The sequence below is a fragment of the Ochotona princeps genome, chromosome 11, assembly GCF_030435755.1.
Source record: "Ochotona princeps isolate mOchPri1 chromosome 11, mOchPri1.hap1, whole genome shotgun sequence".
NCBI lineage: Eukaryota > Metazoa > Chordata > Mammalia > Lagomorpha > Ochotonidae > Ochotona > Ochotona princeps.
This window is the reverse complement of record NC_080842.1, coordinates 4,636,880-4,744,684: the sequence shown is the minus strand read 5'-3', so window position 1 is coordinate 4,744,684 and position 107,805 is coordinate 4,636,880. Positions and strand designations below refer to the sequence as shown.

Genomic DNA, 107,805 nt, shown 5'->3' with positions numbered 1-107,805 from the left:
AAAGTGCTGCAGAGACAGAGGGAGAGGTCTCTCACTGGCTCACTCCTCAGCCCACTACACTGAGCCAGGAGCCTCCTCTGGTCTCCCATGTGGGGACAGGGAACCTACACACACGGGTCATCTTCCAGTTTTCCCAAGCACATTAGAAAGGAGCTGAAGGGCCCAGCGCCGTGGTCTAGCGGCTAAAGTCCTCGCCTTGAACACCCCGGGATCCCATGTGGGCTCCGGTTCTAATCCCGGCAGCTCCACTTCCCATCCAGCTCCCTGCTTGTGGCCTAAGGAAAGCAGTCGAGGACGGCCCAATGCATTGGGACACTGCACCCGCGTGGGAGACCTGGAAGAGGTTCCTGGTTCCCGGCTTCGGATTGGCGCAGCACCGACCCTTGTGGTCACTTGGGGAGTGAATCATCAGACGGAAGATCTTCCTCTCTGTCTCTCCTCCTCTCTGTATATCTGGCTTTGCAGTAAAAATAAATAAATCTTAAAAAAAGAAGAAAGCTGAATCAGAACAGGAGCAGCCAGGACTCGAACCAGTGCTCATATGGGATGCTGGCATCACAGATGGCAGCTCTGTAAGCCAGACCACAGCACCAGCCCCTTAGGGCTCTCATTTCTGCACCTAAGAGTCACCTGTGCCCCACCTGGTACTCGATGTACCTAAACTCAGTGCTGACGCTCCCCAAAATGAGGGGGAGTTTAATCTCTGTTTTACTCTCATTATTTAGAATGACTCCTGAGCATGTGGGAGCTCCTGTTCTGTAGGTATTGCTGAGCCGAAGGTCGGACAGATGAAGGCTAGAGGGTAACAGGTGCGAGCAGGCAGTGAACCCAGGCTTGATGAGCCCAGATGTTTTCACAAAAGGTGAGCACAGCTGCATGCCCTCAGTGAGCAGGAGCCGAGTGATGGGAAGGAGATTTCCTGCACTGGATGGAAAGACCTTGCCTGACTAGCCACCTGGGGCCCTCCGTGGGGGAAGAGTATGGAGTTTGGAGTCAGCCTCTCAAATTTGAAAATAAATACATATCTCTCAAAATGTCTGGAAGTGCACCCTCAGGGAATGGGGTTGGAGAGGTTAGAGAGGGCACTGCAAAGGTCCCTGGGCACTATGACACTTTCCATCCATTGTCCTCAGCCCTGGCTCACACATGATCCTGCAACAGGTGCCCAGACAAATTAAGTAGGTTGAGATCCATCTTAGTGTTGTAAGATTAAATATCATGTTGGGGGCCCGGCGGCGTGGCCTAGCGGCTAAAGTCCTCGCCTTCAACGCCCCGGGATCCCATATGGGCAGCAACTCTGCTTCCCATCCAGCTCCCTGCTTGTGGCCTGGGAAAGCAGTCGAGGACGGCCAAAAGCTTTGGGACCCTGCACCCGCGTGGGAGACCTGGAAGAGGTTCCTGGTTCCCGGCTTCGGATTGGAGCGCAACGGCCGTTGCGGTTCACTTGGGGAGTGAATCATCGGACGGAAGATCTTCCTGTCTCTGCTCCTCTCTGTATATCTGACTTTGTAATAAAATAAATCTTTAAAAAAAAATAAAATAAATAAAAAAATAAAAATCATGTTGGGTCCCTGCCGCCCTTGGGAGGGACCTGTTGAGCTCTGGGATCCTGGCTTTGGCCTGACTGTGCCCTGGTGGCCGCAGGGATTTGGAAGATGAAGCGGGGAGTGAAATAGTTGTGTGTGGATGAAGATTTAGTGGGGTTTTGTTTTAATTTTGAATTTTATGATACAGTTTCATAAGGTCTGGGATTTCCCTACCTGCTAAAATTTAGTTTTAAGAGGCTAGTTCTTGGGCCCAGCATGGTGGCCTAGCAGCTGAAGTCCTTGCCTGGCACGCACCAGGATCCTACATGGGCTCGAGTTCATGTCTGGTCCCGCTTCCCTTCCAGCTCCCTGTTTCTGGCCTGGGAAAGCAGTTGAGGACCGCACAAAATCTTGGGACCCTGCACCCACGTGGGAGACCTGGAAGAGGATCCTGGCTCCTGGCTTCAGATCTGCTCAGTTCCAGCCGTTGCGGTCACTTGGGGAGTGAGTCATCGGACAGAAGTCATCTTCCTCTCTCTCCTCCTCTGTAAATCTGACTTTGCAATAAAAATAAATAAGCCTCTAAAATAAACAAATAAATAAAAAAGGCAATTCTTGGGGCCAGGGTGGCGGCTCAACAAACTATAATCATTCACCTGCAAGTGCTGGCACCCATATGGGCACCAGTTTGTATCCCTCTTGCACCACTTCTGCTTGGGAAGGCATTGGAGAATAGCCCAACGCTTTGTGCCCCTGCAAACACATGGGAACCCCAGATGAAGCTCCTGGACATGACTTTAAACCAGTCTAGCTCTGGTGACTGCAAAAATTTAGTGGACATTTCCCTTGCTGCCTCTCCCTCTACGTAAGTAAATCTGCCTTTCAACTAAAAAAATAAAACTGGGCCCGGCAGTGTGGCCTAGTGGCTAAAGTCCTCGCCTTGAACGCGTCAGGATCCCATATGGGCGCCAGTTCTAATCCTGGTAGCTCCACTTCCCATCCAGCTCCCTGCTTGTGGCCTGGGAAAGCAGTGGAGGACGGCCCAAAGCCTTGGGACTCTGCACCTGCGTGGGAGACACACAAGAGGCTCCTGGCTCCTGGCTCCTGGCTTTGGATTGGCACAGCAACTGCTGCTGCAGTCATTTGGGGAGTGAATCATCAGACAGAAGATCTTCCTTTCTGTATATCTGACTTTGCAAAAACAAATAAACAAACAGATAAATCTTAAAAAAAAAAAAGAAAAGAAAAAAAGAACTGTAAGAACTATGCTTTAACACCTAACATAATCTGAAAATCAAGAGGAAGACCAGGGACTTCCTTCCTCACATCCTGCCTCCTGGGGTTGCTTTGCCCCTGTCCTGTTTGCTCCCATGTCCTGCCCTTTTGGCTTGCCCGCAGTCCCTCTTACCATGGTCAGAGAGCAAACCGCCTCTGGTGCTGTTGCCTGGGAAACAAGAGGCATGTGCCACAGGCAGGGCGCAGTGCTGGCCAGCTCACAAGGCCAGGAACCCAGCTGGACTGTCTGGTATCTATCTCTAGGTCCTAGGTGGTTTTTTTTTTTTTGGTTTTTTTTGTTTGTTTGTTTTTTGTTTTTTAAGGTTTATCTATTTTTATTTGAAAGTCAGATTTACAGAGAGGAAAGACAGAAAATTCTTCCATTGGCCAATTTATTCCCTCAGTGGCCACAACCAAGCTGAGCTGATCTGAAGCCAGGAGCTTCTTCTGGGTCTTCCACATGGATGCAGACTCCCTAGGCTTAGGGCCGTCCTCTGCCGCTTTCTCAGGCCACAAGTGGAATGCTGGAAGGCAAGTGGGACAGCCAGAATACAAACCAGTGCCCCTATGGGATTCTGGCACATGCAAAGTGAGAACTAGCCTACCACACTGGGTCCATTTGTTGGTTTTATTTATTTATTTTAAGATTTATTTATTTCTATTGCAATGTCAGATATACAGAGAGGAGGAGAGGCAGAGAGGAACACCTTCCGTCCGATGATTCACTCCCCAAGTGAGCCGCAACGGCTGGTGCGCGCCAATCCGAAGCCGGGAACCTGGAACCTCTTCCAGGTCTCCCATGCAGGTGCAGGGTCCCTAGGCTTTGGGCCGTCCTGGCCTGCTTTCCCAGGCCACAGGCAGGGAGCTGGATGGGAAGCAGAGCTGCCGGGACTAGAACCAGCACCCATATAGGATCCCAGGTGTGTCCAAGGCAAGGACTTTAGCCCCTAGGCCACTGTGCTGGGACCCAAAACCAAACTCTGATCAACCAAATTCCTACTGCATGTAAATTGCACCTCAATAAACTTGACCAGAGAAAAAATAAAACTGGGCCGGGCAGCGTGGCCTAGCGGCTAAAGTCCTCACCTTGAACGCGCCGGGATCCCATATGGGCGCCAGTTCTAACCCCAGCAACTCCACTTCCCATCCAGCTCCCTGCTTGTGGCCTGGGAAAGCAGTCGAGGACGGCCAAAAGCTTTGGGACCCTGCACCTGCGTGGGAGACCTGGAAGAGGATCATAGTTCCTGGCCTCAGATTGACTCAACTCAGCCATTGCAGTCACTTGAGGAGTGAATCACTGGATGGAAGATCTTCCTCTGTCTCTCCTCCTCTAAGTATATCTGACTTTCCAATAAAAATAAATAAATCTTGGGCCTGGCGCAATAGCGTAGCCGTTAAGGTCCTCGCCTTGAACATGCCAGGATCCCATATGGACGCCAGTTCTAATCCCGATGACCCCGCTTCCCATCCAGCTCCCTGCCTGTGGCCTGGGAAAGCAGTGCAGGACTACCCAAAGCCTTGGGACCCTGCACCCGCATGGGAGACCCAGAAGAGGCTCTGGGCTCCTGGCTTCGGATCGGCACAGCTCCAGTTGTTGCAGCCACTTGGGGAGTGAACCATCGGACAGATGATCTTCCTCTCTATCTCTCCTCTCTGTATATTCGCCTTTCCAATAACACAAAAATCTTAAAAATAAATAAATAAATGAATCTTTAAAAAGAGAGAGAGTTCAGGGTTTTTCCACCAGCTTGCTACCCAGATGCCTTCAGCAGCTGGGATGAGCCATCTGCTGCTGCTTTCCCAGGCATGCTGGCAGGGAACTGGATTGGAAGTGGAGCAACTGGGATTCTCTCTGGTGCTCCTGTGGGGTGCTGGCTTTGCAGGTGGTGGTTAGTCCCTGTCGCCTAATTCTAGCCCTTAGAGGAACCCCATGACCCCAACCCTTTGACATGTAATCCCTTCCTTTTCCAGTCCTTTGAACGCAAGCTCTGTTTTCTACCCTTAGAGTTTATGCTGACAATGGAAATGCTCTTAAAATGGGCATTTGGACTGCAAAGAACACCCACATGGTGAGGTTCATCTCCCTTACCCTGTTTGCTCTGCTGCTTTAGGCTATGACAGAAGACCCAGTTGTGATCCCTGGGCAAGGACATCTGAGAGTCTGTGTGAGTCAGAGGGAAGGGGAGGAAATGGGATGACCAGCTCAGCCATGGAGGAAGTCGTGTGCTGCCCTGCCGTCTGAAGTGGGACTGCTGCATGCCAGGCGAGGTGACATCAGCGCCTGTGGTTCTGAGGCCACACCCAGCGTCACAAGCACAGGCCCTGCTGCCAGCTCTGTGTCCCAGGTCACCGGACTTGCACAATTCACTCAGCTTCCATAGCCTTGATTTCCCCTCCAAAACACCTGTGTTGATAATAACAGTGCCAGCTCCTTGGATTTTGTGAGCAGTAAATAAATGAAGATACATGAGAGGTGTGTAGGAGCTGGCGCCTGGCATGGAGGACTTGCTTGGCAACATCCACTCCCCAGAGTATTCCGGGCTTGGGGGTTCCAACGTCCATGAGGTAAGAAGAATGACCCCTGAAATTGTTGGGGACCGAGACTGGTAAAAGGCCCTGGGAGTGGGGGTGATGCCGCATCCCCGTTAGCCCTGTAGAGGTCTTGGGTCACTGGTTTGCTTCACTCTTACAGCCTTCCCACAATGGTTCTGTTCTTTCCTTCATATACTTGAAAGGCAGGGTTCCTGGAAGAAAAGAAAGAGAGAGAGAGAGAGAGAGAGCACTCTTCCATCCACAAGTTCACTCCCTGCAATGGCTAAAGCAGCCAGGGTCAGCTGAGCTGGGCTTGAGCCAGGAGCCAGGGCTTTTACCCAGGTCTCCAAGGTACGTGGCAGGAGCCCCTAGGTACTGACCATCCTCTGCTGTCTTCCCAAACACATTGGCAGGGAGCTGGATGGGAAGTGAAGCAGCCAGGATGAGAACCAGTGCCCATGTGGACGCTGACATCCCAGGCAGCAGCTTAACTCACTGCACCACAATGTTAGCCCCAGCCCTGTCATCTTAGTAGAAATGCTCTTTGCAGGCCAGGATGCACCATCAGGCTCAGGCTGGCCACCCTTAACAGATGGGCAAAACCAACAAACCACACAAAGCAAAACCAAACCAGTATGTGCTGAGGCCCAGCAGAGGGCCAGGGCCAGGCTTCCTTATCAGGCATGTTTCCAGCACAGTGCAAAGGCCCGGGCACTCAGAGCTGAACCTTGTGGAAAGTCTCTATGTACCTTAAGTGTTCTATGGCAAGTTACTTTGTGACCTGTGAAGCTACTGCCAACAGAGATGTCAAACAAGGAGCCAAGACTTAACAATCTTTACCATCAGAGCCCAAAGAAAAAACACTGTGTTTGGGGCTGGTTCTACGGCATAGTGTGTTAAGAAGCAGGTATCCCTGCCATATGACCCAGCTATGCCACTCCTAGGGAATATACCCCAAAGAAATTAAAACTACATATGACAAGGGATCTGTAATCCTATATCTACAGCAGCACAATCTACAATAGCAAAGACATGGAAACAACACAGATGCCCATCCAAAGAGGAGTGGCTAAAGAAATTGTGGTACATCTACTCCACGGAATATTATTCAGCCATTAAAAAGAATGAAATTATACAATTTGCAAGTAGATGGTCCCAACTAGAGACCATTATGCTCAGTGAAATAAGTCAATCACAAAAAGAGAAATACCATATGTTCTCTCTAATATAAGGAATCCATCATGTAAATTGGAATGTATAGTGATAGAGCAATGCAGACTACCATATCCAGATGTGAATACACAATGCAACATGCTTCTCTGCTTCCAAACAAAAGATGGACTCCCAGTGAAAGTGTTGGATCTGTCTAGACAAATGGATGCTGGACTGTCGGATACTGTCTGTGCCAGCAATGTCAGGGCACACTGACATAGCAGACTGATGGGATTGTAACTCCTTATGAAGAGTTGTGACATTATGGGAAAAATCAACCGGGAGGGTGGAAATTGGGGAGAGGGGAATCCAAGACTATGCAAAATTGTGCAATAAATTTCAAAAATAAAAAACAATTAAAAATAAAATAAACAAACAAAAATAAGCATTTATCCCATATGATAAAACAGGTTCAGATCCTGGCTGCTCCACTTCTGATCCAGCTTCTTGCTAATGCTCATGAGAAGGCAGCAAAGGGTGGCCCACGTCCCTGGGCTCCTTTAAGCAAACGAGAGACCAGACGAAGCTCTCGACTCCTGCCTTTAACCTGGCCCAATTTTGGCTGCAGTGGGAGCAGTGACCTCGCAAATGAAAGGTCTCCCTTCTCTCCCTCCTCCTATCACTCTGCTTTTCAAGTTAATTAATTGATTTTTAAGCGATTTATTTTGGCACCAAAATCGACAGAAATCCATGCAGTTAGTTCAGTACATGAATTCTCATTAACTTTTGGAAGAATTGGGCTATTTTTTGTTGTTGTTGCACCAAAAGAAAAATCATCTCATAGGGGCCCAGTGCAATAGCTCAATAGCTAAGTCCATACCTTGCAAGCATGAGGATCCCGCATAGGTGCCGGTTCATGTTCCGACTGCTCCCTGCTTGTGGCCTGGGAAAGCAATAGAGTATGGCCCAAAGCCTTGGTACCCTGCACCCCCGTGGGAAACCCGGATGAAGCTCCTGGCTCCTTGCTTTAGATCGGCTGAGCACTAGTCATTGTGGCCCTTTGCGGGGAGTGAACCAGAAGATGGAAGATCTTTCTCTTTGCCTCTCCTCCCAGTAAACCTGACTTTCAAAAAAAAAAAAAAAAAAAGTAAATAAATCTTTGAAAAATACATTCACCTAGTAATGGCCCTTTAGAAGCAGCCCCCATACTTAGCTCATGTCAGCCTTCTAGCCATCCTAAAGACTCATAGATTAAAAGTCCCCTCGGACCCTTGGAAGAGGAAGGAGGGGCAACACAGCTGAGGGTCCATTTGAAGAGCAAAGCTGTGCTTTCCCCTCTGCCCAGCAGGGCAGGAGGCCTCGGCGGCAGATGTGCTGGGTCCCACACCAGTCCTAACTCCCTACTTGGGCACCTACCTCTGTCTCCAGCCTTCACACTCCACACACCCTGCAAACACTCCCCGTACCCCCAGCCACTCTCCAGTCTGCATAGACGGCCAGCTCTCAATCCCCGTGGACTTTGTTTACACTGGTGGCCGCTTGTGCCAACTGCAGTACACGCATCCATCCTGTCCTCTCTCCAGCGTCTACCATAAGCCTAGCTGGCTCCCCTATCCTTGTTTCCCAGACCTAGCTGCCAATGGCACCTCCTCCCGGAAGCCTCCCTCCCTGCATGCAGTGAGATACTTTACCTGCCCTACTTACAGCTGCTCCTGCAGTTACCTAGTGCAGGTCTCATGAGCACCACTGCACAGCTCATGTCCAGGACAGAGCTGTTGAATGAGACCCCTTCTTTCCTCCCAAATCTTTGGCTGTCCCCACCCCCATCTGCTCTCCTTACTGGGAACCTCTGGTCTCATCCCAAAGGGCCTGAGGTTGTGGCCCAGTGGGTTAAGCTGTCACTTGTAACACCTGCCTGCACTATGGGAGTGCAAGAGTTAATGGGCAGCCCAGAAAGAATGAAGAGGAAGAAGGCCTTGGCCTGAGGGAGGTCACTGGGTATTGGCACTCCCTCCCGACCCGCCCCAGAGTCAATGGCAGCCGCTGACATCAACAGCCGCGTTAGGCGGGTGCAGCACCGCCCCCATTCTGAGAATGGCTACAATCCAGAGGATGGCAACAGCAGGACCTTGAAAGTTATCTGCATGGTTCACAGCATCTTTCCACCCCCTCCCAAGAGAAGGCTCATAGAGCACACGTGTGCATCCCGGGGCACGTGGACCCCATGGGTGGCCCTGGGCAGCTGGCACAGTCCTGGCTGCCCGGCACGTTGATCCCATGCATGGGGCCTGGGCACAGGGTGGGGACCGACCACTGAGAGGCCTTCCCTTCCTTGTCTTCCCAGAGTTGAATACAGTGCCCCCCCCCCCGCAGCTTTTCCAACTCAAAAGATCGTCCACCTTGCCAGCCACCTATAACTCGAGCATCCCATACTGGTACTGGTTCATATCCCAGCTGCTCCACTTCTGACCCTGCTCCCTGCTGATGGTCTGGGAAAAGCAGCAGAAGATGGCCCAAGTGCTTAGGAGACCTGGATGAAGCTCCTGGCTCCTGGCTTCAGCTTGGTTCAGCCCTGGCTGCTGCTGCCATTTGGGGACTAAACTGGCAGATGGAAACTGTCTCTGCCTTCTGAATAAATTAATAAAGAATAAATAAATCAATCTTTAAAAAGAAAGAATCCCTGAAGCTTGAGTATCGAGTGAGGCCCCGAGGCAGGAGAACAAGTCATTCCTGTAGCTTGGGGTGTCCAAGGAGGAGGAGGAGGAGGACTGCGGCCAGGACAGGACAGGGGTGCCTCCAGGCAGCCACTGTGTGCTTCTGGCTCTCAGTAGACCCTGCTCCTTCTCGTTAGGAGGGGCTGCTGTGCTCACCCGGCCCAGGGTCTTAGGCCCTCCCCCTGCCCCTGAGCCATGCGGGTCATGGGGGGGCTGGGGCGTGGGCAGGAGCCTTATACTCCCTGTCCCCCACGCTTCTTTCCAGGGGAACCTGACTTCAGAACAGCCTCAAGGACACCTTGAGAGGGAAGGATCCGTTCAGATCCCAGCATTCACCTCCCACACTGTGTTGGGACAGCAGAGCTGACTTGGCCTCACCCGGACCTCACTGAGCTCCCGGAAGTGCCCAAACACCTTCCTGTCTTCCCGTCTTCCTACACCTGCCAAGTCCCATGGTGCAGTACCAGCTCTGGTTTCTATGAGCAGATGAGCAAACCCATGAGCAGCTGAACATGCACAGGGAGCAATGGGGTGCAGGAGGAACCCCAGAACATGTGCTGAAGGCCAGAGATCTGTGTTAATGTCCTGCCACCAAGCAGCTGTCCGACCTTGAAGAGTCATTTACGTTCTGGGGACTCTTGGGGCTCCTCAGTCTGTGACAACAGAGGCCAAGTGGCTTCTCACAGTGTGGGATCACTGAGCTCATGCCTGCCACTCCTCTGCACCACAGGCACCTGGAGATTTTGGGTTTTTTTAAAGCTTTATTTATGGGTCTGGTGTGGTAGTCTAGTGGCTAAAGTCCTTGCCTTGCATGTGCGGGGATCCTATGTGGATGCCAGTTCATATCTCAGCTGTTCCACTTCCTTCCAGCTCCCTGCTTGTGGCCTGGGAAAGCAGTGGAGGATGGCTCAAAGCCTTGGGAGACCTGGAAGAAGCTCATGGTTCCTGATTCAGATCAGCTCAGCTCCGGCTGTTGTGACCACTTGGGGAGTGAACCAGCAGATGAAGATCTCTGTCTCTCCTCTGTAAATCTGACTTTCCAATAAGAATAGATAATGTATTTGAAAGGCAGAGTTACAGAGAGGGGGGAGGGAGACAGATCTTTCATCCACTGGTTCACTACCCAAATAGCTCTGCAAAGGCCAAGCCAGTCGTGGGCCAGGCCGAAGCCAGGAGCCAGGAGCTCCATCCAGGTCTCCCGTGTAGGTGGCACTGGGTCATCTTCCACACTAGCAGGGACCTGGATTGGAAGTAAAACAGCCAGGACTCAAACTGTGCTCACTTGGGATGCTGAGGCTGGGGGCGGAGGCTTAAACCACAGTACCACTGCATGGCCAGGGGTTTTTATTTTTTGAAGATGTAGGTTTCTGAGCCTCACTTCTAGACCTGTTAGAGCTAGGATATCAGATTGCTGGGAGCCTCACTGTGCATTGCCGCTGCCTCCTGCCAGGCTTCTCTCCACACCATCTGCTTGGTCTGGCCTGGCCCCCTCCACCCTGCCCCCCCCCAAACGAAAAGTGGCCAGAGCAGCCGCGTGTGGCAATCGCTCCATCCTTGACCCCTTCCTCTGCGTTGTGAGTGATGGTTCTGTTATCTCTCCCTGATGAGGCATAGCCTTCAGCGAGGGGCATTTAAGTTTCAGAGGCAGCGGCAGCCGGAGCCACAGCTGCAGGATCCAGAGGTGGGCCTGGAAGGACTCAAAAGGGACAGAGCAGCCACCCTCGAGAGACAGCGAGAGCAGAGGTGGTGGCAGAGCAGGAGGCGGCATTGCCACATCTGGCGGCTGAGGATGCTGTTGGCGACATTCAAGCTGTGTGCTGGGAGTTCCTACAGACACGTGCGCAACATGAAGGGTGAGTGCTCCCCGCTCCGCCCCCAACTCCAGGCTGCTGCGAGGCTTAGCAAGGGGAGAGGGAGGGGGACAGGGATCAGGCCCCTGGGGCCCTGTCCAGGTATGTCTCTACCCAGTGAACCTGGGCAACTGCCTTCCCCTCTGACTTGTGCGTTGCCATCTGGAGGCTCAGGCTGGCTCCTGCCATGATGCCCATGTCCCTGTCAGTCTCTGATTGCTCATTTCCCCTCTGGGGCTTCAGCGATCTTCCAACTATCCCCACTCTGCCTTCCTTCTGGAAAGAGCTACCTGGGGCACCAGGGGGAGATTAGCCTTGACTCAGGACAGTGTCGGCAAGCTGGAGAGAAGAGTGTGAAACAGCACAGGAGCAAGGTAAAGAGAACCGGCATGGCGAGGGAGTCGGCTTGCTGGCTTATTTCCCTTAAATTTATTGATTGGAAAGGTAATTATAAGGCCTGGTGCAATGGCTCGATGGTTAAGTCTTTACCTTGCAAGCGATTCCATATGGGTGCTGGTTCATGTCCCAGGTGCTCCACTTCCAACCCAGCTCTCTGCTTATGGATTGGGAAAGCGATATAGGATGGCCCAAAGCTTTGGGATCTGGCACCCATATGTGAGACCCAGAAGAAGCTCCTGGATTTGGACCTGTTCAGCTCCAGCCATTGTAGCCATCTGAGAAGTGAACCAGCAGATGGAAGCTCGCTCGCTTTTTTTTTTTTTTTTTAAATAGATTTACTTCTTTTTAATGGAAAGACAGATTTTACAGAGAAAAGGAGATACAGAAAGATCCATCTGCTGGTTCACTCCCCAAATGGTCACAGCTGAGCCGATCTGAAGCCAAGAGCCAGGAGCTTATACTGGATGGGTGCAGGGTCCCAAGATTTTGGGTCATCCTCTACTGCTCTCCCAGGCCACAAGCAGGGAGCTGGATACGAAGTGGAGCAGTTGGGACATGAACCAGCACCCATTTGGAATTTCGGCACGCAAAGTGAGGATTTAGACACTGAGTCATCGTACCTGGTCCCAGATCTTTCTATCTCTGATTATCTCTGTAAATCTGATCTGCCTTTGCAATAAAATAAAAAAAAATTTTTTAAGGGGACAATTGTAGAGGGAGGAGGATGAGAGTGAGTTAGAAACAGACTAATTTCCCAACTTCCATCTGCTGGTCCACTCCCCAAATAGCTGCAATGACCAGGGTTGGACCAAGCAGGAGCCTTGGGCTCTTTCTGGGTCTCCCACATGGGTGGCAGGGGCCTTAAGCACCTGGACCATTTTCTGCTGCTTTCCCAGATACATTAGCTGGAATTAGGATCAGAGATGGAGCACCTGGGACTTGACCTGGAGTCCCTGCAGAATGCCTGCATCCCGGAAAGCGGTTTCACTTGGGTTGCTTCACAGGCCTGGCCCCAGGGGAGGCAGGAAGAGGCGTGCACTGAGCCTCCGGGCACACACGATGCTTGATGATAGATACCGCTGAAGAGTGCACATCCTGCCTGGACAAGGCCCTCCCAGGTGCACTGGGCTGAACTAGCTACTACTGAGCCACAAGCCACGCCTTCAAGACCTGTGGGAAGCAGCAGGTTGTTCCTCAATAAGAAACTGCCGACCCCTCTGAGCTCAGAATTCAGCGGCTTTACTGGCACAAAGGACCTGTGCAAAGGGTCGGGCTGCAGACCTTAGGGGATGGGGTTTGCTTTCTTTCTTTTTTATTTCTTAAAAAGATTTATTTGCTGGAAAGGCAGAGTTAGAGACAGACAGACAGACAGGGACCGACAGAGAGAAACATACTTCTGTCCCCAAATGGTCCCAACAGCTGGGGCTGGGCCAGGAGAAGCCAGCAGCCTTGAAGTCCATCAGGATCTCTCACGTAGGTGGCAGGGCCCTGGCACCTGGGCCATCTTCCCCTGCTTTGCACCCATATGGGATGCCAGCCCCACCTTTCTTTCGGAAGGTCTATTTGAATGGCAGAGTGACATACAGAGACTTTTTTTCCCCTCATTCAGAATGGCCTCAAACATCCAGGCCAGAGCCAGGAGTCTGGATGTCCTTTGGGGGTTCCCGTGTTTGTGTTATGGTTATCTCGAATACTTGAGCCATCCTCGGCTCCTTCCCTGGCACATTATTAGGGAACAGCCACGCCTTGAATGGCTGATATGGGATGCCAGCAGCGGCTTTACCCACCGCCCGAGCACACCAGCCCTACGGGAAGGCTTGCCTCTACTCTGCTTCTGCAGTGAGCTTTCTGGCCCTGAAGCACCAGCAGGGGCAGGTGCAGACTGTCTCCAGGCAGGCCAAGTCCCGATTATCCCAGAAGGTACTGTGTTGGTAGACTGGGGAAGAGTTACCAGGCTCTGCCTGGGCTGGGAAGCGAATGTCTCACTTTCTCCAGTCCCTAGCAGGAATTTCTGTACCTGAGCAAATTGTGTCCTGCAGGCCAGTTCTCTATCTCTAAACCTTCCTTCCATCTGGACAGGACTGAGGCAGCAGGCGGTGCTGGCCATCAGCCAAGAGCTGAACCGCAGGGCCCTAGGGGGCCCTACCCCCAGTGCGTGGATTAACCAGGTTCGCCGTCGGAGTTCTCTACTTGGTGAGTGTGTGGGGGCCAGCCGATGTGGGGCAGGTGTTAAAGCTTGGGCTCCCCCCTTCCTGCCGTTTCTTGCTTTGCATGTTGCTGCCTCAGAGTCCCACCCTGCTACCAACCTGCGTGCCCGTGCCCTGGGAGGAAAAGGCAGGCTGCACCATCGCAGGGGTGGACGTTGGTGGGAGACCCATGGGCCAGGGAGAACACATGCTCTCTCCTGGGCTGTGCATCCAGGTTCGCGGCTGGAAGAGACCCTCTACAGTGACCAGGAGCTGGCCTACATCAAACAGGGAGAGGAGGCCATGCAGAAAGCCCTGGGTATCCTCAGTAGCCAGGAGGGCTGGAAGGAGGAGAACCAGCAGGTAAGAGTATGCATGCTAAATGTCACCTGTCCCCAGATGTTCCTGGAAATTCCTTCCTTATTCGGGCACTGTAAGAAACATTATTCCTGGAACTGGTGCCATGGCACATCAAGCTAAACGTCTGATAATGGCACCACTCTCCTGATCCAGCCCCTGCTAATGCCCCAGAAAAGCAGCAGAGGATGGTCCAAGTGCTTGGGACTCTGTATGTATGTGGGAAACCCAGACAAAGCTCCTGGTTCTAGGTTTTAGCCTGGCCCAGCCCCACCATTCACCCAGGGAACAAAAGGCCTGGAGCGGAAGGTCCCTCTTGCATCTTAGCAGCGCAGCCGCCTTACCTGGCTCCCGGCAGCAGGGCAGGCTTCCCTGAACTTGGCTGGATGTTCTCTTGTTCCCTTCCCTCTCTTGCCTCGTCTTGCCTCTGAGACTTTGGCTAGAAATGCTGTTGTTGTCCTTCGATAGGCGAACGGGGACAAAGTGCTGAGCAAAGTGGTGCCGGAGGTGGGCAAGGTGTTCCGACTGGAAGTGGTGTTGGATCAGCCCATGGACAGGCTCTACGAAGAGCTGGTGGAGCGCATGGAGGCAATGGGGGAGTGGAACCCCACTGTTAAGGAAATCAAGGTGAGGAGCAAGGCCAGGGTGTGTGCGGGGGCGGGGGGGAGGAGGGCAGGAGAACCCCACCCTAATCATCACCTCCACAGCCGCCTATGGGTGGGGCTCGGCCTAGCACTGCTGAATGCTTCCCGTGATGCTTGGCCAGGTCCTGCAGAAGATTGGGAGGGACACGATCATCACCCATGAACTGGCTGCTGAGGCAGCAGGAAACCTCGTGGGTCCCAGGGACTTCGTGAGCGTGCGCTGTACCAAGCGCCGAGGCTCCACCTGTGTGTTGGCTGGCATGGCCACCCACTTCGGAGAGATGCCGGAGCAGAAAGGTGTCATCAGGTAAGGCTGGTGGCAGCAGTGGTGGGGGCAGGCCCAACACTTTCTTCTTGGTTACCAGAGTCCCATTATTCCAGACAGCCTGCTAGACAAGATAGTCCAGTCCCTTCCCAGAAAGCCTTCAATATCTTCTAAGGCAAGCCTCGAGGGCTGAGGTTTGGCCTCCCAAGTGGGAGCAGTATAACTGAGTGACCCACCCAAACCAGCCCCACCATGGATCCACCCCTCCAACCCAGCGACCCCAAACTCCCAGTCCCACACCTGCAAAAGTGGCATTTGTCTTGAGCTGGTCCAGTGACAATCTTAAAATACTGCCCTGAGGAAAGGGTGCGTCCCTGATGCAGTTTAGGGAACAAGGTACTTTGAGGATGTGGCTGGTGGAACTTGCCAGTGAGAGTTCTCTGAACTGCCCTGACCATCCACTTTCTTCCTCCGCCAGGGCTGAACACGGGCCCACCTGCATGGTGCTTCACCCCCTTGCTGGAAATCCCTCACAGACCAAACTCACCTGGCTGCTCAGTATAGACCTCAAGGTGAGAGGTGCAGGACATGACCAAGGGGGATGGACGGCTCTTCTTCCCCCAGGCACAGGGGACAGGACCACAAGGGGTTGGGCAGGAAGGGAACTGGCGCAATGGCCTGCAATCCCAGCATCCCAGTGGCTGGCACGAGCTCCCTCTTACTCCTTGAATCACCTTCAAGCCAGCCCTGTAGTTAACATTTCACAGAGAAGGGACCTTGGTGTGAGAGGGGGAATGGAGCTAGCTCAGGGTCGTGCAGTTGGGCAGACACAGCTGGAATGTTGTGACACTTCAGCTCTTGACCCTGGCCAACCCTAAGGCTACACCTATTAACAAAGCTGGAAGGCTGAGCGCGGAGGTCTCCCAGCCTCCGCCCCACGGCCAACTTCTATTCTCTGCTGCAGGGGTGGCTGCCGAAGACCATCATCAACCAGGTCCTGTCTCAGACGCAGGTGGACTTCGCCAACCACCTGCGCAAGCGTCTCGCGTCCAGCTCCGCCTGAGGCGGGTATGGAAGGCCACCTGCCGATCCCTGCCTCAGCGCAGCCGGAGGCCCATGCGGCCAGCCAGGTGGCCTAGGCCCGTTCAGGATTTGCATTCAGAGGGCAGTGGGATGGGACTGTGTAGAGTGGAACTTTAGGATTCAAACTGGTCCAAGTCTAGGTACCAAGAAAAAGAGAGATGGGACTCTTGGGTGGAGGAAAAGCCTTCTGACTTCGAGGACAACCAATACTTGTAAAATTCGCCCCCGCCCTGCACTTACGCATTCACCTACTGATTAACTTACACACTAGCAGCCTGCGGTGTAGGCTGGTCTCCATTCCTCAAACACCAGAGTAAAGAATCTACTACCAGCAAACTTCAGGACGTACCTGTTGTAAAACCTTCTCTAATACAAACTCCAGTTAATTGCAACTTCGTGTTACCGAAGTCCTGGCTGGACAAACGAGGGTATTTAGTTCCAACTAGCTTGTGAAAAGCAGACAAACGACTGAGGTCTTCTGTCACTCAATTATTTAGTCTGTTATCGCAGCAGCTTCATTTGCACAAATCTGAGGCAGCTCTTGGACAGCTCTGTAACTGAAAGGCAACTAACGGGCTCTCACAGATGCAGATAACCGCTCAAGGTGTTCCTGTATCTCACGAGGAGGAAAGGGGTGGTGTGGTGTGTGGCAGAGGCCACACCCCTGACAGTACTGGTGACTCTGCTTCCAGCTAATGCACACCCTTGGAGGCAGCCGTGGATGGCCGCGGCACTTGGCTGTGCCACCAGTATGGGGGATCCCGAGTTCCTGGTGCAGGGCTGTCTGGCTCATGGATGGCTGTGATGGGCACCTGGGGGCAACACCAGACACGAGTGAGTGAACAATATTATTTAAGACAAAGTCAGCATCTGCATTGTTTCATGCCAAAATTTCCTACTGTTTTAAGAGATGAAGTGGCTGGAACTGGGGAGCGGGGGCCGACATGGTAGCAAATCCCCTTGCTGAGGATTGAGAGAAATTGTGCTTGGAGAAGCCTTTGTGAAAAGGCACCGGGCAACAGGAGGCGAGCCGTCTTCACCATCAGAGCGCTGGCTTATTTCTGAAGGAAAGGCGCAGTAGTGCTGGAAACACTGGTATTTATTAAGGTCCTAAAATTGTACAAGTCACACAACTATTTATCATAACTTATTCTGTTTGTTTCTTTTTGGTAATGGCTAATGTAACGGTTGATCCAGAAGCTTCCAAGGGAGAGGGAGAGTTGTTCAGAGCTTGCGGCCACTGGCAGAGGGGAGAGGCCGGCCGCTCACACCGGTTTTGGATTCCCCAGAACAGGCTGCGTGAATAAAAGGGCTTCCGACAACACCAGGCTGTGTGGTGCCTTCTCATTTGTCTGTGTGCCGGGGTCTTTGGCGTTTGTGGCGATTTCCCCACTTGAGTACTTTTTCAAGAGAATGAGACAATCTGTCAGCGCTGACTGGATTACAGAAGCTATTTCATGAGGGAGAGCAGATGAGGCGGATAGGCCTTTGCCGAGTCCCTCAGATAAACCTGACTAGCAAACACACTCCACTAATTTTTTTTTTTTTTTTTAACAAAAACATCATTCTGTGATCTCCAGTTAATGAAAGCTAATTGCACACAAACCCAATTCTACAACTTGGGTGGAACAGGTATGCTCACAGGACAGATGGTTCCCCCTGGCTTCACTGAACACCAGCACCCTCATGTTCCTGCAATCCTTCCAACGGTGATGAGCTAACAACCTCCCACCAAGGTGTGCCCTTCAGGGCTGGCTCACACACCAACTCCAAGATGCAAGGGGCAGCGGAGGGCGGGCCGAGACCCACTGTGTGGGCTTCCTGCTAGGAGACCCAGAATGGGCAGAGGCCAGTGTGCCAGTCACTGCTAAAGGATACAGTCAGACCAATGAGAGGAGCCCACCAGGGAGCTCCTGGGGGTAGAACACCCCGGGCCAGAGTGTCTAAGAAGGGCTGGGGAAACTGCACAAAGCCCCAAGGAGGGCCATCCTTACTCTCCTGCATGTTAGAAGTCTGAACGCTGCCCATCAGCTGTGAGAGAGGAAGAGGCACAAGGCAGGTCAAGATCCTGCACATCTCAATGCCTTTGTTTGAAAAGCAGAGGAGAGGCTGCTAGCCCTTGGAAATTCTTGCTCAGCTTCTTCAGATGGCAACTTTCACAGGGCAGAAGGGGTAAGCTGACTTGGCCAAAGGAGAGCAGAGGCGGGGCAGAGACACAGGTGGGAGAGGGACTGAAACACAGGCCGAGGCCTGTGGCTCCCAGCTCACGCTGCTCACACTTCTGACCCTGCGGCCACAGAGCAAGGGGACCCGCAGGGGACCCAAGCACTGTACAGACATGAGAACGAGTTTATTAGGGAAGGGTACTGTGTTCAAGCTGCCGACGAGGGCCGTTCCCAGTTACAGTACTAGACACCTGGTAGTTCCAGAGGCTTGGATTCCAATTAACCCCGAAACCCAATGTACACCGTGAGGGAACAGCTTCTAGATGGGCATGGAGGTCATGGCCACTGCTTTCAGCTGTCTTCAGAAACAGGTCCTCGGCCCAAGCCCAAAACCAGGTTGGATGGAGGCAATGTCCACACAAGACACGGCTTCAAGTCAGCGAGCTGCCTGGGCAGGCCGTTCACATCTCAGCAAACAGGTGAGGTGAGAGGGCCCGGCAGGCATGGGGCGGCCCAGCACCAGGTCCACAGGGAGCTTACCAGATCTTGGGGCTCGCGGCTGCTGGCTTCTGGCACACACAGGAGGAGTGGTCACCGGAGGGGGAGGAGGTTAAGGCCATCCCCGCAGGCCCACCCAGCCAGCTCTGCAGAGTCTGGCGGCAAGGAGGACTGCTCAGGGTTCCCACGGGGGGCTCCGCCTCCCATCCACTTCGGTCTCCACGTGATACAGGACGTCAGCCAAGGTGTGCTCCACCACAGCGCCCCAGCCCATGTCGCTCATCTGCAGGAGGAAGCGGAGCGTGTTAGCCAAGCGAGCCCGGCTGGCCACAGGGAAGCTGGGGCGCAGCGGCAGCAGGGGCGGGCCGGTGCTACTCACGGGGCGGTACGCCAGATCTTTCGGAGGATACTTGAAGCACGGCCCAAAGTTAATGGAAACCTGGCACAGAATTGATCCAATTAGACATGAAAAACCACAGAAGGACAGGAAAAAGGTTATTTGAAGTTCAGGCCTTGCTCGCAGTGACGTTCAAGGTCTCACTGAAACACCAAGGTCCCAAGAGAAAGAGGCATACAGTGCTACTGCTGCAAGTGGCCAACAGCCTTGCGCCCAGTCTGGATTAGTTCAGACAGACAGGCCCGTGCTCATCTGTACCTAGAGACCAAGATTTTGTCCCTGGTTGCCTACTCACAGAAATTCTCAGAATAATATTTAGAAAAAAACAATCAATGGAAACAAGTTCCATGAACGTCACCCACATCCCCTGTGGGGAGCGGGGTGTTGAAGCCGCTCTGGGATTGATAGGGGCCGGCACAAGATGGTGGTTAGCCCAGGACCAGGAGGCGGGGTTGGCCTCGCCAGCAGGTAAACAGCAAGTCACAGGGATAGACTAATGCCCTTGCTGTGATTACTGGCCTATCACATAGCACCAAGTGGACCCACAGGGAGAAGTGATTGGTGGAGAATGATATAAAAACACCAGGTAAAAGCTAGGCGGCGACGAAGATGGAGAAAGACGGGACGAGGGAGAAGATGGACGGGCGGGAAGAAGGGTGGCGGAGAGAGCAAGCTAGAAAAGAGGGATACAGACAGAAGCAGTAAAAGCAGGACAGAGAGATGGGGACAAGAATGGAGAAATGCAGCCGAGAGTACAGGAAGAAATATGGGAAGAAGGGTGGTGGAGAGAGGGCTGGAGAAGCGGCAAGGGAAAGCTTAGAACAATGGGGACAGGAGCAGCGGAGATAAGGATTTAACCGCAGCCACTTCTGGCAGTGAGGGGTCCGGTTGCGGTTCCAGTTTTCCCGGACCCTAAAGAACATGTCTTTTTAGTGTCGCTGCTGGGCGGCGACAATCCCCTACCAATTAATGCACACCGCGTGAAGTCTTCACAAAGCTCATGGGAACAGTGCCTCAGGAAGCAACTGTACCTGGAACTCCAAATTTACCAAAACTAATTTTTAAAAGGATGTCTTCATTCGAGAATCAGAGTTGCAGAGAGCAGGAAGAGCGGCAGACACAGCCACGCCCAGAGCTTCATCTGTTCACATCTCTCATGTGAGTGCCAGGGGTACCTTTCCATTGCTTTCCCAGGCTGTCAGCAGGGAACTGGATGGGAAGATGGGAAGTGGAGCAACCAGGATACAAAATTGGCACTCATATGGGATGCTGGTCTTGCAGGTGATGGCTGTACCCACTATGCTGGCTCCAACTTCCACTTCCAAGGAACTTTCCAAAGTAACCGTGTCCCGACTTTATACACTTCGTACAGGGGTGGCTGGCATTCCCCACCAAATCCAAGGGGTGGAGGGGGTGTATGGTGCACACTAACCGAACCAATTGTATTCATTGTAAACAGTTGCTACAATCCCCATGGGGTTCTGGCCCTAACAGAAATGCATTCCCTATGGCATCCTAAGGCTCCTCCAGTCCCGACTTGGCAAGCGACTTGGCAGCCCAGACACCTACCTCCCAAGTTCTTGACTCACAGATGAATTTGGGATACGTACCGTGCAGCTCTTGTACAGCGAGATGGCTGGAAAGTAAACCCCCTCAAAAATGTCTTTGTAAGCCACACCTTGATTGGCACCATTTTTATAAAATATAATCTGAAACAAAAACCATGGTTCCACGTCAGATATGTCAACACAAAAGAACAAGCAAAAGCAAAAACCACACACTTGGAAAGAACTTTCCAAGTGCCTCCATGAGACTGACAACACTGCATTCAAGGAATAACCCAATAGATGCTGTATATCAATGATATCTTTAATTTTGTTTTAAAGGAAGAGGGAGGTCTTCCTTTCCCAGCATCATTTCTTTTAAATATTTATATTATTTTTATTCAGAAGGCAGAGAAACAGAAAGAGGATGGTTCATGAGCCGGCTCATTCCCTCAATGCCTGCAGAGGCCAGCGGTGCTAGGCCAGTCACAGCCGGGTGCCAGGCACCGACTCTGGCACGAGCTGCTCCCTAAGTCCCGTATGGCAGGCATGTGGCCTGGAGCAGGCCCTTTGCTGCAAGGCATGCAGGTGGCCCAGGTCGTGACACACCGCTGGGCCACATACCACCTCAGGCTCTCACATTCCACTCCCCACACGGGGCCAGGCTGAAGCCAGCAGACAGGACCTCGATCCCAGTACCGCACAGGAGTGAGTGAGGAACTCAATCGTGACCCGGCAACCCTCTTGTGGCCTTTGCCCCACTCCAGGGCCCGACTGCTGCTTCCTCCCTGCAAGTTCTCTCAGGGTAGCCAGGCCTCTCTCATAAACATCTTGCCTGCTCCCGGCCACTCCACACCCCTGCAGAGTATTCCGGTAACACTCCCTGCCCTTTCCAAGGGAAGCTATCTTCCCCATTTGCATTTCCTGGCTGTATCATCCCTTGACAGTGCTTTCCCCTAAAAACAACTGGAATTCCAGCGTTTTTTTTTTTTTTTTCTGCACGCTTCTGTATGCCTGCCCACGGAGGTTGAAGAGGTTAACGGCCACATGCTGTCAGCTCAGAATTTTCCTCTCCCAGACCCCCGAGGCTCTGGGTCTGGACAGATGGCTGCCACGCAGCTGGGCCAGGTAGGAGAGCAGAGTGCGGAAGGGAACTGGGCACTGCAGCAAGGCCGTTTCCCGTGGTGCTGCCTGCACTGGCCTTCCGAGTGCTGCTGGTGGGACACATCGTGTGCACAAGGCCAGCGCAGGGACGGACAGGGACCCCTGAGTGCGGGAGCAAGACTTACCTCACTGTGGGGGGTCTGCTTCAGGCTCTTCTCGGCTTTATCCACGAAGTCTTTTTCCTCAAAATACAAGTAACTCTTGAACTTTATCAAAGCCTTGAAAATTGAGGGGGAGCGGAGAAAGGCACATTCAAACAGAAGCTACACCACCATGGATGGCTAAGGGAGAGAGGGGAAGCTGGTGCTGGGCAAATAGTGCTGAGCCCTGTCTGCCCAGCGCTCTTCTTTGCGGCTGACTCTGCTGGACTTGGCGCCACAGGCTCCTTCGGAAGGGCCACGCTCATGGTGCACTGCACAGCAAGCCCCCAGAGAGCAGACACGTGTGGTCCTCAGTTGGCCATGCCCTCGGGACAGCGGCTGGGCGATGGACTCATGCCTCTCCGGGTGGCTGCACTGAACAGCAGATCCACCAAGCCCGAGATCCCCTGTTCCACACGGACGCTTTGGGGCCAGGTTCGTGTCCCTCACCAGGTGGTTCCCGCACCATCCCTCTCATACTGGGGGATCCCAGAGTTGGAAAGTTGTCTTGGTGGTAGGTGTATGTTTATTGCCCTTACATCCCACGTCCCCTTTTGTTACAATTAGTCGATTGGCTTGATGTGGAAACCACAGTCTTTCCTGTTGTTGTTGTTTGCTGTTTTTAAAAGACTTAGGTTTTTTGTTTTTAATTGGAAAGGCAGATTAGATTTACAGAAAGACAAAGATCTTTAATCCGCTAGCTCACTCTACAAATGGCTGCAATGGCTGGAGTGTAGCCGATCCGAAGCCAAAAGCTTCTTCTGGGTCTCCCACGTGGGTGCAGGGTCCCAAGGCTTTGGGCCATCCTCCACTGAGTTTCCAAGCCACAAGCAGGGAGCTGGGTGAGAAGTGGAGCAGTTGGGACATAATAGATCTCAGCACTTTCAAAGTGAGGATTTAGCCACTGAGCAGTCACACCAGGAAGCCACAGTCTTGACCAACACAATCAATACACAGGTCGCCTCTTTGGGACACTCGAGAACCGGCTGGTGTTGGATGTCTCCAGGTGCTCAAGCAAACATGGGCCTATGTCCTGCTCCCTCAAGACAAGACCTGTACACTCTGGGTCTCACAACAGCCCTCACATTCAGTTTTACAGACTAAAATGCCACAGAAATGCTAGGCAACCTGGTGACCCTGTTTGTGACGGTATCTCCTGGAGGAAGTATAAACACAGCCATGTACACTGGTCCCACCGTGGGCTTCCAGACTACCCACTGCGGACACTCGAGGCGTCAGTCTGCTTGCTGTCAGGACCGCCAGTCATCAAGGACTGGCTCTAGAGCTGCAAGAATCAAGACACTGCGGTCCCTGCCTAAAGGATAACACACACCTCAGGGGGACCCGGCCCAGAATAAACCTACACTCAGTCATTTGATTTCCACTTACAGGTGCCAAAGAGATCCAATGGAGAGTTTAACAAATGGCACTGGAATAAGTGGATATTCTTATGGAAAAAGGTAAACTTTGGCCTCTACCCCTACACAATTAATTCAAGGTGGGACAAAGATCTAAACGTAAAAGCTACAACCACGATGTCTCCCAAATCAACCATAAAATGAGTAATTATGGCTTGAGGGTGGTGCCCAAAGGTTTTTTTTTTTTTAATTTACAGAAATAAATATACCTATAAAAGAAAATTCGGTGGGGGGCAAGGGGAGCCCTTGCATTATGGCATAGCAGGTAAAGCTATGATCTGCGCGGCCAGCATCCCATATGGGTGCTGTCGGGAGGGCCAGCGCTTCCACTTCCAATCCAGCTCCCTGATGATGTACCTGGGAAAGCAGCAGAGGGCGGCCCAAGTGCTTGGATCCCATACTCAGAAGGGAGACCCACAGGACACTCCTGGCTTGCAATCATTTGGGAGTGAACCAGTGGATGAAAACCGTCCGCCTGTCCTCTTTAAACCCGTTAACCCTGCCTTTGAAATATATATATATTTTAAAGCAAAACTTCAGTTCATCTGAAAACAAAAGTCACAGGCTGGGAGAAAGTGTTTCTGAAATACTGCAGCTAATTACCCCATGATCCATGGATTTCACTTCTATGTACCGACAAAGAAGAAACAAAAACGTGTTTGTTTGTCAATCCCTGTGCCTTTTAAACAGGTTGCAAAAAGACCAATAGAAATGAAGAGAATAAAATGACCTGGCTGAGCATGCTTACCCTGACCCTAACAGCCCATTGTAGGCTGAACAGGACTTAGGTCCCAACTCAGGCAGACACTGGAGTGCCCGTCACACAGCAGCAAGTGCAGGCTCAGTCCGGCTGTGGGGCTCTGGGGGTGGCAAGGGGAGACTGCGTTGTGAGGTGGAGCTGGATGGCTCCTCATGGTGGCTCAGGCTGGAGAGGTCCCTGGATGGACAGGCAGCTCTCTGCTTCCAGGCCCTGTGGTGCACAAACTCTGCCACTGCCTGCTCACACCCTCATCAGACGCCTGCCCCGTGGGATCACTGGGGTGGGACTGTGAGCCTCCCAAACACCAAGCTGAAGTATTTTCTCCCTCACAAGGAGCTTTGCTCTGGGGCTTCGTTCCAGTGACGAGCAGCTGACTCTAGCCCTGAGTCCCTCCACAGGACGGCGGATACAACGCACATCACGGCCCCTTCACACCATGAAATAGAACAGTGCTATATAATACAAAGGAACAAACCAGAGACATTCAACAGCATGGATGACTCCAAAAAGCATTCTGCCTAACAGTTAGAACAGGTACAAAAGATTACGTCATATACATCTGTTTAAAATTCAGGAACAGCAAGAAAGTAAGGTATGATGAGCAGAAAAGTTCAAACACTGCTCGTCTCCGAGGGCTGGGGCAGGAGGCTGACCGGAAAGGGCTTGAGAAACCACCCTGGGGTCGAGGGTGAGACTCTGTCTCAGTAGCGACCTAGGTCAGACAAGGGGATGTGCACTTGGGGCAGGTGACCGGTCAGCAGGAGAATCTAGGTGAGGGGTATTCAGGAACTGACTCTTACATTCCTCGCCTTTGTTGTTGCAGCTGAAACCTTTCATGATCCGAGGTTGGGAGATGAAGTCAACTGTGGGTCAGCACAGGACGCGCACCGGGCCACGGGAAGGCCTCAGAGGGACACTCACCTTATCTTTGTATGTGTCGGGCAATGACTTGGCTGTGTCTGTGTCTTCGGGAAGGTTGATATAAAACCCTAGCACATCCCCCTGGCCGTAGCCCGAGGAGTAGTGCTTGCCGATGGACTGATGGAACTTGGTTCCCTTTTTGCTTCGCCAAGAATAGCTGAATTTATCATAACCTAAGGGAGCCTGAAGGTTGCCTGTCCCAAAAAAAGATACACAGGAAGTTGAAGGATCACAGGGCAACTCTGATTTGCCAAAGGAAAAACATTCTACCCCTTCTTAGGTATTTTTTAATGAATTCTGTAAAACTGCTTACAAACTATTTCTTGCAAGGAAAGACTGTAAACATACTCTAGGAGCTGCCAAGAGCCAGGCACCAGGGACCTTATTTGGCGCTACACCTGATCCCCACCCCAGGTGTGAAGCCCTGGCCAGCCAGTCCGTCGGCTGTTAGCCGCTGCGATGCCCACCTCACTAAGGGGCCAGCTTCTTACCTAGTGGCTGAGACCAACCAAGCCTGGAAGCAGTGTCGGGTGGCATCTCATCCACGGTGATTTCGAAGTACCAGGCGCCCTTCCGCACCCCGTGAGAGGCACGCACCATGGAGTAGCCCTTCTCTCCGACCACAGTCAGCCGGTCATCGGAGATCTTCAACTGGGGAGCTGCCATGGAGGTCACAACAGAAGAGGCCTGTGACTCAGTGGAGGCACCTGTGACAGCTGCCACCAAAAGCCCAACTCGTTACATGCCAGTAAAACAAAGCACAAAATACTCAGTAACAGTGCTGGGTTCAGGTGTCTGAAACAGTAGCGCAGGAACCGATGTCTTTACATTCCTACTTACTTTATTTGAAAGGCAGAGATACAGATGGAGAGATCTTCCATCTGCGGGTTCACTGCCCAGATGCCATCATCAGCCAAGCATGCAACTGAAGGAGAGGTGAGGACTATCTGTGACCCACCAACTGCTGCCTCCCGAGCCAGCCTTCACGGGAGAACGACAGCAGGGGCAGAGCTGCGACTCACAGGCAGACACGCAGATATTCTAAGCGGAAATTTTTTTTAAGGTTTATTATTTATTTTTATTGCAAAGTCAGATACACAGAGGGGAAGAGAGACAGAGGAAGATCCTCATCCAATGATTCACTCCCCAACTGGCTGCAATGGCAGGAGCTGAGCAGATCCAAAGCCAGGAGCCAGAAACTTTCTCCAGTTCTCCCACATGGGTGCAGGGTCCCAGGGCTTTGGGCCATCCGCAACTGCTTTCTCAGGCACGTGCAGGGAGCCGGATGAGAAGTGAGGCGGCCGGGATTAGAACCAGTGCCCAAATGGGATCCCAGCACATTCAAGGCAACAACTTCGGTTGCCAGGCCACCGCACCGGGCCCTCCAAGTGGCATTTTACCTGAGGCACATCAAAACGGCCTAATTTCAGACTCTAAGCCTCCTTGTATGCTCTTCTGTTTCTGTAAATGTCAACATCACCTGCAACTATAACAGCCAACACAGTACATCACAGATGATCTTCAAAGGAAGCCGACTACCCCACTGTTACTTCTTAACAGTGTTGGATTTGGAACATTATCCAGTGTTAATAGGATATGAAGTGGCTTGCTGCCTCAAAAAACACTTACAAAAGGGAAAAAGTGGCCCGACCTGACGGCTCAAAGGCTAAATCCTCACCTTGCAAGCAGTGGGATCCCTTATGGGCACCAAGTCATGTCCTGGCAGCCCTTTCCACACAGCTCCCTGCTTGTGGCCAGGGAAAGCAGTGCAGGACGGCCCAAAGCCTTGGGACCCTGCACCCATGTGGGACCCCAAAGAAGCTCCTGCGTTCTAGCTTCAGATCAGCTCAGCTTTGGCCACCGAGGCTATCTGGACAGTAAAGTAGCAGATGCAAACTCTGTCTCTAAATCTGACATGCCTTTTCAATAAAAATAAATTCAAAAATAAATCTCCTCTTTTAAAAAAGGAGAGAAGTAACTATGGTGCACATCGTGACAACTGGAGAAGCTCAGAAGCTGTCACAGTAGTGAAATGACCAAAGCAGCGTCACCACTGAGGGGACACAGGAAAACCATGTGCGAGCAGGTATGGTCTGTGTGCAGCACAGAGCATTACCTGCTGGCGCACCTGCCCAGGAGGCGGGACTCGGCTCACAGTGTGCTGCAGGAGCCTGAATACAGAGCCACTCAACAAGACAACTGTCTATGATTTTCAAGAGCATCAAGGTTAGCAAGGTCGGACGCAGACTCAAGAAGCCGTAGGAGCCCCGACAATGAGATGACGCAGCCAAACTCTTTCTCACATCAAGCTTTGTGGAAAGACCTCGAGGCAGACAGTGGCAATGAACGCTCACTGTGCTGGCTCTGTAAGCACAGAGCTTCAAAAACTACCAAGTTCTTTGTGCCTTTACAGTCAGTGTCCACTGAGTGTGGCCTGGACTTGGCGACACACCTCTGACACACAAACAAGTTGAGGTGGGCATTCCAGCTCAGAGAACAGGCCATAACAGGACACTGCCCATCCCAGCTGTTCTCACTCCGTGCACGGTGAGTCAGCAGACATGGAGGACGAGCACGGGGGCCTGGCGTGTGAGTCACCTGGGCAACAGAGCCTGCAGCTCCAGTCACTCCTGGTCATCGAGGGGCCTGACCACAACTCCCCCGAGATCCCAGACAAGCCACTCCCATATTCCTTCTTGGTAAGGCAGAGATCATAAACACTTGTGGTTTACACTGCTAAGCATAAAGTCAACTGGGTATGCAAGGGTTTATAAGGAAAAGATTTTAAGTTCTCCAAGGTGACAGGTCATCATCTTGGCTGTCACACAAATGGTATGGGAAGAAAAGTCTCACTTCCGGACCTGGTACTGTGACCTAGCAACTAAAGTCCTCACCTTGCACGCACTGGGATCCCATATGGGCGCTGGTTCTAATCCTAGCCGCCCCACTTCCCATCCAGCTCTCTGCTTGTGGCTTGGGAAAGCAGTCGAGGACGGCTGAAAGCCTTGGGACCCTGCACCCATGTGGGAGACCTGGAAGAGGCTCCAGGCTCCTGGCTTCGGATCAAGTTGTGGTCTCCTGGGGAGTGAATCATCGGACGGAAGATCTTCCTCTCTGTCTCTCCTCCTGTCTCTATGCCTTTCCAATAAAAATAAAATTTTAAAAACAGTAACAACAAAGCAAAAAGTCTCATTTCCTATCCCTGAGGTCACTTGTGTGGCCAATCCCTACTACCCAAGTATGCTCAGCACGACCTAACAGTCACCACTCCTCTGGGTCACCGCATCTCACACTGCCTGGCTATGGGCAGGTATTTGGCTTAGGGGTTAAACACTGCTGGGGACAGCCACATCCTGCACTAGACTGCCTACTGGTCCAGGTCCAGCTCCCTGTGAAGGGATACCCTGGAACACATGAAATCAGGGCTCCTGTACTTGGGTTCCTGCCACACACAGAGATCTGAATCGAGTCCCAGTACCCTGACTTGGACCCGATCCGCCTCCAGCTGGAGCAGGGACGAGAAATGACTCAGAAAGGATGCCGTCTGCCCTGTCTCTGCCTATAAAAACAAACCAAATTAAAACAACACACTAGCATTGACGCTATTATAAAAATTAAAACACACATGAGCATTATAGTTTTTAGTGGAAATCCAAGAAATAATGGATTTACAAGGAATCTATGGATTTGATTGGGTCTAACTAGATCTGATTCTGAGACTGCTCTTACTGATTTACATGAGAGGCAGAGTGACACGGAGAGATCAAGAGAACTCTGTTTTAATCTCCCAGGGAGGTGGCACGAGGCCCAAGGGTTTGCACCAACCTCTGCTGACTTCTAAGGTGCATCAGCAGGAAGCCAGGTGAGAAGCTGAGTGGCAGGCACTCCAGTATAGGACACTAGCGCCAAAAGCACAAGCTTCCCTCTGCCACCACGCTGGTGCCAAGCAGAATATCTTAAACATGGAAATCTGAATATCGACCAGATATCACATAATTAACAGATTACTAAATTAGGGAAGTGTGATAACAATACAATGGTACGTCTGACAATTTTTTAAGACGGGCTGCAGTGCGGTGTGGCCTAACAGCTAAGGTCCTTGCCTAGAACACGCCAGGATCCCATATCGGCGCAGGTTCTAGTCCCGGCCGCCTCACTTCCCATGCAGCTTCCTGCTTGTGGCCTGGGAAAGCAGCTGAGGACGGCCCAAAGCCTTGGGACCCTGAAGCTGCATGAGAGACCCAGAGGAAGTTCCTGGCTCCTAGCTTCGGATCAGCACAGCACCGGCCATTGTGGTCACTTGGGGATTGAATCATCAGATGGAAGATCTTCCTCTCTGCTGTCTCTCCTCCTCTCTATATCTGACTTTGCAATGATCTGGGAAAGCAACAGAGGAAGGTTCAAGTCCTTGGGTCCCCGTAACTATGTGGGTCCCCGTAACTATGTGGAAGACCCAGAGGAAGCTTCTGGCTTCACACTGGCTCGGCTTTGGTCACTGTGGCCATCTGAATAGTGGACCAGTGGATGGAAGATTCTCTCTGTAAATCTGCCTTTCAAATACAAAAAACAAAAACAAACAAAAACACATGCATGCACACAAACACACAGGCTAGTACCTACAGGAAACAACTCTTGTACATTCTGGTTTAACCTGTTATGGAAGACCAGGATGTATATTCAATTCTGTATCCAACCACGCTGCTGACAGCAGAGCAACACAGGTCCATACACTCACCAATACCTTACTCACCTCGATCATGGAGGGCTAACAAAACTCGCTCATACAAGCAGGCTCTGTAGAGGTCTCCAGGAATAGGCTTTCCTGCCCAGCAGTCAAGTTCGAGCTTTTCAGGGTCAGGGGCGTGGGGGTCAGGCTCAGCTAAAATGTACCGATAACCATCCTTATTAAATGGGTGCTCCAAAGGGTAGCCGTGGGGGGGAAGGCGCTGAGCAGAAAACAAAGGGTCACTGTGGAAAGGAAAAAGAACAATCAGGACACTAAAAAGCCCCGCCACCACTTCTGTGTAGTAGCCAACTCCGCCAGAAGCTGACTCATTGGGCTTCCTGCTTACACATAAGCAAAGGCAAAAAAAATGCTTTCCACGCTACAGAGGCCTTGTGCTGCCCTCTGCAGGTGAAACGGGGAATGACAAGGAACAGCTTCCTTGGGCAAGACGGGTTTTGGTCAGAGTCCCCCAGTCTGTGGGAGACATGGAGTCCTTGGGGCAGGGGCTGCTCGCTCCAGGGCCTTCAGCATGCACTGAGGTCTGCCAGTGCCTCATCTTAGGGTATCGTAGATGGGACAAGGGGCCCGTGGGTGGTCTCTGCTCGTGTCCACAGAAGCAGGAGATACAGCAGAGGACTGGCACTCTCACAGGTGCCAGTCTGCTAGTGGGTCTGCCAGTGGGAGGGGAGGGGAGGAAGCAGAGTGGTGGGGCAGAAAGCTGAGCGCAAGCCCTGGCTTCCTTCCCTCTCCTGGCCTCCAGAAGCTGCTGCTCCAAGGCCTCTTTCTAGAGCTACTTTGCCTGAAGTTTTTCTGCCCCAGAAGTGCTCAAAGCTAGCGGAGGAAGGAAGGAGCATCTTTTAAACCCCAACTCCCTAAGGCTTTTCGCAGGGCCAGACCCCTCCCTACCTGCGGGCCTTCTTGGTGGTCCCGGTGGTGCCTCCGTCCTGCTGTTTGCGCTTAGCCCCTCGTCCTTTTCCGCTGCTGCCTGCTGCGATGCCCCCTTTAAAGAGAGGGTGGCACAGCGTCATCAGTGGGTGACGACAGAGCCCCCCGGGAGGAGCACAGTGCACCTGCATTTGTGTGCCATCGCTGGAGCACCCCCTGCCTGAAAGCAGGTGGGATTCCGCCCCGGATGTGACGGGGGCCCGCTGAGCGTCTCCGGCCAGAGGCTCAGCTACAGCTCTGCGGATTGTCCCGTCCCGGCTGCACCCCTCCTTTCTCAATCACAGCTGCTCGTACAAGGTATGGATGTGACACAAATGCATCTTCGTTCGCTCAGACTGCCAAACACCCACAGCTAAAAAGAACACAGGCAGCTGTGTGGAACTTCCCCCGACCGACCCCGCCAACACCCCCCAACACAGAGAGGCCCCTCACTGCCGGCTGCAGCTGCGTGGGGAAGTCTGCACACACCAGAGCTACAGAGCCCGCGGAAGCACTTGACTCAAGTATGGAACAAGACAAAGGTACATCCAACGGGGGTAAACAGAAAGAGAACTCTAAAGGTGTTTCTCTCCAGTGCTGCTGAAATTCAGGAAGTTTAGAAAGTTTGAAATTTAGAAGGCCGCGGGCAGGGCCGCACTCACTCATCTATACCATTTGGGCTGGTACCGTGCCGAGGCATGACATTTAGTTAAGACTAACTTGGTGTGGGAATTCAGAGAAAGCAATAGCAACAAGAAAGTCAGATTTCATAGAGAAATTTAGCTCCACCTTGTGGCCACAGGGAGCCCTGCCCTGTGTGTTTTTGCAATAAGGTTCATTGCAATTTTGGTCCAGGTCTACTGGTTCCTCTCAAATAGTTCTGTTTTTCCCCCTTCCAGAAAATGTCCCTGAACTGCAGGAAAACACCTTTGTGGAAACCACTGCAGAGAGAAGTACGCCTCGATTAGGGGCAAGCTTGGGGAGTGTCGGCAGTGTTGCTGCAATGAAACGGATCCAAACATGGAGGCGGTCATATTCTGCATATCCAGGGCCAGGTGAGCGCCGAAGCTCCTTGTACGAACACATCACATGTTAGCCCTACTTCTCAGAGGTGGCTGAAGCCACTGCACCATGAGCATCTCTCTAGTTTTGAGTTCGTGCTAAAAACACGGCTACATCTTTGTTATTGCCATTTAATTGTCTCTGAAAGCCACGCTGAGGTGACCGCTGGCCATGTTAGGCAGAATGTGACAACATACAAGCCTTTAATTATTAACAGTAAACCGGAAGTGCTGCTTCAGAGTACGAGCTGCTGCCACCATTTCCACAATGCTTTAAAATGACTCAGTTGTAGCTTCTACCACAACGCAGCAAGAAGCGTTTTCCAAAGCACAAAAATACTTAAGTCTGAGAGGCTGAAAGAAGACAGAGGAGGAATGCACCTCCCAAAATGGCTCCACCTGGAAGAACAGAAGTGGCACCATGTATTGGTCAGGCTTTAACAACCACAGGGGAGGAACACGGCGGCACGAGACGAGCCACAGCCAGCTGCTCCCGCCCGTCCCAGGACCCCCAACAGCTGGAAGCAGCAGACCTCTAAGGTGCTGCCACCCCGACAAGCTAGGGATGCCAGGAGCCGGAGGAACAGAAGGCTCGCCCTTTCAAGTCTCACCACGTCACCAGCCCCCCCCACCCACTGATGAGTTCCCAAACAGAGAAACAGATGCTCACACACAAGGTGAGCAGGTGCAGGTGTCAGGGCAAGAGCGACTGGGAGACGGATGCAGGAAGTCAGTCATGTGAGCGTTGAATGAGGGGAGAAGAGTGGAGAGTGACTGACTTGTTCTAAACTAAACTAGGAGGATACACAGGGGGAGTCTGAATGCACAGTGGGCCTAACCTTAACACTGCACCTTGTTTCATAATAAACCCGCCTCACTCAAGACCAAACAAACTGCTGTAAGAGGGACAGAAAGTTCTCCCACATTTCCATCTGTCAAGTGCCTTGACAGTTCTTCAAAGTTGGCTTACAGACTTTAAAGCTCTGGAGCAAATATCAAGGTTAAGGGTCAACCCTAAGCAAGCCCGACTTTTGGCCCGTTTGTATGCAACAGCTTCCAAGTGTCTGAGCAAGGAGACGTTGCGACTCTCACCGTTCAGGTTCCCACTGGTGGACACGGCGCTGCTTTGCTTCTGGTTGTCATAGGCTGGGCCAATGTTACTAAGATCCTGGCAGGAGACACACGTCGTTAAAAAGGGAGCCTATGGAAGCATGGCCATCTCAGAAACCAAGAGGAATTCTCACAGAATGACAATGGAATCCAAGGACCCTAAGCAGCCAATGCTCACGGGGTCCCGGACCTGCACGCTGCAGAGGCCAAGGACGAGGGCCACAGCCAGTCAAGAATGGCAGGCAACAAACGGGAGCGGACCACTCAACCTGATGAGGATGCCTGAGCTCCCCTCCACAGCAGACCAACTCTCCCTGTCCTCACCCCCTCAAACGGGAGGCCAGCGCTCAATTCACGAGAGACAGAGGTGGGGATCTCCAGGAGGAAGTCTCCAACGTTCCAAGCTTGCCGATTAAACAGTTAAATGCACAGCTGTAAGGCTGGACCATCTGAGTAGCCAAACGTGGTCCCACCAAATGGGAGCTCTTCTTCCTGTTAGGCCGGAAGGAGGACACAGACTCTTCCACAAAGAGTGCTGCTAAGGGCAAAATGTGAGCCTGGAAATGAGCTGGCATTGTCTTATGTGCTACAGATGAGGAAATTAAAGCTACAAACCAAAACAGTGATTTGCACAGGTTCGGGACATTTAGGGCGGGGGGAGGGATGTCTGGCTCCTTGAAACCATTTGGTCTGGCCGTACCAGGCAACTGAAGGAGGGACTCAAAACGCACTAAGTCACTAGCAGATGATAAGTGTGTCTGGCCTGCAAGGGATGCTATAAATTACAATGGCTCCTAACAAACCCTTTCTTCACCTTAGGTTTAGGGCAAGGACCAGAGGTGAAACCCGAAGCTCCAGGCTCCTACACATGGTGACAGCCACTAACTGGGAGTCCCCGTGGGTAAAAGACCACCAGACAACACACATGAACATACCTGATCCAAAAGTCCAAATTTGGGGTAATCTTCTTCAGGGTCCTTACTCCCCGGGTCAGGGTGTTCTTTTACCAGAAACACATCTCTCTCTTTACTCTAAAACGGAAACCTCTTTTCAGATTGAGAGTTCATAGTTACAGGCACAAAACGGATGACTATCACCAACTACAGTGGGGAGTTCCCAGGTAGGGCTGTTTTTCCCCAAGGAGAAAACTTCCACATAACCGCCAGCCAGTCCAAGATGCAGAGACCTTGGAAAGCACCCAGGGCCTTCACAGTCCTCACTACCCCACCCTGTAGAGATGACAGCACTGGGACCACCCTCTTCCTCAGCTGCTCAAATTCTAAGAGTTCTTTTTCATAATCAAAGAAAAACCAGTCTCTAATTTCAGTGCAAAAATCGTATTTCTAAACATGCAGTAGACAGAGGTTTTATTGTCTAAAATCATTGTTGTAAGCGATATTTACTTTCAAAGTCAGATCAAAAGAAAGGAGAGACAGAAAGAGAGACAAGAGATCTTCCATCCACCAATTCATTCCCCAGATGACCCTAACAGTCAGAGCTGGGCCAGGCTGAAGGCAAAAGCCAAGCGCTTCATCCAGATCTCCCATTTGGGTGCAGGGGCCAAGCACTTGGGTCATTTTCCAATGCTTTACAAAGTCCACCAGCAGGAGCTAGCTGTGAAATGGAACAGCCAGGACAGGAAGCAGAGCCCGCATGGAAAGCCGATGCTGCAGCTGGTGGCTTTCCAGCTGAGTCACAATGCCGGACTCAGCGAAAATCATAAAAACATGTAACGCACTGAGTCAGCATGTGAAAACTAGTAAGTTTGGGCCCTGGTTCATGTCCCAGCTGCTCAACTTTCCATCCAGCTCTTTACTTGTGGCCTGGGAAAGCAGTAGAGGATGAGTTAAGGCCTTGGGACCCAGCACCCACATGAGAGACCCAGAAGAAGCTCCTGGCTCTTAATCAGCTCAGCCCCAGGCATTGTGGACACTTGGGGAGTGAGCCAGTGGATGAAGATCCTTCTCTGTCTCTCCTTCCCTCTGTAAATCTGTCTTGCCAACAAAAATTAAAAAACAAAAACTAGTAAGTTAGCAATAAATTAAATCCAACACTCATAAATTTAATATTACGCTATTCTCATTTTCCTAGATATCACATTATTATTTCCAAGTGAGATGAAATAGTATTTAACTGTTGCAAACAACACTGGTTTTCTAAATGTCAGGTCTAATTAACTGCAGTCTACTTACCATGGTCTTAACAATGTTATTAGGCCAAGTCATTTTCCCAGGTCTCTGTCTGGTTGTCATGCACTCCCAGTATTTATCAATAAATGGAATAATATCCTAATTTTGAAAATAGGATACATGAAATCAGTTATAAGTGTTTTCAAAGTTACACTCAAAGAAAACAGCAATATTTCCAAAGACCTTGTAATGCTAAAAAGAAAAACCATGTTTAGTCTTTGAATTGCTGAATGAATACTTAATGGCATGCAAATAACGGCTACAGTATGGGACTTTCAAACAAGTCTACACAAACAAACAAACAAACAAAGAAGTCAACAGGCTTATGACTGAGTTGGCGTGGAAACTGGCTGTCAACTGGAAGCCAACTCCCAACTTCTCTCCCGAGCTTATCTCCACCGGCTTGAGAGCCCTCCGCCGGGGCCTCTGCAGGCAGCCTGCCCTGTGACTGAGGCGGACCTTCCCTCTGCAGGCAGCCTGCCCTGTGACTGAGGCGGACCTTCCCTCTGCAGGCAGCCTGCCCTGTGACTGAGGCGGACCTTCCCTCAGCAATGCGCTCTGCACACTTACTTTCCTGTTCTTCACACCTGCATGAAAGCCAGGGTTGGGGTCAGGCTGAGCAGGGCCGTCTGCAGCATCCACCAGCAAGAGTTGGGACTTGGGGGCTGGTTGGGTTGGGCAAGGCGGCATCATTCGATGGTAAAGGGCCAAGCTGGGGGACAGGCTATGACAGGTTAGGTCAGAGCAACCACTGGCACATGCAAGCTTGTGGCTAGGAGCAGGGCAGGTGGAGGAGCTGGGCTGAGATTCCATGGACAGCCTGAGAACTAGAACGGGGGTAGCGAACTGGGATGGACATGGCCGCAGCATCCCTCAGCATGGGTGTGAAGCAAGTCTGGGGTGTGTCAGACTGGGCTAGGCTCCCGCACTCGCTGAGAGTCAGAGCAGGTGTAGGATGAGCTGGGCTAGGTCTCAGCACCCACTGAGCCACGCAAAAGCTGGGTCTGGGGCTGAGCCAGGTGGGACTGGGCTGTAGCACCCAACAGTATGAGCCAGAACAGGTATGGGCTGGTCAGGCAAGGCTGTTATACCTGCCAGGAAGTGGCAGTGAGTGGCAAGTAAGGCTAGGCCAAGAATCCACCAGTGTGTGAGATCTGGCACTGGGAGGTAACCTGATAGAGCTTGGGGAATTCCTGTCAGGACAGTCCCTGCAGGTGAGCACAAGAACCAACTGAGAGCAAGTTATAGTACCTGCCGGCGTATGTGTGGCTGAGGTCTGGTGCAGGCCAGGCTGGACAAGTTCATAACACCCACTGGCAGATCTGAGAACCAGGATGGGTGCAGGCCAGGCCAGGTTGGGCCACAACAGCAGCCAGTTCACACTGGCTGGGCTGAGCAGCAAACAGGGGTAGGTCTGGCAGAGTGAGGCAGCCATGCCAGAGCCGCAGCACTCGTAAGACTCTGAGTCAGGGGGACATGCATGGCAGGGGGATGTGGGGGCTCCTAAAGGGCCATTGCTCCCACTGGTGAGTACGGGAAGTGGGACCTGGGGCAGACCAGGCTGGGCATGAATATAATACCCATTGGCCTGCAGGTGAGCCGAGTTGTGGGGAAGAGTCAGGCTGGGCTAAGCGACCATACCCACTGGTGCATGCCGAGTGTGTGTGGACAGGTACCCAGCATCCATTGGTTGCATATGGAATGGGGCTGGGGACAGAAGTGACGGCACGACTACAACCGTCACTATGTGTGCTTACTGATGTGGGTGAGGGACTGATCTGGACCCCGCACTGGCTGGCACACACAGTACTCAGGACTGGGACCACCTCGACTGGACCACAGACTCAAAACTCCAACCATGGGGGGGAAAAAAAAAATCACAGGACTTGCACTTCAACTTGACCTTTTCTTACTGCATGACAGAATGGGAAGGTACACAGTCTGCAACGCAGTCTCAAAGTTTCGAGCAAAACCGACGTGAGGGCCTGGCACAAAAGCCTAGCGGCTAGTCCTTGCCTCACACATGCCAGGATCCCACACGGGCACTGGTTCCTGTCCCAGCTGCTCCACCTCACATCTAGCTCCCTGACTGTGGCCTGAGAAAGCAGTCAAGGAAGGCCCAAAGTTTTGGGACCCTGCACTCAGATGGGAGACCCAGAAGAGGCTCCTGGCTCCTGGTTTCAGACTAGTCCAGTTCTGGCTGTTGTGGTCACTTGGGGAGTGAACCACTGGACAGAAGACAACTTGCTTTCCCAAGAAAAATACATATATGGGAAATTAAATGATATATACCAAAATGTTAGCTACTGACGAGACTAGGTGACAAACAATGGACATTTACTACAGAAACTAAGTTTTCCCATTAGGTGTAATAATTTTCAGAGCAGGGCCCGGCGCTGCAGCCTAGCGGCTAAAGTCCTCGCTTTGAACACGCTGGGATCCCATATGGGTGCTGGTTCTAATCCCAGCAGCTCCACTTCCCATCCTGCTCCCTGCTTGTGGCCTGGGAAAGCAGTCGAGGATGGCCCAATGCTTTGGCATCCTGCACCCGTGTGGGAGACCTGGAAGAAGTTCCTGGTTCCTGGCTTCAGATCGGCACAGCACTGGCCGTTGTGCTCACTTGAGGAGTGAATCAACAGATGGAAGATCCTCTCTGTCTCTCCTCTCTGTATATCTGACTTCATAATAAAAAATAAACCTTAAAAAAAAATTTTTTTCAGAGCAGTAATTTTGGGGTAAGAAAATAAGAAAACTGTGCATTTAATCACAACACTCCTTTAGTTACAGCACTTTTTAAAAATTTTTATTTTTATTAAAAGGCAGATTTCGAGCCTGGCGGCGTGGCCTAGCGGCTAAAGTCCTCGCCTTGAATGCCCTGGGATCCCATATGGGCGCCGGTTCTAATCCCGGCAGCTCCACTTCCCATCCAGCTCCCTGCTTGTGGCCTGAGAAAGCAGCAGAGGACGGCCCAATGCATTGGGACCCTGAACCCGCGTGGGAGACCCGGAGGAGGTTCCAGGTTCCCAGCTTCGGATCGGCGCGCACCGGCCGTTGTGGCTCACTTTGGAAGTGAATCATCGAACGGAAGATCTTCCTCTCTGTCTCTCTGTATATCTGACTGTAATAAAGTGGATAAATCTTTAAAGAATAAATAAATAAATAAATAAATAAATAAATAAAAGGCAGATTTCTTTTTATTTATTATTTTAGGTTACGACACTTTTAATACAGGAAACAACGCGAGCCTTCTGCTGATATCCTGGCTTATAAGATTAGGTACAAAATTCTGTGTGCAAGATAACGATCTTGACAAGCCAATCCAGACGCTACCCGGCTTCTGACAGACTGGAGAGGCTTTTTCAAATTCTACAGCAAATTTACAATCAATCTGCAACAGTGTGTGTGGCAGGCTGGAAACCAGAACTGACAAGGAACGCTGGCCGAGAAAGGGACAGGACTTTCAGAGGCAGGTGGATTGGCAGGAACGCTTCCTAGATCCTACTGTGCAGGCCGTCAGGCTGCAACTCACTCTGCATGTTTATCGCAAGTCCCAAGACTCATGAACTGGCCGGTAATCTACTTTTCACCTTGACTGTACTCACTTTGCTTTTCAGTTTAACAAATAAACCTTCATTCTTGATAAAAATCAACTGGCCTCCTTTCTGGCTTGCAAAGACCGGATCTATAGATCACAAAACAGGTTGAGCAGGTTCATCTCCGATCTGATTACTGTGGGGTACTCCGTTATTTTTTTTAAGATTTACTTACTTGAAAGGCAGAGTGACAGAGACTGTGAGAAAGACCTTTTGCACCTGCTTTTTCTCTCTGAGAAGGCTTTAACAGCCAGGGGCTGGGGTCAGTCGAGCTCAAGAACCAGGAATGCCGTCTGGGTCTCCCACATGGGTAGCAGCAGTTCAAGTGCGTGGGTCATCGCTGCTGTGTTTCCAGGCACAGTAGCAGGGAGCAGGGTTAGAAAGGGACTCCAACCAGCACTTGGATAGGAGGTGTTGGTGTTGTAACCAACAGTGTAACTCACCGTGCCACAAAGCTGGCTTCTCTATTTTGTAAAGCCAGCCAAAACTATTGAGCCATCCAGCCCACTGACAGTGAAGGTGACCACAGGACGGGAAATGAGCAAACCTTGTCAGGTAAGACATTCACTACCCTATGGTGCTACCGTCCTAAACACTGGGGGGAAGTACTTGTTCACTGGGATTCTCGGGCACAACAGCAAATCAACCGTTCCATCTCTACCTTATCCTTGGAGAACATAGTTTTCGGGTGCTCATCCTGTGTTCGGGACTGCCAGGTGAGGTTGGCCAAAGCGCTAAGGCACATTTCCTTCAAGTCTACCAAAAACAAAACAGAAGAGAAAGTTTCTGTCACCAAAGGGGCATTCAGAGCAATGGTCCACAGAATAACTGCAGTGTACTCATTGTCTGATCTAAACGGGCAGGAGTGATCATTGAGAACCAAAACCCAGCTTCAGTTCTTGGCAGCTTCTAGGCAACCCGTCTCCTGATTCTGTAAGCCCACTATCCTTTTTACCCAGTAATCTTTTCTTAAGTTTTGTTAATTTTATTTAAATATATATATTTTTTCAGGCCTGGCGCGGTAGCCTAGCACCGAAAGTCCTTGCCCTGCATGCGCTGGGGCACTGGTTTGTGTCCCAGCTGCTCCACTTCCCTTCCAGCTCCCTGTTTATGCCCTGGAAAAGCAGTCGAGAATGGCCCAAATCTGACATTCCAATAAAATAAATTTTTTAAAAGGTTAACCTTATATATATATATATATTGCGCCCCCCACCTGGCCTTGAAGCCCCCTCCCATCCACACACACTCTGAGAAAGCGAGAGGGAGGTCTCTGCCCTGGGTGGCAGGGAGCCAAGGATCCGTGCCAGCACCTCCTACCTCCCAGGGCACATGTGCCAAAGCAGAGCAGTTGAGACTTGAACTAAGCACTCCAGCATGACATGGCAACACCCCAACACAGGCAACTTGAGCTGCTGCACACAATGCCCACCCCGGCAATCATTCTTGAATGCCAAGTTGTTCTTACTTGCTTGTTTCCGGAGGAAATAGGTATTCCCACTGTGATGGCAAACATTGCAATGAAAACTGTAGTTGGTCATGAAGGGCAGACAGGATCTGTGGAAAAGTAGAACTGTACAAATCAGTCAGCTTCTTTTTAAAATTTAATTTTTAATTTTCTAACCTTATTCGAAGGTAGAGTTACAGCAAGAGGAGGAGGAGAGGGAGGCAGAAGGGTAAAATCAGAGGCAGAGAGGGACAGAAGGGAAGGGCGGGCAGACAGAGGCAAAGTGACATATTCCACCCATTGATCCACTCCCGAAACGGCCAGGTCAGAGCCAAAAGCCAGGCGCCTTTGCCAGGTTTCCCAAATGGCTGCTGGAGACCAAGCACTTGGGCCATCTTCCACTGCTTTCTTAGACCCATTAACAGTGACCTGGATCAGACGTAGAGCGGCTGGAACTTGAACAAGCAGCCATATGGGATGCTGGCACTGCAAGCAGAGGCTCAACTTGGCTATTGTACAACACTGGCCTCAATGAACTGACTGAGTGAGACATAAAACAATAGGAAGCTGCTCCTCTGTGAAACTTAAATACATACCCTTAATCTCAAAATGTCATTAAACTAAGAGAGGGACTGTATTTTTACAAACATCTGGAATTTTTGTCACCAAAAATCAGTAAGATGTAGCTATCCGGAGGTCAACTTGAGCATTAGGAAGGTTCTTCCAGGCACCTTGTCCCAGTGAGTGTGTCATCCTTACCGAGCATCTGAAGAAGCCTGCCAGGCCAGCTGCAGAGACTGGGCAGCCGGAGACACAGCTCTCCAAGGTGCCAATAATGTTGAAACGCACAGAGATGTAGGAAAGCCAAGAGGGGTGAGCCATCACCCAAGATGACACCACCGAGAGGCAAAAACAGCACGTGCCCATTTCTAGGTGACCATGAGTCCATGGGATAGCAAAGGACGTAAGGAGGAACATGCTCTATAGGAATTCAGGGGTGTTCCTCCAGGACACAGCTCATGAATTGGATACGGAAACGTGAAGGGGTTTTGTAGACAACTGTGCTATGCGTAGAGGGGTTCCACTCCTCAAAGGAAGGCACACAGGGATCTCACCAAAGCTACCCAAACTTGGAGCTGTGCTGAATGGACTCTACCCTGAACCTCCTCCTGTTCTCTCGGCAGGAAATTTCCCAGCCTGTCCACCCCAGCAGTCTTCTCTTCTTTTAACGGTTTGTTTATTTATTTTCATTTTTTTGGGGGGGGGATTTTTTTTTATTTTTATTACAAAGGTAGATATACTGAGAGGAGAGATAGAGAGGAAGTGGAGCCGCCGGGATTAGAACCGGCGCCCATATGGGATCCCGGGGCGTTCAAGGCGAGGACCTTAGCCACTAGGCCACGCCGCCGAGCCCTGTTTATTTATTTTTAAAGATTTATTTATTTTTGGGCCCGGCGCCGTGGCCTAGCGGCTAAAGTCCTCGCCTTGAAGATTCACTCCCCAAGTGGCCGCAACAGCTGGACTTGCACCAACCTGAAGCCAAGAGCCTGGAGCCTCCTCCAGGTCTCCCACACAGGTACAGGGTCCCACTTGGGCCCTCTCGGGGACAGGCAAGTACATTCTTACCTTTAGGCTTCCGGGATGATCAGTCTAGATTAGCTAATGAAGCTGTCTCTGCACATTCAAAAGGTTTTTTCTCAGCACTGAGGTTCTTTTTGAAACTCTCCATCAAGGGTTACCAGACAGGTGCTAACTGGAACTATTAGCATTTCTAAAACGCTCCAATTAACCAGGAAGTGCACATAACAAAGGCAAGCAGTTACGGCAGCCCGAGGGGCGGGCTTCCCTGAGGCTCTCTGAAATTGTGGGGGGTGGGGAAGCAGCAGTAGACAGCCCCAGTGCACCCTGCCTCCAAGCAAGAAGCAAAAGCTCCTGGCTTTCAGTGAAGAGCCCAACCATAGTGGCCAGCGAGGGAGTGAAGCAGGTGGAAGCTCCTGTGGTGCTCTTTGCAACTTCACCTTTCAAAAAAAAAAAAAAGTGTTTCCTTACTACCCATTCCAGTATAACAGGGTCATATTCTAAGATGATCTTTGCTGTTAATTCCACGTAGACACAGCTATTCCCACGGGGAGCTAGCGTTTGCACCTGCCAGCTCTTGGACAATTTGCTCAAACAAGCAAAAAGGTCTTCAGTCTTACCAGGAGACAGGTTTGGGAGCCTCATTTCTGTCCAGGGCCATCTGGATATTGCTGACAAAAGGATCAACTTCAGAATTCATCGGCTGGGTCCGGCGCAATGGCTCAGACGCTAAATCCTTTCCTTGCACACATTGGTTCGTGTTCTAATCCCGGGAGCTCCACTTCCCATCCAGCTCCCTGCTTGTGGCCTGGGAGAGCAGCAGAGGACAGCCCAAAGCCTTGGGAGCCTGCACCTGCATGTTGGAAGCTCCTAACTCCTGACTTCAGACCAGCCCAGCTGCAGCCATTATAGCCATTTAGGAAGTGGACCAGCAGATGGAAGACCTCTTTGTAAAACCTGCCTTTCCAATAAAAACAAATCTTAAAAAAAAAAAAAAAAAAAAAAAAAAAAACCAGTCTGCCATGGTCGTACTGAATTTCAAATGCTGCCTGTGGTTGTTGCTTTAAGACTATGCACTTCCTTCTGCTGGCATATTTCCGACGGCTGAGCACCTGGAGGTCTATTTTATGCCAGGATCTTACAAGATCGCCCAAACAAAATAAGGAGCACTCACGAAGTGTCGATGCCGAAGGTGTCAGCCGTGAACCACTTGCTGCAGATCCCACACTGGAGCTCCACCTCTCCCAGCTGCCGGCAGTTCTCCTCGTCCACGGAGCCCGCCTGGGTATCCATCACCTCGGAGGGATCCCCGGCAGCCTCCTGTGTCGGCGGGGGCCATCAGAGAAGCCGAGTCAGTGCCCTGCCTGGCACAGCTGTGCCAGGCATGGGGGGGAGGCGGGAATACTCACTAGTGTGTCTTTGCCATTCGCGGATTCTGACTCTAACCCCCCGCTCACGTCCAAGTTGGCCTCCCTGATGAGGAAAACACAAGACCATGAATTTGCAAGATAAATCACCCTCCAAACGCCCCCCAATGCTGCTGAACTAAAATTTTTTTTAAGCTAAGGCTGTTTGCACACTGCATGCTCAGGGTACCAAAGCAAGACCTATGCAACCAGAAAGCACCCCCACGGGGACGCTCAAGAGGCTCTCCCAAGCGTAGTCTCCCTTGGCCCGGAAGGAGCGCGCCACAAACATGCAACCAGCTCCCCAGGGCTCAGGGGGGCGGGGTGGGTGAGTGGGTGGGACACAGCTTCCCAGCAGCTCCCTTCCTCCGCCTGCATGCAACCCGCTGCCCAGGGCTCTCAGGGCAGGGAGTTAGGGGGTTGGGAGGGTAAGGGGGTGGGGGGACAGCCTCCCGGCGGCTTCCCTCCTCCACCTGCATGCAACCTGCTGCCCAGGGCTCCCAGAGGGGGACAGCCTCCCCGCGACTCCCTTCCGCCACCCGCATGCAACCCGCTGCCCAGAGTTCTCAGAAGGCGGTAGGAGGACAGACTCCCCGCGGCTCCCTTCCTCCGCCTGCATGCAACCCGCTACCCAGGGCTCTCAGGGGGTGGTAGGAGGACAGCCTCCCCGCGGCTCCCTTCCTCCGCCTGCATGCAACCCGCTACCCAGGGCTCTCAGGGGGTGGTAGGAGGACAGCCTCCCCGCGGCTCCCTTCCTCCGCCTGCATGCAACCCGCTACCCAGGGCTCTCAGGGGGTGGTAGGAGGACAGCCTCCCCGGGGCTCCCTTCCTCCGAACTCGCTGCCCAGGGCTCTCAGGGGGTGGTAGGAGGACAGACTCCCCGCGGTTTCCTTCCTCCACCTTCCCCACCCGGAGACTCCGGGTGCTGCTGCCACTCCGTGACAGACTCTCAGGGGCCGGGGCGTGCACACCGCCCGGCGCCGGGAACGGTGCAGCATGGAGGAGGCACGACCGCGGGAGGACGGCCGTTGGCCGCCGCCGTTCTCGGGTCCGAGGGCGCCCGAGGCGGGGTCGGGCCTGCCTTCCCGCCCTGCGCGGCCGCGCGGGCCGCCTCACCCGCTCTCAGCCTCCCCGGCGCTCGGCTCCACGGCAGGAGCGGCGGACGGCCCCTCTGCAGCCGGGGCGGCCGCCCCCGGCGCCCCCACCGCCCCCGGCTTCGTCTCCCCGTCCTCTGCCGCCGGGGCATTCGCAGGCGCCGCGGGGCCCGGGCCGGAACCCGCTCCGGGGCTGGGCCCGCTTCCCGCCGCCGCCATGCCTGCCGCCTACCCGCGCACTTCCCGCGAGAGCACCCGCTCGCTCTCGCGCGAGTTGCTGCCTGGCCGCCCGACTCTTCAATGGGTATCGAGCCTTGGTGGGGCCCAGCGCTCGTGGAGGAATCGGCGCTCCGGGCGCGCCCCGCTTTAAGGCCGGGAGGAGGGCGGGGCCTCGCGGCACCGGGGGTACCTGGTGCAGGTGGAGGCAGGTAGGGTACCTAGGTGCAGGTGGAGGACGCAGGTGAGGTGCCTGGGTGCAAATGGGGTACCTGGTGCAGGTGGAGGACGCAGGTGAGGTGCCTGGGTGCAAGTGGGGTACCTGGTGCAGGTGGAGGAGGCTGGACGCTCAGAGGGCTTTGCTCTAGAGTGGATGGTGCACGTAGGGGGTTTCTTGGCCGAGTGTAGTGAGGTAGGCAGCTGGTTCAGGGTCTTGAGCTCGGAAGCCACACCCCCACCTAGGTGTTCCCTCCTGCCCACCTGTGACGATAACCTATCACCACCTGGAACCTGAGAGAGGGCGGTATTGCATTGCTGCATAACCACTCCCTTTCCAAGCCCCTATAAAGGCCCATGATAGGGAGGAGCTCACTCTCTTGGCGTTCTTGCATTGGTCCTACACCCAGGCTCCTTGCTTCCCCAGTACCTGCTTGCTCTCTGGCTTCCCGTGGACAGACTCCGAGGACAGGTAGCCCCTGAGCGTGGCCCCTGTGTGTCTGTATTCCTCACCCTCTGTTCACTGCTCAGGTGGGACAGTGAAGATGCTCATGCTAAGATGTTTTGTAATTCTAATTTGTGTATTTTCAAGAATTCCAGGAGAGGTGAGGCTTAGCAGTAGTGGAATGTGGGCAGATAAGCCAGGGAAATTGAATGTCTGCAGCTTTGTAAGTGTGTCCAGATTGTTCATTGTTTGTGTCTTAGGATAACTTATATTGCTGGGACACAGGTCTTCAGCTTAAGGGATGGACTTAAGGATAATGATGGTTTGTTCCTCTTAGGGTTCTGATTATATGGACTTGTGATTTCCTGTACCAAGCTTGGTTAATAAAGACTCCTTAATGCACCCTAGACTTGTCTGGTGTATCTCACTCGCATCGCACCCTGCAACGGTGGACATCACTGGCTTGGCTGCGTCGTTCCCTTTACCTGTTGGAAACGTGTGAGGAGCGGCTGGAGAATCAACTCTAAAGAATGATGGGAGTGACGCCGTCTTAGACCTGGTGCCGTGTCAGATACCTGCTGCTTAGATTTTGCTTCTGCAAGTTCTGCGTTCTGTAGAAGTTTTGTAAGCTGGTTCCTGGTCCCTAACAAAATCTCCAAAAAGGAGACTTCCCGTTGCTTCCCCAGTCCACTTTTACCCCCATCCCTTACAGCCCTGTAACTCCCAGCACCTGCCCCCTTGCTCCCTTGTGTCTTTCCCCCTCCCCCCACCCCCTGCACTAAGAGCACACTCCCTTGTGCTCCATCTCTCCCTCACACTCTGTGTGGCAGAAATCCCTAACGTTTGATGCCGTGACTTGGCTGTCTTGCTCCCCCACCCCGGGTTCCAAACTACCTAGCCACAAATGCCAGATCCGCGCTCCTGCAGGTCCCTTCTCATCTTCTCCAGCGTCCTCTCCACATCCAGGACACACTAAGTGAATTGCCACTTTGCCCCTGGGGCTCTGAGAGTGATTCATTCACGTGTCTGGAGTTCACTTCCGTTCCAGATTTGCTAGGAAATCCAGGATCCGGGTACTGGGTTCTGAAGTAACAGCTTCTGACGTGGGCTGTCCTAGTCTGGGGCTCTGGCCTGGCCCTGACACCCAGTGAGGGCCACGGAAACTTGGGGACGCCCTGGTTCCCCTACACATCAGCCGAAAGGGGACCTGTTTGGCTATGGGTACTGCAACCTCGTCCATTGCTTTCAATACTCCCTTGGGCTGCCTCCTAGCCAATTTAGACACCCTCCAACTGGCCTCTTATCTTAAACGAAATACCCTCATACGCTTGTGTAATGTGGATTGGCCTCAGTATCCTTTGGATAACTCTTCCAAGTGGCCTGTTAATGGCTCCCTAGACCCTGATGTGCTTCAGGACTTAGATAACTATTGCCGACGCTGGGATAAATGGAAGGAGACCCCGTATGTTCTGGCTTTCTTTGAACTGCACTCAAAGCCCTCTCTCTACCTTTCATGCTCTCCTCTTCACTTTATTGTGGCCATGAAAAAGAAAGTCTTGGCACCAACTTGTGTCTCCTCCCGCAGCCTCAATTCTTGTGACTGCTCCTGCCAAGGAGCCTGCTCCCTGTCCAACTCCCCCACCTGCAGCCTCGGCCCCCACTCCACTCACCCCCCAGCCGCAACCCGCGCCTCCATCCAAACCTCCATTCCCTACGCCTAGCCTCCCTGCCACAAGATCAGAAACCTCCACTCCCTCATCCGCCTCCCCTTCCTCAGACCCACTACCTTCATTGGCTCCTGTTGTCCCCCCTGGAGAGACCCCTGGGGTTGATGGAATCGCCCCTGCCCATGTTCCCTTCGCCTTCGGGGATCTTTCCCAGATACGACAAAGATTGGGGTCATTTACATCTGATCCCACCACGTATATTAGAGAATTCCAATCCCTCACCCAATCCTATAGCTTAACCTATCGTGATATTTACACTCTTCTTACTTCCTCACTTTCTGTCGATGAGCGAAGGCGAGTCTGGGACCAGGCACGGGCACACGCCGATGAGATACACCAAACTGACCCAACGCATCCCCTGGGGGCAGCAGCGGTCCCCAACTTGGACCCCGACTGGGATTACAACACCCTTGGGGGAATCCAGCAACGTAATCGTTTCGTCACGTGTGTTCTGGCGGGCTTAAAAAAGGCGGCAGTCTCACACAAAGTTATAGATTATGGCAAACTCTTAGAAGTTTTTCAGGAAAAAGAGGAAAGCCCATCGGCTTTCCTTAACCGCCTTACACAAGCCCTTCTTCAATACACCAACGTAGATCCAGAAACGCCCGAGGGAAGGCAACTCCTGATGTCTCATTTCTTTTCACAGAGTGCGCCAGATATCCAAAATAAACTCAGAAAGCTGGAGAAGGGTCTTCTGACCCCTCACACCAAGATTCTAAAGGTGGCTTTTCAGGTCTATCATGGAAGGGATACGAGAGGCCAAGAACAACTCGTAAAGTTGTTAACCCAAGCCATCCGGGCCTCAAGGAAATCGGAGGGCCAAAGAGGCTCCACTCCAGTGGGGAAGTCCACAAATTATCCCCACAGTCCTTGCTTCAAATGTGGCCAGGCAGGACATTGGGCTAGAGAATGCCCTAACCCCCGACCACCTCCCGGACCCTGCCCCAAATGTCGTCAGAGAGGACACTGGGGAGTTGACTGTCCTCGAGTACATAGGGGCCCGAGGCCATTGACTGGCACCCCTTACACTCTGACCTACTGAATCTGGCAGCAGAGGACTGAGGGGGTCCGGGGACCCCACGCTTGACCACTCTCATCACATCGGAGGAGCCTCAGGTCACCATGTCAGAGGATGACAAGCCCGTGTCCTTTCTAGACTCCAGAGCCACATACTCGGTGCTGAGGGCGTTCTGGGGATGCATCTCCGTAGTCTGAGTGGAGGGAACTCCCCAAAAACCTCTCTAGATCCCCTCTTGCCATGTGTTTTTAATTTGTAAACCTTCTCTCATAAATTTTTTTAATCATGACCCACGGCCCAGTTCCCCTTCTGGGGAGAGACCTAGGTAAGCTGGGAGCGTCCATTTCACTTGCCTCGCGTGTCTCGCCTCCGGCTCGCCTTCGCTCCATCTCATCCTCAATTTACAAAATGTTCCAACACCTAAGGTAAGCCATTGCCCGCTTCCCTGGTAGACACCCAAAATACCTCTATCGCCTCCCGTCTCTCACTAGTTCAAATTCAGCTCAATGACTCCACACGCTTCCCTGTCCAGGCCCAGCACCTCTTTCACTGCAAAGCTTTAAGGTCTCGAGCCTATTCGTTCTGACCTGAAAAAGGGCTTTGTGTACCCTACTAACTCCTCCTATGGCAGTAATAAAGCCCAATGGAACTTGGATTCGTTCAAGGCCTTTGAGTGATTTACTCAACTGTTCCCATAGAGCCTGTTGCCCATCATCTTAGACCTCAAAGATGCCCTTTTCACAAGGCCTCTACACCCCCAACCCCAGATTCTCTGCTTGACATGGATGGTTCCAGACTCTCATTTCTCTACCCAGTTAACCTGGACCGTCCTCCCATAACTTTTTCAAGACTTGCCCCCTTTTTCTGGCCAAGCCCTCACTTGGGATTTGTTGTTCCTCATTTTTTCTTTCTCCGGTCTGTGGATGACTTTTGCAGCCCTTCGCCAGTGCAGCAGAAGCAATGTGCCTTTCTGCTCAATTTTAGCCTGCTGGGGCTCCACAGTCTCACCCTGTAAAGTTCAGTCATCCACACCCCAGGTAACATACCTGGGGTTCCTCCTCACTCCTTCCCAAAAGTCGATCACTATAAGTAGGAAACAATTTCATCTCTCCGCTCACCCACCACCCAAGAACAAATTGTCTCATTTCTAGGAATGATGGGTTTCCTCTACTTCTAGAATCCCAACTATTCCCTTCTGGTTTTCCCCCTGTAGAGTGCTGCACCCAGCCCTCTCCCTAAGTCCCTCTGAACTCCCATTAGTGCCCCATTTAAGAAACTGCAACAAGCTGTTCTGCAAGCTGCAGCACTCCATCTACCTGACCAAGGCTTTCCTACTATATGTTACTGACAAATCTGGCTTTGCTCCAGGAACTTTAGGACACTAACTTGGACCATCTTTTGCCTGTCACTATCTTGGGTTGGGCTCCTTGCCTTTGCACCCTGGCTGACTGCAGCAGCATTACTCAAGAGTCCAAAAAACTTAACCGTTGGCTCCCCAACAACTATCCCATCTCCTCACCTGCGTGTTTCTCCAAGAGGAACATTGCTTGTACAATAATGAATTGGGCGTCATTGAACAAAATATCAGAACCTTATTAGACATCAAGGCTCATTTCTAATAGCCTCAAGCCAATAACAATTCATGGTTTTCCTGGACTCGGTCCCCATTGTTGTCCCGGCTTTCCCTTCTGCTTTAACACTACTCTTCCTGGGACTTTTTATGGCCCCTTGCCTTGACTTTCAAAAATTTATTCATACTCAAATGCAAAAAAAAATTCTAATTAAACTTTCAATCAGCTTCTTTTATAAGGATATCAGCCTCTACAAACCTCTCATCCCTCCCGCACTACTGCAAGACCATCACCTTGAGAATGCTGCGCCCAAAGTCAGCTTGAAGAAGCTACAGAAGATGAGACAACGCCCCTTTTCCCTTATATAAAACAAGGGAGGAATGGGAGGAGCGGCTCAAGAACCAGCTCTGGAGATGGACAGAACCAGTGCCATCCTGCACCTGTCATTTCAGGTACCTGCTTAGGTTTTGCTTCTGCAAGTTCTACACTCTTTAGAAGTTTTGTAAGCCAGTTTCTGGTCCCTAGCAGGGAAGTCTCCCAAAAAGGAAACTGCCTGTTCATTTCCTAGTCCATTCTCACCCCATGGCCTTGACGCTCAGTCCCCTTGTGTCCCTGTACTACCAATACCTGCCCCCTAGCTATGAGAGCAAGCTCCTCCTGCACTATTCTTTTCTCTGTTCCCTGCAGCCATCTTTCTCGGCTTCAATAAAGACATACAATGTGACTGGCTGCTGTGTGTGTGTGTGTGTGTGTGTGTGTGGTGAAAATTCCTAACTATGCCTTCCAGAAAGACATTTTGTTAGTGCTGGCTGCTTGGCCACTGTGGTCGGTCCTCTGAGCGCACATTTCCACAGCTGACTGGATGGGCTAAAGCCACTTGTTTTCTATGCCTCACTTTCAACTTTTTTTTTTTTTAAGATTTATTTATTTTTATTGCAAAGTCAGATATACAGAGAGGAGGAGAGACAGAAGGGAAGATCTTCCATCCGATGATTCACTCCCCAAGTGACCACACAAAGGTTGGAGCTAAGCTGATCCTGAGCCAGGAGCTTCTTGTGGGTCTCCCACGTGGGTGCAGGATCTCAAGGCTTTGGGCTGTCCTTTCCCAGGCCACAAGCAGGGAGCTGGATGGGAAGCGGGGCTGCCAGGATTAGAACCGGCGCCCATATGGGATCCCAGTCATGCAAGGTGAGGACTTTAACTATTACACTATCGTGCAGGGCCCAAGGCGAGGACTTTTAGCTGCTAGGCCACTAAGCCCTAGCCCCCGTGCTTCCCCTGGCCTAGGACTTACATCGCAGTTCCCACCTCTCCCCATAGAAACATTGCTTCACACAGCTTTTACGCAAAATATGTAATACGGGTTCCTTGTTTACAAACTTGAACAGCTTCTTGTGAATCCCTTTTGGCCATTTAGGGGGTGAACCCCAAGGTGGAGTAAGATCTCTCCCTGTTTCACATTGCCTTCCAAGTAAGTCTACCAAAAAAAAAAAAAGCTGATTTATTGGTAGAGTTACAGAGACAGTGAGAGAGATCTTCCTTCTATTGATTCACTCCCCAAGTAGCTGCAGTGAAGTGAGGAACCAGGAACTCCATCTGGGTGTACACATGGGTACAGGGACTGTCATCCTCTGTCTGCCCAGGCACCTCAGTGGGGAGCTGGGTGGAGGTGGGGCAGATGGGACTTGATGCTGGCAGGTTGAGATGTTCCGCAGCATCAGACCCCAATAAAATAGATCTTTTTAGGGCCTTCACAGTAGCCTAGTGGCTGAAGTCCTCCCATTGCACTCACCAGTTTGTGGCTTGGGAAAGCAGTGGATGGCAGCCCAAAGCCTTGGGACCTTGCACCCATGTGGGAGACTCAGAAGAGGCTCCTGGCTCCTGACTCCAGGTTCCTGGCTTCGAATCAGTGCAGCTCCAGCCATTGTGGCCGCTTGGGGAGTGAATCAACAGATGGAAGATCTTCCTCTCTGTCTCTCTTCCTCTCAGTATATCTGACTTTGCAATAAAAATAAATAAATCTTTAAAAAATATAAATACATCCTTTTTAAATAAGATGCTCAAAAGCAAAAATCGGCTCCCACTCCCAGTTCATTTAGTCTGTTTTTTTCAGAGCTGTCTTCTCTGCCCTGAACAGCTACAGGTGCGGAACAGTGCTGTAGCTCTTGTCTTACCCTGTAGGACTTCACTACTTTGGATGCAGTTAATGTAGGAAGCAGTTTGTGGGGAGCTGATGTCTACTTAGGAAGAATAAAAGGTGCATTATAAACCCCCTGGAGGACGCAGCACGATAGCTCAACTGACATTCTGTATGGGTGCTGGTTCGTGTCCCAGCCGCTCCACTTCCCATCCAGCTCCCTCCCTGTGGCCTGGGAGCAGAGGAATACCCAAAACCTTGGGACTCTACACACCCATGCTGGAGACCCAGAAGAAGTTCCTGACTCTTGGCTTTGGACCGGCTCAGTGCTAGCTGTTTTCAGTTATTTGGGGAGTGAACCAGTGGTTGGAAGATCTCCCTCTCTATATCTCCTTCTGTCTATAAATCTTCCTTTCCAATAAAATATATATATTTTTAAATTTAATATTTTATTTTTGATAATACTTCCACAGTTGAGAAGAATGCATGCCCATGTGGACCACCGTGAGGGTGGGAAGGCTCAAGGGTTAGGGAAAAGTGCATGAGATGATTATTTCCAATTTTCTGTTTCTTCCTGGATCTGGGGGAGAAGCTGTATCCAGCATCCTGACTATCAGTACCCGGGGATGGGGAATGGCCACTCAATGTCATCCTCAGGTTCTGAAATGGCGTTACTTTCATTGCTCCAAAGTTGAGGAAATACTAAGGTCCATTGGCTGATGTAGTCCAAAAGAGTCTCCATTCTTTCTTCCAGATGCTTGACTGGGAGAGCTGTCTAATTTGTTCTGTCCTCCATCCTCTGCTAGGTGTCCTCTGCAGGTCCCATAGCCTCCATGTGTATTTGGGCATGCTGTCCACTGCTCCATCTTAACACCTGAGGAGGCCCAGTTCTGAAAAATAAACTCCACAGTCAGACCACAGATTCTGAGTCCAGAGGTTCAGTTGGGGGTTCCCAAAAGAAACCTAGTTTGAGCTGACCCCAGACCTGATGCAAGTGTGCCAGCACAGGTTCTGGCTTCATCTGTCACCCACATCAACCTACATACACACTGGTGGTTGCAGTTGGGTCAGTTTTGTCTCCAGCCCCATCTTTTATGCAAACCAAAGAATGCTGCGACCCAGCCCATCCCTGCCCACCACACACTCAGTCTTTGTGTATACCAGTGGAAACTGCAGCCCAGTCAGACTGGCCCCCCAATAACCCCCGCCAGGCCTTCCCCCAGCCCTGGTACCTGCGTATGCCAGTGTGTGCAGCAGACTGGTCCAGTCTGTCCCAGATCCGATTCAGATTTTGTACACACCAAGAGGTGCTACAACCTAGTTCAACCTAACTGACCCCCTATCTAGCCCACACTTACGCTGGCAGGTGCCACCGCCTGTCTAGCCAGGTCCACCCCCAGCCCTGGTTCTCATGCTCACCAGTGGAAGCTGCAGCCCATCAGAAAGGTGCCCGCAGTTTCCTACTATGCCCACTACCAGGTCCAGATCTTGCATTGCACTTTCCAGGTGGTTCTACAGTCTCTTCCTAGCACTTGCCAGCTGATGCTGCAGCAAAGCCCAACCAGCCTGCACTTACTTTGGGTCATGCATACACCAGTGGATAATCAGCCTAGCCTGGCTCTACCCCAGCCCAGCTCACATGCAGGCCAATGGGTGTTGTGGCCCTATCCAGCCTGTTCTGCTCCCATCCCAGTTTTCTTTTTCTTTCTTTTTTTTTTTTTTTTTAAGATTTATTTATTTATATTGGGAAATCAGATATACAGAGGAAGATCTTCCATCCAATGCTTCACTCCCCAAGTGGCTACAAAAGCCGGAGCTGTGCCGATCTGAAGTCAGAAGCCAGGAGCTTCCTCTGATTCTCCCACAGGTGCAGGGTCCCAAGGTTTTAGGCCATCCTCCACTGCTTTCCCAGGCCACAAGCAGGGAGCTGGATGAGAAGTGGGGCTGCCGGGATTAGAACCAGTGCCTAAATGGGATCCCAGCATACTCAAGGCAAGGACCTTAACCACTAGGCCACCATGCCAGGCCCAACCATCCCAGTTTTCACCTCATCAGTGGGCCCAGTGGCCCAGCAGTGGAACCCCTGCAGTCCCCCTACCAGGCTCATCTCCTCCCTGAGTGTTGTGTGTACTGGTGGGTTCTGCGACTCAATCTGTAATAGCTCTCCTCACCTTGGTATTTGCCGGCAGGTGTTGTAGCCTGGCCCAGCCTGGCCTGCCCCAATTTCCAGCTCATGCTGGTGGGTGCCACAGCCTAGGCCAGCCTGGCTGCCCTGTCTCGGCCCTAATGTGAACTGGCTGGTGTTGCAGCCCAACTCTGTCCTGTACCCTGCCCTCGTTCTCAGATATGCCAGTGGGTGCTGTAAACTGGCTCAACCTGGCCCATCCCCAGACCTGAGCCACATGTTTGCCAGCAGGTACTATAACCTGGCCTGGTCTTGACTGGTTCCTACAGGGACTGCATCCTGAAAAGAAGTTCCTCAAGCTCCTCTTACCTCCCAGTGGCAGATCTCACACACATGCCCAGCTTGACTTGACCCAGCCCCTGTCCTGGAAGGAACAGCAGCCTTACCCAACCATCCCACACCTAGCCTGGTTATTACTGTTCGGTGCCATTGCCCAGCCCTGCCTATTCCACCCCAGTCCCAACTCTCATGTGGTTCAGCGGGTGTTGAGTCCTAACCCAGCACATCCTACACCCACCCTGGCTCTCATAAGCACCAGTGGTTGCCGAAGTCTAGCCCGTTTGGCATACCTCATACCCAGTACACACCCACACCAAATTACTACCCCTATTCTTGTTCTCACGCCCATCAGAGGGAACCACAACCCATCCTAGGCACCCCTTTAACTCCCTGGCCAGGCCCACTCCCTGCCATGGATTTTGTGCACGCCAGTGGTTGCTCTGACCCAGCCCAGCCTAGCCCATCCCCCGGGTTGGCCTTTGCCATTGGATGCTGCCCCCTGGCCTATCCCAGCCAGCTCCTAGTCCCAACTCTCGCTGGTGGGTGTTGCAGCCTGGCTTTGCCCAATCTGCCCCTGTCCCTGGCTTTCTTGTAGACCAGTAGGTGTGACAGCCTAGACCAACATGGCTCACATTCCATATCAGCTCCTCCACATGCCAGGGTGTTAACGTTTGGCCTGGCCCTGACCAGTCTGTCCCACTCCAGAACCAACCCACACACTTGCTGACAAGTGGAATTGCCTTGCCCGGCCTGACCGACACCCAGGCCTCAATCTCAAGCTCACCAGCAGGAGCCCACCACGGGAGATCCCCAAATTTCCCCACCGGGCCCACTCCCAAACCCACATCTCATGTGTGCCAGTGGGTGCTAGGTCCTTACCCATCGTCTGCCCCCTCTGTCTTGGCTTCTGTGTGTGCTGGTGAATGTCGAGGCTTGGCCCACTCCATACCCTATTCTTGGGTGTACCTACAGTTGCTGCAGCCTGGACCAACCTAGCTGTTCTCAACGCCATTACCCATGAGTGTCTTGGGGTTCCATGGTCATGTGTAGCTCAGTTTGTCACTGCCCCCAGCTCTTGAGCAAACCAGCTGGTATGTCAGTTCTATAGGGGTCAGTCCTCATAGCCCCCACAGAATCTTCCCGCAGTCCTGGTTCTCTTGTGTGCTGGTTAGTGTCATGGCCCAGGCTAACATTACCTGTGCCCTGTTCTAACACTCACTGGTGGGTGCTGCCAAGTAGGCCCTCAGCTCCAGCTTTAGTGTGCTCCGGTGGGTGAAGGTCAGCAGTAATAATGCAAATAGCCCAGCTCAGGGCTCCCATGTGGGTGAGCGCATAGGTCTGATCCAGAAAGGACCTGCAGCTTGCCCCTTCCGAACTGCTCAGGCTCAGCCCCTTGCTTACCTGCGGAAGTCCCCCAGACTCATACAAATCATTCCTTACCTACAACATACTCCCACAGCAGTCCTCCCTCCCTCCCACACATCCCCATATCCTTTCTTTTTACTGGAAAATCAGATTTACAGAGAGGAGAGACAAAGATCTTCCATCCACTGGTTCATTCCCCAACTGGCCGCAACGGTTAGAGTTGAGCCGATCTGAAACCAGGAACTAGGAGCCCCCTCCAGGTCTCCCACATGGGTGCAAGGTCCCAAGGTTTTGGGCTGTCCTCAACTGCTTTCCCAGGCAGTAAGCAGGGAGCTAGAAGGAAGTAGAGCAGCCAGGACACAAACTGGCACCCATAAGGGATCCCAGTGCATGCAGGGCGAAGACTAGGCTACTGCACCGGGTCCAAGATTTATTTGACTTGAAAGAATTAGAAAACATTTCAGTGCAGTTTAACGGTGGAAGCGCAAGTTAGAAAGAATCCACAGGGATGGTGCTGTGATTTGACAGAGGTCTGGGGCACCAGCATCCCATGCGGGCACAGGTTCGAGCCCTGGCTACTCCACTTCCCATTCAGCTCCCTGTTCTTGGCTAGGAAAACCAACGGAGGATGACCCAAATTCTTGGGCCCCAGCATCCACATAAGAGACCTGGAAGAAGCTCCTGACTTCGGATCAGCCCAGTTCAGCCTTCGTGGCCATTCAGGGAGTGAACCAATGGATGTAAGATCTCTGTCTCTGATTCCCTCCATATCGTAATTCTTCCAGTCAAATAAAATTTAGTTAAATGTTTTGAAAAAGAGCACAAGGCTTAAACTTTGTTGCTGGTGGGAGTTCTTTGGTGGACAGCGCTGGCTGGCGGCTGCCGACCGGAGGGCCACGTTGAAGGGCTCACGACAGCACAGCCACGTGTTGGGTGTGTGTTTGGCAGAAACGAGGACGCCAAGCCAGATCTTGGGAGGACGGAGCGTTCACTGAGCACAATTCTAGTCTTTCCTGTCCAGGAAGGGACTTCTGGAGCGTTCATCTCGAGAAGTGAGGGTTCGCTGGTGTAACCTCCAGACAGCCTGGGAGCATCTTCAGCACGTGGGTTTCTGAGAGCAGGACTACCTCCTTTGCCTTGACCATCCCTTCCGGCAGGGGGCAGCACTACACCGAGCCTCGCGAGTGGCATCAAAACACCTTGTAGTTCCTCTTCAGAACCTGAGGCGATGGAGCAGAGACCTTCGCCTCCCTGTGCCGTGCCTGCGGAGCTGCAGCTGGGGGATGCGGGCCCCCCGGGCCTCCTCTTCCTCACGCTCCCTCCAGGAGGGGTGAGACTCCAGCAGACCTAACCTTGAAGTGTTTCTCTTGCAGGAAGATGGTTCCTTACCAGAGGCTCAGCCGCCTGCCCATGAGAAAAGGGAGGCTTTGTTCCACTTCCTTCCAGAAACTTGAGGTGTCTGCGCTGCCTGTCCCCAGGCTGCTGCCAGCTCTGGCAGCGCAACAGTGTCCCAGCAAGGGACATGTGTCCTCCGCTTAGAAGAGGGACAGGACTGACCTCTGCCCTTGTTACAGGTCACTTCTGTAGTGCATCAACCTCCAAGGGGGGAGGGCCAACTCCTCCAATGCATGGCCTTGTGTTGTGTTTAGGATGTGCCTAAAACTAACTTCTCAAGTTTTAGGGAGCCCAGGTAGAACGGAAGGGAGGGGACCTCCAGCCACCGAGATGATAATCCGGTCATTAATTCCTTCTGGGTCCCAGCCTTTGAATCCCAGGCATCTACGCTTGTTACCCTGTGGGGCTAACATTGTGGTGCAGTGTGTTAAGCTGCTGCTCGCAACACTGACATCTCATATCAGAGTCCCAGCTGGTCTGCTTTGCCTGACCCAGCTTCCTGCTATGTGCCTGGGAGAGGCAGTACACAATGGCCCAGTACTTGGATCCCTGACAACCACGTGGGAGCTGGGATCAGGTGTGTTGCTGTTTGGCCCTGGCCTTGCCTGGATCAGACTTCACAGCCATTTGGGGAGTGACTCAGCGGAAGGAAGCTTCCCTCTCCCCCACTGTCATTGTACTTCTCCAACAAATGCTTCAAGCAAAAAGCAACTTACGCCGGCACACTTACATTGGATTGCTTCCAGATATCACCTCTCTGTCAGTGTCCTCTCCAGCCTGCACACATACCCTCCCCGAGTTGAGTCTCTGTCCCCTGTCCCTGCCACCATCATGCTTTCCAGTGAATTTATTTGCATCTCATCATGCCTCCTGGGGCCGCTGGTTTGTCTTGGCCTCTTGTCTGGAAAGTTCTCTGGCATTGCCTCAAGCTCTGGCAGCACGCCGGGTGGGAGTAAGATACTTAGCCAGTGCTTTGTGCTACGAGGCTGGATTCAGCAGGGAAAAAAAAAAGAAAAAAAAAAAAAAAAAAACCCACTGGCTAAGCCCACCTGTGAATCCTGCCTCCCTGGATGTCCTGGCTTTGCAGGCAATAAGCCCATGGCCACCTGGCTGGCCACATGTCCCTGTACCTTTCCTATGGGGGAATGGAGTACCCAAGAGGACCAAGGGAAAGAGGCCCCAGTCGCGACCTCAGTCCGGCTGCCTGACAGTTCAGTCCCTATACTCGACCCACACACTCTGGCAAGGGTACTTTGCCAAGGACCCAGGTTTCCCTTGGGCCGCCCCATCATTTACGCTGCGCGAGTCCTAAGCTGGCACCTCTCTCTTCGGGGTCATCCAGAGTGCAGAGCCCCACCACACAGACCTATCTCCGGCTTGCCTCCCCACGGAGGCCCAGCTTCAGTCCCGTCATATTCCCTCGAGCTCAACCACGCATGATCCAGGAAAGCCCACCCTGAATCAATAACCTAGCAGCTCCATTCGCAGCAGACACTGGTTTTGGCGAAGTTGTAGGGGCAAGCCAAACTGTACTGGTTTCCTAGAGTGAGCATGCCTGAGGGCTCAGGACAGCAATTAGATTTAGAAGACACATCCTCTATGTTCTGATACACTCCCCAAATGGCTGCAACAAGAGGCGTTTTTTAAAGATTTATTTTAAGAGGTGAGTTACAGTGAGAGATCTTCTATCCTCTCTGCTGGTTCATTCCCCAAATGGCCACAACAGCCAGAGTGGGGCCCCTCTGAAACCAAGAGCTGGAAGCTTCTTCAGGGTCTCCCACATGGGTACAGTGGTCTAAGGACCCGAGCCATCCTCTGCTTTTCTGAGGCCATAGGAGGGAGCTGGATCAGAAGCGGGGCAGTCAGGACTCAGACCAGTTCCCACATGGGATGTCACAGGCAAAGGCTTAGCCTGCGTCAGGGTGCTGGCCCCTGCAGGCACTGGGTTTAAAAATCCTGCATCTTGGGCTAGGCATGGTGGCCTCGCGCTAAAGTCCTCACTTTGAATGCGCCGGGATCCCATATGGGTGCCGGTTCTAATCCCAGCAGTCCAACTTCCCATCCAGCTCCCTGCTTGTGGGCTAGGAAAGCAGTCAAGGACGGCCTAAAGCGTTGGGACCCTGCACCCGCATGGGAGACTCAGAAGCTCCAGGCTCCTGGCTTTGGATTGGCACAGCTCCGGCTGTTGTGGTCACTTGGAGAGTGAACAACGAACGGAAGATCTTCCTCTGTCTTTCTTCCTCTCAGTATATCTGACATTCCAAGAAAAATTAATATTAAACAAAAGCCCAACCCTTAATATCCTGACCGCTCTAACATTGGTCCGCCTGCTCCCTGCCCACTCCCTTGCAGGGCTGAGATGCGGTAACACCTGTAGCAAGTTCCCTCCCACGTGCAGAGGCCAGCACCCCCATACCAGCTCACACGCACTGCCTACGTTCTTACGGGCCGATCCGAGGCTTCCATAAAGCCCTCCAGACTTTGCCTCTCTTGCTTGTGTCTCCCATGACAGCTCGCACAAATGGACCAGCCAAAGATGAGTTAGCTGCGTGCTGGACCTGAGTGCGAGCCTGTGTGCTTAGCCGAGGCTCGCGTGACCGGGTCGCAGGCCAGGGGACGGCAGGAGACCACACAGAGGTGGCCATGTACACGGAATACCAAGCGCCGAAGAGGGACTGCACCGGGAGTCGCAGAGGCTCGGCTGGATGCTTGCTCCCCTCATCCACAGGGCCTGGTGGGACAGAGACCCACATGACGGCATAGACCGGGCAGGCTCACACCCAAAGTGTGGGTGTGAAAGAGCTCAGACGGGCCCCGAGGGTGAAGGCAGCTTTTATTGCTTCTCGTGGGGAGGGCGGGGAGGGACGCTTCCTCAAGGCACCCCCAACCTGAGGCAGGGGTGGGTGCGCCCCCAGAGGGCCAGAAGACCCAAAGGGTCCTCTCTCTTGCGGTCCACCGTCCGGGTCCAGGCTGCGGCTCCCGCACCCACGGAGGCACAGTTGGAGGTATGTGCTGGTGCTGACAATGAGGGAGGGAGGCAGACACCCTGAGCAGGGCAGCAGAGGGCCGGAATGCTGCCACCCCCCACCCTGACTGGCACCTGCCAAGATCCATTAAGGCCTGGCTGGTGTGACGTTTGGCCCAAAGGGCCTCGCTCGCTGGGACAGCTGGTCCTTTAAATGTCCATCTCAAACTGCGACTCTTCACCTGGGGAGAGAAAGAACAGGAGACCAGGTAAGCCGCAGGCATGGATGGGGCTGCCCAACATCTCAGGGGCCAGGACAGTGCACACCCTCATTCCTGGGAGAACACGCATTTCAGGTTTGGAAAAAACGGTATTATAACCTACTAGGCAAACATCCAGCCCCTTCTATGCCCAGCCCCCATGGGAAAGCGGCTGAGTGAATGAGTCAGCCCTCGCCTCTCCACAGCTACGTGCGGGTCATTCAGGCTGCAAAAAGACTTGTTTTCCCATTTTAGTTGCAATTGCTTCATTCACAGCATACCGAGCAGGACCCAAGTTTCTAATGCAATAACACATCTGCTCCGGTCCCCAGTAAGGAGGTGGCTGACTCCCCTTCCCCATATAGGGTCCAAGGACACAGCTCACAGCTCACAGCCAGCTAAGCAGCATGGAAACTAAGCCCCTCACTCCATCTCACCCCACACTATAACAACATTAACTACTGAGACATTTGCTATATCCAGAGGGCGCTCTAGAGACTAGAGGGGAAGCTGGGTACAAGTTGGGGATGGAAGGGGTGGGCGTTTCTCCAGCCTCAGCATCCAGGCTTTGGCTTGAGGTAGAAGGTGGGCGGAGGTGCTGGTGCCTCAGGCATTGGTGGGAATCTACCCTCCCTTCCACACCCTCTTCCCAGGCAAGCCTCACTCAAAGCACGGTGACCAGCTGCTCATCTTTTGAACACCCGTGGCGGGGGAGGGGTTCCCAAGACAACCGTGAGTCATTCCAGGGTGGTGAACTAACTATGGTGGCATCAGCAAAGCCAGGCTAGCCGAGAGGCAGCAGCTGCTTCCTGCCACGGGGTGGTCAGGGGGACGGGTCAGTGGGGGCCAGTCCTGACTTCATGTCACCTGGAAGCTCAGCCCAGAGCTTGGATGCCCTGGGCAGCTACACAGCACGCCAGGGAAGAATGTAGACTCAAATGCTCACTAGGACCACTCAGGAGGTGGGGACACCAGCAAGGCCTGAGCCAAGGGCATGGCCATGGGCGGGCCAAGCTGTCTCCACCCATCTTCTTAAAGGGATCACACCTGCTCAGGTGTTTACCTCTCAGAGGGTAAGATTTGAGTGAGCCATCTCCTGCCCCATCACGGATGGCAATACCTCAGTAGACAATCCATCCTGGGTTCCTGCGTCCCTTGTAAGGGACAGAGCTGGCTGTAGTTGATAGCTCTCAGCATCCCACCCAAGGGGCTGCCGCCTGGCCCAGCCTGGCAACTCACCGGCTGTCCGCTTGTCCTCCGGGCTGTTGCGCACATGGCTCTGGCTAGCTTCTGTGGGGGGCTCATCACTGGTAGGGCTAGTGACCCCGGGAATGGTGGGCAGGTCCTTTGGAGGCGTCTGGGCCACTGGGGAGTTCCGACACTCCATCAGGAATTTCCGGTCATAGATGATCCTGGTGCCTGGTGGGGCAAAGGGAAGTTGGAGAAGCCACATGGCACAAGCAGCAAGGTGCTGCTGTTGACCTTGCCGTTGAGATAAAGGATGCTCATCCTAAGGAGAAAGTTACTCACATTTCAGCTTGTCTAACACCCATTACCAAGATGGAGCCAGTGCCGGGGCATACAGGTTAAACTTCTGCCTGTGGTGCCAGCATCCCTGTGGACCCTGTGGCACCCATTTCAAGCTGAGAGCCACTGCTTCATGTTCAGCAGTGGCCTCCCTGTGCACCCGAGGGGAGGGACCGTTTTTGTTAGTCCACTCCTTGCCCAAGTCACAAGGATAAGCCACTGAGGCAGGAGGCAGGAGGCAGGTTCATGCGGGCGCACCAAGTTGCAGCTGCCTGGTACAAGCTCAGACATGCCCCCCAGGGCTGGCCAGATGGTGGCAGTGGCTGAGTCTGTGCAGAGGGAGGTGGCGTGGCAAGCCAAGATGCAGAGAAGGACAGGGTGGGGGTGGTGGGGGAGGGAGGCTGGGCCCCCCTTGGCCTTTTATGACGCAACCACATCCAGAACACAAGCCCCTCCCACAAGGGCCAGGAGGACCTCCCCCTCGCCCAGGCCCACCACCTACTCCCACCAATCTAGCATTTGGGGGGGCGGGGGGGAGGCTTGGAAGCAGGATATTTCATCTCCAAGAGAACAGAGTGTGCTGAGGAAGACTGGAGATAGTGCCGGGGAATGATGGCAGGAGACTGTCATGATGCGAGTCCAACAGGTGTACGGATGTGGTGTGGTGGCATCACAGACGCCTCGTGGCGTACCACAATGCTGGCCCCAGTACCTGCTGGTTCAAGTTCTGTCTGCTCCACTTCTCATCCAGCTCCCTTCTTAACGCCTGGGAAAGCAGTGGGGCATGTTCCAAGGGCTTGGGACCCTGCACTCACACAGGAGACCTGGAAGAGGCTCATCGGATGGAAGATCTTCCTCTGTGTCTCTCCTCCTCTCTGTATATCTGCCTTTGCAATAAATAAGTAAATCTTAAAAACACACACACGGTACTGTATCTTTTTTTTTAAGATTTTTAATATTATTTATTTCTATTGGAAATGTAGATATACAGAGAGGAGGACAGAGAGGAAGATCTTCCTCCTGCTGATTCACTCCCTAAGTGGCTGCAATAGCCGGAGCTGAGCCAATCAGAAGCCAGGAGCCAGGAGCCTCTTCCTGGTCTCCCATGTGGGTGCAAGGTCCCAAGACTTTGTGCTGTCCTTGAATGCTTTCCCAGGCCACAAGCAGGGAGCTGGATGGGAAGCAGGGCTTCAGCAATTAGAACTGGCTCCCATATGGGATTTTGATGCATGCAGGCGTGGACCTCAGCGACTAGGCTACCGTGCCGGGCCTGGTGAGTTAAATCGTTGCTGCTGCGTGCCAAGGTAATTCCGATCCAGCTCCCTGCTGATGCGCCTGGGAAAGGCCTGCATGCTCAGACTCCCTGTCACCCACGTGGGAGACCTGGGTGAAGTTCCTGGCTCCTGGCTTTGACCTGAACCAGCCTGGGCCACTGTCGGTCATTTGGAGCATGAAGTAGCAAATCAAAGATATTTCTCTTTCCCTCTCTGTCACTCTACCTTGCAAGTAAACACGTCAGAAGACTCTCTGAAAGGAAGAAAAGGGAACCAGGAACCTTGGCTGAAAATGTTGTTGCCGTCAATGGAAATGGAAGTTTTGTGTGTGTGTCCCCGTGAGGGCGGTAGCGTCACTCCAGGGGTTGCCATAGGAACCCTGCAGCAGAAGGCTGCTCCCTCCAGAGCCCACCTCAGACACATGTCCAAGAAGGTGGACCCAGGAATTAGGGGGCATTGCGGAAAGTGTGGGTGCGGCTGTTCACAGACACGGCAAGCGTGTGTGGGGACCAGCGGCACCCAAGTCCTCACCGCCAGCTGGGAGCCATGGGCAAGAAATGCAGTCAGCTCATGTCTCCGGAAGGGGACGCCTCAGACACCCTCACCTCGCTGACAAAACACCCAGGACCAGAAACAAGCCAGGCCGGTCTGTCCAGCTACCCCAGCTGCTGCATCCCATATGGGTCCCTGCCACTCACGTGGGGGAAAGGGATGGAGCCCCAAACACCAGGCTAGCCCCTGGCCCAGCAGCTCTGGCCACTGCAGCCATTTGGGAAGTTAACTAGTGGAGGGAACCTCTCACTGCTAACTCTGCCTTTCAAATAAACACATACATCCTACACTTGATCTTAGCGAAAAGAGAGAGAAGCGATAATCTATAAATAAATCCTTAAAACTAAAATAAAAAGAAACACTCTGCATTCGCGGTGAGGCTGCCTGATGCTGACAATAAGGAGAAAACTGTTGGGGCTTCCTGAAAGTGGGGCTAGCTACAGGCCCCCCGAAACCATCACCAAGGCACTTTATGGGAGCTGCAGGGCAAGACAGGCGTTCCCAGAGGGCCTGGTTTCTTCACCCAGGAAACATGAATGTGGTGCCCAGCCCCTTCCAACTATTTTTAAAGTGGCCCCCGCTGAAGGGCCCTGCTATTTTTAGGACTTGCCTGCTGGCAGGTGTTTCAGGCAAAGGCTGTGGGCCCCACAGTCCCTCAACGGCTCCCCACCCGAGCCATTCCCCAGCTGGGAGGGCCGGGTCATGACCTGGGCACTGGGAATGTTAACTGCAACAAGGGGCGTATAATTACACCGAACTGTTACCAAAAAGACAGTCACACACAACCCCAGGCCAGGCACTGGAGCTCCATTGAAGCCAAAAAGCATTTATCGGTACCTTCTATACACGTGATGATGTCCAGAGAAACAGAATTCAAAGATAAACTTCCTTGGGTGGAAAAAAAAATTGAAACCTCACAGTCTTCACAACATTTGTGCACCAAAAGCACCAAAGCACTCTTCCGATTGCATTGGCCATGGACTTTCTGAAAGCGCCCTGTTGTGGCACCAACACACGCTTAGACTCCTTAGGCCAGCAGGTGGACACAAAGCCACCTTTGCCACCCGTCATCCATGCCAGGTACTGAAGTCCCCTGGTAATCCATGGCGAGGAGGACGCTTTGATCATATCCCACCTGCGGATGGGCAAACTGAGGCTCCCCTGGCTGTCCGCTCACACCCCTGGCCCATCTCAACTCCACCCTGAAAGTACTGCCACCAGCCATCCACGTGAGGAGCCTGTGGGGACAGTGTGTTCCTTGAGGGGGACATCCCCTTTTGCTCGAGTTCTTCTCCACTTGACCCTCCCCCCCTTTCTGGCAGCCACTGTTGCTTGGATTACAACTTTGTCTAGTAAACTGAGCCCAGCTCCTGGAGCAGGAGCAGAGCTTTGGGCTTACCCTGGAGCAGCAGGCTTCATCCCCGGGAATCGGGGGGGGGGGGGGGGGGGCGGGGCAGGGACTTAGGCAGAGTCCAAAGATGGAATTTCCTAGAACTGCTGTCTGCCTTCCAGGGACAGGAGGGGCAGCATTTCACAACAGGCAACAGCCACTTGTAGGAAAACACACTCCAGGGTTGTTTGCAAAACAGCTCCCAGCGGTGGCCACCTGGCCTCGGGTCAACCTGGGCCAGCCACTGGGCACACCCTGCCCCTGCCCCTTGCAAATGATGAGGGCGAGGCCACCCTGAACCTTGTCCCAGTAGGGAGTGTCTGTCTGAGATGTCCATCTACTCCCTGCTGTCCCCGCTAGGAAGGAGAGCAGTCCTGTAACGGGTTAAGTTACACCTCTGTCCCCAACCTCTAGGCTGCGGTGGCCACTGTGTTTGGAGATAAGACCTTGGAGAGGAGGGAGGAGCGATTCCCTTAACAAGAAGACTGGGGGAGGGGGCGGAGTGGGGGTGGGGAAAACCTTTTATTTTGTTAAAGATTAATTTGAAAGACAGAATGGCCACCCCACCAGGACCTCAATGATCGAAGGGCGGGGCAAGGCAGGAGCCAAGAGCCTGGAACTTCATCCTGGTCTCCCACTTGGGTGGCAGGGGCCCACAGCTCTGGTTGTGATGGCCACTCAAGGAGTGAACCCAGTGGATGGGAGAGCTTCCTGGGGCCATTTTCTGCAGCTTTTCCAGGCCCATCAGCGGGGAGTTGGACCTGGAAGTGGGGCAGCTGGGACGGCTGCTGGGTGTTGCAGAATGGCTTAAGCCCAGCCGTGAGCCACAATGACGGCCCCCTGGGGGAGGCCCTAATCCAACCCCCTTGAAGATATGAACTGGCAACCCAAACTGAGAACACACCTCTGGGGGGGTTAAGCACCCCAGCGTCCAGCTGAGACCCATACAGGCCCTCACTGTTTCTTTTTTCTCTGAAGAGTAGGAGAAATTCCTTCACTCGCCTCTCCAGAAGGGAAGTGTTACGGGGTGCAAGCGAGATCACACCAGATGTGTCTAAGGTTTATTAAGGAGTTTTTATTAACCAAGCTTGGTGATAATAGAGCACGCTAGAAATAGCAAATCACAAGTCCATATGGCGATCCAACCAATCATAATCCAACAAAGCATAATCCATCCAAACATAACCCCAAGAGGAACAAATGCTCATTACCCTGAAGTTCATCCATTAAGCCTGGGATCTATGTCCCAGCTTCCCCAACAATACAAGTTATCCTAAGAGACATACAGTGAACAACCTGGACACACAAAGCTGCAGCCATTCACCTTTCCCTGGCTTCTCTTCCCACATTCTACTACTGCTAGGCCTCACCCCTCCTGGAACTCCTGATAGTACACAAACCAGAAATAATATTGCTATATCCATTGTCCCATCTATGCAGGACACAGGGACCATGCTCAGGGGATTACCTGTCCTGGGTCAGCCAAAAGTCCAGGTGCCAGAGCAACGGAAGCACCTGATCAGGAAGGGAGGGAGCCCCAGCTTCACAGGCTTGTGAGGGGAGAGGTTACACAACAACGCAATACTGTCCCCTCTCAGAGGATAAGTGAGTCACAGGTGGGCAGGAGCAAATACCTAGGTAGTGGGGGGGGTAGTGGCACAGGATGGAATTAACATTCCATTGCTGTTAGGCCCCACCTTCAGGACAGAGGGTGGGGGGACACAGCCACATTTCATTTGCCCACTGTAAGGGGTACTGGCTATCAGTGACTGCACATCATAAAATTTCCCACTTCTCTTCTAACACCTGAGTCAAATCATTGACTCAGTCACGTATAACAGGAAGAGCCCTGGTTCTTAACCTCCACATTGCAAAAACCCAAGGGAACGCTGAGCCCCATGTGCCCTTAAATTAGAGTGCTGGGGTGGGGCGCGGTCGGGACAGCGTGGGCTCCCTTTCTGCAGAGGGAGGTAGGCAGGACCCCAAGAGAAATGTTTGGGGGGAGCTAAAAATTACTTTCGATGCAAAAACTTTGAAAAATATGTTTTAAAGATCCCATAATATGCAAGGATTTCAACAAACTTTGGCATCAGTAGCTTAATGGCTAAAGTCCTGATCTTGCTTGTGCCAAAATCCCATATGGGTTCCGGTTCATATCCTGGCTCTCCCACTTCCAGTTCCCTGCTTGTGGCCTGGGAAAGCAGTTGAGGACCGCCCAAAAGCCTTGGGACCATGTGGGAGACCCAGAAGAAGCTACTGGCTCTTGGCTTCGGATTGGCTCAGCTCTGGCTGTGGTGGCCACTTCGGGAGCGAACCAGTGGAAGGGAGATCTTCTTGCCTCTCCTCTCTATATATAACTTTCTAATAAGAAGTCAGATATACAAAGAGGAGGAGAGACAGAGAGGAAAATCTTCCGTCCGATGATTCACTCCCCAAGTGAGCCGCAAATGCAGGTGCTGCGCCGATCAGAAGCCAGGAGCCAGGAACCTCTTCCAGGTCTCACACACGGGTGCAGGATCCCAAAGATTTTGGCCATCCTTGACTGCTTTCCCAGGCCACAAGCAGGGAGCTGGATGGGAAGTGGAGCTGCCGGGATTAGAACCAGCTCCCATATGGGATCCTGGTGCGTTCAAGGCGAGGACTTTAGCCACTAGGCCACACCGCTGAGCCCAAAATAAATAAATTTAAAAAAAAAAATCTGTTGTGCTTCCAAAGGGATCTTATACACACAGAGAAAAACTTTTTGGCATCAATATTAGCTTATCTTTAATCTCTTTCCCCATGGTCTCTGTGAGGTACCCTCGTGCCCACCAGGTGTCCCAGCATGGCAGCCATCTGCCTGCAGATTGCCATGGCAGCCCTGACTCAATCCTCCTAGCAAAGTTCTATTCTTGGTGGTTGGGCCAGTGCAGGGAGGGGCGGGCAGAGGGGATGATGCCTGAAAACTTGGCCTGCAGCCCCACCCACGTGCACAGGTGGTTCCCCCACCCAGGCAGCTTCCTGTTCACGCTGACTGGGAGCAACAGGGCTCCCTGCCCTGAAGGAGCTCTGGGGTCCTGGCTTCCGGCTGGCCTGGCCTTGGCTGTAGCAGGCATCTGGGGAGTTCTCTGTAAGAAGTGTGAGAGTGCCCATTGTGGTGTAGCCGGTTAAGCTGTCCTCACTGGTGCCGGCTGTTCCACTTCTCATCCAGTTCCCTGCTAATGTGCCTGGGAGAATGCTTAGGACCCTGCACCCACATGGAAGACCTGGAACAAGCTTTGGGCTCCAAGCTCAGACTTGGCAAAGCCCTGGCTGTTACAGCCATGCGGGTGTGAACTACCAAGTGGAAGATTTCCACCCTTGGCAATTCTGTTGAGAACGGCCCAAACCCTTGGGACCCTGCACCCATGTGGGAAACCCGAAAGAAGCTCCTGGTTCCTGGCTTCGGATCGGCGCAGCACCGGCTATTGCGGCCATTTGGGGAGTGAATCATCGGATGAAATCTGCCTTTCCAATAAAAAAGTAAACAAATCTTAAAAAAAACGGCGCCCTCATGGGATGCCAGTGCTTAAAGGTGGAGGATTAGCCAATTGAGCCACAGTGAGCAATGACTGTGACATCTATATAAAAAACGTGGTGTAAACACAGCCAAGCTTTCCACCACCTGCGCAGGTACATGGGGTGCGAGGCTCTCGGGCAGCTTTCCGATTTGCCGGGGTCCTGGTCTGATGGCCTCCTTCTGGGCGGGAAGGTTGTCCCAGGACCCTGAGAAGCGGGTTGGGAACGCCTCTGAGCCGCCATGCCAGGGGCTGGAGTGTGGGAGGAGCTAGCTAGCACGATCCAGGCGGGGGCCCAAGCAGCTTGGCCCCGGGCCGCCATGCGGCCCGGGTGCGAGGGTCCCTGCCACGATTCCAGCCTAACACAGCCAAGCTTTCCACCACCTGCGCAGGTACATGGGGTGCGAGGCTCTCGGGCAGCTTCCCGATTTGCCGGGGTCCTGGTCTGATGGCCTCCTTCTGGGCGGGAAGGTTGTCCCAGGACCCTGAGAAGCGGGTTGGGAACGCCTCTGAGCCGCCATGCCAGGGGCTGGAGTGTGGGAGGAGCTAGCTAGCACGATCCAGGCGGGGGCCCAAGCAGCTTGGCCCCGGGCCGCCATGCGGCCCGGGTGCGAGGGTCCCTGCCACGATTCCAGCCTAACACAGCCAAGCTTTCCACCACCTGCGCAGGTACATGGGGTGCGAGGCTCTCGGGCAGCTTTCCGATTTGCCGGGGTCCTGGTCTGATGGCCTCCTTCTGGGCGGGAAGGTTGTCCCAGGACCCTGAGAAGCGGGTTGGGAACGCCTCTGAGCCGCCATGCCAGGGGCTGGAGTGTGGGAGGAGCTAGCTAGCACGATCCAGGCGGGGGCCCAAGCAGCTTGGCCCCGGGCCGCCATGCGGCCCGGGTGCGAGGGTCCCTGCCACGATTCCAGCCTAACACAGCCAAGCTTTCCACCACCTGCGCAGGTACATGGGGTGCGAGGCTCTCGGGCAGCTTTCCGATTTGCCGGGGTCCTGGTCTGATGGCCTCCTTCTGGGCGGGAAGGTTGTCCCAGGACCCTGAGAAGCGGGTTGGGAACGCCTCTGAGCCGCCATGCCAGGGGCTGGAGTGTGGGAGGAGCTAGCTAGCACGATCCAGGCGGGGGCCCAAGCAGCTTGGCCCCGGGCCGCCATGCGGCCCGGGTGCGAGGGTCCCTGCCACGATTCCAGCCTAACACAGCCAAGCTTTCCACCACCTGCGCAGGTACATGGGGTGCGAGGCTCTCGGGCAGCTTCCCGATTTGCCGGGGTCCTGGTCTGATGGCCTCCTTCTGGGCGGGAAGGTTGTCCCAGGACCCTGAGAAGCGGGTTGGGAACGCCTCTGAGCCGCCATGCCAGGGGCTGGAGTGTGGGAGGAGCTAGCTAGCACGATCCAGGCGGGGGCCCAAGCAGCTTGGCCCCGGGCCGCCATGCGGCCCGGGTGCGAGGGTCCCTGCCACGATTCCAGCCTAACACAGCCAAGCTTTCCACCACCTGCGCAGGTACATGGGGTGCGAGGCTCTCGGGCAGCTTCCCGATTTGCCGGGGTCCTGGTCTGATGGCCTCCTTCTGGGCGGGAAGGTTGTCCCAGGACCCTGAGAAGCGGGTTGGGAACGCCTCTGAGCCGCCATGCCAGGGGCTGGAGTGTGGGAGGAGCTAGCTAGCACGATCCAGGCGGGGGCCCAAGCAGCTTGGCCCCGGGCCGCCATGCGGCCCGGGTGCGAGGGTCCCTGCCACGATTCCAGCCTAACACAGCCAAGCTTTCCACCACCTGCGCAGGTACATGGGGTGCGAGGCTCTCGGGCAGCTTTCCGATTTGCCGGGGTCCTGGTCTGATGGCCTCCTTCTGGGCGGGAAGGTTGTCCCAGGACCCTGAGAAGCGGGTTGGGAACGCCTCTGAGCCGCCATGCCAGGGGCTGGAGTGTGGGAGGAGCTAGCTAGCACGATCCAGGCGGGGGCCCAAGCAGCTTGGCCCCGGGCCGCCATGCGGCCCGGGTGCGAGGGTCCCTGCCACGATTCCAGCCTAACACAGCCAAGCTTTCCACCACCTGCGCAGGTACATGGGGTGCGAGGCTCTCGGGCAGCTTTCCGATTTGCCGGGGTCCTGGTCTGATGGCCTCCTTCTGGGCGGGAAGGTTGTCCCAGGACCCTGAGAAGCGGGTTGGGAACGCCTCTGAGCCGCCATGCCAGGGGCTGGAGTGTGGGAGGAGCTAGCTAGCACGATCCAGGCGGGGGCCCAAGCAGCTTGGCCCCGGGCCGCCATGCGGCCCGGGTGCGAGGGTCCCTGCCACGATTCCAGCCTAACACAGCCAAGCTTTCCACCACCTGCGCAGGTACATGGGGTGCGAGGCTCTCGGGCAGCTTCCCGATTTGCCGGGGTCCTGGTCTGATGGCCTCCTTCTGGGCGGGAAGGTTGTCCCAGGACCCTGAGAAGCGGGTTGGGAACGCCTCTGAGCCGCCATGCCAGGGGCTGGAGTGTGGGAGGAGCTAGCTAGCACGATCCAGGCGGGGGCCCAAGCAGCTTGGCCCCGGGCCGCCATGCGGCCCGGGTGCGAGGGTCCCTGCCACGATTCCAGCCTAACACAGCCAAGCTTTCCACCACCTGCGCAGGTACATGGGGTGCGAGGCTCTCGGGCAGCTTCCCGATTTGCCGGGGTCCTGGTCTGATGGCCTCCTTCTGGGCGGGAAGGTTGTCCCAGGACCCTGAGAAGCGGGTTGGGAACGCCTCTGAGCCGCCATGCCAGGGGCTGGAGTGTGGGAGGAGCTAGCTAGCACGATCCAGGCGGGGGCCCAAGCAGCTTGGCCCCGGGCCGCCATGCGGCCCGGGTGCGAGGGTCCCTGCCACGATTCCAGCCTAACACAGCCAAGCTTTCCACCACCTGCGCAGGTACATGGGGTGCGAGGCTCTCGGGCAGCTTTCCGATTTGCCGGGGTCCTGGTCTGATGGCCTCCTTCTGGGCGGGAAGGTTGTCCCAGGACCCTGAGAAGCGGGTTGGGAACGCCTCTGAGCCGCCATGCCAGGGGCTGGAGTGTGGGAGGAGCTAGCTAGCACGATCCAGGCGGGGGCCCAAGCAGCTTGGCCCCGGGCCGCCATGCGGCCCGGGTGCGAGGGTCCCTGCCACGATTCCAGCCTAACACAGCCAAGCTTTCCACCACCTGCGCAGGTACATGGGGTGCGAGGCTCTCGGGCAGCTTTCCGATTTGCCGGGGTCCTGGTCTGATGGCCTCCTTCTGGGCGGGAAGGTTGTCCCAGGACCCTGAGAAGCGGGTTGGGAACGCCTCTGAGCCGCCATGCCAGGGGCTGGAGTGTGGGAGGAGCTAGCTAGCACGATCCAGGCGGGGGCCCAAGCAGCTTGGCCCCGGGCCGCCATGCGGCCCGGGTGCGAGGGTCCCTGCCACGATTCCAGCCTAACACAGCCAAGCTTTCCACCACCTGCGCAGGTACATGGGGTGCGAGGCTCTCGGGCAGCTTCCCGATTTGCCGGGGTCCTGGTCTGATGGCCTCCTTCTGGGCGGGAAGGTTGTCCCAGGACCCTGAGAAGCGGGTTGGGAACGCCTCTGAGCCGCCATGCCAGGGGCTGGAGTGTGGGAGGAGCTAGCTAGCACGATCCAGGCGGGGGCCCAAGCAGCTTGGCCCCGGGCCGCCATGTGGCCCGGGTGCGAGGGTCCCTGCCACGATTCCAGCCTAACACAGCCAAGCTTTCCACCACCTGCGCAGGTACATGGGGTGCGAGGCTCTCGGGCAGCTTCCCGATTTGCCGGGGTCCTGGTCTGATGGCCTCCTTCTGGGCGGGAAGGTTGTCCCAGGACCCTGAGAAGCGGGTTGGGAACGCCTCTGAGCCGCCATGCCAGGGGCTGGAGTGTGGGAGGAGCTAGCTAGCACGATCCAGGCGGGGGCCCAAGCAGCTTGGCCCCGGGCCGCCATGCGGCCCGGGTGCGAGGGTCCCTGCCACGATTCCAGCCTAACACAGCCAAGCTTTCCACCACCTGCGCAGGTACATGGGGTGCGAGGCTCTCGGGCAGCTTCCCGATTTGCCGGGGTCCTGGTCTGATGGCCTCCTTCTGGGCGGGAAGGTTGTCCCAGGACCCTGAGAAGCGGGTTGGGAACGCCTCTGAGCCGCCATGCCAGGGGCTGGAGTGTGGGAGGAGCTAGCTAGCACGATCCAGGCGGGGGCCCAAGCAGCTTGGCCCCGGGCCGCCATGCGGCCCGGGTGCGAGGGTCCCTGCCACGATTCCAGCCTAACACAGCCAAGCTTTCCACCACCTGCGCAGGTACATGGGGTGCGAGGCTCTCGGGCAGCTTCCCGATTTGCCGGGGTCCTGGTCTGATGGCCTCCTTCTGGGCGGGAAGGTTGTCCCAGGACCCTGAGAAGCGGGTTGGGAACGCCTCTGAGCCGCCATGCCAGGGGCTGGAGTGTGGGAGGAGCTAGCTAGCACGATCCAGGCGGGGGCCCAAGCAGCTTGGCCCCGGGCCGCCATGCGGCCCGGGTGCGAGGGTCCCTGCCACGATTCCAGCCTAACACAGCCAAGCTTTCCACCACCTGCGCAGGTACATGGGGTGCGAGGCTCTCGGGCAGCTTCCCGATTTGCCGGGGTCCTGGTCTGATGGCCTCCTTCTGGGCGGGAAGGTTGTCCCAGGACCCTGAGAAGCGGGTTGGGAACGCCTCTGAGCCGCCATGCCAGGGGCTGGAGTGTGGGAGGAGCTAGCTAGCACGATCCAGGCGGGGGCCCAAGCAGCTTGGCCCCGGGCCGCCATGCGGCCCGGGTGCGAGGGTCCCTGCCACGATTCCAGCCTAACACAGCCAAGCTTTCCACCACCTGCGCAGGTACATGGGGTGCGAGGCTCTCGGGCAGCTTCCCGATTTGCCGGGGTCCTGGTCTGATGGCCTCCTTCTGGGCGGGAAGGTTGTCCCAGGACCCTGAGAAGCGGGTTGGGAACGCCTCTGAGCCGCCATGCCAGGGGCTGGAGTGTGGGAGGAGCTAGCTAGCACGATCCAGGCGGGGGCCCAAGCAGCTTGGCCCCGGGCCGCCATGCGGCCCGGGTGCGAGGGTCCCTGCCACGATTCCAGCCTAACACAGCCAAGCTTTCCACCACCTGCGCAGGTACATGGGGTGCGAGGCTCTCGGGCAGCTTCCCGATTTGCCGGGGTCCTGGTCTGATGGCCTCCTTCTGGGCGGGAAGGTTGTCCCAGGACCCTGAGAAGCGGGTTGGGAACGCCTCTGAGCCGCCATGCCAGGGGCTGGAGTGTGGGAGGAGCTAGCTAGCACGATCCAGGCGGGGGCCCAAGCAGCTTGGCCCCGGGCCGCCATGCGGCCCGGGTGCGAGGGTCCCTGCCACGATTCCAGCCTAACACAGCCAAGCTTTCCACCACCTGCGCAGGTACATGGGGTGCGAGGCTCTCGGGCAGCTTCCCGATTTGCCGGGGTCCTGGTCTGATGGCCTCCTTCTGGGCGGGAAGGTTGTCCCAGGACCCTGAGAAGCGGGTTGGGAACGCCTCTGAGCCGCCATGCCAGGGGCTGGAGTGTGGGAGGAGCTAGCTAGCACGATCCAGGCGGGGGCCCAAGCAGCTTGGCCCCGGGCCGCCATGCGGCCCGGGTGCGAGGGTCCCTGCCACGATTCCAGCCTAACACAGCCAAGCTTTCCACCACCTGCGCAGGTACATGGGGTGCGAGGCTCTCGGGCAGCTTCCCGATTTGCCGGGGTCCTGGTCTGATGGCCTCCTTCTGGGCGGGAAGGTTGTCCCAGGACCCTGAGAAGCGGGTTGGGAACGCCTCTGAGCCGCCATGCCAGGGGCTGGAGTGTGGGAGGAGCTAGCTAGCACGATCCAGGCGGGGGCCCAAGCAGCTTGGCCCCGGGCCGCCATGTGGCCCGGGTGCGAGGGTCCCTGCCACGATTCCAGCCTAACACAGCCAAGCTTTCCACCACCTGCGCAGGTACATGGGGTGCGAGGCTCTCGGGCAGCTTCCCGATTTGCCGGGGTCCTGGTCTGATGGCCTCCTTCTGGGCGGGAAGGTTGTCCCAGGACCCTGAGAAGCGGGTTGGGAACGCCTCTGAGCCGCCATGCCAGGGGCTGGAGTGTGGGAGGAGCTAGCTAGCACGATCCAGGCGGGGGCCCAAGCAGCTTGGCCCCGGGCCGCCATGCGGCCCGGGTGCGAGGGTCCCTGCCACGATTCCAGCCTAACACAGCCAAGCTTTCCACCACCTGCGCAGGTACATGGGGTGCGAGGCTCTCGGGCGGCCAGTGCGCCATTTGGCGCCAGGCTTCGCCTGCTGGCCGCCCGGCCAGGAAGTTCTGGAATTTGGTTTCTCTGATATGCTGCATGAGACGCTCCGTGCTGAACCCACAGTACTCTGAGAATATGTATTAGTCCTTAAGCTTTTCAAAGGCATTTAATCTTCCTCTGAAGAACCTGTAGTCACTTTATAGTGCCGATCGCCAACATCAGCTCACTTAAAAGGCAAAATTCCGGGCTTTTCCAGCAGGATGCCCCATTACCTGATAGGATGAGGGATCAGCAGAGGGGTCACAGAAGGCATTACTGTGACACTGACTGGCATTCAAGAACCATACTCGGGGCTAGAATGTGTAAGGCATACGTGGACCAATGCCCTGACACTCTGACCCCATTGGACGGTTTAGAAGGGCCGGTGGAGTCTATGCAGGAGGCATGACAGTCTATAGGACGCTCTGGGCTGACCAGAGCAACCTCTGGCATAGTTAACACTGGCTGGCAACAGGCCTGGTTGGAGAGCGTGGTGGAGGCCTTGGCTGCGTGGAGCCTACCACTAAGGGGCACAGGAACTGGAGGGAGGCTGAGTTCTGGTCGGGTCACAGTTGTAATCCCTTGGCACAAATATCAATTCGGCTTTGACGCACCATGCCGGATTAGACCACAGCACAGTTTGGTGCTCTGGAGGACCAGGATAGACGTTGGACGGGCTCGGCTAGGCCTCAACCCCATCTGAGCCATATATGAGATATGCGTGGGTATGGACGAGCCGTGGCTGGGCTGAAACTCTCAACAGCAGGAACCAGAATGGATTGAAGAGCGGAGCTGGCCGAAGGACCTGCTGGAATGCGTGAAGCCCGACACCATGAAGGAGTCGGAGGGAGGAACCTGAACAGATCCTCTGACAGGACACTGACTCTACAAATAAACGCAAGAAGCATGGAGGTAAATAACCCAGAAGAGGCTTTGGAATGTGACCCACTGGAATACACTTGGCTCGGGTTGGGGCAGACCAGGCTGAGTCAGTTCACGTCATCCACTGGCAAGCCCAAGTGCTGAAACTGTGTGGGGGCCTGGCCGTGTTTGGTTGCGAAAAAAAAAAAAACAAACAAAAAAAAACAGTACAAAACACAAAATGCCAAGGTGAAATGGCCTGTGCTAGCAGGGAATGCAACACCCGACCAGCACTCCTCCCACTGGTTTAGGTGAGGGACAAGAGTGTGATGGGCAGAGCCGGGGAGAGATGCGATACTCATTGGTTCCAATAGAGGTCGGGGCTCAGAAGAGAACCAACCCAGGGGTTAAAACCATCAGCTGATCGGAGTGATGGACTGTGGCGGGCACTGTGCTTACTAGTAATACATGTAGGAGCCTGGACTGGGAATGCCTCAAAGTTTTTTTTAAGGGGATTCCCCTGAACAAAATGGAGGAATCAAAGCATTAATCAAAAAAAGATGGAAAATGGAGTAGATGAATCAACCACCTCAGCTTTATGCTTGCAGCGGAAAACTGGACAAGGGGAAACCCTAAGACGGACTATGTCAATCAGTGGACTCTGCACCAGCCTCATCATACCTGGACTGTTGCTGATGATATGTTGGTGCTTCTAATTGATCGAGGTGACGCTCTGCTGGCTCTGCCTACAAACCTGAGAGGGCCTCCCTAAGAGGCGGTTGAACTTGAACTGGACAAGTGGGATGCTGGACTCTGTATAGTGTAAACTTTTAATTAGGGAATCTCAACGGAACTTGAGCTGTGGTTATGCATCAAGGTGAAGGAATTCATGATGGGTGAAGGGTTTGGGGTGAAGGGGGGGGAATCCCAGTACCTATGAAATTGTGTCATGTAATGCAATGTAATTAATGAATAAATGAATATTTAAAAAAAAAAAAAAAAAAAAAAAAAAAAAAAACGTGGTGTATGTGTGACGTGACCTGCTCTGGCCCCCTCAGCCACACTGGGTATGGCAGGTAAATAATCCCAGGGTGTGAGACCCTGACCCCAATGCCAACTTATTCAATGTAAGACAAAGTCCCTGGCCTGCTCCGTGATACTGAGAAAGCCACGTCAGTAGCAGCACGGCTTCTGTCAAGGTCAGGATAACCAGAGTATGATGGAGGAAGCACATGCGCTAAGTCAGCGGACCCTGGCCCCGAACCAGGAAAGCAGGAGACTGGGCGAGGCAGTGCCACACCGGTGTGCTCCTCAGCTCCGCCACTTCTGATGGCCGGTATGGGATGGGCGCAAAGATGAGTCAGCTGCTCTGTAAATACTTCCCGTCTAACCGGGAGAACAAAGACAAAAACAAACACACGTGACTCGCTCGATTCATCATGAATGGTAAGAGTAACACGTCCATGTAAACACCCAAGGATGTACATGCCAAACCAACATTTCTCCCCGAGAGCAATGGGTGGCAACAGGTGCTGTAGGAATCTTGCACTTTCCATACTGCTGTGATGTGCTCCCAACTCCTCCGGAAAGAGGTCAGAGCAAGTCCACGGGGAAAACGCCTCCCTCCCTGTCTTCTCCTACCAAATGTGGACATGCAAGCTGCTTCTGCTCTTTCAGGATAAAACAAAAATCAGATTACAGGGCCCGGTGCGGTGGCCTAGAAGCTAAAGTCCTCGCCTTGCACGCACTGGGATCCCATATGGGCGCCGGTTCTAATCCCGGCGGCCCTGCTTCCTTTCCAGCTCCCTGTTTGTGGCCTGGGAAAGCAGTCGAGGATGGCCCAAAGACTTGGGAGACCTGGAGGAAGTTCCTGGTTCCTGGTTTCAGACCGGTGTAGCACCAGCCGTTGCGATCACTTGGGCAGTGAATCATCAGATGGAATATCTTCCTCTCTGTCTCTGCTTCTCTCTGTATATCTGCCTTTGCAATAAAAATAAATAAATCTTAAAAAGATAAAAAAAAAATCAGATTACAGAGACATGTCACCTCAGAGGACGGGATAACCTACAGCTGCGTTCTGTACCATCAGGATGGCAAGGAGAGGTGTCCTTTGAATATTCAATTCCTAGTGGATCAATCATCAGCAGCCAGTTAGAATAAATGTAACATCTTGGGCCTGGCACAGTCGCCTAGTGGTTAGAGTCCTTGCCTTGCATGTGCCAAGATCCCATATGGGCGCCGGTTCTAATCCCGGCAGCTCCACTTCCCATCCAGCTCCCTGCTTGTGGCCTGGGAAAGCAGTTGAGGACGGCCCCCTGAAGCTCCTGGCTCCAGGCTTTAGATCAGCTCAGCTCCAGCCGTTGCAGCCACTTGGGGAGTAAATCAACAGATGGAAGATCTTTCTCTGTCTCTCCTCTCTAATCTGCCTTTCCAACAAAAACTAAATCATAAAAAAAAAAAAAGTAACATCTCGGCCCCAGCAGTGTGTAGCAGGTGGTAAAGCTGTAGCAAGCAGCGGTTCGAGTCCTGGCTGCTCCACTTTGGATTCAGCTCCCTGCTAACGCACCTGGGAAAGCAGATGGTCCAAGTGTTTGGGGCCTCCACTCCCCACTTGGGAGCCCTAGGCAGGAGTTCCAGGCCCCAGGCTTTGGCTCAGCCCAGTCCTGGCAGTTACGGTCATTTGGGCTAATGAACCAGTAGATGGAAGATCTGTCAGTCTGTTTCTCACATAGATAAATCATCTTAAGATAAATGAGGTCCCTGGTGATGGAGTGCAGGGAGTTTGAGGATTTTGCTAACACCCCTTCTCCTAGCTACCTCTCAGGGGACCCCACAGTGTGAATTAACCACAGTCCCCATGCCACGCCTTAGCTCCTCAGGACCCATTCACCTAGTACTGGAAGCTCAATGCCTGCTGCCAACAGTGTCCGCCCCAAGCCTGGCAATCACCCTTGGACTCCCCGGATGCTTGTGCTTCTCTGTCAGTGTATTGGTCTCCCTCACAAGCGGCCCAAACCCTCAAGGTCAAACTGCCATCCCTGTCTAGACACAACACATGCCTTCCAAACAAGGAGCCTGTCTTCCCATAGCTCTGATGGCCTTATGCTGCCTATTACGTGATGAAATTTGGTAGGGCACCCCCACAAATGTAGGTATAAGGATTACATGCCAATCCCCGAACTTCTAAGGAGCCAGCCTCGTGCTTTGAGGAGTTAAGCCTCTGCTTGCAATGCTGTCACGGCAGAGCCAAGTGTTACTTCCAGTCCTGCCTCCTTTTTGTGCTGGGGGAAGTGGAGCAGCCAGGATTCGAACAGGTGCCCAAATGGGATGCTGGCACTGCAGGCACAGGCCCTGCCCATGATACCACAGCACCAACCTCAATAAAAAAAAAAAAAAGCTTGTGGAAAATTTGAATTACAAGCTGTTTAAGGGCCAGTATCATGGCACAGTGGATTAAGCCACTGCCTGAGACAACAGCAGTCCTCATGAGCATTCATTCAAGCCCCAGTTATTCCATTTCCCATCCAGTTTCCTGCTAACGTGCCTGGGAGAGCAGAGGAGCATGGCCCAAGTGCTTAGGCCTCTGCATGCCCATGGCTGACCCAGCTCCAGCTGTTGCGGCCATCTGGGGAGTGAACTAGCCGATGCAAGATCTTCTCTCTGCAGTTCTGTCTTTCAAATAAAAATAAGTAAATCTTTTTTTTTTTTTTAAATCTTTACCGAGGGTGTGCCCCTGCAAAGGAGGCCAGGTAAGGCTGAGAATAGGACCCCGTGTAGCATTCTCACTGCCTTAATGTCCAAGTGACTGTAAGCTGTCCCTTAATGCTGGCCCTTCTGTGTGGCTCTGGGTCCTGGATACGGGCTGTGCTCCACGTCGGTACCCAGCCACCTGTCTGTTTTTCTGGCTCTGCTGTTCCAAAGCCAAAGACTTGGGAGCTGCTCCAACGTAAGCCTTGCGGGCACAGATCTTGTTTGTCTAACCAACAGGTACCATTAGCACATGCCAGCCTACCTGCTTATTCCTGATTTATTTCTATGCCCGAGTGACGCTTGCTGGTCTCTGGGGTCAGACATACCACCTGCATTAGGAATGTGCAGACTGGCAGAAAAGGGCCAGACGAACTTCTCCAACTAATTTCAAAGATTCTGCTATTTACTTTTCAAAACGTTGTTGGCTTACAGGGCAGAGAAACGAGAGATCCTACATCCATTGGCTCACACCCTACACACCCACAACAGAGCCCTGTGCCAGGTTCAAGCCAGGAACCAGGAAGCAGGAACTGACCGTCGGCCTCTCACGTGAGTGGCGGGGGACCCAGTCACTAACTGACTGATCAACCTGCTGGCTCCTAGGATGCCCAACAGCAGGAAGCTGCAATGAAGAGCAGAGCGAGGACTTGAGCCTTCCTCCAGGGAAGAACACTTTAGTGACATGCCTAGCATGATCGGCTGGCAGAAGCTTAGTGCAGCAGTTGCTGCTACAGCTGCTCATGAGGAGTCAAGAGCTGCGGCAAGCAAGTGAGCCCAGGCACTAGGAAAGCACCGCTCTCCTTCTCTCTCTTTGGGGTTGGCGTTGGAGCCCATAGCAGCACATCAGGCTCGGTTCCAGCTGCTCCATTTCAGCTCCAGCCTCTTGCTATTGAGCCTAGGAAAGCAGTAGAGAGAGGACGGTTCAAGTGCTAGAGCCCCTTGCCACTTCATGGAATTCCAAGTTCTTGGCCCAGTCCAGGGTTGTTGGGGGGTTACAAGTGTGGGAGCACTTGGGGTATGTTGTGTGTGGATCAGTGGCTGGGGGGCTGCTTAGGAACACAGAATCTCAGGCCATTCTCTTCCCTCCAAAAGTGCAGCTGCATCCAGGCATCCCATTGCCATGCATACCACACAGGCGAGCCAGGAGAGGACCACTTCTCCTTAGCTCCGCCTTCTCCACCCTGGCAGAGATCCAGGTGCAGTGCGCCTTGTAGGAGGCGGAGGATTCCGGGATTCCAGATCGTGCCTTGGCTCACAGGGGATAGAGGACAGCAGTCTCTCCAATGTATGCCTGTCTCACAGTAACATCTGGTTCCTCTGGGCTCTTAGCACCGCCAGCTGCCTCCCGGGGGCCTCAAAGCCTATGCCACAAGTCCCCATACCCCATCTCTCCCTCCCTACTAAAGAGCTTCTTCAACGGTGGATGCGCCCAACTCTGCCAATTCCTCCTTCCCTCACTCCTTACTCCGCAAGTGAGCCCTGGTGGGAGTGCCCTGTGAACAGCAGCCTTGGCTACCGCTGCCCCCTCTGATCCACCAAAACCAGCACCGAAGGACAGGGCAGAAAAGGGCTGCTGCAGCCTTCCTGACTAAGCCTACAAGGCCACACAAGCCGAGATCCACCCCACTGCCTTGGAAGAACTCCCAAACTGTCAGAGGCAAGCCACAGAGACAAAGAACTACAGAGGCGCAAGCAAGAAAAAACCAATGCGAGTCAGGGGCACACAAGGGCACCCCCACTCCGGGGGCGGGTCGCCTTCCCACAAAAGACGCCACATCCCACCCCCACCCCAGGACCCTGCTGCTTGCCAGGAACAGCAGACATGCAGACACGTGTTCCAGCCCCCTCCCCGGCTGGGGTGGGGGGAGGATGGGCGATTGGCGCCTGCGGTTCAGATCTGGGATCCTCCGCAGTTCCGATCCGACACCATAAATTTTGTCTTCACAGCAGCCCCTGGCGCTCAGGTCTGGCTGCGGCTCACTTGAGAGTGGTGTCTTAGGACAGAAACCGAGCCTTATGGCTGGGGCCTGCCCACAACAGCAGGAAGATCGCGCACCGCCCGTGCCCGCGCTGGCACGAGGTGCACCCAGCCACCCCGCTCTCCGCTGCGCCCAAGGGTCCGTGGCAGCGCTTTCAAGTAGCTTGGAAAGCAGCTGGAGAGGAAGCGGCTCTGGGGGGAGGAGAGAATGGAGGAGGCAAGAGGGGGCTCCCGGCGCGGGGTGGGGTCAGTGGCAGAGTGGGCGGAGAGTGGAGAGAGGGGAGGACACCAAGGATTTCAACATGCAAACGGCTAGCGAGGTTTCATCAGCACAGCGCAAGCTGAGGCTCTCCCAAGGCGCCCAGGGAACGTCTAGCGCCGGAGTGGGAGCCCAGGGCTGGCCCCAACCCCAGCCAGCGCAGCTTCCTCTTCCTCCTCAGCTCCCAGGGAGGTCACTCGGCGCTCCCACCCCCCCATCTTGGCCGAAGAACGTGTGGTTCTGCGCCCAAGGAACTCCCACACGTGCCCACTGGGACGGTGTCTCCACGTGCCCGCAAGATCCTGCACCACCCCGGGAACACCCCCTCAGGCCCCAAGTTTGCCAAAGCGGGGGAGACGGGCGTGAATCCAACACAAGAAACGGGGAGGGTGCCTCGGAAAGGCATGGGGCGCAGGATCCCAAAGAGAACGGCCCAAGCCCAGCCCACTTCAAACTTCAGGCCGGGCCTCTCCTCGGTCTGCGGGCCACCTGACCCCACCCTAGCTCGCCTCAGAACTGCCCCAGACTCCCACAAGGGGCAGTACCCCCTCAGCAGTCTCTTGCGGGGGTGCCTGGTGCCTGGGGGTCCTCAGCTTGGCTCACTGGGGAGGGTACCCGGTGGTTTCCCCATCGCCCCTCATTACCAAAGTAGAAACTAAGTGGGCAGTTTGCAATCCGGGCGGTGCGCGTCGCACCCGGGGCTCGGGCAAAGGGTGCTGCTTCTCCCACGACCCTCGCAGACTCCCCTCGGCTGTTGTTTCGCAGCAGTGCCTTGCAGCCGACCCGTGGCTCCCGATCCCGCCCGCCCGCTCGGCCCCCAGCCCCCTTCCCGGAGCCGGCACGCGGCGCCCCAGCCCTCGCTCACCTCCCGGCGTGGTGCTGAAGAGCGTGCCCCCGGGGGTGGTGCTGTAGTCCCCAGGCGGCAGCTGCACGCCGTCCGCCAGCACCACCCGGCGAGTGGCCGGGATGGCCCGGCTCGGGGTCTGGCTGTAGCTGCTGGCCCCAGACATGGTCCGCCACTTACCGCACGGCCACCCTCCCGCCGCCCTCGCTGAAACAGCGCCAGGCCCCGCCCCAGGCCGCCCCTTCCGCCGCGGCGGGGCCCCGGCCCTGGGACTTGTAGTTCGCGCTGCGCCGCCCCACGAGGCTGCACGTGTGATCCCCGCCGGCCAGGGGCCAGGACGCCTGGGAGCCCCGCCGGCCCGGGGCCAGGGCGCGTGAGCGCACCGTGACCCGCGCGCCTGTGCCGGCGTCCCCCGCCCCGACCGGCCTCCTGGGGCTCCACGGTCCCCCCTCCCACGCAGGGAGGAATGAGTGGGCGCTGTGGGTTCAGGGTCTCTCGGGCTGTGTCAGGGATTCCAGTGGGCCTGGCATCCACTGGGCAGGACTGGCTTTCGCTTTAGGACTTAGTGCCTGGGTCGACCCCCTCTGTTGGCAGATGGGAAAGTCGGATTGTTTTGTATCCTAAGCGTTCACTTGCCCCTTCCCCCATGAACTTCCTAAAGGTAGGAAGTTGTTCTCCTTTGGGGGTGCTGCTGTGAAAAGCCAGCATTATTTGTCTCAACTTTAAGGCTCTTTCAGATCAATTTAGCTGAGCTCTTCTAAGCTCTGTTTAATGTGCCAACACATTAAAAAAAAAAAAAACTTTGTTCAGATTTGTTTATGGCCACAATGACTAGAGCTGAGCAGATCTGAAGCCAGGGGCCAGGAGCCTCTTCCAGGTCTCCCACGCGGGTGCAGGGTCCCAAGGCCTTGGGCCGTCCTCGACTGCTTTCCCAAGCCACAGGCAGGGAGCTGGAAGGGAAGCGGGGCTGTCGGCGCCCATATGGGATCCCGGCACGTTCAAGGCAAGGACCTTAACCATTACGCTATCGTCCCGGGCCCTGCACATTGAATTTGATGCTTCAGACAGAGGCTTAATGTGCTATGCTATGTCACTGCCCCCTAAAATGTCTTTTTAAAAATATTTGTGGGTCCGGCAGAGTAGCCTAGTGGCTAAAGTCCTCGCCTTGCATGCACTGGGATCCCATCTGAGTGCTGGTTCATATCCCAGCAGCCCCGCTTCCCATCCAGCTCCCTGCTTGTGGCCTGGGAAAGCAGTTGAGGACAGCCCAAAGCCTTGGGACCCTGCACCCATGTAGGAAACCCAGAAGAAGCTCCTGGTTCCTGGTCTCAGGTTGGTATAGCTCCGGCCATTCTGGCCTCTTGGGGAGTGAATCAGAAGACAGAAGATCTTCCTGTCTGTCTCTCCTCCTCTCTGTGTATCTGACTTTCCAAAAAACTTTGGAAAAGATCTATTTGTGTGCGGGGGCTGGCGTCATGGTTAAACAGGCTAATCCTCCGCTTTGTGGTGCCAGCACCCATATGAGTGCCAATTTGTGTCCCAGCTGCTCCACTTTCTACCCAGTTCTCTGTTAATGGCCTGAGAAAGCAGTTGAGAACGGGCCAAAGCCTTGGGACCCTGCACCCCATGGGAGACCCGGAAGAAGCTCTTGGCTTTGGACCAGCCCAGCTCCAGTTGTTGCAGGCGTTTGGGGAGTGAACCAGCAGATGGAGGATGTTTCTCTCTGTCCCTCCTCTGGAGATGTGTCTTTCAAGTAAAAAGAAATATTTAAAAAGAAGAAGAAAAAGAAAGCAAGCAAATAAGGAAATCGAAGACCCACTTCCAGTGAAATCCAACACGAATCCCAAGGTCATGTGAGCACTGCAGTCTGTGTCCCAGGCCCCCTCACTCTTCTGGCCGACTTCCTGTTATCCACAGTGGCTGATTGCCCCTGGAGATGTTCCCCCTTGCCCACCCATGCTTCATCTGAACTTGACTTCCCCCCTCCACCGTTTGTTTGGGAGAGTTGCGGGTTTCCAGCCATGGCCACGGATGGGTCAGGCTTAGAGGCCATGGTGTGTGGGTCAGGAAGGCAGCAACATCAGGGAGAGAGAGAGAGAGAGAGAGAGAGAGAGAGAGAGAGAGAGAGAGAGAGAGAGAGCGCGCATGCCTCGGGGACGGCTGAGGACAGAGGCCCTGAGGTCCCAGGTGCTGAGCAGGTGATGACCACGGGACCTCCCAAGCCTGCGAGAACACACTGGAAGGGTTGTGCAAATCACTGTTGCAAGCTGACCAAATCTATCCCAGAAATGAGCCGGAGACAGATTCTTACGAGCTCAGGAGTCTTACTTCAGCAGCCGGCACTGAGCGGTGGGCTGTCCCATGCTACCCCACACAGGAGACGGAAGCAGCCCTGGTCAGCCATGTTTAGGGGTTCTTAGCAATGATCGTCCAGTCACCCGAGAGATCACTGGCATATGATACAAATCAATCAACAGATACCCAGTTTAAGCATCATGCTTATCCTATCAGAAACGGAGCCTGCGGAGTGCCAGTTAGGGGCCGCCGTCTGTCACCCTCAGTCCCGGCACACAGGGCCCTGCCTCTTGCCCATCCGGTGGCCTGATCCAATGGGAAGCTAAACAACAGGGGAGTCCCATGAGGTATGTCCTCAGGTCAACCCCTGGGGAACAAGGCAGGGTGGGAATGGGTGGAGGGCAGAGCTAATGGGGCAACAGAAGATTCCGGCACAGTGGAGCAGGGTAAAAAGACAGGAGAGGGCTCTAGAGCAGAAGCTAGTCGTGCGTGCGTGTGTGCGTGTGTGCGCGTGCGCAGGAGATGTTTCATTTGTGCTAGAAGAGGCAGGGAAACAGCCAGAGAGGTGGCCTGACAATAAAGGTCCCTCCCCCCTGGGTCTCTGCACGTGTCGGCAATGGCCAGGCTTGAACGTGGCTGGAGCCAGGAGCCCAGGACCGAGTCTGGGTACACGGTGTGGGTGGCAGGAATCCAACCTCTTAAGGCAACCCGTGGTCCCCTGAGGCTGCAGTGGTAGGAGTCAGACTGAGCCCCTAAACACAGCTTGTATTTTCGAAGATTTAAAAAATTCAGGTGAGGGCTCGACGCGGTGGCCTAGCAGCTGAAGTCCTTGCCTTGTACACACCGGGATCCCATATGGGTGCTGGTTCTAATCCCAGCAGCCCCACTTCCCTTCTAGCTCTCTGCTTGTGGACTGAGAAAGCAGTCCAGGACAACACAAAGCCTTGGGACCCTGCACCCATGTAGGAAACCCAGAAGAGGCTCCTGGCCGTTGTGGTCACTTGGGGGATGAATCATCTCCCATGCGGATGCTGGGGTCCAAACACTTGGGGCATCGTCCTCTGCTTTCCGAGGTGCAGTAGCAGGAAGCTGAATGGGAAGTGGAGCAGCTGGGAGTTGAACCAGACCTTGGATGTGGACTCCGGCCCGTGGCAGCTTAACTGCTGCGTCACACACCTGCCCTGCCTTTTTTATCTTGAAGCTGAAGGTCCTGCCAAGTGCCCATGTGGCCATGGCCTTTGTGACACCACCAGCAAGCTGAGGGGCTTGAAGCCCCCTGAGCCCTGCCCACCTGAGACGTCCTCCATGGATGGAACCATCACAATGTCATCACAGGCCTGCAAGACAGCTGTCACTGACCTAGTTTCTCACAGTCTGGGCATGCGACCTGAGGGTGGAGGATATGAAAAGGAAAATGATGATGAAGGTGGTGTTGAGAAGTTTTTAAAGTGCAGGCATTCGAATATGTCCCCGCAGTCATGTGGGAGACCTGGGTGAAGCTCCAGGCTCCTGGCTTCAGCCTGGTCTAGTGTTGGTCGTTACAACTCTATGGGAAGTGAACCAGCAGATAGGAAGAGGTCTCTTTCCCTCCCTGCCAACTTTGATTTTCAAATAAACAAAAGTTAACCTTTACTTTTTTTCCTTTAGTAGAAAATCAAATTTACAGAGAGAAGAAGAGACAGAAAGATCTTCCATCCATTTGTTCAAAAACAGACAGAAAAATCTTCCATCTGCCAGTTCACTCCCCAAGTAGCTGCAATGGCCGGAGCTGCGCCGATCCAAAGCCAGGAGCCAGGAGCCAGGAGCTTTCCTTTGGGTCTCCCATATGGGTGCGGAGTCCCAAGGCTTTGGACTGTCTTCTACTGCTTTCCCAGCCCACAAGCATGGAGCTGGAAGAGAAGTGGAGCAGCTGGGATGCGAACTGGCACCCATGTGGAATCCCAGCATGTGCAAGGCGAGGATTTAGCCACTAGGCTATTGCGCCAGACCCAAATAAAAACAAATCTTTTTAAAAAAAGAGGTTAGTGCTGTAGCTTAGCAAGTAAGGACAATGGCAACAGTGCTGGGATTGCACATGGGCCTCTGTTCGAGTTCTGACCTCTCCACCTCTGATCCAGCTTATGACCTGGGAAGGTGATGGAAGATGGCTGGAGTCTTTGAGCCCCTGCACCCACATGGGAGACCAAGAAGAAGCCCCTGGCTCCTGGCTTCAGTCTAGCCCAGCTCTGGCTGTTGTGGCAAAGTGGAGAGTGAGCCAGCAGATGGAAGAAGTTTCCTCCTCTTTCTGCCGGAGGAGGCCGCTAGCAGACCAGCTTCTGCAGGAATGTGATGTGTGGCCACCTCTACCATGTGACTGCAGCAATGGGCCTCTCACAGTCTGCCCCGAGGCTGGCAATGCCCATCGGAGGCTCCCGGATCTTCCTTCACCAGCTGCCAGTCATGTCGCCACTCTCAGCACCCCACTGCTGTCCTTGAACTATCTCAGAGCTGTGTCAGCTTGGGTCCCCCGGAGGAACACCCAAGACCCCCACGCAAAAGTCACTTTCTGTTCTACAGATTCTCAGTGTAGATGGATGAACCCAAAGCCCAAGTTTAAATATATTTTTTATAACCTGACAACTTCAAAACCCATATACTTATCTAACACAGCGTTGATCTCAGCTTTTAGCTGAGAGCTTGTTTCCTTCTTAAATGCATTTATTTGAAAGTCAGTTGCAGAGCCAGTGAACTTCCATCTGCGAATTCACTCCCCAAATGGCTACACTGACCAGCACTGGGTCAGCTCGACACCAGGAGCCAGGAACTTCATGGGGGTCTCCCACGCAGGTGCAGGGACCCAAGGCCTTGGGTCATGCTCTGCTGCTTTCCCAGGCACCTTAGCAGGGAGCTGGATCAGAAGTGGAGCAGCTGGGACTCAAACCAGTGCCTCGCCACAGCCCCACTGGTCCTGTTCCAGGAGCTGTGTTGACTACAGGGCTTTGGGCTCCACGACTTACCTGTGGTTCCCAACTCTTTTATGTGAGGTGCGTATGGGATGGTTATGAAACCCTGGAGCATGAGAAGAGGCTAAGGGAGAATTAGGAGATTCTCCCACCACGGGAGAACCCAACCGGCTGCTTTTCCCTAGCCTAAAAGTTGCTTGGACGGAGCGCCCCCTAGTGACCCTTCCTCTTAGCGTGCAGGTTTAGTTTTTTTTTTTTGAAAATCAATGAAAGTTTAATTTATTGATGTTGTTTCTTTTTTTTTTTTTTTTAAAGATTTATTCATTTTATTACAGCCAGATATACACAGAGGAGGAGAGACAGAGAGGAAGGTCCTCCATCCGATGACCCACTCCCCAAGTGAGCCGCAACGGGCCGATGCGCGCCGATCCGAAGCCGGGAACCCGGAACCCCCTCCGGGTCTCCCACGCGGGCGCAGTGTCCCAATGCATTGGGCTGTCCTTGACTGCTTTCCCAGGCCACAAGCAGGGAGCTGGATGGGAAGTGGAGCTGCCGGGACTAGAACCGGCGCCCATATGGGATCCCGGGGCGGTCAAGGCGAGGACTTTAGCCACTAGGCCATGCCGCCGGGCCCTGAAGTATATTTTTGTAAGATTTATTTTATTTTTCCTTGGAAAATCAGATATACAGAGAGGAGAGACAGAGAGGAAGATCTTCCATCCATTGATTCATGTGCCAGGTCCTGGAGTAAGCTTTCTATGCATGAGCTCTGTGCCTGGTGGGTCCCTTCTATTTGGGCCCTGGAGGGCAGCTATTTGCTTGTCTTGCTAAAGTGAACTATATTTAAAAAATTTTTATTTGAGGGTCTTGGTGTATTGGTCTAGTGACTAAAGTCCTCGCCTTGAAAGCCCCGGGATTCCATATGGGTGCCGGTTCTAATTCCGGCAGCTCCACTTCCCATCCAGCTCCCTGCTTGTGGCCTGGGAAAGCAGTTGAGGATGGCCCAAAGCCTTGGGACTCTGAACCCGCGTGGGAGACCTGACGGAGGTTCCTGGCTCCTGGTTTCGGATCAGCTCAGTGGCCACTTGGGAAGTAAAGTAGTGGATGGAGGATCTTTCTCTCTGTCTCTCCTCTTCTCTGTGAATCTGCCTTTCCAATAAAAATAAATACATCTTTAAAGAATAAAATAATTTGTTTGACAGGCAGAGAGCGCGCATGTGCTCACCTGCTGGCTCCTTCCTCACATGTTCGCAACAACTGACAGGCCGAAGCCAGGAGCCTGGAACTCCATCCAGCTCTGTCTCCTGGACAGCAGGAACCCAGCGACTAGAGCCTCCACCGCGGCCTCCCCGGGTGTGCATCCGCAGGAGTGAGATCCACTGGCCTCCGGGTGAGGCAATGGGCATCTCAACAGATTGGTCTTAGCCACTCGGCCAGCTGCTTGCTTCCAGAAGTGAGTTCTTGAAATATCACGTGCAAAGCCCAAGCCCAAAGCAAACCAGACCAGAACATTCTGTAATATTGGGTGAAGCTTCAGGGATAAAGTGACCGTCTGCAATGCAGGCATCCCATATGGGGGCCAGTTTGTGTCCTGGATGCTCCACTTCTATCCAGCGCCATGTAGTTATTTGAACATTGGAGCAGTGGGAAAGAAAGAGAGAGGGGAGGGAGAGAGAGAATGAATCGCCCATCAGCATCCACTTTTGCCTTTACAGGTGAATTAACCGGAAGCTGTGTGGGACGTGGAGCAGGCGGGGCTTCAGCTCTGATCTGAGATGCGATTGTTTTGAGTGGAGGCTCAGCCCACTGCGCCGCAAGGCCAGCCCCTTTACGGGCCTGTAAATTTGGTCCATAAGTGCGTTAACCACATCCGGGAGCTTCCCTAGAGCTGCACTTCCCAACACAGACAGCTGTTGGTCACTGGCAGCTACGCACACTCAAACCGCTGGCAAAGAAATAGGACAAGCCAGTTCCTTATCTGCGTGTGCACATTTCCCACCTGTGCTGACCACCCTGGTCCCTTCACCCTTGGTCCTGCAGTTTGCAAAGTGGCCGCTAGCTGGCACCATAGGGAGACCGGAAAGAGTGTGGGCTCCTCCTCCTCACCGTCCGCTGTCTCCGTTCCCCTTTGGCCCAAACGGGGTTCGGATCCCTGTGACCCCTGTGGGCGACCCGGACGGAGTCCTAATCTCCTGACTTTAGCATGACCCAACCAGGCTAGAGCATCGGTCCCTCCCTTCTCTGCTTTTTTTTGTTTGTTTGTTTGTTTTTTAAAGGTTTACCTATTTTTATTGGAAAGTCAGAGTATACAGAGAGGAGGAGAGACAGAGAGGAAGATGTTCCCTCTGCTAGTTCACTCCCCCAAGTGACCATTGAGCTGATCCGAAACCAGGAGCCAGGAGCCAGGAGCCAGGAGCTTCTTCCAGCTCTCTCACGCAGGTGCAGAATCCCAAAGTTTTGGGCTGTCTTCTGCTGCTTTCCCAGCCACAAGCAGGGAGCAGGATGGGAAGTGGAGCAGCCAGGACACTATGTGGCACCACGTGCAATCCTCGTACTTGCAGGAGGACTAGCTAATTGAACCAACACCATGGGCCTCAGCAGACATCTTAATTGACATCTTAGCTGGTTGGATAAATATCGGTCCCATCTGATGTTTCAAATCAGCATGCTCTCGTACTCTTTGAAGTAGGAATGGGTTTTTAGGGGCCAGAGACATGGCATAGTAGACTAAGCCTCCACTGGCAGTGCTGGCATTCATTATGGGTGCCAGTCCGAGTCCCATCTGTTCCATTTCCAATTCCACTACCTGCTAATGTGCTTGGAAAAGCCACAGAAGCTTGGGCCCCTGTCTCTGTTGCTCTCTCTCTCTCTCTCTGACTCTGTCTTTGAAATAAAAATAAATAAATCTTCTAAAAGAAAAAAAAAGAACAATACTGTATATGCTTTAAAAATGAGTTGTTAAGGAAAGCTTAGAATCAGACAGGAAACAGCGTGGAGGCACTTATACCTCACTAGGTGGGACACAAAGATTAGTTACTCCTCACTAGGGTATTGAAGATTTCCCTGCACACCCCTCCTAAAACTGTTCACCTAAACTGTTGACATATGTCTTGTTAGAGTTATAGAGTTAGACTACCCAAAAAACAGCCAGGCTCAGCAAAATCATGCTTCAATGCTATGAACTGCTAAATACTAAAATTAAAACAGACACAAGACAGCTGAATAGTAATCTATAGCCATTTTAAGGTGTATAGAACCTGGTTGTATATAAACTAATAATTGAAATGTCAATGAAGAAGTCACAGGATGTGGTTCAGAATTTGCATTCTTTTTTTTTTTTTAACATATTGATTACTCAATACCATGTCAATTAATTCCATAATGTTATAAATTGTTACTGATGTTATGTTGGGGCTTTTAATTGATTGGGATGATACTCTGCCGGCTCTACCCTCAGACCAGAGATGGTCTCCCCAAGAAACCGTCGAACTTATCTGGACAATAAGATGCTGGACTTCATGCCTGGTAGATGCTTGCAATGAAAGAATCTCAACTGAACTTGAACTGTGGTTATGCAACAAGGTGGAGGAATCCACCATGGGCGGAGGGTTTGGGGAGGGATGGGGGGAATCCCAATGCCTATAAAACTGTGTCACATAATGCAATGTAATCAATAAAAAAAAAGAGTTGTTAGAGGTCAGTTTGTGTAATGGATAAAGCTGCTACTTGCAACGGCTGCATCTGTATGGCCGCAAGTTCAAGTCCCAGCTGCCCCGCTTCTGAGCCACCTCCCTGCTAATGGCTTGGGAAAGCAGCAGAGGCTCGTAGAAGTGTTTGGGTCTCGCCCACTCATGGAGATCTAGATGAATCTGCGGCTTTGGTCTAGCCCAGTGCTGCCTGTTGCAGCCATCTATGGAGCGAACCAGCTCACAGATCTCTCTGTTGCTCCCTCTCTGAAACTCCACCTTTCAAATACATAAATCAATCTTAAAAAAAAAAAAGCCAATGGGAGCACCTGCCATTTCTCATGTTAACTAACAGAGGCCAAAAAAATTTGCCGCCACTCCAATAAGTCAGCTAGGGTGGGGGCTGAGCCGGAGGGGCAGGTGCTGTGTGTGCAGGGCAGGGGATGAGCTGGAGGGGGGGGTGCTGTGTGTGCAAGGTGGGAGCTGAGCCAGGGGGTGCTGTGTGTGCAGGGCGGGAGCTGAGCTGGAGGGTGGGTGCTGTGTGTACAGGGTGGGGGCTGAGCTGGAAGGGGGTTGCTGTGTGTGCAGGCAGGGGCTGAGCTGGAAGGGGGGTGCTGTGTGTGCAGGGCAGGGCTGACTGGAAGGGGGGTGCTGTGTGTGCAGGGCAGGGGCTGAGCTGGAGGGTGGGTGCTGTGTGTGCAGGGTGGGGGCTGAGCTGGAGGGTGGGTGCTGTGTGTACAGGGTGGGGACTGACTGGAAGGGGGTGCTGTGTGTGCAGGCAGGGGCTGAGCTGGAGGGGAGGTGCTGTGTGTGCAGGGTGGGGGCTGAGCTGGGGGGTGCTGTGTGCAGGGTGGGGGCTTAGCTAGGGGGGTGCTGTGTGTGCAGGTGGCAAGTTTGGGATTTTCCAACTGTGTCTTTTGGACGGGCAGATGAGGGTGTGAAGTTCATGGCTGCAGGTGCAGGCTCCATCTCTGCAGACAGAAAGGACGTGATCTGGAGAGAGGAGCAAAGTAAAGATATCCTTACCCCGAGAAACAAATGCCAAGCCTGATCAATGATACATGGGCCAAGATTCATGAGCCTGTTGATATGACAGAATGTTGTAGCTACCCCAAATCCCAGGTTTCAAACTAATTTTTGTTAAAAGATTTACTTATTTATTTGAAAGTCACAGTTCCAGAGAGAGCGAGAGCTACAGAAAGATCTAGCTGCTGGTTTGCTCAGCCAATAGCCACTATGGCGGGGGCTGGGCTGAGCCAAAGCCAGGAACCGGAACTCCATCCGGTGTCCCACATAGGTACAGAAGCCCAAGCACTTGGGCCATCCTCCGCTGCTGTCCTAGGCATATTAGCAGGGAGCTGGATGGGAAGTGGAGCAGCCGGGACTTGAACTGGCATCCCGTGGGTTGCTGGTGCCACAGGTGTAGGTTTAACGCACTATGCCACCGACCCAGCCACTTTCCTCTTTTTTGAAGATCTCACCAGGCCCAGGTGGGTGTTCTGTTCTGACAGGCAACACACTGGGACCAATGTGTCTGTGTTTCTCTGCCCAGGCCTCTTGCTGCCCTCCACCCCGTTCCCCCTACTTCATCTGCAACGGCCAGAATTGTGCTGATCCGAAGCCAGGACCCCGGAGCCTCTTCTGTGTCTCCAACAAAGGTGCAGGGTCTCAAGGCTTTGGGCCGTCTTCGACTGCTTTCCCAGGTCACCAGCAGAGAGTTGGATGGGAAGTGGGCCCTCCAAGACATGAACCAGCGCCCATATGGGATCCTGGTGTGTGCAAGGCGGGAATTTTAGTGGCTTGACTACCATATCAGGCTCAGGATAATAATTTTTATTTTTTTCTGATTTTTACAAAGTTGGTTAGGGTGATGGGGCCAAAGGTTACAGGAAAGTAGTGAGACCACTATTTTCACATTCTCTCTCTCTCCTCTCTCGTTCCTGTATCTAGGGAAAGTGGGGGGAGATAAGGGGAGAAGCCATACCCAGCCTCCCAAACGCCTCTGCACCCTGGGATGGAGGACAGTCACCTGACACTACCCCAGGGTCCCAATGTGGGGCACGCTCCGAGAGTCCTGTCATGAAGTTTCGATAGTTCAACAGTTCTGAATCGCCACCGATCTCTCCACTCCAAGCAGGATGAAATCTCTCCAGAATCCACTGGCTGACATAGTCCACCTTAGAGTCTCGTTTTGCCCAGGTGTTCACTGCCAGCACTTGGCTTGGATAGCTGATCCATATTTCCTGTCCTCCATCCTCTGTTATGGAACCAGGTGTCCCCTGCAGGTTCCAGTGGACTGCCATATCCTCCATGTGTACCCGGATATGCTGTCCACTGCTCCATCTAAGCCACTGAGGAGGCCCAGCTCTGACACATGAACTCCACGGCCAGACCATGGAACCTGTAATTCTCTCCATGGTTGGGGTTCTGAGTCCAGCAATTCATCTGGAGCATCCCCAAAGAAATTTCACCTGAAGTGATCCCAGACCTGGTTCTTGTGTGCTTGCCAATACAGGGTCCGGCACAGTCCGTCACCCCGATCAGCTTATGCAAACATTTATGCATACAGCTTCTGGTGGTTGCAATTGCTGGGTCAGTTCTGTCTCCAGCCCTGTCTTCTACACAAACCAATGGGTGTTGGAGCCCGGCCCAGTCCTGCCCACTACACACTTGGCCCTCATGCAAACCAGTGGGAGCTGCAGCCTAGTTGGGTTGACCACAATAACCCCACCAGGCCTGCCCCCTGCCCTATGCCCTCTTATTTAATTAATTAATTTACTTAACTAGCTATTTTTTTTGGAAAGATTTATTTATTTTTATTGCAAAGTCAGATATACAGAGAGAAGGAGAGACAGAGAGGAAGATCTTCCATCCGATGATTCACTCCCTAAGTGACTGCAATGGCTGGTAATGTGCCAATCCGAAGCCAGGAGCTCTTTCAGGTGTCCCACGCGGGTACAGGGTCCCGAGGCTTTGGGCCATCCTCAACTGCTTTCCCAGGCCACAAGCAGGGAGCTGGATGGGAAGCAGGGCTGCCGGGATTAGAATCGGCGTACATATGGGATCCCGGCGTGTTCAAGGCAAGGACTTTAGCCGCTAGGCCACTGCACCTGGCTCTAGCTAGTTAGTTTACATCTTTATTTTATTGGGAAGGCAGATTTACAGAAAGAAGGAGAGACAAAGATTTTTCCGTCCATTGGTTTACTTCCCAAGTTGCCACAATGGCTACAGATAAGGCAATCTGAAGCCTGGAGCCTCTTCTGGGTCTCCCATGCAGGTGCAGGGTCCCAAGGCCTTGGGCCGTCCTCAACTGCTTTCCCAGGCCACAAGCAGGGAGCTGAATGGTACGTGGAGCTGCCAGGATTAGAACCGGTGCCCATATGGGATCCCAGCGTGTTCAAGGTTAGAACTTTAGCCATTAGGCCACGGCGCTGGGCCTTACAATTTTAATTTTTAAAAAATATTTATTTATTTTATTACAAAGTCAGATATACAGAGAGGAGGAGAGACAGAGAGGAAGATCTTCCGTCCAATGATTCACTCCCCAAGTGAGCCGCAACAGGCCATCTCTGGATTAGGTCAGAGCTAGGAACTCCATCAGGTCTCCCATGTTGGTTGCCGGGGCTCAAGTACTCCCAGGTGCGTTAGCAGGGAGCTCGACTGAAAGTGGAGCGAGCAGCTGGGACTTGAATGTGGGATGCTGGCGCTGGCAGCAGCAGCTTAACCTGCGGCACCACACACCAGCCCGCATGAGTCCTTTTTCTGATCCTCTGGTCTGCAAGTTTTTTCCCTGCTGATACTCTTTCCCTCAGTCAGTCCCCTTTTTGCCCCAACTCCAGGCCATTGCCGTTAACTCCCTGCAGGTCAGCGGCACCTTCTAAAACAAAATTTCTTCCAAGACAGTGGCCACATCCCATTCCTCTGAGAATCCCCCAGCACGTGGTCAGTGCAGAAGGGTCATTGGACAACCTTTCTCAGCCATGCCCTTCCAAATACAGGCCTGGCCTGAGGGGTCATCCCTGAGATATGTGACATCAGGGCAGGATGGCGGGTGATGCTTCCCTCCGAGAGAGGGAGCAGGGGTCGAGCTGGGTTTAATTTAGGCTGCCCGGCCTCTTCGCCTTTAGAAGGACTTTCCCACGGCAGTCTCGGGAGCCAGGCTAGTGAGACGAGAGTGGTGAGAGACCCCTGACCTGGTTCTGCTTCTGCATGGGCTGCAGCTTGAGTTTTTAATTTTTCTGCAGCTGTGCGTTTGGAATTTTGTTTCCAGCCTCACCGATGGGTAAGCCCAGGCTAGGGGTAGCAGTGGGGGTAACTGTAGGCTGGGTGCACCTGCTTGTGTGGATGCCCCTGTCAGAGGGTCTGAGCACTCAAGTGTGCGCATCCTGGGCTTGCCTCCACTAGGCTATATGTGCACATCCGTGTACCCTGGTTGTGAGCATGTGCAGCCACCCCAAGTGTCCGGAAGGAGATCTGCAGGAACAGCTGTCCATTCTCAGCCCCAGACCCCACAGTGCTAGTCCCACATGACACAGATCCTCCTCCCCACACCACCCCTAACCCACAAAGGTCCCTTGGCTCCGCCTCCTCCTTCTTGAGCTAGGGTGTGGGCAGACGGGCATACTGGGTGGGGATGGGGGTGGGCCTGGTAGAACCGCGCTAGTTGAGACTCCTTCCCAGTGCTCAGGTTACTCCGGTTCTGAGTGTCGGATTTGGGAGCTAAATGGATATGCTGGATGGGAGTGACGGGGTGGGTCCCTGTCCCCAGAGATCTCACCTTGGTGAGGGGCCCTCACCTGCTTTCTTTTCCTTCTCCACCAGCACACGCAAGCCCAGGACTGCTGGAATTCCTTTGGAGGAAAAAAGTAAAACCTCACCCCCTCCTTGAGCTGGGAGTCCCGTACATGGGCTGATGGTCTCCGCTCCCCAACCCCAGTTCCTACTTCATCCCATTCTTCCCGGCAACCATCCTCTGTTTCTCGGGATTACCGTGGCCTCTCTGATTGTGCTGCCTTCTGTACCTTGACCACGCCCAGGCCTGGTTCCCTCTGGCTGGGCTTTTGGCCTCCACTGGGGTATCCTGGTCCCCGCCTGTGGAAGGTGGGCTGGAGCTAAGCCTGGGAGGCATCACAGCTACCCCTGCTGGAGGAGGAGCCATCTGTCTGCCTTTCAAATAAAAGCAAAGTAAGTCTTTCAGAAGCTCGTTTGAAAGGCAGAGTTACAGAGAGGGAGAGATCTTCTACCTGCAGGTTCACTCTCCAAATGGTCACGACATCCAGGTTGTGGCCAGGCTAAATCTGAGAGCTTCATTTGGGTGGCAGGGGCCACCCTGTACTTGAGATGTAATCTGATGCCTTCCCAGCTGTGTTAGCAGAGAGCTGGATTAGAAGCCAAACAGCTAGGATAGAAACCAGCACTCTCATACGGGATGCTGCTGGGTGGCACAGGCAGTAGCTTAACCCACCTTGTCATGACCTTGACCCCCTAGCAAGTGTTTCACTGAACGAAGGCCTGAAAGTTGGTGTCTGGGTTGTGGGTGGGTGATGTGTTCATTCCCCAGATGGCTGCACAGGGCAGGATCAGGTCAGGCTGAGGCCAGGAGCCCAGGAGCCAGGAGCTCCATCTAGGTATCTCATGTGGGTTGCAAGGGCCCAGACACTTGGGCCTTCCTCTTCTGTTTTTCCCAGGAGCATCCAGCAAGGAACTGGATAAGAACTGGAACATTGGAACTTGAACCGATGCCCATATGGAATGCCGGTGTTGTACACTGTGGGTGAATTCCTCCATTATGCCACAACACTGGCTCCAGCTGCAAAGGATCTTTTTTTTTTTTTTAAAGATTTATTTTTATTACAAAGTCAGATATACAGAGAGGAGGAGAGACAGAGAGGAAGATCTTCCGTCTGATGATTCACTCCCCAAGTGAGCCGCAACTGGCAGGTGCGCGCCAATCCGAAGCCGGGAACCTGGAACCTCTTCCAGGTCTCCCACACGGGTGCAGGGTCCCAAAGCATTGGCCCGTCCTCCACTGCCTTCCCAGGTCACAAGCAGGGAGCTGGATGTGAAGTGGAGCTGCCGGGATTAGAACCGGTGCCCATATGGGATCCCAGGGCGTTCTAGGCGAGGACTTTAGCCGCTAGGCCACGCCGCCGGGCCCTGCAAAGGATCTTAAAGGTCAAGCCTGACACTAACATTTTGCACAATTAAAAAGTTAAGGGCCTGGCACTATGGGGCAGCAAGTTAAGTTATCATTGGAAACACTGGCATTCCATATGGATACCCGTAGGTGTCCTAGCTTTTCCATTTCTTTTGTTTGTTTAAGATTTATTTATTTTTTTACTGGATTTACAGAGAGAAGGAAATACAGAGAGAAAAGTCTTCCAGTTGCTGGTTCACTCCCCAAGTGACCACAATATCACAGAGCTGAGCCAATCCCAAGCTAAGAGAAACAAGCTTCTTCCAGGTCTCCCACATGGGTGCAGGGTCCCAAAGCTTCGTGCCGTCCGTCCTTGACTGCTTTCCCAGGTGACAAGCAGGGAGCTGGATGGGAAGTAGAGCAGCCGGGACATGAATCGGTGCCCACGTGGGAACCCAGCATGTGCAAGGTGGACACTGAACCATCACACTGGGCCCTGGCTTCTCCACTTGTGACCCAGCTCCCTGCTAATGGCCTGGCAAAAGCAGTGGGGGTGGGGGTGGGGGGTGACTCAAGTATTTGGGTCCCTGCTCCCCACATGGGAGACTGAGATGAAGCTCCCAGCTCCAGCTGGGTTCACTGCCTGCTTCCAAGGGCATGGACAAAGGTCATGTGGGGGCGCAGGGCTTGAGGAATGTGCCCTCTGGGCCACATGTGTGCTTGCTCAGACTTGGATGACCTCTGTGGTACAGGCAGTACCAGCTCCCCTCGGAACAGTCACTAGGTCGCCCTCCCAGAGTGACAGGCCACTCGACTCCAGCCCTTCTCCACTGGCCACCAAAAATGACAGTGCAGGTGTTAAATGGGTACATGGACTGCGGAGGGCAATGTGGCAATATATGCTACGTTTACAAATACATGTGCCTCCAGACAAGGCAGTTCTACACTCTGGAGCTTGACCTACAAAGCCACATGTGAAATGACACGAGCACACATCACTTATTGCAACACTGCCTGTTGTTAAAAATAGTAGGTCAACTAGATGTCCCAGGCCATCGCTTTCATGGATGATGTTCTATTGATAGAATGGACCGCTACAAATAGGAAGTTTGTATGATGATCTGGAAAGATCACTGATAGTTAAGCTAACTTCATAAGGTGTAAAACAGAGCTAAAATTCACTCCTATTTATATGGAAAAGAAAAGAGAAAGAAATGTATATTTGTATTGGCTTATACACACACAAAGTTGTATTAGAGGTATAAACAGGGCCCGGCATGATAGTGTAATGGTTAAAGTACTCGCCTTGAACGTGTCAGGATCCCATATGCATACCAGTTCTAATCCCGGTGGCCCCACTTCCCATCCAGCTCCCTGCCTGTGGCCTAGGAATGCAGTCGAGGACAGCCCGAAGTCTTGGGATCCTGCACCTGCATGGGAGACCCGGAAGAGGCTTTGGACTCTTGGCTTCGGATTGGCTCAGTTCTAGCCATTGCGGCTCCTTGGGGAGTGAACCATCGGATGGAAGATCTTCCTCCCTGTCTCTCCTCCTTTGTATATCTGACTTTGCAATAAAAATTAATAAATCTTTAAAAAAAACCCAACACACACGGAGAAAATTACACACAAAAAAATTAGAGAATAATCCCCCAGACCAGAGTGGCAAAGCGGGGGGAGGGGGATGAAGGGAGCCATGGGTTGGGCAGGAGTGAGAGTCAGGGGGCTTCTCTGAGCTCTGCTTACTCACAAAAGTTCTGGGGTCTGGAATTTCTCTCTTCTTCCAAGGTTATTTATTTATTTATTTATTTATTTTTTAATTAAATTTATTCATTAATTACATTGTGTTGTAATTACATAGAATCTGGGATTCTCCCCCCAAGGTTATTTATTTTTATTGGAAAGGCCGATCTATAGAGAGAAGGAGAAACAGATCTTCTGTCTACTGGTTCACTCCCCACATGGTCACCAACAACCAAAGCTGAGCTGATCAGAAGCCAGGAGCTTCTTCCACGTCTCCCTCATGGGTGCAGGAGCCCAAGGTACCTGGGTCATCCTCCAGCACTTTCCCAGGCTCATTAGCAGGGAGTTTGATGGGAAATGGAGCAATTGGGACTCGAACTGGCATCCATATGGGATGTTAACCCTGCTGGCAGAGGCTTAACACACTATGTCACAGTGCCAGCACCTGAGATTTCCATGCTCACAGCATCCTTGTGCACTCCCTGTAACCAGAACAGCCTTTGAAACTGTCACTTCTTGGAGACCCTGTTCCTTCCTCCTGGCAGAAGGTTGCTGAATGCTTTGTATTCGTTTTCCAAGATGACCTCATGACGTCCTTTTGGGAATAACTGGCAAGGACTTGGGGCTGTTGTGAAATCCGACTTGGGAGCCTCTGCCTTGGTGATCAGCAAGCCGCCTCCCAGCCAGGATGGGAGGACAAGTGGAGCCTGAGTGTGAATGGGTGGCAGGCCCCCACCCTCACCCCCACCCCGCCTGATCACCTCCACCCACTGGCATCTCTAAGGGATCCAAGGGCTTGCTGGGGCACAGCAGGCATTTGGCTGGGAGCCGCCTGGCCAACTCTGCTCAGGGGTGAGCTGCCCAGGCCCCTGGGAGAGGAGACTAGTTCTTGTTCCTTGGGAGGTGGGGGAGTACTTGGGGAGCAGGGGTAATTTTAGATTCTCACATCCCCTCCAACCTTTCCAATGCCCAACCCCTAGCTCGGCCTCCCAGGGGGACTGCTTAGTCCTGGGACTCTCCAGTGGCCTTTGTAAGCCCAGAGCTGGGGCCGGCCCCTGGAGGCATTTCCCAGGATCTTTCCCCAGCTGTCCCCACACCCATTGTGTCAGGGCAGGAAGTAGACAGCTCCTGGGATCAGGTCTGAATGCTGGCTGCTCCCCTTCCGGGCCCTGGGCTCCAGCCTCACCACCCCCACACACCTGCAATTGCGGAGGAAGAGAGAGTGGGGAAGAGCTTTAGGGATAGGGGAAGGTGGGGGACAGCACTCACAGGCCTGTGTGACACTTCCTTGGTTCCCCTGTCATTCTACACAGACGAAGCTGCCACTCCTCAATTCAGTGCCTTCCTGTTGGCTTGCTTTGATTTTATTTTTATTTAAAAGGGAAATTTACGGAGAGAATAGACACAGAGAGAAAGCCTTCCATCCTCTGGTTCACTCTCAAATGGCTACAGTGGCCAAGTGGAGTTCATCCAAAGCCAGGAGCTGGAAGATTCTTCCACGTCTCCCACTTGGATGCAGGGTCCCAAGGACTCAGCCAACCTCTGCTGCTTTTCATAGGTCACAAGCAGGGAGCTGGACTGGACATGGAGCAGCCAGGACATGACTGTCACCATGGGATGCTGGTGCTTGCAGGTGTAGGATTAGCCTGTTAAATTCACTGTGCTGGCCTTTTTTTTTTTTTTGGGTTTATATTATTTATGCATTTCTTCAGAAAGAAGAGTGAGAAAGAAAGAACACAGGCTTCCATCTATTGGTTCATTTCCTAAATGCCTGCATAAGCCAGGGCTGGGCTAGGCCAAAGTAGGAGCCAGAGCTCCACATACAGCTCCCATAGGAACCCCAATATGTGAACTACCTTCCACTGCATAAGCAGGGAGTTGGAATCAGAAGTGGAATAGTCGTGGAACCAGCAAAATGGTTCAATTGACTAATCCTCCACTTTCAAGTACTTGCATCCCATGTGGCCTCCAGTTTGTGTCCCAGCAGCCCCACTTCCCATCCAGCTCCCTGCTTGTGGCCTAGGGAAGCAGTCGAGGACGGCCCAAAGCGTTGGGACCTTGCACCCGCGTGGGAGACCTGGAAGAAGCTCCTGGCTCCTGGCTTTGTATCGGCTCAGCTTTGGGCTTACTTGGGGAGTGAACCAGAAGATGGAAGATCTTTCTGTCACTCTGTAAATTTACCATTTCCAATAAAAATAAATAAATCCCTTTAAAAAAGAGCATGGGGCAGTTGAGACTTGAATAGTGCACCAATAAGGGATCCTGGGATGCCGAGTGCTGCAGGTGTCAGTTTAACCTGCTCTGCCACAGTACTGGTGCAATGCCTTCTTGTTTTGTAAAGTACATGGATACAATCTTCCAGCAAGCAGAGTGCACCTATTTTACAAGAGCAGGGATGGTGAGGAACGATTTGTGGGTCGGAAGTCAGGGGCCAGGGGCTTCTTCTGAGTCTTCCTCAGGGGTGCAGGGGTCCAAGAACTTGAGGCATCCTCTGCTGCTTTTCCAGGAAGTTTATCAAGAAGTTGGATTGGAAGTGGAACGTCTGAGACACGAACAGCTGGGAATATGGAATGCTGGTGCTGAAGACAGAAGTTTAGCCTAGTATATCACGGTGTTGACCTCCTTTTTAAAATTTAATTTATTTGAAAGGCAGAGTAAGGGCCCGGCGGCGTGGCCTAGCAGCTAAAGTCCTCGCCTTGAACGCCCCGGGATCCCATATGGGCGCCGGTTCTAATCCCGGCAGCTCCACTTCCCATTCAGCTCCCTGATTGTGGCCTGGGAAAGCAGTGGAGGACGGCCCAATGCATTGGGACCCTGCACCCGCATGGGAGACCCGGAAGAGGTTCCTGGTCCCGGCATCGGATTGGCACACTTGGGGAGTGAATCATCGGACGGAAGATCTTCCTCTCTGTCTGTCCTCCTCTCTGTATATCTGACTTTGTAATGAAAATAAATAAATCTTAAAAAAAAAAAAGGCAGAGTAAGAGAGAGCAAAAGAGCGAGCGAGAGAGCGAGAGTGAGAGCAAGAGAGCCGCGTCTCCCACGTGGATGCGGGGGGGGGGGGCGCCTAGTGACTGCACTGTCACTCACCTACTGTTTCCTGGGCTGCATGTCAACAGGAAGCTAGACTCAGCAGTGGAGGCAGGACTCCTGTAAGGGGATGCACCTGTTCCAAACCACTGCTGCTGCTTCTTTTTTAAAAGATTTATTTATTTATTTTAAAAGATTTATTTATTTTTCATTACAAAGTCAGATGTACAGAGAGAAAGAGAGACAGAGAGGAAGATCTTCCGTCCGATGATTCACTCCCCAAGTGAGCCACAATGGCCAGTGCTGCGCTGATCCGAAGCCGGGAACCAGGAACCTCTTCCGGGTCTCCCACACAGGTGCAGGGTCCCAAAGCCTTGGGCCGTCCTCAACTGCTTTCCCAGGCCACAAGCAGGGAGCTGGATGGGAAGTGGAGCAGCCGGGATTAGAACCAGCGCTGCCCATATGGGATCATGTGGGGCGTTCAAGGCGAGGCCTTTACCCGCTAGGCCACGCCGCCGCCGGGGCCCAGATTTATTTATTTTTATTTTTATCGGAAAGACAGATTTACAGAGAGAAGGAGAGACAAAGATCTTCTATCTGCCGGTTCACTCCCCAAGTGGCCACAATGGCCAGAGTTGAGCCGATGAGAAGCTAGGAGCCAGGAGCTACTTCTGGGTCTCCCACATGAATGGATTCAAAGAAAACTGGAGGAGTAAGGCTCACAGAAAAATGGAATTTAAAGTTGATTCTGGTGCAACACAATTTGCAAATCCACACCTGGCTTTCTCCCTGTAGTGTGCATTTTCCAGGAGCTTTTCGGTGAGAAGGGAAAGGGGATGGATTTTCCTGGAATGAAGGCCTGGAGACAGCCACTGCCCTCTGTGACTTCCCTGAAAACACCCTGAACAAGAGCGCCCAGTAGACAAGGGGGTTACTGGTCCCGCAGAGCCAGGACTTGCCTGAGAGGTCAATCTCTTCCGACTCTCGGCTTCTCCCGACGACTTCTCTGCGGAACTCCTGGGGAAGCAGTTGCCCAGTGGAGGGTCCGTGGGGCAACCCTCCCCACTTCCCGAGAGACTCACAGCTGCTGCCCCTTTAAGCGTTGCCGCTCCTCCCCCCAGCCGTGGCACCCAGGGAGTGGGGTGTGGTTGTGGGGGTGGTGGGAGCGACAGGTGGGCCAGGGGGAGAAGGCTGTGAATTCTTGTCCCCTCCCCAATCCCGTCAACCCGGAAAGATGGCCGAGGCTGGGGGAGTCGCTCCCGCGCCCTGCCGCCCCCTCCCCTGAGCCCAGCGCCCAGCGCCCAGCTAACCCTCCTCCCATTTCCCCTCTGGCCAGGACGCGGGAGGAGCGAGGGACGCCCGCACTCACCGATGGCTCCGTGGCCTCCCGGCAACACCTCCGCGGTCTCTGCGTGGCCCGACAGCCCCACGTTGGCACCCACTAGCGCCAACACGAGCGGGGGGCTGCCAGGGGTGCCGTGGGCGGCGGCGGCGTTGGCCGGGGCGCTGTTAGCACTGGCCACGGTGGCAGGCAACCTGCTGGTCATCGTGGCCATCGCTCGGACGCCCAGACTGCAGACCATGACCAACGTGTTCGTGACTTCCCTGGCCTCAGCTGATCTGGTCGTGGGCCTAGTGGTCGTGCCTCCGGGGGCCACCCTTGCGCTGACCGGCCACTGGCCCCTGGGCGCCACCGGCTGCGAGCTGTGGACCTCGGTGGACGTGCTGTGCGTGACGGCCAGCATCGAAACCCTGTGCGCTCTGGCTGTGGACCGCTATCTGGCCGTCACCAACCCTCTACGTTACGGTGCGCTGGTCACCAAGCGCCGCGCCCGGGCGGCCGTAGTCGTGGTGTGGGTGGTGTCGGCCGCGGTGTCGTTCGTGCCCATCATGAGCCAGTGGTGGCGCGTAGGGGCGGACGCCGAGGCGCAGCGCTGCCACTCTAACCCGCTTTGCTGCGCCTTCGCCTCCAATCTGCCCTACGCGCTGCTCTCTTCTTTTGTGTCCTTCTACGTGCCGCTGCTGGTGATGCTCTTCGTCTACGCGCGGGTCTTCCTCGTGGCCACTCGCCAGCTGCGCCTGCTGCGCGGCGAGCTGGGTCGCTTCCCGCCGGAGGAGTCCTCACCGCCGCCTCAGTTGCGCTCTCGGTCTTTGGCCGCCGAGACGGAGGGGACGTGCCCGGCGCTCGCAGGGGTTCCCCCCTCCTGCGTTCGGAGGCCGGCGCGCCTCCTGCCTCCGCGGGAACACCGGGCCCTGCGCACACTGGGGCTCATCATGGGCACCTTCACCCTCTGCTGGCTGCCCTTCTTTCTGGCCAACGTGCTGCGCGCCCTCGGGGGCCCTGCGCTCGTCCCCAGCCCGGCCCTCCTCGCCCTCAACTGGCTGGGCTATGCCAACTCTGCCTTCAACCCGCTCATCTACTGTCGCAGCCCAGACTTCCGCTGCGCCTTCCGCCGTCTGCTCTGTGGCTGCCCGCGCAGGGAGCCCCGCGCCGCCGTAGCCTCCAGGGCGCCGGAGCCCTCGTGCGCTCCGGCCGCTCATACCGGCCCAGCCGAGTCCAGGCCTTGTTCGCAGCTCCACAGGTGGGTCACCGCGGCGGAGGGCCCCGCAGCTGGGAGGCAGAAGTTTTGGTCAACTGTCGCGTGTTTGGGGGTTCAGCAGGAAAAGCGGGAAGCTTGGAAAGCCTCTCCATGGGGGAGAAGTGGAGGCACCGGGAGTCCCTTTGTGCCGCGGGTTCAGCGCCTGGGGCCAAAGCTACGGGAGGGCGAGTTGGTTGGTCTTCTTCATCCCAGACCCCAAGGCGCGCCCTCTCTGCCTTAAGCCACCCTCCTCTCCAGTTAGTGGAACCCTTTCCGGAGCCCCTGGCGCCAACTGGGGGCCTCAGTTTGGGTTTCTCTCCAAGGCTCGGTGGCTACCAAGCTGACTACTCAGGTCGGCTGTGAAGGCTAGTCCAGCCATCGGGAAGGAGGAAACGTGAGTAGGGGTCTGCGCTCCCTACCGCACTCCATTCCAAGGCCCTGCCCCCAGCTTCTTCACGCGCCCACCTGCCCAGCTACCGCGTGGGAGTTGGATGGGGGAAAGACGGAGTGGGAGCTTTGGCGGCGTCTGCTCATGCTTTTGAGTATGCCTTTAAACACAGTGTGCGCGTTCCCTGCCTCTGTTCTAGGGCTTCCTGCGGATGAGGAGAAGTCCTGAGGCGCCACGCACAGCCAACAGCGCTGTGGCTGCAGATCCCGCGGACAAGCCTGGGTCCTCCCGCAGAAGGAACCAGGAGGTTCCCATCCCACCCCGCCCCCACCTCACTACTACCTCGGGTAGCTGGGGCTCGGCTGCTGGGACTAGCAGAAGCACCTGCTAGAATAAGTCCAGTCTGGGTGGGTTTGGTTTAGTGTCGCGGGCTGTCGCAGGCCGCCTTCGCCACAGAGCCGCTCCAATCTACCTCACAACAGTGCCAGAAGGGTTTCCTCAGGGTTGGGTGGTTTTTTTGTTTGTTTGTTTGTTTTGGTTTGTTTTGTTTTTTTGGCGGGGGGGGGAGGAATTTGAGGTTCACAGGAATACGAACCCTGAGAGCAGATCCCATCTTTTTTTTTTTTTTTAATTTTGCAAATCGAACGAATAAATATTTCTGGATGCTGCTGAGCTTCGGCCGCTCTCTGCTCTGCGTTTGTTTTCCTTTCCTAAGCTGCTTACTCTCTTCCTTTGCTGTTCAGAGTGGCCTTTGGACAGGGGCAGTAAATTCAGACTAATCCCGCCTCTGCTGTCTTCCTAATCCCTATAAAAAAAAAAGTCTGGGTGATGGGGAGGGAACTTGAAGCCTGCCTCTGTTTGCTTGGAATTTAGTGCAGATGGGTTGCCCAGCTGTGCCACACACAGCCCAGCCCCGTCTGCTGCCGGTCCCTGCAGGTCCCTGAGGTGGCCATGCCTTCCATGAGCTTGGGTCTGCCAGGCTGACACTGCTCAGAAGTATGGAGTTAGCAACATGCTCCACCGTCAACCAGCCTTCATTGTTTCTTCCTCCCTGGGCTGCAGAATTTCTGGTATCCGCTCGAAGTCTAAGCTAGAATTCCAGGCTGCAGCCTGTGGATTCCATTAATTTCAATGTTTTTATGACCCTTATCGGCAAGCGTGCTGGAGAGAGAAAAAGTGTATGAAAAATCACTGGCTGGTTTTCTTGATGCTGCAGCCTGCAGGCTGATTGACAGGGTACCCGGTCAATCAGGAACTGGTCAGCATGAGTGTGTGTGTGTGTGTACCATGCACTGGTTGCAGCACGGGCCCCTCAGTTAGCATCCTACCATCTCCCCCTCAGAGAAGCTCCGTGGATTGCCACATATGGGTGCTCCCCAGAAACTAAGCCTGATCGGTTCTGGTGCCCTGGTTTGATTCTCCTGCTGTTTGCATACCGGAGATGACTTTCTCCTCCTCCGCCCGGAGCCTGTGTGTGAGCTGTCTGGTATCCGAGGCATTGGAGGGGTTCTTGGCCGGGACTCAGCTTCGGAGCTGGAGCCGGCACGATGTCAAGTAATACTCCACCTGCAAGTGCCGGCAACTCCTGTGGGCGCCAGTTCTAGTTCTAGCTGCTCCATTTTCCATCCAGCTCTCTGCCTGTGTCCTGGGAAAACAGAAGAGAATGGCCCAAAGCCTTGGGACCCTACATTTGCATGGGAGACCTGGAAGACATTCCTGACTTCGGATTGGCTCAGTTTTGGCAGTTGCAGCCACTTGGCCGAATGAACGAGCAAATGGAAGACTTTTCTCTCTCTCTCTCCTTCTCTCTGTAAATCTGCCTTTCCAAAAAGAAACTTCAGAGCTGTGGCTGTTGGGAGAGGAAGAAGTCTTTTTGAGTTGGGGAGCAGGGGGCATCCTGATCCCTTTTCCAGATTCTGTTCCCAGGTCAGGGAGAAGGGCGGTTTGGGAGGGAGGGCCTTCTGGTTTATAGGTGGGTCTTGAATTGTTGTCCAAGGGTGGGTGCTGTGCAAGAGTCACTGGATATGCACTCCCACGTGCACCCCCTGCCAAGTGTCGGACTCCTCTGCGGCTGTTTAGACTTGTCCCGGGGCCCATGGATTCCGTCTGCAGATTGTCACCGGTGCATCTGACAGCTGGGGGGGCCAGCCCCTCCAGCAGCCTGCGGCCAGGTGTCAAGCTGTGGGCGATTTATGCGTCCTGGAGTGTAGAGCAGCCAGCGATGGCTGGTTTAACTAACACTGTGAAGGGCCGGAGCACTTGAGCTGTGGAAGACACACACCAGGCTCTGAGCTAGAGAGAGGAAGGCTTACAGGCTCAGGGGATCCAAAGAGCCTGGAGAGACCCCTCATTCCCTCATCTCTCTCACACACCCTGAAGAAACAGCACAGCTTCGGGTGTGGGGAAAGACAGGGAAGTGGGGGTGCAGCTGGGGCAAAGGGAGTGGGGAGTGAGTGTGTTTCTACGGAGGTGGCCTGCACCGTGCATGGGGTACAGTTAGGGTTGGGGGAGGGGTGGACAGACACTATGACAGCTGTCATTTCCTTCAGAGCTGTGACAAATTCACTTTGGTGTCCGGGTCCAAGGGAGAAGTGGTACCAGGCACCCCCTGATGGCACTATGAGGACACAGCAGCCGTAGGATTCCTAGTGCCATTCTCATGGCACCTGTTGTATGCCCAGCTTCCCAAGCTACGCTAGTGAATGCAAACAACAGCTACAAAGTACAGCCTCCAGCCACTCAACGAGCTTGCTGTGTCGACTCCAAGGTGTGTTTTCCTTTCTTGTCACACACTGTGGGCACCCACCAAGTCACACAGCCCCTCTTCTAGCCTGCCTGCCTCTGAACGCAATGGGAATCTGTGAATGGAGAGAGATACCTGC

General features: G+C 53.8%; 4 protein-coding genes across 7 annotated transcripts; 2 read left to right on the top strand and 2 right to left on the bottom strand.

Annotated features, from left to right (window-relative positions):
* Positions 1 to 10,839: 10,839 nt before the first annotated feature.
* On the top strand, positions 10,840 to 16,117 carry STAR (steroidogenic acute regulatory protein). Its single transcript, XM_004598509.2, has 7 exons — positions 10,840 to 11,052; positions 13,528 to 13,641; positions 13,870 to 13,997; positions 14,460 to 14,618; positions 14,758 to 14,942; positions 15,379 to 15,472; positions 15,865 to 16,117. Exons 1-7 carry the CDS (start codon positions 10,989 to 10,991, stop codon positions 15,961 to 15,963), a joined length of 843 nt encoding a protein of 280 aa, XP_004598566.2. The 5' UTR covers positions 10,840 to 10,988; the 3' UTR covers positions 15,964 to 16,117.
* Positions 16,118 to 17,064: 947 nt separating this feature from the next.
* ASH2L (ASH2 like, histone lysine methyltransferase complex subunit) lies at positions 17,065 to 44,354 on the bottom strand. Of its 2 annotated transcripts, none has more exons than XM_058669781.1 (16): positions 44,138 to 44,354; positions 43,025 to 43,088; positions 42,790 to 42,935; positions 40,059 to 40,147; positions 39,255 to 39,349; positions 35,004 to 35,099; positions 33,747 to 33,842; positions 32,794 to 32,869; positions 30,623 to 30,716; positions 29,741 to 29,958; positions 25,482 to 25,649; positions 24,991 to 25,184; positions 21,877 to 21,969; positions 20,654 to 20,752; positions 19,026 to 19,085; positions 17,065 to 18,929 (listed from the first exon to the last, which is right to left on the bottom strand). In XM_058669781.1, the coding sequence occupies exons 1-16, from the start codon at positions 44,332 to 44,334 to the stop codon at positions 18,822 to 18,824; spliced, it is 1,893 nt and encodes a 630-aa protein (XP_058525764.1). In that variant the 5' UTR covers positions 44,335 to 44,354; the 3' UTR covers positions 17,065 to 18,821. The 2 variants fall into 2 exon arrangements, with proteins under 2 accessions (XP_058525764.1, XP_058525765.1); XM_058669782.1 differs by lacking the exon at positions 44,138 to 44,354 and adding an exon at positions 43,922 to 44,080.
* A 15,251-nt stretch (positions 44,355 to 59,605) lies between these two features.
* EIF4EBP1 (eukaryotic translation initiation factor 4E binding protein 1) lies at positions 59,606 to 82,350 on the bottom strand. The gene is made up of 3 exons (XM_004598505.2): positions 82,149 to 82,350; positions 61,134 to 61,313; positions 59,606 to 59,876 (listed from the first exon to the last, which is right to left on the bottom strand). Exons 1-3 carry the CDS (start codon positions 82,291 to 82,293, stop codon positions 59,845 to 59,847), a joined length of 357 nt encoding a protein of 118 aa, XP_004598562.1. The 5' UTR covers positions 82,294 to 82,350; the 3' UTR covers positions 59,606 to 59,844.
* Positions 82,351 to 103,254: 20,904 nt separating this feature from the next.
* Positions 103,255 to 105,217, top strand: ADRB3 (adrenoceptor beta 3). Of its 3 annotated transcripts, XM_058670401.1 has the most exons (3): positions 103,255 to 104,538; positions 104,859 to 104,929; positions 105,123 to 105,217. In XM_058670401.1, exons 1-2 carry the CDS (start codon positions 103,328 to 103,330, stop codon positions 104,896 to 104,898), a joined length of 1,251 nt encoding a protein of 416 aa, XP_058526384.1. In that variant the 5' UTR covers positions 103,255 to 103,327; the 3' UTR covers positions 104,899 to 104,929; positions 105,123 to 105,217. The 3 variants fall into 3 exon arrangements, 2 of the variants coding, with proteins under 2 accessions (XP_058526384.1, XP_058526383.1); XR_009246323.1 differs by having other exon boundaries at positions 103,255 to 104,929; positions 105,123 to 105,200; XM_058670400.1 differs by having other exon boundaries at positions 104,859 to 105,211.
* Positions 105,218 to 107,805: the final 2,588 nt, after the last annotated feature.

Bases quoted from the DNA above. Each gene is read 5' to 3' on its own strand.
- EIF4EBP1 (XM_004598505.2), bottom strand. From the start codon at position 82,293: ATGTCTGGGGCCAGCAGCTACAGCCAGACCCCGAGCCGGGCCATCCCG. The intron at 61,314-82,148 runs GTGAGCGAGGGC...TTGCCCCACCAG, and splicing joins CTTCAGCACCACGCCGGGAG to GCACCAGGATCATCTATGAC. The intron at 59,877-61,133 runs GTGAGTTGCCAG...TTCTCTCCCCAG, and splicing joins GGAGGACAAGCGGACAGCCG to GTGAAGAGTCGCAGTTTGAG.
- ASH2L (XM_058669781.1), bottom strand. From the start codon at position 44,334: ATGGCGGCGGCGGGAAGCGGGCCCAGCCCCGGAGCGGGTTCCGGCCCG. The intron at 35,100-39,254 runs GTAGAGATGGAA...TTTCAAAATTAG, and splicing joins CTATGTTCTCCAAGGATAAG to GATATTATTCCATTTATTGA. The intron at 33,843-35,003 runs GTAAGTAGACTG...TTTCCGTTTTAG, and splicing joins ATAACATTGTTAAGACCATG to AGTAAAGAGAGAGATGTGTT.
- ADRB3 (XM_058670401.1), top strand. From the start codon at position 103,328: ATGGCTCCGTGGCCTCCCGGCAACACCTCCGCGGTCTCTGCGTGGCCC. The intron at 104,539-104,858 runs GTGGGTCACCGC...TTTCTCTCCAAG, and splicing joins CCTTGTTCGCAGCTCCACAG to GCTCGGTGGCTACCAAGCTG.
- STAR (XM_004598509.2), top strand. From the start codon at position 10,989: ATGCTGTTGGCGACATTCAAGCTGTGTGCTGGGAGTTCCTACAGACAC. The intron at 13,998-14,459 runs GTAAGAGTATGC...GTCCTTCGATAG, and splicing joins GGAAGGAGGAGAACCAGCAG to GCGAACGGGGACAAAGTGCT. The intron at 14,943-15,378 runs GTAAGGCTGGTG...TTCCTCCGCCAG, and splicing joins GAGCAGAAAGGTGTCATCAG to GGCTGAACACGGGCCCACCT.